General features: G+C 48.7%; 7 protein-coding genes across 25 annotated transcripts in view; 4 read left to right on the top strand and 3 right to left on the bottom strand.

Annotated features, from left to right (window-relative positions):
• The window catches only part of SLC16A1 (solute carrier family 16 member 1), a 15,688-nt gene extending 3,739 nt beyond the window's left edge, over positions 1-11,949 (top strand). For both annotated transcript variants that reach the window (XM_053998361.1, XM_053998360.1), the window contains exons 2-5: positions 4,912-5,169; positions 8,578-8,721; positions 9,186-10,046; positions 10,446-11,949. In XM_053998361.1, the coding sequence (XP_053854336.1) occupies positions 4,953-5,169; positions 8,578-8,721; positions 9,186-10,046; positions 10,446-10,711 (1,488 nt within the window). In that variant the 5' untranslated portion in view covers positions 4,912-4,952 and the 3' untranslated portion in view covers positions 10,712-11,949. The remainder of the gene's footprint in view (positions 1-4,911; positions 5,170-8,577; positions 8,722-9,185; positions 10,047-10,445) is intronic.
• A 38,841-nt stretch (positions 11,950-50,790) lies between these two features.
• On the bottom strand, positions 50,791-66,329 carry TAFA3 (TAFA chemokine like family member 3). Of its 5 annotated transcripts, none has more exons than XM_053998127.1 (6): positions 66,215-66,329; positions 61,699-61,783; positions 61,313-61,576; positions 54,127-54,276; positions 53,051-53,175; positions 50,791-51,725 (listed from the first exon to the last, which is right to left on the bottom strand). In XM_053998127.1, exons 2-6 carry the CDS (start codon positions 61,730-61,732, stop codon positions 51,714-51,716), a joined length of 585 nt encoding a protein of 194 aa, XP_053854102.1. In that variant the 5' UTR covers positions 61,733-61,783; positions 66,215-66,329; the 3' UTR covers positions 50,791-51,713. The 5 variants fall into 5 exon arrangements, with proteins under 5 accessions (XP_053854102.1, XP_053854106.1, XP_053854103.1 ...); XM_053998131.1 differs by lacking the exon at positions 66,215-66,329 and having other exon boundaries at positions 61,313-61,431; positions 61,503-61,560; positions 61,699-61,744; XM_053998128.1 differs by lacking the exon at positions 66,215-66,329 and having other exon boundaries at positions 61,313-61,431; positions 61,699-61,786.
• Positions 66,330-72,019: 5,690 nt separating this feature from the next.
• PPM1J (protein phosphatase, Mg2+/Mn2+ dependent 1J) lies at positions 72,020-80,750 on the top strand. The gene is made up of 10 exons (XM_053998126.1): positions 72,020-72,285; positions 73,252-73,378; positions 73,844-74,167; positions 74,648-74,760; positions 76,329-76,413; positions 77,953-78,071; positions 78,247-78,310; positions 78,478-78,585; positions 78,729-78,880; positions 79,145-80,750. The coding sequence occupies exons 1-10, from the start codon at positions 72,020-72,022 to the stop codon at positions 79,290-79,292; spliced, it is 1,506 nt and encodes a 501-aa protein (XP_053854101.1). The 3' UTR covers positions 79,293-80,750.
• A 1,714-nt stretch (positions 80,751-82,464) lies between these two features.
• Positions 82,465-91,628, top strand: RHOC (ras homolog family member C). 5 transcript variants are annotated; one of them, XM_053998283.1, is made up of 7 exons: positions 82,465-82,598; positions 83,855-84,121; positions 84,249-84,376; positions 89,758-89,915; positions 90,149-90,269; positions 90,558-90,688; positions 90,844-91,628. In XM_053998283.1, the coding sequence occupies exons 3-7, from the start codon at positions 84,373-84,375 to the stop codon at positions 91,015-91,017; spliced, it is 588 nt and encodes a 195-aa protein (XP_053854258.1). In that variant the 5' UTR covers positions 82,465-82,598; positions 83,855-84,121; positions 84,249-84,372; the 3' UTR covers positions 91,018-91,628. The 5 variants fall into 5 exon arrangements, with proteins under 5 accessions (XP_053854258.1, XP_053854257.1, XP_053854259.1 ...); XM_053998282.1 differs by lacking the exon at positions 84,249-84,376 and having other exon boundaries at positions 83,855-83,927; XM_053998284.1 differs by lacking the exon at positions 84,249-84,376 and having other exon boundaries at positions 83,855-84,081.
• Positions 91,629-91,998: 370 nt separating this feature from the next.
• On the bottom strand, positions 91,999-98,657 carry MOV10 (Mov10 RISC complex RNA helicase). Of its 3 annotated transcripts, none has more exons than XM_053998382.1 (22): positions 98,433-98,657; positions 97,599-97,692; positions 97,370-97,503; positions 97,049-97,287; positions 96,726-96,966; positions 96,417-96,539; positions 96,175-96,328; positions 95,932-96,086; positions 95,635-95,811; positions 95,405-95,552; positions 95,154-95,315; positions 94,956-95,059; positions 94,626-94,723; positions 94,415-94,534; positions 94,224-94,326; positions 93,952-94,075; positions 93,681-93,872; positions 93,477-93,551; positions 93,249-93,374; positions 92,977-93,065; positions 92,704-92,825; positions 91,999-92,541 (listed from the first exon to the last, which is right to left on the bottom strand). In XM_053998382.1, exons 1-21 carry the CDS (start codon positions 98,564-98,566, stop codon positions 92,711-92,713), a joined length of 2,907 nt encoding a protein of 968 aa, XP_053854357.1. In that variant the 5' UTR covers positions 98,567-98,657; the 3' UTR covers positions 91,999-92,541; positions 92,704-92,710. The 3 variants fall into 3 exon arrangements, with proteins under 3 accessions (XP_053854357.1, XP_053854359.1, XP_053854360.1); XM_053998384.1 differs by having other exon boundaries at positions 91,999-92,482; XM_053998385.1 differs by lacking the exons at positions 97,370-97,503; positions 97,599-97,692; positions 98,433-98,657 and having other exon boundaries at positions 96,726-96,946; positions 97,049-97,180.
• Positions 98,658-99,576: 919 nt separating this feature from the next.
• CAPZA1 (capping actin protein of muscle Z-line subunit alpha 1) lies at positions 99,577-110,800 on the bottom strand. 2 transcript variants are annotated; one of them, XM_053998373.1, is made up of 11 exons: positions 110,692-110,800; positions 106,529-106,592; positions 106,234-106,285; positions 105,324-105,387; positions 103,795-104,001; positions 103,331-103,410; positions 102,822-102,900; positions 102,271-102,342; positions 101,649-101,711; positions 101,376-101,416; positions 100,907-101,058 (listed from the first exon to the last, which is right to left on the bottom strand). In XM_053998373.1, the coding sequence occupies exons 1-10, from the start codon at positions 110,728-110,730 to the stop codon at positions 101,405-101,407; spliced, it is 732 nt and encodes a 243-aa protein (XP_053854348.1). In that variant the 5' UTR covers positions 110,731-110,800; the 3' UTR covers positions 100,907-101,058; positions 101,376-101,404. The 2 variants fall into 2 exon arrangements, with proteins under 2 accessions (XP_053854347.1, XP_053854348.1); XM_053998372.1 differs by lacking the exon at positions 101,376-101,416 and having other exon boundaries at positions 99,577-101,058.
• Positions 110,801-110,845: 45 nt separating this feature from the next.
• On the top strand, positions 110,846-133,695 carry ST7L (suppression of tumorigenicity 7 like). 7 transcript variants are annotated; one of them, XR_008440547.1, is made up of 16 exons: positions 110,846-111,242; positions 112,885-112,967; positions 113,928-114,087; positions 114,595-114,649; positions 115,176-115,291; positions 117,172-117,250; positions 118,060-118,214; positions 118,332-118,429; positions 118,843-118,957; positions 120,655-120,727; positions 121,435-121,537; positions 124,659-124,809; positions 124,949-125,041; positions 127,598-127,737; positions 132,787-132,946; positions 133,168-133,695. XR_008440547.1 is itself a non-coding variant. In XM_053998366.1 (16 exons), the coding sequence occupies exons 1-15, from the start codon at positions 110,951-110,953 to the stop codon at positions 132,928-132,930; spliced, it is 1,767 nt and encodes a 588-aa protein (XP_053854341.1). In that variant the 5' UTR covers positions 110,850-110,950; the 3' UTR covers positions 132,931-132,946; positions 133,168-133,695. The 7 variants fall into 7 exon arrangements, 6 of the variants coding, with proteins under 6 accessions (XP_053854340.1, XP_053854341.1, XP_053854342.1 ...); XM_053998366.1 differs by having other exon boundaries at positions 110,850-111,242; positions 132,877-132,946; XM_053998368.1 differs by lacking the exon at positions 110,846-111,242 and adding an exon at positions 111,289-111,523 and having other exon boundaries at positions 132,877-132,946.
• Positions 133,696-137,892: the final 4,197 nt, after the last annotated feature.

Genomic DNA, 137,892 nt, shown 5'->3' with positions numbered 1-137,892 from the left:
AGCTGGAGGAGGGTAGCTGCCAATGCTGTGCCCCATGGCGTCTGTCTGTCTGCGTGCTGGTGTTGGCTCACCGGGCCGGCAGACCGGGGCATGTCTGGGAGTGTATTGGCCATTCCTGGTGGGAAGAGGCGCTGAGTGTGCTGGGCTGCTTCTGGCCAAAACCTTGAGCTTGCCTGTGCGGGCTGCTGGCCTTGAGTGAGCCCTGCCTGTGCTGCTGACCTTGGCTCACCCCAGCAGCAAAGGCTGGGGCTGAGCAGGGCCTCAATTGACTATTGTCCTGATGCAGAGCCCCTGGAAACGCTGGGGAGTCACGTAGGCCATGTGCTGCCAGGTTAAACCCTGGCTGTGGGTGCCTGCTGGAATTAGAGCTCTGTGCATAATGCTCTAAACCCGCTTAAAACTGGTGAAAGTGGTGTCTCAACTCCTGACAATCTTATTTCATCTCACTTCAGGCCGGAAAAAGGCCAAATTTGAAGCTATAGAGTGTTACGGGCTGTGAACAGCTGGTGATTGCCAGCCCCTTCATTTCCCCAGCAAGAGATCTCAGTTTAGTTTCAGGGATCAGAAGGAGAGATGCTGGGAACCTGCCAGCTCCCCATGTTGGGCAAATGTCCCATGGGTGTTTATGGCCTTATGGCCCTGTGCTGAGCACTGGAAGAGCTTCTTGTGGTGAGTTGGGCTTGGTGGGGGTGGATGTGACTAATTCTTTGGGCTGGGCTGATGGGAATGAGCACCTGGGGAACAGCATCCCCCTTTCTGCTGAGGGCTTGAGGGAAGAGCTCCCTCAGGGAGTGCAATCTCTGCTGCTAACAAGGGGCAGCTTTGTGCCCATCCTGCCTGGCCTAGGTGTTTCACTGATGGCACTCCCAGACCAAAGGCTGGGTCCAGCTTACAAGGGCACAAGGCACCCAAATGGCCGTTGGATAGCTGGGACATCCCTGGACATCTTTTTGCTGTGGAGATCCTTCTCTGGACAATGCTATGTCCATCTCAGAAGCTGGGGGAGCACAGGAGGAACAGAAAGCAGAGACAGCAGGGCTGGGATGAGCCACTAGATTTCACACCTGCTAAGATGCCAGATGAACCTCTACTGGCAGCAGCACAAACCTGTGTGGGCACTAGGCTGCTGGTGGGTTGTGGGAGAAAGACATGGGTCTCTCGGCTTGTCCTGCTCTAGGGAGCAAGAGTTGAGGCTCCCTGCCTGCCCTGCTCCAGTTCCCAGGCACTCTGAGAGCCCTGCTCCAGGGGAAAGGCTTTGTGAGCTCAAAGGGCAGCAGATGCCACTGTGTGTAGGGAAGCATTGAGCTGGAGGGATGTGTGAGTAGAGGCAGAGGTGTGTTATACCTGGGCAGGGCCTCTGCTTGGATGGAGGGAATGTCCCTCTTCCTTTGACCCCAAAAAGGAGCAATGTGAACCACTTAAATAAAGGCTTTGCCCCAGAAATATTTTGGGGCATTTGCAGTGCCCTATAAATGTGAGCCTCTGTCTTTCTGTGCTGGAGTTCTGCCAATCTGGGCTTTTGAAAGTGCAGCAATTTACTGCATTATGTAACTAAAAGTCTTGAAATCCTACTGTTCCAGGCCCCTTTGGAAAAAGGATAACTGCTTGTGGGTGGGACCTAGGAGATGGCAGGGGTTTAGTGTCCTGAGGGACCTGTTTGGAGGTGATACCATCCTCATTGTCTCAATTCCTGCTCTCACTATTGCTGTGCAGGGGAGGGTGGCTGTAGGCTACCCATTCCTGCAGATTAGTCAGGACTTTTATAGGTAGCAGTTGTGATACTCACAGTCATTACGTGGTTTCATCAGTCTTAATTACTGCAAATATGGTTATTTTATTTCCTAATAGGGCAAACCGTAGCTGGCTGCCTGGAAGCTGTGAATTTGATTTCTGATCACATCTTACATGTTGCATCTCTTCCAAAACAGAGCTGAAAATGTCATAACTATGTGTTCTGGTTGTTTTTTGATTTTTTATTTCCCTTTTTGCAAAGGGGAAGGAATCTTTCTAGTTGGGCTGGCTGCCTTACATGTGCTTTATTTTTTTTCCTCGCTTGTTTGAAGCTACTTCTGTGTGGGGGCAAGGAGTAAATCATCAAGAAGCCTAATGCAGTTGAAATATGAGCTTTCTAAAACTGGTCTTTCTTAATAAGGATTTTCAGTGAGTCAGGGAAGAGTGTTGTGGCATGCAAAACTCCTTGTGTAAATCTCTGGCGTCAGACTTTGGGAATCTTTGGTCTCAAAACCTTGTTCAGCTCAAGGTTTTTCATTGTGCCTCAGCAATGCAAGAGAGGTCATGTCTAACCTGCCAGAAGCCTTTTATTTTACAGAGAGATGCCACCTCAGCAGCTGCAGGAGGAGAAATGCTGCTTGTAGGGGAAGAAAAAATAAATTAACCAAGCCACAGTCATTTTGGAGCAGTTGAGCTCCTTGGGAGCAGTGAAAGAATTAAACCAGTGTATATGTCTCAGGAACAAAAGGGAAAAATCCCCAACACCTCATCAAAACCTCCTCAGCCTTTGCCTTGGATGGCTTTTATTGCCTGTAGTTTTAATTAGTGCTCACAAGTAGATTATAGTCCTTGCTGGGCACTTTTATAGCCAACACCTGGTAGTTTGAGCTTTCAAAAATATTTTGGATAAATCAGTGTGGTTGGATGATGCATTAGGGTTCACTGAAGGCTGTGAAAGCTCAGTGTGACTCAAAGCAAGAGGTGGCAGAAGCTCCAGTGTGCAGCTTTTGTGGGGAGGGCGTGTTCAGCAATTCCCGGTGCTCATGGTAGGTGGGTGGGCTGCTCTGTTTTCTAAAGAGACCAGACTGCATTGGGAGTCTCTGTGGAGCCTGGCTGTTCCCTCAGTGGCTGGTCCCATTTGGGTGCCCACAGGTGTGTGTTGGCCCAGGGTTCTGCCTGCAGCCAGACACCAGAGATATGGGCTCATCCTCTTGAGTCCCAGAGAGGAAATCGGAAGAAATAGGCTCTGGCTCCTGGGCATAGTTCAGCTGTGGACGTGCCAAGGGCAGCGTCCTGTCAATGATTCCTTTGTTGGAGTGGTGGGTGGCTTGGAGCTGCTCATGATGGTCATGTGCTGCACTGGCCAGGATTCAGGAAAATACCCTGCCAGTGAAAAATCATTGTCTGGATCACACTAAACTAGTCGTAGCAGCTTACAGAATCCGACCTCCTGTGCTTTTCTTCCTCTCGCCCTGTGTGGGTCTGGGGCATCACCGCAGCCAGGTGTCAGGTGGCTCTGGCAAACCTGGTGCTGTATCAGATAACTGCTGCCAGTACCTCCAGTGCCAGGTAGGAAGGAGCAGGATCTCCCTGTGACTCTGGATCACCAGCTGCGCTTCGACCAGGACACCGGGATCCTAGCCTTGGATGTGCACCAAGTGACACAGAGCGAGTGAAAAGGCAGGAGCCCGTAGTCCTGTAGTGTGTGCTGTAGGGATGTGCCAGGTAGACACTGGCATGTCAGCAGCCATGGATGAGATGCTAATCACTGTGAGCTGGGGTGGATACAGGCTATAAATAGGAGGCTGCACCTCTCTGAGCCAGCACCACACTGCTTTGAAGTTGTTACTCTGCCTGGTATGACCTCAGGAGCTCTGGAAAAGACTCTCCTGCTCAAAGGTGGCTTTTTCCTCGAGTGCAAACCTGAGCAGCAGAGAGCTGCGGAGTGAGGGGTGGGCTCTGGTGAAGGGAGCCTAATACTGTCCCCTTGGCTGGTGGTGCTTAATATGGGTGAGTGAAGTGGGGCTATTTCTGGCTGTGAGGCTGGGGAGGGCTGCAGTCCATCAGAAAATGCCTTCTGAAATCCCTGGGGGGTACACAGGAGTTCTGGGGCTGGTAATGATATCTGTTGCTTTGTATGTTATGACCCTTGTTTGTGAGCAGCTGCCCTTGCTACAGTTCCTTGCTGTGATGCCTTGTGCTGCTCTCAGCTGCCTGGACCAGCCTTCATTTGGAGTAATGGCAGCTCTGGAGTGTGATCTAGTTCTGCTGCTGTGTGGGCCCATGCATGAACAGCCTGACCTTGATGGCCTCTGGATTGCTCCCAATGAACCTCTGCAAGGGGATTCCACACTTCAGCAAACCTGAATGACATTTTCCTGTTTATTTTATTTTCTAGTCACTTCTAGTTTTGAACTTTTTAGGTGAATTGTTTTTATACTTGGGTGCTTTGTGAAACCTGCCGTAGCCCTTTTGATTGAGGAGGAGGGTTTGGATGCAGTTGGGTCTGGAGGTGCCCTGCCAGGGCCAAGCCTCAGGGGAACCAGGCTCTGCTGGGACTGCTCTGTGTGGATCCACCTCCCCCTTCTCTGGTGGCATATGGGAGCCTTCCTTGGTCACCGCTCAGGCTAAGTTTAGCCACAGCCCCTGACCTTTGGGGATGGTGGGTGTGCTGTGACACCCAACTGCCCTTTTTCAGCAGAAAGAGGAGTGTCCTGTTCAGCTCATGCATGGGGACTTACTTCCCCTCAGTGTGTCTGCATTTAATAACCTTGGTGTGCAGCTCCTGCTCTAGGTGGCCTGGGGCTTCCTGGGATTTTGCAGTGCTGGGGTTACACTCCTGGAAATGCTGTGGGAGCTCTGCCTGTGCAGATGAGTCCTGGCTGCTGTCACAGACACTGCTTGCCCTTTCCAGCTTAGGTCAGGGTGTCACGTCTTACACTTGTCACTTAAAAATGTGTGCTGACTGGGCTCTTAAAGGCCAGCTGCAATCCGAGTGTGTGCTTCGGAGTGGCCCACTGCTGGTGATCCTGGGGTGCTCTTACCTCGCGGATCAACTTTCCTCATGGTGGTGGGGGCACTGGTGCACTGTCAGCCTTGCTAACAGAGCTTGAGCTGTGCAGTTGTTTGCCAGGAGCAGAGATTCTGCTTTCAGCTGAGGCAATGCTTTGTCCTTTGCAGATTTTTGATCCCCAACGGAATCATCGCCGACTTGATTCAAGATGCCACCGGCCATTGGAGGCCCCGTAGGATACACTCCTCCTGAAGGAGGATGGGGATGGGCTGTGGTCATCGGAGCCTTCATTTCCATTGGTTTTTCCTATGCCTTCCCCAAATCTATCACTGTGTTCTTCAAAGAGATTGAGGTAATCTTCAATGCCTCCAGCAGCAAAGTCTCCTGGATCTCCTCCATCATGCTGGCTGTTATGTATGCAGGAGGTAAGTGGGGTGGAGGCAGTGGTACTTGTGCTCCTGCATCACAGCACAAGATGCTGCTCTCCTGCTGGGGCTGGTGATTCCCACCTGGCTGTAGTGACAACAACCAAAATTCTGCTAACACTTTGAATTCTCTCCTTATCTGAGAGCAAAACCTCCCTTAATGAGTTTTCTTAAAGAAGGTTGCTCAGAAAGTTCCATTTAATGCCCAGAATGCAAAAACCAGGTTAATCTGTCCTCCTCTGCAAAGCTATAAAATCTTTCCGGGGAATTATGACTTGTGTAATTCTGCCCTTGTCCTTATTACAGTGGGTTGTAGATGCTGAATGTACTCCCAACATCCTCCTGAAGGCCAGGGAGCTGCTGTGCTACATGTGGCAGCCCTGCTCTTAGGGGCACTTTCAGATAAGACATTGGGTTTTTTTGGTTTTTTTTTTTCAATTCAGGGAATAGTGGGTGTATGTAGGGATCTGTCCTCAGTTTCTCGTCAGCTCAGTTGTGCTTTGAGTGCACTGAAGCCTCGTGCCATGTGTTATTGCTTGCTAGTGCCAAGCAGTGCTTTAGGCAGCTTGTGCTGTTCGAGGATGGTAGTGTGCACTGGAAGTACAGAGACATGAGCAGAATAAGGGAAACCCATCTAAACTAAAACAGCTTCCCTCCCTCCCCTGTCCTTCAGAAGCTGCCTTTTGAAGGCTTTTAACTCTCAAGCTGAGTACTTTATGCATGTTTTTAATGGATGAGGAGCATGCAGAGTGTTCCTGGTCTCAGACCCTGGGGTCTTGTATGTGCCTGCAAACACAGTGTTGTGCTGGGCTGAAAGAAACACTGTGAGCCTGCTGTTGTGGCCACTTCAGAGGCAAATAGGAGCTTGTCCCTGCTGCCAGTCCCCAGCTGGCGAGTTGCCTGCAGCCTTGTTGGATTTGTGTATCCAAAGGAGCTGATGTCAGCTCCCGGCTGAGCACGAGGCTTTTCCTTTGCAGGGAACAGGCTCTGCTTTGTCCTCGCTCAGCTAGCGAAGCGACCAGCACATTTCCCTGCTCCAATGTTGTAACAAGCTTGTAAACTGTGTAACTGCCTTAATGAGAACCAATCTGGGACATTCCTCCTCTCGCAATAGCTCAGAGCTGGTTCTTCTGGGGGCACTGTCTGGAGCTGCCTGGCAGCAGGGGTAAGAACTCCCTTCTCCAGTAGAGGAGTAGTGGTTGGTTGGCCCCATGTCCCCCTCCCTCCATGGTGATACTGTCTCTCCTGCTTCCACTAAACTGTTGCCATTAAATTCCAGCAGCTGCTGGTCTTGAGCTGCTTGTCCATATGCTGGTGGCAGGGACGCTGAAAGTACCCCAGATCTACCTGGGTGCATTTTTCCCCCAGAAGGTGGTAGGGTACTGAACAGGCTTCCCAGAGCAGTGGCCACAGCCCCAAGGCTGCCAGAGCTCAAGGAGCATTTTGGACAATGCTCTCAGGCAGAAGGTGGGATTGTTGGGTTTGTCCTGTGCAGAGCCAGGAGCTGGACTCGATTCTTGAGTCCAGCTTGATTCTTGATTCACTTCCATCTCAGGACTTTTTATTCATCCTCCAGCTGCTGAAGTACAGGAATCGCTTCTGCCCCATTCATTCCTGCCTGAAACCAGACCCTTTACAGAATCTGAATTGCACTGGAGCAGTCATAGTGTGCATCCCATTTTCCCTGTCTCCTAGGACACCTGCTTGCTTGGAGGCTGAAAAAGTAGTTCATCCTCTGGAGTAGTAGAATCTCACAGAGCTGAGGCAGCTTCTGTCCTGTGGGTCTAGGTGTGAGGAAGCAGCACGTTTCCCTACGGCTAACCTGTGCAGTCACCATTGGGATGCATGGATGTCATGGTGTCAAATGCTCCTTTGTCAGCCCCACGTTGGGGTTAGATTCCATTACTTACATGTCTTTGACAGCTTGAGCAATCAAGTTAGATCAGGTAATGTTTAGTCAAAAATGCTTCCAGTGAATCTAGAAAATAGGTATGGGTGTGAATTATTTTCCTTTAAAAAAAAAAGAGGGGGGGATGGGGAAAATTGCCCCTAGAGTAGCTGGCACTGTCCAGCTGGGTGGCTTCCTGCTGATTGCCTTTGGAGCCTGCTATTTCCAGGTGGACTTCCCGGAAGAAAGGCTGTGGCTGCCATTAGGCTCTTTAGGGGCATCATGTTTGCTGAGTTTAAGGTCCAGGTTTTGCAAAGTGCTGAGTGCTCTGTGGGACTTGTGATGTGGCAGCTTCCAGGTGCTGCTGCTGCTGCCTCTCACAGGACCAGAGCCATGGCCCATCCCTGGTGGCATTGTGTTGGAGCTCTGGTAGCAGAGAGCACAAAGCTGTGGGGCTGGGAGCAGCCTCTGCAGCACCAAGGCTTCTGTAACCTGCTCCAGGCTTTGTTTAAACTGGGCAAAAAGGTCAAGTACCATCTGAGGACCCATGAATAACATGTTGACAACCTCTCTGTCTGTTAATGGCAAAGCAAGGTCTGTTAATATTCAATGGATGTTCATTCAGTGTATTTAAATATGTTTTAGTGTCTGTAGAGCATGCTTGGCAGTCTCTAATCACTGTTTGCTTTGGATTAAAGCTCCTGATACTGAAGCACTTAAAAGGGCAATTGGGCCCTGTCTGCATTAGAGGCAGCAGTGAAAACAGAAGCACCCCTTCTCCTGAGGCAGTGCTGCTTCTCCCCAAGCCCTGGGGAGCTTCATCTGCACCCAGAGAAGGTGTTTCCTCACAGCTTCATCTAGTCTTGATCAGAAACCTTTGGCAGGAGATGTGCAGTTGCTTTGTGGCTGAGACCCCAGCCCATGGTGGATGCGTGGCCACAAGTAGGGCAGAGCCCACAGTACAGCATGAGGCAGGTGGCTTCAGCCTGTCCCAAAGCCCTGTCTCTGGGGGCAGCTGGTGGCTGGGCAGCTCCTATTTCAGCCCACAGAAGGCAACTTGCTCAGAGAAGTCAAAGCTTTCTGTGCTTCAGCAATTCTCTCTTATGGTTGGTTTAGATTAGATATTTAGGAAGAAATTCTTCTGTGAGGGTGATGAGGCCCTGGCACAGAAAAGCCTAGAAAAGCTGTGTCTGCCCCATCCCTGGAAATGTTCAAGACTGTGTTGGATGGGGCTTGCAGCAACCTAATCTAGTAGAAAGTGTCCCTGCCCATGGCAGGGAGCTGGAACAAGATGATCTTTAAGATCCCTTCCAACCCAAACCATTTTGTGATTCTCTTATCTCCAGCTGCCTCTGAACCTCCTGTCCTTTCCCCTTACTCCAGTTCCCTTGCTGGGAGAAGCAATGCTGTGTGAAAGCTGGAATCCTCTGGCAGTAAAGTTGCAGTGTGCTTGCATGTGTGTGTTTGGTCTCTCATGCAAAAATAACTCCTCTCTGGGTGCATCTCCTTTATTTGCTCAGGTCCCATCAGCAGCATCCTGGTGAACAAGTATGGCAGCCGGCCCATCATGATCGCAGGCGGCTGCCTCTCCGGCTGTGGGCTGATTGCAGCCTCCTTCTGCAACACGGTGGAGGAGCTCTACTTCTGTGTTGGGGTCATAGGGGGTAAGTGATAGCTCTGCCCTAGTGGGGCAGTGAAAGGAGCAACTTCAACCCAGTAATTATTAGTTGATGTCTGAATTTGTGTAAATTCTGATTCTTGTCACTGCCTAGGTGCCTCTTTAGCTGGCAGCAGGGACTGACTCCTGCTCACGCCAGCTGGGAAGTGGGTGGATCAGCTGTTGGAATGGACTATCTGGGGCACTAGTGGAATCACCATACCTGGAAGTGTTCAAAAAGCATGTGGATGTCACACCTGGGGACATGGGTTAATGGGGACCTGGCAGTGCTGGGGCAATGGTTGGACTCCGTGATCTTAGAGGGCTCTTCCAACCTAAATTATTCCATTATTCTAAGTTGGAAATAGAGCTGTGAACTCCCCAGAACTGAAACCCCACTTGTCCTACCAGCCCTTCTGCCAATGCTGCTGGAGGCATCCAAGCCTTGAGCCCCTTATCTCTCTCCTACAGGCCTTGGACTTGCCTTCAACCTGAACCCTGCCTTAACCATGATTGGCAAGTACTTCTTTAAGAAGCGTCCACTGGCCAATGGGCTGGCAATGGCCGGCAGCCCTGTCTTCCTCTCTACCCTGGCACCAGTCAACCAGCTCTTCTTTGGCATATTTGGCTGGCGTGGCAGCTTCCTCATCCTGGGTGGCCTCCTGCTGAACTGCTGCGTGGCTGGATCCCTGATGCGGCCCATAGGTCCCAAGCCGGATCAGTTGAAGAAAGAGGCCAATAAGGAAGGGCAGCATGAGGCTGGGAAAGCAGGGAAGAAGGATGATGGTGACACCAGCACGGACCTCATTGATGGAAAGGCCAAGAAGAAGAGCTCATTCTTCCAGACAATCAACAAATTCTTGGACCTATCTCTGTTCACACACAGGGGCTTCCTGCTCTATCTGTCAGGCAATGTAATCATGTTCTTCGGGTTGTTTGCTCCCTTGGTCTTCCTCAGCAATTATGCAAAGAGCAAGAAGATTGCTAGTGACTCTGCAGCCTTCCTGCTCTCCATACTGGCCTTCGTGGACATGGTGGCCAGACCTTCCATGGGACTGGTGGCAAACACCAAGTGGGTCAGACCCCGCATCCAGTATTTCTTTGCCATCTCTATTATTTACAATGGGGTTTGCCACCTCTTGGTCCCCATGTCCACCAGCTATGCTGGCTTCTGCATTTATGCTGGCTTCTTTGGCTTTGCTTTTGGCTGGCTGAGCTCGATCCTGTTTGAGACCCTGATGGACCTGGTGGGAGCTCAGCGGTTCTCCAGCGCTGTTGGCCTGGTGACCATCGTGGAGTGCTGCCCTGTTCTTCTGGGACCCCCTATGCTAGGTAGGGTGTGCTGTGCCTGGAGAACTCACTTGAGGACATGGTTTTAATGGGGTGGTGCTGGGTTGGTGATTGAACTTCATGATCTTAATGGTCTTTCCCAGTCTTAATGATTCTATGATTCTTTGACTCTGGCTGTCCTGTCTGGACTTGCTGAGTGATGGTGGGTTCCCTTGAGCCATGGGGCAGTGGTCAGGAGACCACCCCAGCATCTGAGGAATGGCCAAGGAAGTGGGATCTGAACCCCTGGCACAGGGTAAGGGAGTAGGGAATAAAGGAATGTGGGACAGGTCATTGTCTGAACGTGAGTGTGATGGGCTTGGGTTGCTCTTGGGAATATCTCCATGACTTTGAGGTGCTCTGGGGGCTTCCTGCTAAACTGTACCCTCCCTTGTCTTCTAGGGAAACTCAATGACATGTATGGTGACTACAAGTACACCTACTGGGCCTGCGGGGTTGTCCTGATCATCTCCGGGATCTACCTCTTCATTGGGATGGGCATCAACTATCGCCTGGTGGCCAAGGAGGAGAAAGCGAAGAAGGAAGGGAAGGATGAAGAGACCAACATTGATGAGGCTGGGAAGCAGAAAGAGGCAAAAAATGATGTGGCCCCCTCACCTCAGAAGAATGTGGAGGATGGTGTCAAAGAGGAGGAGAGCCGCATGTGAGGGACCGGTCTTAATCCCGGAGTGTGGGGGAAGCGCTGCTGCCCTGGTGCGGTGGCCAGGGCAGAGCTCTGCTGGCGCTGGGTGGCCGTAAGAAGTGTTTAAACCGGGTGTTCATTTTTAAACAGGCTCTGAATTGTCTTTCCATCTGTGTTAAACAAAGGTAACAGGACTACACATGCAGTATCCTCGTGTGTCCAGGGGCAGGGGGGCTTTTATAGTCTGGCTTTTTAACAGTAACATGAATGTACTAATATGTGCCTTACAATCTCCATATCTAGCTGAATCTGAACAAGCCTTAACTCTAAACTGTGCTTTATCTCTGTATTCTGCTTGGGGTTGGGGGGTGGGGGGATATGTGTGTGCTTTGGGGAGTTTTGTTGTTAAAAAGCCATAAAAAGCAGGATACTGGATTTGTTGAAGCACAATGGGCTTCAGGGCCGGCCCTGGATGAATACTGCTTCACACGCTTCTTACTGCAGGTCCTCTGCAGGGGAGATGCAGGCATGGGGCAAGGTGCTCCTTAACCCCCATGCCCAGTGCCTCCTGGCTCTTTAGGTGGTCTTTAGGTATGTTTTAAAAACACTTTAGCTACTGTAGTTCTTTAAAATCCCTGTTTTTGTAGCTGTTCTCTCACGGGATATTCAGATTGAAGAAAGATGCCTGAGGCTCTTGTTGGGCAACATCACCCACTCCAGGGCTGTGGCAGCCCTGCTTGCCCAAGCCTTCCTTGGGGTCCCCCCTGCCTCCCCACTCTGCCTCAATAGTGCCTCTTCTCAGCCCAGTGCTGGGTGATGTGAAATGGGCTCAGGTTGTGGTGCTGGCATTCACGCTGCTGTTGGCTGTGCTGCCCCATCCTGCCCGTGGGGTGGGCTTCCACCAGAGCATCCCATCCAGCCGAGTGTTTTGGGTGCCTAACCTTGGGCAGAGTGGTGAGGTGGGTGGAGATGGTACATCCCTGAGACTTCTTCTGCTTTTGCTCTTTTATCTGTTAGAGAAACCTCTTTTACTTGCTTCTGTTCAACTGAGATCTTAAGGCGGTGGATGCTGAACCTCTCAGATCTAGGACACGTATGGGGGAAGAAAGAATTTGTACGTATTTATTTTTTATTTTTTAGTGTTGGAAAATATCTCAACGTACGTGGAGCAGGTTAATGGCTCTCAAGTTCTAGTAAATGTTGATCAGAATTCATGTTAAGAGGCTTGAGTTTTTTCAAATAAACTTGTTTTTTTACAATTTACCCATCAAATATTGAACTTCTTTCTTAGAAGTAAGATTTCTGTGTACCAGATCACACAAATTTAGGGTCAATTTTGAGGATAGGGTGAGAGGGGCTGTGGTGGGGCCTGGCTCTCCACTTGCTGCACCAGCACCCTGTGGAAGCTGGACACATACTGGAGAGGGTGAGATGCCCCTTTTCAGCTGGAAGAGGAGGCTTTGGTTGGCAGTTAGGATGGCAACAGCATAGTGTCCTCATGCACTCTGATTTTAGAAACCTATAAAAACCCTTGAGAGCTCCCTTGATTGTGAGGGGGACAGACATGCACTTAAAAGTCTGAGTGATGTGCAGATGCTCTTGCTGTTTCCTTCTGAACTGAGTGGAACTACATCTGTATGGGGCTGAAACTAAATGAGGGGTTAAATGAAGGTGGTCTTGAGGGAGTTGTTCTGGGGTCTATGAACCTGTGGCAGGTTAAAGCCCTGCGTTGCAACTGCTCTCCTTGCTCTCCCTTGTCTGCAAGGCCCCTTTTGCCTTTTTTGGGTCTAAATATGTCATAAAGCAGACTGGATTGTTGGTTTTTTTTATTAAGATTGTAGATTATAAAGCCAGGGGAGTATTTTGCAAAAGTGGATGTTGTACAGTTACTGAGCTGTGATATTGTAAAGCCAGGTATTGTATTTTTATATCTGGGGTGTCTGGTGAACCACAGGGATGGGCTCACATCACAGTAACCAACCCCTGGGAAACCTGCCCTCTTATCCAAGTTTTTATAGCTACAGACAAGGTCCCCTCTGTGTGTGGGATGGTCTCTGGTGGGGACTCAGGGCTGCAGGAGGGCCTGGGCTCTTCTGCCATACCAAGCATTGGTGATGCCTGTTGAGAAGAGCATCTGTCCTGTGTAATGCAGAGTGTGCTCAGCCCTTCTCTGCTGGTCCCTACCTCTTGTGGTCACTGGGGGTCCTGTCTGGGCTGTGTCCACAGCTGACATGGGTGTTCCTGTAGCCAGAGCCACTGGGAGAGGCTCACAGAGCTAGGGCAGGAAGCCAACTTTGCTTCTAAGGAAAACTGTTTAAATAATTTCCTGCTGCTTGGATGTGGCTGGGAACACTTCAGTAATAAATCCTGGTTGTTCTCTACTGGTGACCTCCATGCCCCATCTGGAGCTGGGTGTCAGCCCTGTCCTTGTTCCAGGATCTCCTGTGGGACCTGTTCCTCTGATCCAATGCTGCTATGGCAGGCATGGCACTCCTTCAGGGCACAGACTGCCCTGGGCCAGCCTCTCCCACCAGGCAGGGCCTGTCCCAGCGTCTCTCCTGGCTCAGCTCTCAGGAGCAGCAGAGCTATATTTAGTCACATTATTTCTGCAAGCAACGTTATCTGCAGTGCTGGGAAGTACGTGACCTGGGCTCCCAGAGCCTGTCTCAGTGTTATATACCTGTAAAACAGGAGCTAAAATCAGGCACAGGGCTCGAAAAAGCAGATGGGAGCCCTGGCTTTACCCATGGTGATGGGTAAATGGGCAGTGGATGCTCAAACCAGCCCTTGTGTTCCAGGGATGCCCTGCAGGCTGAACCCATTGCACTGCCTAACTGGAGGCGATGGAGATCTGCTGGATGTGGTCCCTTTGCAAATGACCACAGTACATCCACGGGGGATGTGTGCTTCCTTGCTCCCCAGGCCAGGAGCTGTGAGTAGTGGGAGTATTGCTGACAGATTCCTGCCATTCTTCCACAGGTTTCCTCTATGCATCTGGCCACGTTGCCTTCCTTCCTCCAGGGATAGCAAAATAAAATTCTCTTCATAGCGAGCAGAATTGAGGAAATACTTGGGAGCTAATTCCCCTGGAGTTTATTTTCCCAAACATCTGAAGTTGCCAGCCAGGAATGCTCAGCAGCAGCTGGGGGGATTTGGGAGGGCTCCTAGAGGAGCAGGGTGTGCTCCAGCTGCTGGCTGGGAACTGCTGCCAGCTGCTGACTGCTGGTGGCAGCCAGGCCTGTTGATAGTAGGAACTGGGATGAGGCAGGCAGACCCCAGCTGTCCTCCCTCCTTTCCTTTCTTCCTCTGTTAGGGAATGTGGGGGCACTTCACCAGGGAGCCTTCTGAATACGGTGGTTATGGGCTGGGAGGCTGCCTCTGCTGTGGTGTTGGGCCGTCCTCCATCGCCTCCCTGGGGGATGCCCAAATGGCTGCCTTGAGCCCATTTTCCCCAGTCTGTGGGGCCGTGGTGCCTGTGGTACTGTAAGAGGCCAGGCAGCCCTACAGCCCTTCACCCACAGACATTCTCAGCCTCCCAAAACAGCCTAATCCTCCCCGCAACGCATGGCAATCCCCTTCCTGGGGAGAGGGGAGCCTGGCTGCAGAGCTCATTCATGTGACAAGCATGAAGAGGGGATCTGGGTCCCTGCCTGCTCCTACTCTGCCCAGGGACTTTATTCAGTTCTTTTGGGAGATTTGGGTTATGCTGAGTGTGCATCTCTGTCCAAGCACTCTGGACTGCTGCTCTGCAAACAAATGCTGCTGTTCCCAGCCGCTGCCAAGGTGCTGGTGGGGCCTGGCAGGGTGGGCAGCTGCTGGCAAAGGTCTATTGGTCCCAAAGCCAGCACTGCGTCTGACTGTGGCTGTCTGCCCTGGCTGGGACAGGGGCAGAGAGAATTACAGAATCATAGAGTGGTTTGGGTTGGTAGAGCCCTTAAAACTCCTCTCATTCCACTCCATGACATGGGCTGGGACACTTTCCACTAGGTTGCTACAAGCCCCATCAGCCTGGCCTTCAACGCTTCCAAGAAATGGCAGGGTGATCAGTGCCACCCATATTGCTGCTGCTAGCTGCCACCTTCCTGCTGTAGGTGGGTATATGGGCATGACCGTGCAGTGCCCATCCTGACTCCCACAAAGGCTTGGAGATGAGCGATGGCTGTGGAGACACTTCCTCCAGCATCACTCAAACCATCCTTCTTGCAGCTGAGGAGCAGGAGGAATCTGTAGGACGAGCTCCTGACCCGCAGGGAAGTCTTTCTCTTCCTCCACCTTGGGCTGCCTGTGGGGCAGGGGTCTGTCCAGGTTTGTGCCCTGGCACAGACTGAACACCCTTGTGCGACGAGCAGCCTGATTTAGCCCTGATGTTGGAGAGTCCTGTCTGTGGCCTGTCACGACATGGCACAGGGATAGATGTACAGGAGTGGGCAGATGGAGGGGGCCATGGCTCAGCCTTTGCTGCCTGGGCTGGGCTCTGAGGAAAAACAGCAGCCCCTTTAAAGGAGCAAAGCTGAATTGCAGGAGACAGAGCATCAATGCGGGATGGTCATAAATAATTTTCAGTGCACATTATACTCTATTAATGAGAGCCCTTTGCTGTGTTAGGGTGGGGGGTTGAGCAATGCCCCACTGTCATAGAGCAGGTCTGGGAGGGGGTGGTGAAGGATGCCCCCCTGTCATGGAACTATTCCAGAGGGCGTGAGGGATGCCCCAATGCCACGTGGAGATGGGGCACAGCACATGCTCAGGGTGACTCTGTGGGGCACAAGCTGTGTTCACTGCAAACACTGCCAAGGACAAACTGCTGCACTTTGCTCAGGCTTTTCCTCTGGGCGGACCCAGGACCTTTGCTCTGCTTCAGGCAGAGATTTTGGCATCCCCGTGTTGCTCAGGTGCAGCCTGAGCATGTCTATAAAATAATTTAGGAGCTCTCTTTCAAGTTTCTTCCTGCATAAAGGGAAGAAACAGTAAGATGGGGTGATTTAATAGCTGCCAAATAAAAGGCAAAGCAAGACATTAGCTGGAAATGTCTAGTTCTCACTCAGCCAAACACCAAGAAATCATTATGTTCAGTTATGGGATATTGCCCTGGAATATCAGCTTACTAACTGTAATTATTTCTGAATGGACATTATAATCTGCTGGACAGGGCAGTGACAGTCACCACAGCTGGCTGCCGGGCACTGTTTTTCCCAGGAGTTAAGGCTGCCTTGGTTTATAATCCAGCAGGATCAGATGTTCCTGCTCTGCCAGAACACCACCCTGGCAGTAATTGCTTTGGCTCCTTGTGATACATTGGGGTGTTGGCTGTGTACCCACAGCTTCCCAAAGGGTATGGTGAGGTGTCCCCCATTCCCAAGGGTGGGACAGGGTAAGTAGAACAGGACAGTCCTGTCCCCTCTGCATACATGTGCCAGGGGCTGTGGAGCTGTTGGTTTTTGGGAGAACTGCAGCAGTTCTGGGCAAGCCTCCCATGCACCCCAACCACCATGCTGTTGGTGTTCCTGCCACTGCCATGGGCATATGGGGCTGGCATGGAGACCATTGTGGCCATCGTCCCTCCTCACCACTCCACGTGCTGCCCACACTGCTGTGTCCATGTAGGCTCTTAAGCTTCTAGTCACCAGAGCATCTCCTGCCTATTACCCAGACCTCGGGATCCTGATGAGGGCTAATCACAGAGGGGGTCTCTGACCTGCTTGCCCCAGCAAGGACTCTGGGCTGCTGGACAGAGAAGCAACTCCACGATGCTGGAGGTCAGAAGGGAAATAGGGACACGCAGTTCCCCAAAATAGCTTTTTGATGCCATGGCTACACTGATGCCAAAGAGAGCATCCATGCATCAGCGCGGGGGATCCCCACATGGGTGGGCAGAAAGGTCCCGCTTGCTGTGGGGGGGGACCGGGGGGGACCGGGCGGGGCCGAGTGGACGGGTCAAGGTCAAAGGTCAAACCGCTCTGTTCTCCCTGCGGCCGTTCGCGGCGGGGCCGCCAGAGGGCGCCCTGCGGCCTGGATAATTCCCGGGACGAGAATTCCCGGGATCATTCCCAGCCCTCCCCAGCATCCCATCCAACCGCCCTCCGACAGTGCCACGCTATTCCCCCTTGTCCTGCCACTCCAGGCTTTTGTTCAAAGTCCCTCTCCAGCTCCTTTAGGCACTGGAAGGGGCTCTCAGGTCTCCCTGGAGCCTTCTCTTCTCAGGCTAGAAAACAGGGCATGTTCTACAGCTAAAGTAAAACACTTGCTGCTGACACATCGTGCTCGGTGCTGGTCCTCTGGCTAGTTTGTTGGTAGAGGTAATGGACTTTGTCTAGAGAAGAGGAGGCTCGGGGGGCACCTTATCACTCTCCACAGGAGGTTGTAGTGACGTGGGAGCTGGTCTCTTCTACTGTAAGAGTAGAGTAAGAGGTCCAGAGGAAATGGCCTTAAACTAAGACAGGGGAGATTCAGATTAGACACTAATTTTTTTTTTTTTTTTTTCATGGATAAGAGTGGTTGGGCACTGAAATAGATTGCCCCAGGAAGGCATGGAGTCATCATCTCTGGAACAGATGTCTGGATCTGGCACTAGGTGATGTGGTTTAGTGACTTGGGGGTTAGAGTGGCAGTGCTGGGTTAATGGTTGGGCTGGACGATCATAAAGTTCTCTTCCAACACTGATGATTCTATGATTCTACAATTCTATTCTACAACAGCTTTCTTTAGCCTTCAACTTAAAAAAACTAAACTAACCAAAACAAGAAAAAGTGGGAAAAATAAGTACCAGCACTCTCAGAATGTCTTTGTGCAAGTAGAACAAGTAGGATGAATGCACAGCGGGATTGAATTAGGAAGTGCTGCTCTCCATGGCTTCAGAGAAACAAGAAAGAAGGAATGAAAGCAAAGTGTGGGAGGGGAATTAAACTTCATAGAGATGGAACTCTGAGCATCTCACTGAAATGACCTTCAGCTGTGAAGCCTAGAGGAAACCCACAGGATTCAGCATTGCTGTCCCTCAACCTTTCCTGGGAAGCTGAAGGCAAGTGCCTGGCCCTGATATTGGTGAGAATTAAAACTTCCTCACAGCAGAAAATCCATCTGCTGCCTCACAAGGACCTGAGCACATAGCCACCATAATTTGACACACTGAATCACTTAATTTACAGGATTTATGGCCTCCAGTGCTTCCTATGTTTAGTCTACTCTCTCCTGTTAATCCATAATCCACTATTATAACCCTTAGGAAATTATTTATAGATTTTTTTCTTCAGTTTCCATCTTGGACATGGTACCTGTCAGCATCACAAATGGCTCCAGAGCCTCTGGGCTGGGAGGTTGGATACAGATGGGTGTAGGGGAAGGGCCAGAGGAGATAACAGGGCTACCTGCCTGGCAATGAAGTTGTCCTGTGCCCCCGTGTCCCTGCACAGCACCAAGCCACAGCTGCCCTGGTCCTGCCTACACCAGAATGGTGTGGCATGGTCTGGATTGGAGAACACTGGGCACCAGCTGGACACAAAGCACCAGTAGCCCAAATTCCAATGGCCACTGGGCTACTGGTCTGTATAAAGTTATTTTCCTGTCACTGCAGCCACTGTTGGCAGTCTGAGCACAGCTGTGCCGTTGACTGCTCAGTGTGCTATTTCCAGAATTAATGCTCAATCGGCCAGGGGCAGGGATTATTACAGGGAAACTGCAACTAAATAGGTTGTTAACAAGTTGATTTAAAATTCATAAATGAGGGGGGGAAAGATAACAGGGCAGAGAACTGCAGGCTCAAATTAATTGAAACTGTTTGATGAGGAATCAGTGAGGTGGGGAATGAGATAAGGGAGGAGGACTAAAGTGTACTTAGTGGATCCAGAAAGGGGGAAAGAGCAGACAGGGGCTGACCTCGTACCAGGGGCTGCAGAATGGCCTTTCTGCCCCTAACAGATTTGCTTAGGACCACAATAGCCTGGGTACTATGCCAGGGGATGTGGAAAGGCACAGTCACATCTGAGGAGGACCCAGTGGTGGGTGTGAGGATGAGAGGAGTGTGAGGAGGGACAGAGGAGGAGGATGGAGAAGAAAGAACAGTGACAGAGACAGCTCCAGGTTCTGGGTTGGTGCTGGAGAGGCACAGCTGCTGCAGGAAACCAAGAAGGAAAGGAAAGGTGGCTGCAGTGCTTCTGCCAACGACTTCTCTACCATCATCACATGTCTTCTCATGGTGGATTTGCATAGATGAGGCTTGGAAGACCAAGCTGAACACATCCAGTCACTCCTGTTGTGGCTCAAGACATAAGCAAAGCCAGGTAGACAAAGGTTCCAGCTTTTGTCCTATTATGTCTAGTCCTTACTGAAAAAGAATATATGCATTTTAAAATGGGTTGGGGTGGGAAAGAACATTAAACTCATCTTGTCCCACACCCTGCCATGGGCAGGGACACCTTCCACTAGAACAGATTGCTCCAAGCCTCATCCAACCTGGCCTTGGATACTTCCAGAAATGGGGCAGCCACAGCTTCTCTGGGCAAACTGGTGCCAGGGCCTCACCACCGTCACAGGGAAGAATTTCTTCTGTATATTTAATGTAAATCTGTCTTTATCTAGTTTAAAATTGTTCCCCCTTGTCTTATCTGCCTATGTAATGTCTCTCTCTTATTTATAAGCCCCCTGCTTAAGGCATGGGAAAGGGCTCCAAATTCTCTCTGGAGCCCTTCCTTCTCCAGGTTGAATAGCCCCCACTCTCTCAGCCTGTTACACTACTTTCATGTTAAGCTTTGTCACATCTCTTGGGAGAGGCAGCTCCATGGTAGCACAGGATGTGCTGCAGGGACGATGCCTATGCACAGCCTGGCATGCTGACTCCCTGTCTCAAATAAAGACCTGCTCCCAAACAATTTGCAAACAGGAGACATACATAAAACTCAATTACAAATATTCCAGCTTTGTTTTCACTCTTGGTGACTTGTCACTTTGGCAAACATTGGTGTTCAAAACCATTAATCATCTGGGCTTCATTTGTGCCATCCGGCTCCTCACCTCCTGAGCCAGCAGGTCTGAAATACTTTCACTGTGTATTTAACTTCCCAAATGATTTATCAAGCACAGCACACAATTAAACTGCCTTTCTGTATCCATTAGCCAGTGTATCGATCTTCTTCTTGCTGCCTTCTCTGTGAGCTGTGGGTCTCAGATTTGGTTAAACCATAAATATTATTGCACATCTCCCTAAAATCCTACTGATGAGCCTACACTGAGCATCAGTGGGTTTGCACCACTCTGCCTGTCTCCAGCTTTACAGGACATTCTATCAGCCCCTGGGGTCAAACATCAGCTGCTGGTCACAAAAGGCAAGAGTAGGTGCAGAAATACCAGATGTCTCAGCAAATCCAAAGCTTTTCACTGCAGGGAACCATGGAGAGGGAGGTAGAGGCTCCTGGTTGCTCCAGCTCTGGAGACAAGGCCACACTGGGATGTGCCCACAAATGGGTTTGGGGATCGTGGCTGTCCAGTGCCAGCATGATGTGGTGGGATCTCAAAACATTCCCAAGCTTCAGAAATGCTGTAGAGCATGTGGCTGGTTTATCTCAGTGCAAGGTTAAATGCCACACAAGAGGTAATTAAGTGACTTGCCCCAGGCTACACAACACATCGAGGGAAGGCTGGAGATTAGAAACCAGGTGTCCTCAGTGTCCTCAGTTCCTCTGCTCTGCCCTTCCCACCAGATAGGTTCCTGCCTTCTCATTTGAAAAGTCGCAGCTTGTGTTTGCTCTTTCATGCTTTGCACTTTGAATGAACTTCTTCCGGGGACCAGCGGCAGGAAGGCAGTTCATGCCACGGGCTGGCACAGGGATGTGTCAGTAGGGGATGGGAGCTGTGGGGACAGCTCGGGCTGGGGAGCCAGCACCTGGGAAGGGATGCCCAGTTTGTCAGGCACAAAACCCTGTGCTGTGGCTTCCGGGGCTTTGCAGGAAGGAGGAACCCAATGAGGGTTTGCAGGGGGTGTGGAGGAGGTGAAATGTGGAATGAATTTGAGGACCCAGAGTCAATCTGTTTTATTCAGCTAAAATTGCGAAGGCTAAAAACTAGGATTATTTTTGCACATATTACTTTGAAATGCAAATTCTAATGCCAGCTTAGATACCTGTTCAGTCTCACAGGGTTAAAGGACAACGGCCAGTTAAGAACTTGAAAAAAAATCCATTTCCACATAACACTTTGTACTATCAGGCAGCATTTAACCCCTGTTTCTTCTACCTGTCTGATTTCCATATATCCAAGAGTGAGAACTCTTTTGTACTTTGCAAATAGCATGGAGTTCCAAGCAGTGTCTGGTTCTCACTTCATCCTGTTGGGATTTACAGTGAATGCCAGATGCTGTGGTATCAGGGAATTACCAGGCTTTGCCTGTCCATCACAGGGAGTTCCTTTTTTCCTCTCTTCTCTCCATTATTAACTAAAGCTGCTGGGTTTTCTTTCATTGTTAATGTTACTTAAACCCAGATGGATTTACAGACTCCCAGTCCTGGTCTTGAGCACAGGCTCCTCTCCAGCACACACTCCAGAGGGGTGTTAATTAGACAAGGGGGGTGTTAATTAGACAAGGGTGCAGTGGCAATAACACATGGTGAATGTTCAGTCCTCCCACTCTCTGCGTGTGAAGCGGATCAATAAGCAATTCAGCCATTAGAAATAAAGCTACTCCCATTATCTGCTGATCAATAATTCATTAGTTTTGGACGTACCTGCCTTGGAGCACCTCTGGAAGGAGAGAAGCTTGGAGCAGGCAGACCAAGGGCAAGGCAGGGGATGCAGCAATGTTTTTCCCCTCCAAAACCCCTGTGAACCATTGATGACTGAGGAGAGTGGGATTTTCTACACCCCAGGTCTGTATCTATGATTAAAGTGCAATTGTAAACAGCTTTTTATTATTGCACATGCCCAACCTCCCCATCCCCCCTGCCCTCCCACTGCTGCTCCCCACTGCCCCAACTGGAAATGCTGACAGTAATAAATGACTGGCAAAACAATTATACACATTAAGCTGAGAAGTATGAAGCTGAGGTCAAAACTATTTTCTTTCTCTAATTATATGGAGGTTAAATTCATTTTGCCAATAAAAGCGACACAGAAGGTCATGGTGAGCAGGTGGTCACGCTGTCCCATCAGGAGCTGCCTCTGCAGCCATCCTCCCCTGTGCCCCAAAATCAGTTGGTGCATTTAACTAGAACATTGAACTGTAAGAAAGCCCAAACCTAGGCAAGAGCTTTTTGCTTCATTTATGGTTCTCTTTTTACTTTCAGACTGCTTCCCAGCTTCTTGAGTCAGCGCTCAGCTGGCTGTCCTGCTCTTTGAACATGAGCCAGCCCTGAAACAAGGGTGTTCAGTCTGAAATCATGTTTATGAAACTGTAACAGGGTTCGTTACTCTGTTAATGCACCATATAAAAAAAGCTATGAAAATCAACTTCCAGGTATAACAACCTGCTCACTTCCAGCTGAATTGTCTTGGCTGCTTTATAACTGACTTTATCCTCTGCAGAGAAGGGAAAAGAGCCTCATTCTGCAGAGCTGGGATGTTGTGCCCATCCTGCCTCATGCCCTGCTCCTACCTCCAGGCCCCACCTGCAGCTGGGGTGACCCTGGATAATCCCCTGGGATGGGCTGGGGAGTGGAGGTGACTGGAGCACCCATCACTGTGCTCCTTGAATGTGTGGCCTCTTGTGGACAATGCTGGTGATGGTGGCATCAGAGGTGACCTTGAGCTTCCAGAACCTGAGCAGTTTCAATTTTTCCTGGGTATTAACAGAGTCTCCTGGGGAAAAGCATGTCATTGGCTTTCCAAGCACTGGATTGCCTTTCACTGGATCCCATCTGCAGGAGTCAGCATTTCCCACAGCCTCACTGCCTTGGGGAGTGCCTTCAAGCAGAGGCAGAACATGGCAGTAGCTTTTGCTGGTCCCTGGTACCCGCCACCCACCAGCCATCAGCAGCGGGACTTTTTCACTTCCAGGAACAGCTGACTCTGGCAGGGGCGAAGGACCAGGTGGGAGCATCCAGCAGCACCCCTGAGCCGTGTGTGGCACTGGATGGGGTGAGTTGGGCACAAACACCAGGACTCTCCACTGGGTAACGTTTCTCCTAAGAGCTCCTGCTGGCTGGCTCTGGAGTATCTGATTGTGGCTGAATATCTCCTGTCCTATGCTGGGAAAGCGTTTCCATGCCTTAAAATTAGCTGTGATGAGTTTATACTTTCCTCAAATCAAAGACCTGAGACAATTATCACTGCAACAGCTGTTCCTGGAATCACGAAGTGCACTGGAGAAGGAGGAGGAAGGGACAAAGAGAAGGGAGAAAGCATTCTCAACTTTTCCAGGCACCATGCTTGTGCCAAGCCCTCACACAGGGCATGGCATCAGTCAGAAGAGTGGTCCCTGACCTGTGACAGTTCCTGAGGCCATCACTCCCACAGGGTTTATGATGCAGATGCCAAGGTGTGCAAACTCCTCACACCTATCCTGGAAAATGACAGCATAATGAGCCATTTCCATTTGCTGCCTCCTAATCTGGCTGGAAACATCACAGCACATGGCAGCAAAATGCTGTGTTTAAATCCATAATGACTCCTGGCACTATTCCTAATATAAATCAAGGGGGGTGCAGTTATGGAGAGAAGGTTTTTATGACCCTATCTTCATATCATCTGTCAAAAAGACAATTTGGCCTCTGCAGTATTCATCTATTTTTATCTAGACATGTGCAGTTGTTACTTCTATGCTATCACCTTCCAAATGGTGAGATTTATTTTTTTCCTGTTAGCCTCAGGAATTGCTTCCAATCCCCTGGATGCTGTGGGTGGGTAACTAATGGATACACATTTATGGCCTGATGTAAAGTGTTTGAAAAGCCCTTTGAAACCCACTGAGTGGGTTGAGGATGGCACAGAGTGCCACAGAAGCGGCAAAGTGTCGGTTGCACTTCCGTTGCTGTGACTGTTTCCCATTCCTCATGGAAAGCTCTGACGACACCCTTAAGGGGAAGCAATCTCTACATGAGCCTCTGAAAAAGCTGTTCCAGCAAACCAACAGCTGGAAGTTGCTCTGTTCTTTCCCTCCCATTCTGTGAAAATGCCCTTTGAGCATCACATTAACTAAGTGGGAATTTGCCCATTTTTCCTGGAATAGAATCTAGTAACAGTCCTAGCAGGCACAGCTTCCCTGTGCCTGTGTGTTTGCAAAGGGACACCAGGATGGACTCATATCCTTTAACTTCTGCAGCCTCTGCTGTTGGATAGCAACATAGATATGGAAAGCATGAGGGAATCACAGAAATAATGATTTTTTTTTTTTTCAAAACGATATAATTCGGAAACAGCTTTTCTATTTCCACTTTATTGGGTATTTTTATTTGAGCAGCTGTTCTCTTGGTGTTGATCTTAAACCTGTTTCTTTCATTCCTAAAGAAAGAAATTTTTTATTTTTGTGGCTATAGAATTCAGCTTCAGAGGTCACTTACTGTTTCCAAGTTCAATGCACTCTGGAAGGAATCTATATTCTTCTCCTATGGTTCCTGGGCATGAAAGCAATCTCTAAATACTCAGAGGATGAAATGAGGTCAAACCTGCAATTCCACATGGCTACTGCTGAGGGAAGCCAGCACTCCAATGCACTGCTTTGTTTCTGTCAAAGCAGTTTAGAAAATAGCAATGGGAAATTATTTTGCAATAAATAGAAACTTACAAGCACAGATGGGCTGCAGCCTCGGGTTTTCCTTCAAGCTATTCTCCTAAAAAGAGATTGGGAATTGCGATTGGCTGCATTAAATTGGTAGGTGAAGGACAAGCTGTTTTACATACAAATTATTACAATCGTGTCATTTACAAATTCCTCTTATGCACTAAAGCCTTCGCGAGTCCACCAGCATAGGGCTCAAGCCTCAAGATTTCCCTTTGCATGTGGGTTAAAATGGTGCTCAGAGGTGGGGAAACAGCATCCAGCACCTCACAGCTCCTACGGAATGGACACTTCTCTCTGTGTCTCTCTGAGTATTGAAGCAGGAGCTGAAGAAGTGCTGCCAGCATTTGTTCAGAAGTGGTGGAGCTGAGACCCTTCCTGGTGAGCTGGGAGGAAATGCTCTCCAGTGCATCATCTGGGACTGGCTCAGGTCAGCAAGGCCAGACCCCTCTCCATTCCCCACGGGAGGATCATAGAGTCCTTATCAGTAAGGCTGGAAGAGATCTCCAAGATCATCAAATCCAGCCTTTGGCCAAATGCCACCATCCCCGCTTAGCCTGGATGTGTATGTACCCCCACATTGTGGATGGGGGTGTCCCGAGCCAGGGGTTCTGCAGAGACACCCAAATGCTGCATGGGGGCTGCACATTACCCTGGAACTGCTGTACCAAAGCATTTCCCTTTCTTCTCTGAGCTGTTTATCTGGAAGCCTCCATTGTATCTGAGGCTCAGTGAGGGTGTTAATTACACTGTGCTCTTTTCCAAGATGGGTATTACAATGCTTTCCCTGCTGCAGCTGGGGGATTTTATAAAATTGTTGATACCCCATTCTGGAGAAAATGAATGTTCCCCGAAATGTGTGTAAAAATTTCACACAATTCAGCATTTGCAGGGGTTGCAATTAGCTAAGCCAGTGCAGAACCTCCCAAAATAACCAGCTCCTTTCTTTTCTGGTGCTTGTTATAACAAACAGAGGTTTTTGAATGTTTTCTCACCATCAGATTGTAGTTAGATTCAATACATATAATAGAGGATAGAAAACCAGTTTCTTTTTAAGCCTGTTCTTACAAAAAAAACTTCCCATCCTCCAGCGACCTGCATTTGAAGTAGCTTGAAATACTGACAGAATTTTGCTATATGAAATCCAGGAAAATGTCAAGATTCATGGAACATACACCTGCTTAAGTGTCCCTTTATGTGCTCAGAAGCTCAAATCCCTTATAAAGTTAAACTGATACACAAATTAGGATTTATGTATGTATAGATATACATACACAATCTACCTTATCTCCTGCATTTTCTATTTCACGTGTCAGCAACTCTGTATAGAAAAAAATATTATATGTATAAAGAATCTTTGCTCTGGCTGTAAAACTGCAGGTGTCTCTGGGTGAGAAACATTATCTGTTTAACTGTGCAGAGCAGCACTACAAATCCATACAATATGAGGCAACATTATTACATTGCTATTTCCCATGGAGTTTGGACAGCATCCTGTCAGCCAGGCTTTCTGTGTGAAATGGCAGAATTTGGGCAGGGATTGATAAGGTTTCATTTCTTCCATAGTATTCCTGGAAGTGTTCAAGGCCAAGTTGGAGGGGGCTTGGAGCAACCTGATCTAGTGGCAGGGGTTGGAATGAGATGAGTTTTAAGGACCCTTCCCACCAAAACCATTCCAGGATTCTATATATCCCTTCTCTTGCTGAAAGGGTTATAAAACCTTTAATTGCCTAAGCAACTGAGTTTTTTCCTTACCTGGAGGAAGACGTGGATTTCTGTGCCCTCAGACTGATATAGCCCAGCAGTGCTGTCTGCTGAAATCAAAGTTTGCTTTCGGGAGCTGCCAATCCTTTTTCTTTTTTAATCTGTCAGCCCAGAGTTTTGACCAACAGTGAAAAATAAGCTGTTTAAAAGTAAGTTTAAGCAACTCTGTATGTGTAGCTCATTGAAGTAAAAAAAATTGCCCACTGCAGCTTCAAGATCTTCATAATTAATACATATAAATGATTGATTGACCTCAAAACTTTGTGACAGAAAATCTATTCACTTGTCAATCATCTCAAGAAGAGCTGCCATTTAAAAAGGACTAAGACAGATGGCACCAATGAATTGTGCCACAGTGAAATGAAACTACATCAATTTTTCAGTTTCATCTACAATGGAGTGTCACCATGTTCATTTACAGAACCTGTGTGCAGGACCACGCACCATATGTAAAACAACTGACTGAGGCTGAGGGAAGGGTAAGAATTTGGTAATAAATTACAGCAGGAGATGGAAACAGAATGAGAAATGCTGTACCCAAGATATGGTTTGCCAAAGGCCAGGTCTAGAGCACCTGATGGAAAGGAGGAAGCTCAGTGGAGCTTCCAGAAGCTGGTGGCTCTGAACTTCCACATGTTCTTCTGAGGAGCTGGATGAAGCTCTGCAGACCTTTGTAAAACGGTGGGAAAATGTGATTTGTGAACTCAAGTTCCCCAGTACTACATATATAGGGATGGCTCATTGTGACGTGCAGCAGCAGAGACTGGTGAGGCGTGACCAAAAGTAATTTTGGCTTGACAACAAGCAGGGAGGCTGGGAACGCTGCTGTCACCCACCAGTCTCCCACCTCTGCTGGAACACTTTGCATTGTAACCTGTGCTTCTGGACCAAGGGAAAGAGGAGAGCAGCACCGTCCTCTGGTCCCTCAGAGCTCTGGCTGTACACAGAGAAGGCTCGGTTCAAGGTAACTCCCAAGGACTGCCCACATTTGCCTTGAAGCCCAGCTTTTATAACCACATTTTTGTAAACTGATAAAGATGACAGCTTTATCAGCATCCTATTCCAGCTCCTGCCAGGCTGGTTTTATCACCCAGCCAACACTGCTCCCATTCATCCCTACCTGGATGCTGTAGCTGGTGTTTTGTGATTCATACTTTTGGTTTCCCTAAATTGGATTATTTCAATCTGAGGTCCTTTGGGCTGCTGCAGACTGTTCTGGCATAGTGCTGGGCTGCAGCTCAGTGTAACACAGAATTTTTGGCTGTGATCCCTGTTATGGGTAATCTTCATCCACTTCCTTGCAGAGGAGATTGAACTAAAGCTCTGTGGGGTGCTCTGCCCTCTTCACCCCACAGGAATCTCCCTCCTTCCTCTTATAATTCATGTGGTTTTGAGCCAGCCATGGGGTTGCAGAGCTGGGGCATGTCCAAGTCATGTTCTTAACCCAACTCTGAACTTACTTGCATAGAAAATGTTACCAGGTTAAAACATTAAAATGTTAATTTTCCCTTTCTGAGTGGAGTTGTTCTTCGTTCTGCTGTGTCAGCTCACCTCCCATTTTCCACACTGACAATAACCCCATCCTGGGGCTGATCCTGGTGGGACTATGTCAACATCCCAGCCTTCATCCTGCCACTGTGTCACTCAGTAGATAGTATCCAAAAGGTTATTTTGTTGGCATATACTGTATTTACTGTACACAGTAAATAGACTTAAATATTTGATCGAGGGAATCAAAATATTTTTCCTTTGCTTGCTCCTTTACAGGAGTTTGAGTTGATTTTTAGTTTGTCATTGGTAATTAAGAGTGGAAATTACCACTTCTAATTCCTCATTTTATTGTCCTCTGGTGCAGACAAGTTTCTGGTATCAGGGAATTTGCTGTCTGTGCCATGCACTCACATGGGTGAGAGAGGTGTGGAGCTCACTGTGTAAAGAACCATTAGAAGTGGCTCCAGGAGTCAATAAGCTCCCAGCTTCAGTTGTGTTATCAGTATTGATTCAGTTAAAAATTATTTATCTTAATCCTAGGCCTGCAGCTGCTGTTGGTTTAACCCTTTGGAGAAGGCGTGTTATGAAGGCATCTGCCTGGCTTCCAGGCTGTGGGAGGGTTTCTCCATGATGAAATCTCTCAGGGATTTTCTGCTGTGCTCTCCCCTGATAACTGACTGGAAGGTGAGATGAGTGGCAGAGTGGCTGGTACCTTGCTGGTACCTCGCTGGGATGTGAGTATTGATCCCACTCAGTGGATCTGGAAGGGGCTGGAGCATCCCAGTGCCAAACCCGGTATTCCCCCATCCAGGGGGTGTCCATTACTGCACTGGTTTCTCCTAAGACATTCATGCCATTTCTTGGCTTGACTGTGCCCCTTCACTCCCCTTAACCTCCCATACACCTTCCTCCTCCTTTGACTCTCCAGTATTAAACACTAGTTTCCCATTTATTCTCAAGAAAAAACATTCTTTAACTCCTAATAGCTTTCCTAAAGCCATAACCTGCTTTGTCTGCTGTTTAATAGGGAATCAATATTGTTGTAATACAATGAAATTTACATTGATTTGTCTCATTTTAACTGGCAGCTAAACCAATAAGGTATTAGTCCATGTGCTCCTACCAGGAGGCCCAGTCGGCTTCTTCAAGCCTGCCTCTTTGCCAATAATTAATTACAGAAATCTGGCATAATGTTTGCAGAGGGGGTTAGGCACAATTACTACTTGCAGCACTTTTCTAAATTAATGAAAAAGTGGAACCTGTCAGACTGAGATGTCTCTTAAACGTGCTCACATTGGCAGGTGCAGGCTGGACAAGGACATCCACCTTGCCAAATCATCATAGAATCCCAGAATAGTTTGGGTTGGAAACAACCTTAAGGCTCATCTCCTTCCAGCTCCCCTGTTACAGGCAGGGACACCTTCCACTGTCCCAGGTTGCTCCAAGCCCTGTCCAACCTGGCCTTGGAAACTTCTGGGGATCCAGGGGCAGCCACAGCTGCTCTGGGCACCCTGTGCCAGGGCCTCACACTCAGGTGGATCAACAGAGTTGAAGAGTGTGGAGCCCACACCTTGGAGCCATCAGTGGGTGCCCAATGTCCTGATGATCTTACACTTATATTGACTTTCACTGCAACCATCTAATTGCCATCATTTCAGCTCCCTGATGCACACCCTGTTCTTCCACTAAAAATGTGGTTTTAGCATGAACTGTCTGCTCTGGAGACAGGGGAAGTCAGTGTGAGCAGTGGTGCTCCTCTGCCAGTCTCAGCCCTGCTCTGTCCTTAACACAGCACAGGCAGCAAAGTGTGGGCTGGAGATCTGAGCCTGAGGTGTCCATGCCATGCTCTGAATACCTAATTAGCCAAACAGCTGCTGTAATTACAGCAGCACAACCTGCTGCAGGAGTATTCCCTAACTGGCAGCTTCAGGGAGTCCACTGCACATCTCTGTGGATCAGGAGGGACCTGAGAGGGACCTGAGATCGCCCATACAATGACAAATGCAGGGGGAAAGGTCAGGGTTCTTGTTGCTTTTGTTTCAAGAGCTGGTGTGGATCAACCAACAGGAAATCAAAAGGTAAAATGGATTTCAGGCCAAGGGAAAAGGAAGTTTGTCTCTGACTCAGGGGACTGGGAGAGCCATTTCTCGTTCTAACAAAGCAGTAATTAACTCAGAGACAGGCGGGACTACTCCTCTGAAACAGGAATGCTCCCAGCTGCAGTTTACATGGGATCAACGGTAATTCTGTTGTATTAATATAATTACCAGACAGTCCATTTCAATAACACAATCACAACCCATATTTCATTCCTCAATTAGAATTCTGATGAGAACAATTTCTAAGCCATAACCTCCTCACAAACCCACCACTAAAAAGAGAACAATCCAATAATTTGTCTCACTATGTTAAGCCAATTAGCTAGTGGCTACAGAGCAGAAGGGATTTTTCTTACTGGCTACTCATCAGCAGTGGAAAAAGAAGTTTCAGAGGACGTGCATCTGTCTCTTCAGAGGCCTATTTTTAAGATTGAGCCATTTCTCCAGTCTCTCAGTTCTGCCTTGGCTATGCTTTTCAATTTAGCTGTGGGGTTTTCCACTGTTTTTCCTGCTTCACCTTCCTGCACTTCAACAGTGTTTTCGTGCTGATGGTGACACCAGGCTTGTCCAGCTCCTGTTTCTGCACCCAGTGGAGGGAAGGGCAAGCGTGAGAGACAGCTGAGCTCAGAGAGGACTGAGACACCTGACTCAAAATTTTTGGACTCTCCCTGTCTCCTAGCTTGATCTGGTCCCAGCTGGTGATGCAGCAGGTCACATCATCCTCCTGCAGGTCCAACAGCCTCCAGAGCCTGCACTACCTCCTTCTCCAGAGCTGCTTCAGGCATCAGCTCTATATGTCCTAAATTTAAACAAATTACTTTTCCACCTCTCAAGGATAGCACAACAACATGCATGGGATGAATCCTGCTTACCTCATCACTGGAATTAGGGAGTAGAAATGTGATTGTTTGCCACAGGAAAGCAGTTCAGAAAGCTGCATATTACACATTATGTACATCATGTTATACATTATGGCTTTGCATTGCAGTCCTTGGAGATTGTAATGAATAAAATCTTGACAGAATTTTCTCCTGCATTAATCATTTTAAGCTGATCCTACAAGATACAAGGGCAAATTAAATTCTATTTGCAATTTCATGCATGATGCCCGGCACGGCCGATGCCTGAGCCATCAGTTTTTCAGTAAGACAAGCGTGTAAGCTGCAATTATGCAGTTACCATCTCCCACGTTCCAACTCTCTTATTACTGACAAATTTATAAATGAAAATGTATGAATGGTATTAAACTCACCTTCAAGGATGGAACAAATTAAAATTAATAGTTTATAAGACTGTATTTGAAGAAAAACACTACTTTTAATGGTTAAATGATAAATGGAACATGTGTGCCTTCACAGACTGCAGGGACCAGGAGGTTCTGATTCCAACCTGCTGGGGCACACCTGGAAATAAGCAGAGGCACACCTGGCTCCAGTGGGATGGTGTACCCTGTCTAGAAGTGCTGGGTGAGACACCCTGTCCCCAGGCAGGCAGGGCTGTACAGGCAGTTCTCAGGCAGCACAGGGATGGGTCTTCAGCCAGAGATTTTCCAGACACTTCTGGCTCCTTGTAGTAATTCCAGTATGCTTCTTTCTTCCTTTTTAAAACATAAATCACAGGAGGACCCTGGCTATGGAGCACTTTAATGGGACAAGGGGGAATTACTAAACTGACAGAGAGCAGATTTAGATTGGGTATTAGGAATAAATTCTTCCTGTGAGAGAGGTCAGGCCCTGGCACAGGTTGCCCAGAGAAGCTGTGGATGTTCAGCCCTGTGAAGTGGCAGCCAGCTGATGTCTGAAGTTCTGTACATTTGCATTATAAAGGATCAGATTCAGATGCAAATTATATATCTTGTTTCAACAGACGTTTTAAGCAAGTGAAGATTGTCCTTTGAAGAGCTGATTCCTGTGATAACAGACCTATACCACACTTGTGAGGAGCTCACTCCCTTGGCAGAGCAGGGATGGCAGAGGTGTGCCACCAGGAGCTGGTGGGGTATAAACAAAACCAAAATCTCTTGGCAAGAGCCACAGCCAGGTAGGAACTGGCACCTTGATGCATGGAGCTCACTTGGCACTGCTGGGCACAGACTGTGTGAAAGCCTCCAGTTTTTGGCAGCCTTGGCATTAAAACCTGTAAAAGTCTAGTGCTGCCCTCATCTGCTTGAGGGACAGAGAAAACTCACCGTCATCATCCCAGGGACTTGCACAGTAATTTCCCAGCTACATAATTTTACTGAGCCTGTCCCTGCCCATTACCTGTTAGGGTCGCTCACGTGTGGGGTCAGAAGGAGGCAGAGGGCAGGGGGACCCCAGCTTTGCAGTCACCCCTCATCTCTTCACCTGGGCAGCCTGCAATGGAGCAGACCTCTCTCCAGGAGGAAAAGAAAGAAAAAATGAATGTGCATGCTGTGCAGCTGGGGCTGCAAATAAATGCCTTTGCTGCCAAACAGTTGTCTTGATATGGGGGTGCACAGAGCCATAACCCCAGTTTGGCTCTGCTTGTGTCCCCCAGTGCCTCTCAGCTGGCTCCCCTTGCTCCCTGTGCCCTTGCATTCAGCCCTGTTCTCACCTCAGAGCCTCTGGGCAGCCCTGCTAGCATGTCTGGAGCAGCTCCTGGCACAGGACAAGTCCAGGCACTCCTACAACCTCTGCCCACACAGAGGTGTAGCTGTATCTGCGGAGGTCCAGAGCTGGTCTTGGATCACAGCTGGAATAAGAACTTTTTCTGTGTCCATGGGGAGATGAAGAAGTGGTTTCCACCCTGGGAGCCACAATCTGTCATGTACATGTTTTTGTTTTCTCCTCTAAACATATTTAGAGGATTAGAGAAAGCCCACATCATACAAGGGATTTAAAGGTTATTAAGGGAGAAATGCATTTTTCAGCACCTGCTGCCTGAAAAGTGTGCAGCCAAGTGTTTTAAATACCCTGGTGCTATTATTCATAGAAAATGCTTTTCTTTCCCTTTTTTTTTCCTTTTTTTTTCTTTTTCTTTTTTTTTTTTTTTCAGTGTAGCTGTAGTCATCACTCAGCCTTATAACTATAATGGATGGTTGCTAGAAGCTTTCCAAACAAGGCAGCCCAATGAGATACAGACAGTTAAGCCACATAAATTCTCTAAGGAAATTTCATGTTGGACCCTTTAATTCGCTGCTTTTGAAATTATTCTGATCAGTCAGTGCATAGGGCACTGCTGTAGGGAAAAGATTGAACATGGAATAAAGTGGAATGAGATTTGAAATAATAAAAATAAAGAAAAAACACAGAGGAGAGATTCAGGTACACTTCCAAAATTCTAATGAACTCATTTGCAGAGCTAAAAATTTCTCCGGGACTGCAGTTGATTCAAAGAGAAATGTATTTAATTTAAAACAACTCACTTCAGGGAACTCTGCACTGGGATGAAATATATTAAATAACTGATGAACCAGAGAATAAGAAAGAGAGGGAAAAAAGAATGGGAAAAAAAAAAAAAAAGGGAAGAAAGGTACCTGGAGGGTGTGTGACCTGGAAATGAAAGACATCTCTACCAGGAGGGTGGGTGACACACTGAAGGGGTGAGAGGGATGCCAGAGCCACCAGACTGTCCTCAAGGCTTGGTGGCACCAGCCAAAGCAGGGACACATCGATGTACCACTCCAGCTCTTCACCTCATCCCACTGGAGTAACACAAGTTTTATTACATTTCCTTCCAGTGCCAGAGTCACACAGAGACCCTGCGTCCTGTGTGGGCCCTGCTGTGGGATTGGTTTCCTTTCTGCTTCATTGGGTGTTTTACAAAGAGTTCAAAATGAAACAAATATACTTCATCCCTTCTCCTCAGCAGCTCTAAGGGCAAATTACAATGGAGCTGATATGAAAATCCACACTGACAATTTTTGTGCAGTGGCTTGGATTTGGATGTAAAATGGAAACACACATTTAGTGCTTGGCTGTGGCACTGCTGTGCATGCAAACAGCAATTAAAACCTGCAGCCAAATGCCATAAATCTGCCAGTGACAGAATAAATGCTGTTAAAGACAGAAAATGAAAAGGAACTGCAGCTCATTTGCATTTTGTAAAAGTAATTTTGTTCAGGCTACAGTTGTTCTGAATGAAATGTAACTTCTAAGTACAGTTTCACTGCCCTGAGGCCAGTCTGTGAGCAAGAGGCTTCAAAACACAGAGGGGCTGCTCTGGAACGGGCTGTAGAGAGCAGCAGGCACTGGGGCCCATCAGTCCAGCCTGGCCGGTGACCAGCAAATGCCCCCTCCCTCTCTGCAGGGAGGATCTGAGCAGCCCTATCCTCCTTGACAGCACTGCCTCTCTGCATACCCTTTTAATGATTTTTATTTAATTAGCTCCCCCTTATTAACCAAACCAGGAGATGGCACAGCCCTACAGACAGTATTCTTGATTCCAGCAGCAGGGAGTTGGTACATTCATACATCATCGAGTTAAGATCCATCTCTTTTTGCTGCAGACTTTGCCCACTCCTTGCCAGGGAGCCCCCAGACACATGGGCTGGAGAAAGCCTGTGTGAGTGTTTGCTGATGTCAGGGAGCAAAAAAAGGAGCAAAGCAGATGGATGCCCCTATAACCTCAAATAATTAAATTAGAGGCATAAATGTAATTGTTATCCATCTAATTTACTCTTGTCTGGGATATTCCTGCTCCATAAAACTGATTGAGGGAAACTGTGATGCACCTCAGATCATGGCTCTCCCCAGCAAAGACCTCTGTATAAATCACAAACAAATGCTGCTTGCTTGGAAAAAATTAACTCAAATTGTAGGGCTTATAAGGAAAGTGAGGCAGAGATGGAAGTGAAGGTATCATTTTATTCATCTTCATAGCAGATGATGAAGCCAGTTTTTAATTAATAGGTAAAGGAACCAAGAGGACAAGAGGGGTAGGTTCACATTGACAATGAGCAGGTTTAGATTAGATACTAGGAAGAAATTCTTGCATGTGAAGGTGCTGAGGCCCTGGCACAGGCTGCCCAGAGAAACTGTGGCTGCCCCATCCTTGCAAGTGCCCAAGGCCTGGCTGGACAGGGCTTGGAGCATCCTGGGACAGTGGAAGGTGTCCCTGCCATGGCAGGGGGTGGGATGAGATGAGCTTTAAGGTTAATTCCAACCCAAACCATTCTGGAATTCTGCGGTAGTGGCTCTCCCTTGTGTCAATAAGCCAAGAAAAATCCATGGATTTACCCCCTCCTGCCTCCTCTCTTTCCATTTACTACACCACCCTGGATTATTTTCTTTCATACCTCATTAGGACATATAAAATATACAAAACTGTAAAGAGCACAAACAGAATTTTGAACATTTGTTCCTCTGCCTTTGTTCTGAGAGTGTTGATGCCAGAGATTTCCAACAATGTTTGCTTCTCTGCAAAACATCACTGTCAAAACCGACCTAGTTTGGGATACCAGCTGTGCTCCTCAAGAATTCAAAAGTGCTTTATGCTAAAAATTACAAGAGCTTTGTTTCATTTTCCCTTTCTTTCTAGATCCTAAATAAAAAGAACCATTCTGTTTTCTCATAAGTAAGTGGTTCAGGAGTATTTCAGCTCTCCAAGAGGTTTCAATTATCCAGCAAGCATTGGTACTCCTCACCAAAGGGTGAAGCAGAGGTTAAAGGGTGAGAAACACAATTGTTAAAAACAATTGGGACTTAAGACAATTCCCGAAACACCAATTATTTTTTGTCCGACAAGTATGTGCATATGTGGCATCATTCAACAAGTGAGATAAACCCTTAGGGTGTAAAGCACATTAAAATACACAGCTGAAGTCAAAGTGACAAATTAAAAGAGATTATTTGAGTAAGTGTGAATGTGAATTCTCGGTCCTTTTCTTGCAGGAGCATTTTTATCCTCTCCACACACCCAATTTCCCTGGCAAGCTAATTGTTGTGATTGCAACCAATTTTTTTTTTTATGTAAATTTAATGAAAGACTGTTTTCAATGTTTAACCAGCTCATTAGAAGGTTTTATCTTTGTGGAAAGGAAAAAAATAAACATGCAGTGACTAGAAACCCCGATGGGATGAGCCTCTATGGATCAGCCTGAACCCAAGGGTCCATTTCACCTTCCAGGAGTCCCAGGACTGGCTGAGCCTGAGGGACCCCGTGGGATGGGGATGCCAGTGAGGCCATGGCACTGCTGCTGCAGGAGGGAGCCACAGTGGTGGGCAGCGAGGGACCAGGGGGTCCCATGGGGAGGGTCTGTCTGGGCTTCAGGGTTGGAAATGTCTTCATTGTGCATCTGAACTTCTCTGTCAGGCTGTCCCCACGGAGAGGGGCTAGCAAAGAATCCTCTTAACAGGGGCATCATGAGGTATGAACTGAGGAATAAATTTAGGCTGGAAATAACAAAACTGTTTCTGAGCTTGTAGCAGGGTGGGTCTAGGCTGTAAAGCCCTTCCAAGAACAGTGGGGAAGAAACCCACTCGACTTCTCCAACATCTAAGGTTTGAAGAGTTTCCACAAAGACTTGCAGGGAGCAGTGCTGATGGTAGGAGAGGACCGGGTTTCCCGGGCGCCCTCCAGCTCTGAGCTCTCGGCACAAAGCAGCACCAGTGCCTGGGGCAGATGTGCCACCTAAAGCAGGCGTGTCACCTCAAGCCTTGCTGGAGTGGGGCAGGAATGCCCAGGCCCTGCAGGCTGCAAGGAGATGATGACCTGGGCAGTGCCAGGGCAAAGGTGGGGTCTGCTTTGTAGCAGGGTCAGAAGGGAGAGCTTCCAGGGAATGCTGAGGAAACTGATGCACATCCTCTACTGAATGGAATTGCACTGCTCAGCATGGGGAGAAGCCAGAAAATTGTAAAAATAATCCCAAAAATTCACCAAAAACCAACAAAATCAAAATCAAAACCAAAACAACCACCACCACCACCAAAAAATCAAACCAAAGAACTGAAGAAAGACAGACAGTGACAAACAAAAATCTTCTTGCACTCTCTAGAAAGCACCAGCAGAAGGAACCATGTGCATAGTACGGCCTTTGCAGTGTGCTCCCTTCCAGAGCCAAATGCATCCCTTGGAAAAATTACTGATTACATGGAAATGGATTATCAAGGGGCAGGCAGCACCAATGAAAGCAGTTAACTGCTTATTGCACTTTCCTTTGCCTGGTCCTTGGTGATTTTCTCACCAATGAATAATTCAACAGCCACTGACACATGAGTAACAGCTCCTGATTTGCATTGAGCATCATTCATTAGGAAGAGGATCTAGACCTCATCTGTCTGCCAGCTAACACCTCATCTGGAAGTGTCCAAGGCCAGGCTGGACAGGGCTTGGAGAAACCTGGTCTAGTGGGAAGTGTCTCTGCCCATGGCAGGGGGGTAGAGCTGGGTGAGCTTTAAGAGCCCTTCTATTGCAAGCCATTCCATGATTTGATGATAATGCTGTTCAGTTTCTTGTCCAGGACCTGGCAGCATAACACGTCCTTCTGTGGGCAGGAGGGGAGCACCATGCCCTGATCCCAGGGAGTCCCCACTCCATGGAGAGAATTTTGGGATCATCACCCCATTCAGTGCTGGCCACATGTGGCCTCCAGCCTCCATCACCATGGCAGGGATGGGAGCCTGCCTCTCCAAATCTGCCTTATTTCCAGCATCAGCCTTTTGGTGCATTAAATCACTGAGTGCTACGCAGAGCTGATAATCAGATTTACTGATGGAGCTTCTCTGTCTCAGACACTCAACTAATCCCTTTTAATCCTTTTCTTAAATTCTTTCTTACAAGTGCTTACAACAGACTTTATCTTTCAGCTTTGCATTTAATTTTTTGTTTCCAAATGTGTTTATTTTTTTTCAAGCAAGCATGTAACTCTACTCATTATTTCTAAATGGCTGAAGTGGAACATATTATATGTGCTTTACAATTATTCCACTGGTCTCCCAGCGCATGCACTATCCTGAAAAATGCATCCAAACATACCAAAGGGGCTGGGAGGGTCATGAACATGGAGTCTGGCAGCAGTTTTACCTTCCTAAAGGCTATGTGCCAGCATCTGCCTAACATGGGGCTGAGGCATGTCCAAGCTCCAGGCTGACAGAAAGGAGGTTTTTAGCTCAAGGATCATTTTTAGGAGAGATTAGTAGTTTGTCGTGTGTGATACACTGTCAGGATTGAGGCTCAGCAGTCCTATGGCTTCTTTTGTTCCTTTCCATAGCTGGCAATAATCTCTCAAATGGAAAAAGAGTCCATTTTTAACCCGTGACCAATACTGGAGAGATCAAGCCGAGCAGGGACAAGGGAAGGAACAGCCTCTTGCCTTCCCACCAGCAGCAGGTGCTCCTCATGCCTGAGCAGTCACCTTTATGAGTGAGGTTTAGATGGGCTATCAGGGAAAATTTCTTTGCTGGAAGGGTGGTAAAGCATTGGAACAGGCTGACCATGGAAGTGGTGGAATCACCATTCCTGAAAGTGTTCAAAAAACATGTGGATATGATGTTGAGGGACATGGTTTAGTGGTGTACCTGGCAGTGCTGGGTTAATGCTGGACTCAGTGACCCTAGAGGACTTTTCTAACCTTAATTATTCCATGATTCTAAGTTCAAGGTGATTTAGAAATTAGTGGACAAAAATAAATCACCCATTTCCTTTTTTTTTTTTTTTTTTTTTTTTTTTTTTTCTGAGTGGGCACTACAATCATTTCAACAAGTGATGAGATTGTTCTCCTGTGAACACCTCCTCACTGCATTCCAACTCCAGTGCCCAGGCACCTTTTGGAATGGCTGCAAATTATATAAAACCCAGCCTGAGTCACACCAATTAATCTCTGCATCCACAGCCCCACTCACTCCTCTTGCTTCTCCTACATGTGGGCTTCCAATCAACCTGCTCAGCCTGTTCCCATAGAAACTGAGTAGCACATCACTACAGAGTCAGGCTGCAAGGGCTTTTTAAGTTCTCATCAGAGCTTTGTTCCACCCCTCAGAAAGCCAAGCTGTTTGCTGTGACTGGGGACAGCCACTACGCCTTGGATGCAGAAAATGGGACTCAGCAGCCAATGACCTCATGCCAGCACTCGGGAAAGTCAGGAGCTGAAGTTTGCTGTCAATATTTGCATCTCATTAATCAATTCCAGCTGCAAATGAAGCAAGAAAGAGAGGATACAAGAGAGAGTAAAGCCAGGGATGTTTGTTTGCCTTTTGGCACCAATATTGGTTCCTTTACCAGTAGGTTAAAAACTGTTTTCACCATCTACTATGAAGATCGTTAAGGTCCTTTCAAAGCCAAACCATTCTATGATCCTATGATTCTAATACTAGCAAAATTGCACAACCTCTTCCATCTCTTCCTGTTCCATGACTGTGTCCAATTGCTGTGCAGGCATGGGCTGCATGCCAGCTCTTGGATCAGCAGGAAGATTGAGGCAGTTAAGTCTTTCTGCATCCCACCACTTCCAGAACATCCCTCAAGGGCTTGAACCAGGCTTGGGCAGCAGCAGCAGCAGCAGCAGCAGCAGCAGCAGCAGCAGCAGCAGCAGCAGCAGTTTCCTAGTGTTTCTCAGCTGGGAGTTCCAAAGGGCTTTGGAAAAGGAGGCAATGACCACTCACCAAGCCCTTCACACAGGGAAATTGAGTTTAAGGCCTCCAGTGAGGGTAACAAGTTCTTGTGAGCAAAGGTCTTTGAAGGATGCTTCTGAAAAAGTGCTGTCCCTGGGTTCCAGGGGATCCTTCCACATAAAGCCAGGCAGAGTCACCCAAAAAAATCCCACTCCACTGGGGAGAGCAACAAGAAACCAGCAAGTCTCAGAGCTGCATCTGGTAGGAAACCTTAGATCTTCTGACTGGAGTTTTGGTTTTCTATCTAAAGCTGCTAATATAAATATTTACTGGCAATTTTCTCCATTCTATTAACGATAGCACTTTGTGCAGGCTGAGTTTCTTAAGGAAATACTTTAAAATCTACTTTACATATTCAATTAATCTCCAAATTTTTTTTCCCCAGGAGTAGAACTCCTGCACATATGGCTTTGCTTATACAACTAGTTTGATTAGATTTTATATTTCCATCTGTAATTTATGGTAAATTGCCTACAGATTCATTAAAAAAACCATCCTTTAAATATGTCCTGAATAATCTCTTCCATGTATTTTATATATAGAACAAAAGTGGGGTGATTCTGTATTCTAAAGGGACACCTACTGATAAGAACACGTTGCATTTGTAGCAGTTTAAATGCAGGGTATAGAAAATGTCTATCTTGTTGGGATTTTAAATCCCCACTAAAATGCATTTCAAGGAATCAGTCAGTACCAAGTCAATGTACAAGAATTGCTTTAATAAATCTAGAGGTGTCAGACTCTAAGTGAGTTGCACATTAAATAAAATCTGATTCTTCATTGAATGTATTGATTATTATCATTAAGAGCAGATCTGCTACTCTTGGCGAGCAGGAGGCTGACAGGATGACAGCAGCACTGCTGAGCTCCAGAGAAAGGATGTTTTGTGTGCAGCCTGGGAAGCATCACAGAATCCCAGAACAGTTTAGGTTGGAAGGGGCCTTAAAACTCATCTGGTTCCATCCCCTGCCCTGGGCAGGGACACCTTCTGTTTCAAGCCTCACCCAGCCTGATCTGATCTGAAGGTCAACTCCATGCACATCTTCCCTGCTCAGGTTGAGAGCCTAGGGTAAAGCAGGAGCTCACCCCTGGGATGGGGATGGTGGAGATTGTGGGGATAGAGGTGATGGCTCACACCTCTGCTCCTGACACAGCACCATGCCCTGCACTCACCCGAGCCACTGAGCCATGACTGTGGCAAGTTCTTAGTTCATTTCTTGTACACAGATAATGATTGTAAAAGAAAATGTTCAACCACTGCCCTTGCATTTTCTTTAACTCATTTAACCAGTTCAGGACAGATATTACATAAATATATATTCTCCCCAAAAGGCCATTTTCCAAGTATGGGTTTGATGTAAAACAAACTATTACAATGTCTGATTTATAAGGCATGTGAAGTTTCTAACTAAAAAAAAAAAAAAAAAAGAAAAAAAAAAAAGATGATTAATTTCTCAGGTGTCTTGCTGATTTATTTGCCATGTGGCAATTGATTAGTCATGTCAGCAACTTCATAAGTAACACAATTAATTCTGAAGTTATCCTCAAGTTATCTAGGTCCTGTGTCACTGATGAATGTGTGATGAGTCTGAGTTATAGGTTGTCTCTGAACTTGACTGACTCGAAATAAGTCACCAAGCTGAGTTGTAAATCACAAGAGATGATCTGAGTACATCGCTGAGTCACAAGCAGGTTGTTAGATCACACACATCCCGATTTACGGGCTGGTGAGGTGGCCTCTGCTCTGTCTTACGCTTTGGGAGTAAATGTCAAAGTGTAAATCTGGGATGCCAATGTAAGCAGCACCTTCCTTGGGGACATGCAGCACCCACCCGCAGGCAGAGCCGTGATGCTCCTGGCACACGCAGGAGCACTCTGGAATCAGCACCGACATCTTCTGCAGAGGAAGAACTCCAGGTGTGCCTCATGTTTCCGTTCTCACTCTCCTCCTGAGGTACCCTCAGTAAGCCTGACTGGTGCCAGCAGACATTTCAGGCTATTAATTAAGATGTCATTTACAGGCCCACTGGGTGACCTTAATTAAACTATAAAATGGCAAACACTAATAAGGAAGATCATATTACTGTGGGGGGTGAATCAAGCACATTAACCTCCTGGTGAGGAATTCTTTCTTCATCTGACAGACATAAGAGACCTCACAGCTTAATGCAAGGTGTCCTCAGGGTCACTGCTGGGCTGTTCATGGGACACGTTCCTCCTGCACAGCTGTGATTCCTCCTGTGGAGCACAACTTGGTGCATAACTCCTGCAGACTTCACACTGGCACAGGAAAGGTCCTTGGACCTCTCTTCAGAGCATCAGACACTGCTTTCTAGGAGCATCAAGATGGGGTTCCTTTCTTCTTGCCCTTCACTTTTTGGGCATCTTCTCCCTTTTCTGTTTATTACCACAGACTGAGGTGGAGATCACCAGAAACTCTGAGGATGTACATGAAGCTCTTCTGTTTGTTTTCCTTCCTGTGCATCGCTCCAATGCTGTTACACTAAACACTCATTTCATATTCCCAGGAGGTGAGGGAGATGCCATGAGAGACACATTTACATCTCTAAACTGCAATCAAAGCTAATTAAACCCTACACAAATACTGATTAATAGAAGAGGGAACCTGATGTCAAGTCCCACGGCCCCATCCCAAGTAACAGTGGCTTCTTTTTTAAGACACAGATTTGCTTGTTCTCTTTAATTCCCAACATCTGGTGGCACATTTCCAGCTCCTGGCTCCAAGGCAGCTGTACTGCATTTGGAAGTGATACAGGGAAAACCATCTGACAGCCAGAGCTCTCCCTGAAATGCAGCTTCCCTTTAAAAACTCACCACTGGGACACTACAATATGACATAAGTTCCATCCTTGTGCTCATTTTGCACCAGGCCATTGGTTTAATTTTATTTCATTAAAGCTGAATTTATTCCAGCAAAGCAGTTAAAATATTAATTAATAGCCTTGCTGCATTTAAGAGTCCTAGATTCTTTGCTCCAGGAATCAGCTTTCCAGATGAGGTCTCAAATGGAAATAGGTGCTAACAGGAGAAATGAAGGTGCAGAAACAGCTCACACTGGAGTGAGTGGCCACAGCAGCACCGCATCTGCAACCCTGTGCTGAGTACAAGCAGCAGGAAAAAAACCCTGCCCATGGACTCCGTAGGAAAAGCACAGAGCATGACACTTGTTAAGCATGTAACGTACATGGAGCACTGAGGGGAACTTGGGGGAATGGCACTCAAGGGAGAAAAAGCCAGTTTGTTTAAAAAACAAATTATTGATTATTGTGGAGAGAGCAGAATCACTGGGTGGAGTATGAGTGATGGACATTTCTAGGAATACTGGTTTGGAAGTGGCAGCTGTGGCATCAATCATCAGCTGTGTCCTGGCAGACACAGACCCACCTGCCTGAGCACCAGTGATAGGACACCCAGCACCCACCCCCGCCCATTCCCCCCAGTGATGGGAGTCAGGGAGCAGCAGCCCAGGGCAGGAGGGGCTGGGCTGGATGACAGAGGCAGGCAGTCCTCAGTGCTCCCCTCCCAGTCCCAGGGAGGCAGATTAGTTCTCTTTCATTCCCAACATCTGGTGGCACATTTCCAAGTCCTTGCTGCAAGGCAGGAATGTAATTAATGTCTGTGAAGAACCGTTATGACACTGGCTCATCTGGCATTTCCCTTCACAACGAGTCTTTATGGGGACAGTGCCTGACAGTCACTATTGTCACATCACAATTTTTCCACAGTATGCTTTCCCCTGGCAGACAGTGGGGATTTTATTGCTTAAATAGTGTGAAAACCTTCTTTATGAGGCTACTTGCCTTCTGGTCTACAACAATGGCCTTTTGCAGCATCCAACACTCCCTTGTTATCCCCAGCACTATTTGTTAAAGAGACAGCCTGTCCTCCCCTGCCCCACCATCCTGCTCCACAGGTGCTGCTCTTGAGGATTTAAAGATAAAGTGAAGGATGCTGTAGATGAGGATTTCCAGGCACTGTAGCCACAGGTCGTTAATCTTCCCATTTCTTTCACAGGATTTAAAAAACATTTCCTGGTGGAAATGAGAGGTTTGCTCTGCTTGCACTTCTTGGGCTCTGCTGTGCAAGGTTTTTTGATTCAAAGTGAGGGTGGAAAAGCCAAACCCAAATATTAATCAAATATTGACCAGACCCCAGAGTGCTACGGCTCATTCCTGCCTTTTCCCAGGAGCGATACCAGCTCTGAGAAAGGCAGAGATGGGGCTGAAGTGGGAGGAGTTTCTGCCCAGGGCTATCCCTGTGCCAGGGCTCTGCAGGGCAGACATGAGGGTGGGCAAAGCTCTGAGGTCTCCTTGCCATCAGCCAATATCAATCTCCTGACACTGACAGTGGGTGGTTCAGTGTTCAGACACCCTGTATGGCAAGGGCACCAGCTCACAGTGATCAGTGTCAGTCTGATCAGATAACGTTGATATTCTGCCTTCAGCTCAATTTATTAACCCACTGTTCCTTTCAAACAAAATATCACATTGCTTAATTATGTCTTGGCTGACCATTTGCAAATGCCACCAGATATGGAGAACATGACACCATTGCCTTTTGCCAGGCACTGGAATCAGACTGTGTGTCAACCTCTGACGGGAGTACTGTAAAACCCCATTAATCAAATTGTGTATCAGTCACAAAAATTGAGGAGTAATTTGTCTAAGTCGAGGCTGGGCTCAATAACCATTTGGAGATGACTAAGTAATTAATCAATAATGTGTTCTCACCTTTTCATTTCCCTAGGTTCCTGTGACTTGCACAGCAGAATGACTGGAAGATAACAGACTGAGTTGTCTGGTGGCTTCAGCAATGTTGGTTGGTGTTTACAGGGGAGTGGATTCAGTCCTAGCTTCCCTCCTGTGTGGCACGTCTCCAGCCCAGTCCCAGTGGGAGCTGCACCTCACAGCGACAAGGTGCTGATGCACAGAAGACCATGTCAGGTCACATGCCACAAACAGAGGCCAAGGTATGAGCAGAGGCACCTTGAGAGGGAAGGAAAACCTTGCCTAGTGCCTGTGTTCCCAGCCAGACTCCTGAAAGAAATCCTGCCCAAACCCTCAGATGCCAATCCTGCCCAAACCCTCTGGGATGGTTCACCTCAGAGCCAGACACAAGGTGCAACTGCTCAATCAAAACCAGGCTTTTAACCTCAATGCTCACCCCATAATCTAAATAACTGTTTACCAGAGATCCTGTTAGTCTAAATTCTACTCAATGTTTCTGAAAGAACATTAGAACCCTCTAATGCAACCCCAGAATAACCCATCATTGCAATGAAAAAATTTACCCATGAGACTGAGTTGCTACTTCTTCAATGCCATAAAAGTGATAACTTGATTAATAAAATGGTCAGATTTGCAGTACCACAAGGCTTTCCAACTCAATCAATCGCTTTACATCTATTGCTCAATGTTGGATTCACTGAACACATTGTTGAACTCACTGAAAACTGTGTTAGCAATATTAAATAATTAGTGAGATTAATGCTGTTGCAGAGCTATAATCTGGGCAGAGTCCAGATTATTTAGAGTTAATTATCTTCTGCCCGCTTAAATAATTTATATTCTTATTTCCCTGCTATGTAAGAGCAGAAAACCCTGAAGGAAGACTGCTGTCCTCAGCATGGTCATGCATGCACCCAGTGGAGGATGTTTCAGAAAGATACCCCTCCCCAGGCAGTCACTGTCTCATATTCATTCTCTTTGTCCTCCTTCAAGTCAGGTCAGTTAATTTTGTGCATCCAGAGCCCAGCACTCAGTCCTGTGGTCCCCCTGCATCCTGGATGGATCTGGCACCCCTGTGTCCACCGCAAAGCCAAAATTCTCTTCAAAGCCAAAATATTCTCAACTGAATTAATGGATTCAACACACTGTTTGGCCTGGAGGATGGATTCAGTAACTTATGCATGATCCTGGCTTTCTAATCAAAACTTCATTATTACGACTGATTGCAAGAGTTTTTGTATTTTACATTTTGTATTTTACATTTGTCTTTGCAGGGAATTTTAAACACTAATTTTGTCCCTTGATGCTGGTGTATGTAATAATCCCGCTGATCCATATTCATGTCCTCCCAGCCTTGCAGTTCCTGCACAGTTTTCACAACTTATAGAAAAAAGTCCTTACAGAACTGAGTATCCACAATATTTATTATTGCTGTTAATGAACATGATCTCAGCCCCTGTAATAATCACAGGATTCCCAGTGTATTTAAGTATTATTGTATTTAAATAATTGATTGACTTAGAGCTCACTAATATGAATATATCCAGGAGTGTTTAATTGGATCATTACTTAATCCTGGCTCCGTGCACTATATCATGTTACCAATAAATCAATTTTGCATCTCTCTGCCTGCAAGATCTCACTCCTGATGGCTCAGAGGACCAGGCTGGGCTGGGAGCATTGCGGAGAAGGGGACACAAAGGAGTGGCCAGTCCTACTCCACAGGACTCCAGGGACGCTGGCTCCTGACACACATGGGGAAGCTGAGAGCAGAGAAAAGCACACCATTAGAAGGAAATGGAGCATGTGCTAATTTGTCTGCATTTTCAGTTAGCAGGCATTTATTAGGGATGTCTGACTTGCTCATATCCAGGTCATCCTGGTAATATATTAACCTCTGGTGCCACAGACGTGCACAGGAAAAAAATCAAACCACAATTCACAGGGATTTTACACACTGCCCAAGGCACTTCCTGACCATGCCCAGCACTGGCAGCTGGAGGCACCACTGGTTGCCACCATCCATCACCCTGACAAGGGAGAGATGCTGAGGCTCCTGGCTCTGGGGCTCTGGGCCAAACAGCAGAGGATTGGGACCCCTGTGAGACTGGGAACAGGGGACTGAGATGCCCATGAGACAGAAAAGAGGGGATTGAAACTATCCTGTCATGGGGAGCAGGGGACTGGGACCCCTCTGAGACAGGGACCAGGGCATTGGGAACCCTGTGAAATGGGAAGCAGAGGATCAGGACTCCCATGAGACAGGAAGCAGGGGATGCTGAATGGGTCAGGAGAGCCAGTGCTAGATCATAGACTGAATGCTCCTGCAAATGTCAACAAAGCCATACGCATATTTTCATTTCTACCTATTTGACCCATGAACTAACTGCAAAATTTCTCTCTAATCCCTAGTAGATGAGCATCAGAGCAGACCTATGGTCCAGGCTAATCCCTTTATTATGAAGCAATGCTAGGGAAATCAAATACCAGCAGTAAGTCGGGAGATTAACAAGCTGGGAAATGCACAAATTAAATTGCATCCTCCCTCTCTGCTCTGCCCCAGCCAATGGCTCTTTTTCTGTGGCCACTGCAGCTCCTCCAGCAGGAAAACAAGGCTAGAAATCCCTTTATAAAAATAAGCCTCTATTTAATCCCTGATCCAGGTAGTAAGCAGAGTCTGCCCAGGATGAACCCATGTCCGTGCATCCCCTCATGTCCATATGCCTTTCTCTATGATTCTATGATTGTATGATTGTATGATTCTATGATCTGGCTTTGCCAAGCACGCAGGGATCCAGATGTGGAGGTGGACAGGAGAGACATGTGGTGCTTGGGACTCCGGACTTTTCCTGCCAGCTTGAGATGGGACTCAGGCATGGGGTTTTGATTGCAGCAAGATGGGACATGGGCACTGCTCTCTGGTGCAGTGCCACCTCTGCAGCTCTCCCCAGGCTGTCCTATGTCATCTGCCTCAGTGTGGCACAGGTGGACTGACCCTGGGCAGAAGAAAATATGCAGCAGCAGAATCGTAGAACTGTGGGATGGTTTGGATTGGAAGGAACCTTAAAGATCACCTTGTTCCACCCCTGTCATGGGCAAGGACACCTTCTACCAGACCAGATTGTTTCAAGGCCCATCCAACGTGGCCTAGAACAATTCCAGGGTTGGGGGAGTCACAGCTTCTCTGAGCAACCTGTGCCAGTGTCTCACCATCCTGTTCAGCAGTAACAGTTCTAGGGCCAAATGGATCCACGGGTTCTGCATGGAGGGCTACACCAGAGCCTCTGGAGAGGGCTGGGGTCTCCCAAGCAGGTGACAGCAAGGGCCAGCATCTCTCATCCACACCAGACAAATGGTGAGCTTCTTGGGGATGTCCTGTGCAGGGCCAGGAACTGGACGCAATGATCCTTGTGGGTCCCTTCCAGCTCAGGATATTCCATGATTCTGTGATCCCCAGGGATCAGGAGTCAGGCTGCCTGCAGCAGGGCCAGCTCTGCCCTGACCCGGCAGCATGGTTTCTGCCCTGACTGCCTTTATTGCATCTAAATGAATATTTTATTCATTCCCTTAAGAACATCTTCACAAATGCACATTTGAATAAAACATGAGGATGCATTTTTGGAAGAGCCATCTAATGCTTCCAACAGCCCCATCATAGTGCATTAACCAGACAAAAGACTCTGCTGTTGTATTTTTATCTTAGTGATTCTAATGGAGTCCCATGGCATGCAAGGCAATGGGGAAGGCGCCCACGGCCCCATGTCTCTATGGCCACATGTCCCCACATCCTGGTGGTGGGGGCTGTGGCTGCTGTTGGCTTCTGTCCTGAGGGTGGGAGGGATGGGGCAGCAGGTCTGGATGCTGAAGCCATTTGGTTCACATCCCCAAAACAGGGATATATCTACTTACAAACAAGCCAGATAGGGGAAAAAAAAAGAGTAGAGATTCTTAGTGAAAGGTATTGGCAAAGTAGGAAAAAACCTGACCCACGTGCTCACGTTCAAACATACTAGTGCCAGAACAACCACATGCACCTGCCACCTCTGCAAATCCTGTAAGCTTGATGAGACAGATTCTGCTTCTCATCTGATAAGCCAATTCCAGGTGTCTCCATTCCTGAGCACAGCACAGGAGATGCACAAGGATGGTTTTGCATAGCTGAGATGATTCTAACAAAAATCTTTCTACTTCTGGAAAAGACAATTCTTTTCTTGTTTGAATTCATTGAAAAGCAGCAATAAAGCAAATCAGCAGAGAGGAGCAAGCAGAGCAACGGCAGGAGAGTGGAAGGGGCAGAGGTTATAGGGAACAGGAGCCAATTAAGCCTGAGAGGAGGAAATTTAGCACAGTTAAAGAAAATGTTCCTCCAGCCCTAAATTGGACTTCAACTCACCAGTGCAAGAGGCCACTGATGGTAGGTTGCCTGTGAGATGCCATAGGAGCAACATTTGCAAAAGTCACAAGGGTGGCAGCAAAGAGCAGCAGAGCACCAGGGAAAGGGAGACAGCTTTTGGGGAAGAGGATAGACCAGATGTGGCCTGAATGCACTATGGCTGGGTGAAGGAAAAGGGCACCAAAGATGTGACCCTTGGAGGCATCACCTGCTCCTACAGTGACACAGAGCTCACCATCCAGGAGAGCACAGCAGCCCCAACATAGACAAGGTGAGGTCTCTGTGAACAGCCTCCCTTGGAAAGCTCCTATTCTGGAATAGCTTGGCATCACTGCTGACAGGTAGCACTGATTTATAAAGCAGAAATAAATGAGTCTGCTCTGCAATTTCACCTGATTTTGTCTCCCATTTCAATTTCCCATCTTTCAGCATAATGTTGGGTGGTTAATTATGTTTCCATCTTATTTCTTTGATAATACTGCACCTTGTACTGCTCAAAGGGTTTCATTTTACTTTTCATTTCACCTCCTAGCACAGCTCTACATTTAGTCAGCTTGTAATTTGGGGGTATTTTATGCATTATGCTTTTAGTATTTTTAGGTAAAATGGAATCCTTGTCTTTTAATTCACTGTCTAATAATTCTTCACCAAATCTTAATACAAAAGACTTTTTTTTTTTCCTGAAGATTAATTGAATGGGGTGTAATTATAATATCCAGGGAGATGATATTGAAAGTATGTTAACTGTGACAGTTTCGTCTGACTAATCACCTCTTGGGCAACTTCAAATCTTGTCTCTGCAAGCTGCACAGATGTTCTGAGACGGAACTTGGCACAAGACTTCCCCACCAAGATGGGGACTTGGGCAGGGTGGATCTGGGACCCTGGCACGAGAGCTTGGGGCGTCCAAGCAGGGGTTGATCTGTCCTTCAGCGACCAGCAGTGTGGTCACATGCAGAGAGAAGTGATCAGGGTGTCTGTGGTCACTGGGGACCATGCAGGTGGCAATGTCCCACTGAGGCAGTGAAGAGACAGGGCACTGAAGTCCTTGTCTCAGCTCAGAGATGTTCCCATCACCATCACCCTCTTCCTCGGTGTATTGCTCCTGCTAGGACTGTTAAAGGAAAGCATTGAAAATACAGCGAGTGGAAGAAGGGCAGAGGGCCAGAAGTTGTGTCAGGAGCATCCTTCCCTGGCTGCTCAGGAGTCAGAGGTAACACCAGCAGTCCTGCAGGCTGCAGCGTTTTCCTTGGAAACACATTTACCTGCCAGGAGAGGAGCAGCAATTTGCAGTATTTGTGTACTCTGATGGTGTGATAGCAGCGAGGTCAGTACTCAGCAGAGACACCAAGGGGCTATTTCCTCACTAAACTGTGGGCTGCAGTAAGTGAAAAATAAGCTTCAAGGGTGCCTATTATGCAGACAATAAAATGTTTTTATATCAATGTAGGTGTCAAGCTCAACACTTCCGCAGAGTGGATCCTTCACATTATGAGCCAGCTATGAAAATGCTCAGCCACGCAGGGATGTTCCCATCTACAGCCCGGTGTTTTCTACTGGAAATAAGAGATTCCCACTCTGTATTCAACAGCCTAGTTTCTCAGAGGGCAGAGGACTCCAGGTGGGAACCTTAAAATCACAGTCTGGCCTTTGGTAGAGGTAGCATCTCTGTGGACATGGCACTGCAGCAGTGGGAGCTGCCACACCAAGGTGAAGCAACAGGATAAGAGAAGCTCTCAGCAAAGCATCCTCTAGAAATGAATGCACTTTTCTTTAGGATCACTATGAGCTATTCAGCCTTTGCTGGCCACAACAGGCTTTCAGCTCTCCTCCAAAGCCATCATTGCACAAGTTGGTTGGGACTGGCCAGGGCAGAGTCCCCAGACCCTTTACCTCAGATTCAGCAGCATGAGAAGCACTCCCAGAGTCTCCCTTTGCTGCTGAGTGAAAAGATCTTTTGCAGAGATTAAAATGAATTTATTATTTCACAGTCTGGTATTTACATTACATCTGGAGAGGGTATTACATACCCCATTACAAAAGCGTCGCAATAATGAGTCCTGTGGTGGAAGCCAGGGCAGGAGGCAGGTGGCAGCAAACACGCCAGTGACCCCCTCACTACCATGGTCCTCACACCATCTCCAGCCCCTCCTGCACCAGCACATCCCCTGCAGGGTCCCAGAGCAGTCACAGAGCAGGGCTGGAAGTGTTGGTCCCACAGCCCCAGGGTCCCAAGCACCTCTGACATCGGGGGCACAGAGCTCACATTCTCCCCCACCCTGAGCTGCTGCACCACAGGAAATGGTGTGTCCTGGAGAAGGTCATGAGCTCAGGGCCAGGAGGTGGTACATTTTTCTTTATTTTGGATTACGACAACAAAATCTAGCTTGGTCTGAGGCTCTGTCTGATGCCCCAGACACCCCAGAGCTGCAGACAGAGAGATCGCCTCACAGAAGTCTGAAATTCAATTGCAAACACAAGCAGAAACTCAGTGCCTGGGATTTGCATGGTGGAAAACATTAAAACTGCAACCTGATTAATGCAATTACTGAGGAAGGAGAAACCAGCAGCATGCACCATGGGGACATCTCACCATCCCTGGGAGCCAACAGGGTGTCAGACAACCCTCTGACTATGCTGCCACGTCTGCTGTATGTGGTCATAGCAGGAAGGCAGTGGGGCAGGGAAAGCCCAGTCTCCGAGGGCAGAGCAGCCCCCAGTGACTCAGGATCAGGCTGGAGCTCAGCAGCTGCTCCTAAGAACCCCAGGGCCAGGAGCCACATGGGGAAGGGTTTCACATAACCACTGACTTCCCGATTCCTGACTGCAACTTGGATTCAGCATCTTGGGAGATAGGGAAAGGCAACTCACAGCAAGGATTTCAGCTATTCAGATTAAAGCCCATTGTGGGGGCCTGCTGCCTGTTGGTCTCTGCATTGTCAACTCTTACATAGTGGGAATATTTTATTTAAGAGGATTAGAAAATGAGCCCATTTCTTGGTTGGTGAATGTGTCCACAGAAAAGGAGGAAACCGTGGAGTGACGGGATTCTGGCAGCTGCACTGGGATCCCTGCCTGCAGCCTCCAGGGAAGCTGGGGCGCAGCGGATGCTCTGATCCAGCAGCTGTCACAGTCCTGCTGACAGGTGCAGCATGGTGGCCCTGGAGCAACCCACCTCTGCAGGCACTGGGCCACATCCTGCTGCTCACAGGAGCACCAGGACCCATGGCAAGGCTGCTCAGCCAGTGCCACGCTGCACGGAGGCTATCGAGTGACCTGTGGAGAAGAGGAGAAATTATCCAATGCATCCAGCTGATTCCCCATCCATGAATTATCAGCAAACAGCCTCAAGAGGTGCAAATAAGATTGGCTCTTTACTTTCATTTAATGGAGTGGCCATTCCAAATGGCACCTTAAGGATGGTTTGTGATTTTTGTGCTCTGGCTGCAGCTCCCACTGAGGTCTGTCTGCACAGTGGACTGAGATGCAAATCCAGCCCTTTGGCACCATTTTGAAGTCACTAAAGTCATCCAAAGTTACTAGAAGTCCTTTTGAAAACACAGATCTGTGTTCCCAAACTGCCACCTCCCTAAGGAGGGCATGGCACCCAAAAGGAGGTTGGCCATGGAGGGATCTGCTGAATGAGGCAGAAGAGCAGAAGCTCCTAAGTCCTACTCCCATTCCAGATGGGAATGGTCCCAGTGAGAATTCAAGACAGCAAAGCCAGAGCAGAGGCTTTGTGCTAAGTTAGTTGCTGGAGGAAACCAACCAAACAACACTAAAAGGGGAAAAAGACAATGTAATGCTGTAGTTACTGATCAGTGATAGATGCTCAGGGCTGGAGGAACCTTTTTGGATGTCCATAAAAACACTTCAGCATGAAAGTGCTTTCTGTGCACAAAAGTAATAGCAGCAATGAAAAAAATCCTGACATTGCTTAATATGATAATTTTATGGTGGGGGATGTGGGGCGAGGAAAACGAAAGCATAAGGAATAATTACACTCAACAGTATGAACAATGATTACAAAATTATGCAACTGATTAACCATGGCATATATGTAATTACTAATGAGTTTGATAAAATTTTAATTACACCTTGTTCTTTGGGGCATTCAGCAAGCCATGAAAATAATAATCGTGTAGTGCTCTGTCACAAATGATTGCCTCAGACGGGGAACAGGGAGAGATTTGGGGCTGTGCCACTGGGCTGGGGAGGGCAACCTGCGGCCCCGGAGCAGGGGGCGGTGCTGGGGAGCAACCTGGACACCCTGGGAGCCCTGGGATGTTACACAGACACACCTAGGATGTCTGCTCAGGGGTTGAGCCATCCAACACCAAACCTTCCAGCAAGAATGATCAATGGGAAAAGCTCTGGGATCCACTCAGGGCTGTGGTATGCCTGCCAGCCCCTCCAGCACCAGTGACAAGTGCACAGCCCAGCCCCTCTACTCTGCTTTGGTGAGTCCTTATCAGTGTGTGCCCTGACAGAGCTGGAGCTCTCTCCTTCCCCACAGAACTGTGGGTGCTCTCCTGAATTTTGCTTGCTCCAGGCTGGGGAAGGCACACCTGGGTTCCCCCCATCACCTGACAGGGACGTACCTTGGTCGTTTTCACTTTGTTGCCACTGCTGCAGCTCCATCCCGAGAGGTCAGGCAGCACTTTGCATTCCTCCCCATCGAGACACGGCTCCATCTGGCACCACCACTTCTGCAGCACGATGGAGGCTGGGGGAGAGGAGGGGATGAGTGGCCAGGCTGCAGCACAGGCTGTGGAGGAGCAGCTCTGCCCACCTTTCAGTGACACCAGGAGATACAGCCCCTCTCTCCAGCACAGCTCACAGCTCAGCCCTGGACAAGGAGCTGCTCGTCACCTTCCTGGCCTCACCTGACCCAGCTGCTCTACCTGCCTCAGAACACCCTGTTTTCTTTCACTACCCAAGGGAAAAAAAACCCAATGTCCTTGCTCCCAGGGAGAGCAGTGCTGTTCAAGAACCTGTTTCAGGCTCCACTTACAGAGCAAAGGGATTGTCTCCTACCACTCTGCTCTAACAGAATCTTATGATTCATGGCTCCAGTTTGGGCAGCCAGAGTGGGCTCTCTTATATTTGGGAACAATATGACCTGAGCAGCTAGGGACAACAAGAGCCTTCCCTGATAATTTATTCTGGCATTACTTGGTGTTGCACAGAACTGCAGTCACAGGGCACTGGCAGTCAAACAAATCCATGTGGCAGGGGCTGGCAGTGCTCCTGATGGCTCTTTGGTCATGGAACATGATGGCATTCAATAAAACATACAGTTTGTATGCTTGCTGCTCCTCACAGGCAAAAGTGCTGCGGGGCTGGAATCATATCCCTGCTTCCAGCTGTGGCAGCTGGGTGAGGAGATGTGCAGGAATCGGTGCTGCAGACCTGACCCCAGCACAGTGATGTTGGAGCCCCAGTAACTCCCCCACAGCACATAGCCCAGGGCTGCACAGAGTGGAGTATCACAGCCACACCAACTGAGTGAGTGTCCAGTGAGAGAGTTTCCCCAGAATGTGCCCCCTTTCCCACTGCTCTGCTGCAGGATCCCAGGGCAGGTTAATGCCAGGAACATGGAAAGCCCACACCTGTTTAACCCATGAAGATGAGGTCAGGGATTGAAAAGGAAGGGGCTGCACCATGGGGTACTCACCGTCCACGCAGGAGGGAGCTGCCCGTGTTGTCCCTGCCACCTGCCCTGGGAAACAGGAGCATTTCACCGTCTGGGAGCGCTCCTCGATCTTGTTCTTATTGCAGCACCGGTGAGCTGCGATGACTTCGCATGTGCCTGGCTCTACGTGCACTGGAGGAGAAACAGCCACTGTGAGACCTCAGAGAGCTCAGGCCATTTCCTGCCCACTGCCCTGGGCAACACTGCTGGTGGGAGCTGTGACCAAGGCACCAGGAGAGCCCAGTATGTGCAGCGCTGTCCTGGCCTCTGGAATCACCCCTGGGGCTGCTGGTGACATACAGATGTCTGGGCACAGCATCTTCCCAGCTCACCTGTAAGGAAAAGTGGTGTTTCCTGCTCCACACCTCTTATATCTGAGCTCTTACTTCTAATTGCCCCCACACCCATAGTACCCTCCAAAATTTATCCCCTCTTGCCAGGGCCAAGCCAAGAGCTTTATTGAAACTAATGAGCACATTAGCTAATTGCAGCTGATAATGAGATGCACTTTACTACAAGAGGGGATGGTGCATTGTGCTGCTTTTGGCTTCAAGCAGAGCACCATCACTTCCGACCACAGCTACAATCAGTGGCTCCACCTCACCATCACCCACCCTCTGCATGGAGAAGGAAGGATCAGGATGGTGTTTCCACCCTGCAGTGGCAGAGAAATGTCACGGTGTTCATCAGCAATTCAAGCTGCTCTGCTGCTCCCCCTCCCAGTGCCATTAAAATATTAAGGAAAATAGAAAACTACTGTGTTGGCTGATCACCTCTGGGATCAGAGTTTAGAGCTGGTCAGCATCTCAAATCAGTGCTTCAGCTGGGTAATGGCCCACACAAGCACAATACAAATCAGCCACAAAGGGCTGAGAGACTTCATTCCCACGACCCCAGAGATCCCTGCAGGTCCTGCCTAATGAGCACTGGAGGAGCAGTGCAGAGCCACACATGGGCATGTCCTGGGTCCTGTGGGTCACCAGGAACAGGCTTTTATTCCCTAGCAAACAGGAGCCAAGCTGGGTAGAGGACAAGGAAGCTGCATTCCTGCAGTGTGGCATCCCAAAATGTACGCAGGTAGGCGGGCATCAGGGCATTCCTGGTTGCTCCATGCCCTTGGCACAGGACACCTCCCACATTCCGGAGTGCCCCCAGGAGCTGCCACCAGAGGAAAGGCTTGGAAGGAGGTACAAGCAGGACATGCAGAGCTGTGTGGAATGATGGCTGCTGCTGCTGCTGCAGGAACCTGTGAGCACGAGCCCCCACTCAGCCCTCTCCCAGCACGTGAGGCTCCAGCAATTGCTCGGACCCACCCTGCATTTGCCTCATCCTGCCCTTGCTGTCCCCGCTCCCAGCTCTGCCTGAGCCCTGGGCACTGCTGGAGCGTCCTGCTGGGGATGCCATCCCCCCCAGTGACACAATGTCAGGGGGACCAGGGCAGCTGACCTGTGTCACGACGAGTGCCCCTGCAGACCTTGTCGGGTCCCCACACTCACCGACAAACACTGCCCAGCTTTTGGAACGCGGCCACTTCGCCTCTCCAAGGAAAGCTGAGGGAAATGGGATCTCTCCCCCACCGCTGGGGGAAATCCCTTTGCCTCGCAGACATTCTTTTCACATCCCTGCTCGGAAATGCTCATCTAAGTGTAAACGCCTGGCTTGTGGCAACTGGGCATGGCTCTGCCAGCTTCCAGTCAAAGCACTCCCTGCCCTTCTGTTCCCACTGTGTCCGAGCACTGGATGGGAGACAAAGAGCAGGATGTGAGGAGCTGCTCCAGGACACATCCCTCTGCCCGGCACCACCGCACAGGCAGGACAGGTTATGCAATCACCATGTCTTTAATTTACTTCATTTACTGCTATTTCATGGTCATTTTCTTTTAATGAACCCTTACTTTCATTTCTGTCCATAATAATCACACAATTATTATATGGAATATTTTGCAATAATCTCTCTGGCCACAAATTTTATCTTCTCTTTCAAATGTCATAGTAATTCAGCTTTAATAATGAATTCCATTCTTTATGTATACAGAAATGGTAGACTTCGGTGAAAGTTAAAAGGAAAGCAACTCTTTGCAGAACAAACATGACTGTTTTTCCCTTTCTTTATGCTTCATGGGATTTTTCAAATAATCTGAGGAAGAAGTAGAGATCCTTGCCTTTGGCTGCCTATGAGCCCACATTCCTATCCCACAAGGAGTCACTCTTTCACCCGATGCACCTCACCAGGGAATTTTATACCCTCAAGTCTCAGTGTTCACAGGTAGTTACAGGTTTGATTCATTTTCAGAAAAGCTTCATTAGCAGAGCTCTTCCCGGGAGGGCTGCCCAGGCAACCCCTCCGCTCCCTTGCAGTCCTGCTTTCCGGCTGCTCATTTTCAGCTAATTTTAAAAGGTTCAGCCGAGGGAGAGCCAGGCAGAACTGAGAAATCGGTCATTACAACCATGCAATAGCAGTTTGCTAACGTGTCAAAGCCCTTTTAATTTGCTCGGAAAGGTGCAGCTCAGAGATAAAGAGAAATTTGACTCCCTCTGCCTTACTGCAGCTAGCTGAGTGTGGGGCACTGCGGTGCTGGACCTGCAGCCTCAGAGTCCTTGCCCAGGAAAAGCTGCCTGTGTGGGGCAGGTACCCCATTGCCCTGGCACAGCCCCACAGCCCCTGGCACAACCCAACAGTCCCCTTGGGGCACACACAGCCTCACAGCCAGGGCCCTACTGATGGCAGAGCTGAAGAAGCAGCACGCAGCCCCAGGACCCATCCTGCTCTCAGGCCACAAAATACTTCCATTTGCCTGAAGGTCTTAGAACTGTAGAATCAGAGACTGGTTAGGGTTGAAAAGGAGCTTAACAATCATCTTATTCCACGCCCTGCCATGGGCAGGGACACCTTCCACTCGACAAATTTACTCCAAGCCCCATCCAGCCTGGCCTTGAACACCTCCAGGAATGCATTCAAGGACAGTCTGTGCCAGGGCCTCACCACCCTCACAAGGAAGAATTTCTTCTGAACACCTAACCAAAACTTGTCTCCTTCCAGTTTAAAACCATTCCCCATTGCATTGTCTTCTGACCATCTGGCACCCTGCCCTAGGACATGATGCCACTGGAAATTTGCCCCCTCCGAGTACCAGCCCCAGCCCTGGCAGCAGGACACAGTGCATCCCCTTCCCAGGCCCTGGCATTTGAGCAGAGGTGATGTGCCCATGGGAAGCCGGGTAAGGGCCATCCCAGCTGGCAAAATGCACCTCAGCTCCTACACACCAGATTCACTTGTTTCCCCACCTCTGGCCCGCAGGCAACATGAACCATGCCAGCCCCCAGCATTCACATGAGCACAGGAGCTTGGGGAGATGTAACTGAGAGCAAAGAAACTCTGAGAGCAAAGAAAATCACCATATCTCTGCCTCAGATACGGTGATTCCCAGGATGTCAGCAGGAGACACTGCTGTTTCCTCGCTGCAGAGATGAGCATCACCACACCAAGGGACACCAGCAGGACAGCGGTGTGAGAGGCTCCCTGCCATACCAGAGGCTCCCAGCCATACCAGAGGCTCCCAGCCACACGAGGTTTTCATGTCCCATGCCTGGGAAGTGTGAGCAGAGGGGCTGAGCCCACGTGCAGTGCAAGCAACGGGCTCCAGAGCTCCCTGCAGCTGCTTCTCCTTTTGCTGAGCAGCAGGAAACTTGGAATAAAATACATATCAGATGGATGGTGTGTTTAACACCGACAGCAGGAAACCTCCCAAGAGCCTGGGATAAGTTCCAGAGCTTCTGGCATGCTTCTCCCTCCCATTTAACTGGTATTTCCCCACTGGAACCCTTTTCTAAAAGACACAGCTTATCTCGTGGAACCATGAAGAATTGTAAGAGCAAACGGCTTTTGGATTCTGCATGCAAAAATAAAATAAAAATGCTGTCCTACTCTGATTGACCTTTAAATGAGCAGCAGAACATGGGATTTTTATGGCATAACCTGAAATGACACATTGTGAGTGTCTCAGGGAGCGTGGGCACCACTCCACATGTTCAGTGTAAAATACTGCTTGCTGGTGGAGAGCTACAAAATGAAGAGAAGTTGGATGCATGTTAGTGCCAGGTAATGCCCAGAGAACCTCACTTCCCAAAAGAAAAAATCCCAGCTGACTTAAATGTCTTTTTACTTCTGCTTCAGGTTGAGTGATGAGCATAAAGGCAAAGACAGCCCTTTGATTATCAGCTTTAGAAGGTGCTGGGACCACCTTTGTGGGAGTTGGATCCAGACATTCCAGCCTTGTTCATCATGAAGACCTCACTATGTTACACAGGGGATTAAACTTCTGATGAATCATTCTTCACCAAGGAGTCTCCTATTCTGTTTCCAAATGACTGTGCTTGATTCATGTGGCTCTTTGAATCCAACCACATTCTGCAGGAAGCAGTGCTTTGCTTGGACAAAGCAGCATCTCCATGTGCTGGGTGGGCACAAGGGATCTCAGGCACATGGTCTGATTTGTGTGCAGGGCCAGGAGCTGGACTTAATGATCCTTGTGGACCTCTTCCAACCTGAGATATTCTATAATTCGATTATCAGACCTGGTTGCCACAGTCAGATGTGTCCCTGGACAGCAAACAGAGGGTTTGCATGTGGACTGTCTCTTCAAGAAATGTTTACATTTGAGGTCACAATTAAAGACCTTCCTCTGCTATTGATCATTTTTAGGTGGTTCTACCTGTGAATAAACACAATTCTTTAATGGGATGAAAGCTCTGGATGTATCTGTCCCTCAGCATCTCTGACTCTGGGGGTCTCAGGCATCAGTGACAGTTATCCCTGTTCAACTCCACACAGAAACAGAACTGCAGCTTCCTTGGACACAAATGTCACTGCCACTAAGAATGCAGCATTATGAAAGCAGCATTATTATGCAGCATTATGTTTCAAACATAACCTTCACTGAAAACTGTCCCAAATGCAGCAACAACAGGGCAGACAACAGGAGAGTAAAGTCCATGAACTCAGCAAGTACACAAAGAATTCTTGTTTTGAGACCATGGAAACCCAGCCCAAGAGATGAGGCAGTCACAGGAAGTTCTTACAATATCCGGAAAGCAGGATGGGCAGAGAGAAACTCTGTTCACAAAGACATAGAGCAGGGTCAAACTTTTAAGTGTTTGCTCCTGGTCTGCCCTCTTTTCTGTGGATCAAATTTTCCTGAATAAAAACCACACCATTTGGTCTGCCATGGATAAGTCTGTGAGAGCAAAAAAACCCTGACTCAGGCCCTGCTGGCACATGAATCCACGAGCCTGGCTGCTCATGGACAAGTGAGACTTATACATAATTCACACCTACCAGTACACCTGGGCATCTGCACTTCAAACCTCAGTGATTGCTGCTTTATTAATCCCAGGTATGACTCTTCCCCAAAGAAGCAGCTCCCTACAAAGTGATACCATGGAGGAGCACGGCTCTCTGGCACTGGGATTGGGCAGGTTGACTGAGTACTTAAGCTGCCAACAGTGCCCATATCCCGGGTAGACCTGATTCTGTGCTGAAAAGTCATCCCAGAAAAAAAGTGAAGAGATTTCTCCCAGTTAGAATCACAGAACGGTTTAGGTTGGAAAGAAGCTTAAAGCTCATCTTGCTCCACTCCCTGCCCTTACCAGGCCCACCTTCCACTAGACCAGGTTGCTCAGAGCCCTGGCCAACCTGATGGGATACCCAGGGTGAGGAGAAGGGAAAGGCAGGTAGCTGCTGACTGGTTGGGTGAGGGAGTCACTCCGGAAGATGTGTTTTGGTTTTAAGCAATGCGGGTGGGGATTACAGGATTAGAACTGCTTTAACTCTCAGGGAAAAATGACAGAAATAGGACAGGGTTAGGTGTGGGGTCAATCAAGAGTGTGAATGGTTTCAAATTAACCCATAAGTGCCCCTTCCAAGCAGAGGCATATGAAGCATACAGCAGGTGCCCTGGGATCCAAGTGTTCACCTGTGCAGCCAGGTGCACAGCTCTGCCAGTAACTTCAGTAGCTCCAGTACCACCAGCAACACCAGTACCACCAGCAACACCAGTACCACCAGCAACACCAGCACCCACCTCCCCATATGTCCTCCCGCCATGCTCCAAGGAGCCCCCAGCCCTGGACCACCAGGTTCCCCCACTGGCCCATCAGGCTCCTGTGTGAGGGAGGATGGGCACAAAGGGCTGAGCATAACTTCTCAGGTGCTTCTCTTCTCCAGACACAAACTTCAATCATGGGTTCACATAACCCCTCCAAAAAATCACATCCATGCCACAAAGCAGCATTCCAATGCTCAGAGAGGAAATTTCAAATTCACAGCTGGGAATAACAAATGAACATCTCAGAGCCACAATGATGTTTTCCACCAAGACTTTCAGTTCTACATTACTTTACACTTGTTCCATCTTCCTGGATGATCTTTGCAACCAGGGCAAAACAAATTGTTATTTCTAATAGGTGGAGAGTGGAGTGAAGAGTGTCCACCACATATCAAGTGGGGCTTGTGATACTCACAGCAACTCGGGTGGAAAGAGTTACATCCACTGCCCACAGAGCAAGAATTACCCCAACAATAGGTTCACATAGATGTATCAGATGTATAGATGGATCATTATATGTGTCTCAGATTCTGCTACAGACATGAAGAAATTCCTTATTTAACTCCTCAGACCATCCCAACTCACAAAGCCACTGGTTTTAAATGCCCCATAATGAGTATTCACAACGTCTAACTCAAGCAGCAGCTCCTATGGCTGCATGCTCCTACCCATCTTGAAGGAGCAGTCCCGGGAGCTTCCTGCACACGTGGACACTCCAAAAACCAATCCAACAGCTGTCACAGTGGCACTGTGTTGTGCCTCTTGGTGTCTGTTTGCTGGATACTGCCCAGACCCCAGAAAAAGGGAAGGACACTGAGCTCCTTGAGGCTGTCAGCATTTGGTCCCCAGAGAGATGCCCGCCTGCTCCTGGTGTGCACCACAGCCTGAAACTGCTCCTCCCCCCACCAAGAGATATGAGACAGAACTTCACCAAGCAGCTCATCCCCATGTAACCCCCACCTCAGGCATCCCATGAAGACCCCAAAGTAGTACCATTATCATGGGGACCCAGATGTTTGCACAAGCATGTGACACATACAGTAGCAAGGATCTTGCTCCCCTACCTGAATGGCTTCTGTGATGATGCGTGGAGGCCAGCGTCAGTCGTCCCCACAGCGTGGTAAGGCAGAGACTGAGCACGAAAACCCATTTGCTCAGGCTCTGTATATCTCTCTCACTCATTCTACCGAAAACAAGAAGAGATATGTGGAGGAAGAGGAACTGCAGAGGGCTGGGAGGTGCAGATCTACTCACCAATGCTCCTGCACGCAGTGGTATGACTCCTGAACGTTGTGAGGACTGGGGTGTCTGGCTGTGGGGACATGGCCCTGGGAGATGAAGGGATTCACCCACCACCCTCAGATGACCTCAGACTTCAGCAGCAGCATAGGCCATCTCAGCAGGACAGAAAGAGATCCCACCAGCAGTAGTACAGGTGAATGATGGTTACCTTTTACTGGTGATTCACGGTCACATCTGTGCATCTGCCAGCCTCAGGTGGGTCAGGTCTTTGCAAGGAGCAGACATCAGCACATCTGAAAGGAGAAAGAACAACATGGGCAGTGATACCTGCCATCAGTGCGAGCCACTGTGTCTCTGGGAGTGGCTGGGGACACCTGGGAGTTTCACCAACCCCACTTCAGGACACACACTCTCAGGTGCCTGTGTCCATAGCACCACTGAAATTTCTCCAAGAGCTCAGCCCATAACCCTGCTCACCCCTTTGAACAACAGGACCTGCAGAGCTGCTCCTGATTTTTACTGAGAGCTGAGAGCACAAAATCAGGTCCTTTATAGTAGGTTATTAAAGCAGATGACAAACACTGCATGCACAGCCACTGTGTGTGGGAAGAGCCAGAGTAGATCAGCAGCAAGTCATTTCAGGTTTTGCCTTTACTGTGCGTGGTTATGTGCTGTTATTGTCCTTGTGTCACTGAGGTCCCTTGCAGTGATGCCCGAGGCTTGGCATTTGTAAACCACTTGCTGACAAACAGGAGGATGGGCTGATCCCGCTGGATGTCCCGGGGCCAGCACCCCACAGGAAGCCGAGGAACGGGGCAGCTGATTGCCAGTGGGATGCACCGAGCCCATGGCAGTGCCAGGACCTGCAGTCCGCTCTCTCAGTGCGTCACCTTCTTCTGGGGCTGCTCCTCCTTCCAGCACAGACGCCAAATTCATGCAACCATACACCCAAAACTGCATCGGCCACCCCTGGACACACCGAGAATCTCTCTTGGCACCACACTTGCACCACTCCCACTCCATGCAGCACTTACTGGGAAGAAGCCAAGTTTTACATCATCTAAAGCCCCTAGGGAAAAATGTAAGTCCCAAAGGGTTTTGTATTTTACTGCTGAGTTCTTTAAATATGTTCTCTTCACTATTTACAGCCACAGCCCTTCAGATGGGAACAGCTCCGGCGCTCCGCAGGCAGTGGCACCAGCAGTGGTGTCACTGCTTGGCACCTGCCAAGTGATGTGGTGACCTCCCAGCCTCCATTATCACCTGCTGGGGTCTAACCAGGTCCAGCAAACAACTATGTCCCCCATAAAATGCTAGTGCTGGATCATAACTTACTAACAAGACACCACAAAGACAAGTGGTGGTGACACTGAGGCTGGAGAGTGCTGCCAGGGCCAGCAGCAGGTGCCAGGGGTACCTTGCCCTGCACCAACATTGCACAGTCCTCTCCACAAGCAGTGCACAATTCCAGCAGTGCACTGGACAAACCCACACCTCTCAGAGAAGAAATCTTCAATTTTCAGCCATGTTTGAAATTTGTATCTGCTCTGGACCATGAGACAGTGAAACCACAGACTCCTCTAATGAAGAGCCAGGACACAATATGCTGACATTTTTAATCAAAATGAAGTGATTTGAAGAGGTAAAAAGGACATTTCTTATTTGGAAGCATTTAAAAATGAATTTTCCTGTTTTAAACTGGCATTTCAAAATGAAAAATGCTTCGTTCCGAATTGGTGATTTAAAGTGAATTTTGCACTTTGATTCTCCCATCTGGAAGACAAAAATCAGAAAATGTCATCAAAAGTGTTGACATTTGCGCAGGAAGAAACCAAAGGTATATTGACAAAACCACATATTTTATGCTAAAAAAGAATTTAGAGGTAAGGAAATACTTCTAATTAGTGCTGTGGGATGGTCAGCTTGGCCAGGAGCAGACTGAAGAGTGGCTGGCAGCATCCCACTTGCTGTCCTGACTCCATCCCTGCCCAGTGGGTAATGAGGGGCTGCTCCTGCTCCAGCCCCTCCATTGCCAGAAAGAATCCAGTATGGCTCAATGTGCAAGAAAACCATTGCTCCTCGAGGTGATGTGGTGGGACTGTAAGACTCTCTCCTGTAAACCCATATTCAGGTGATCTCTGATGTTCTGGCAGAAAATGCTCTGCATGAGGCTTCTCAGAGGAGGATCATACAACAGCTGGTACTGCTGGAGTCCCTTTGGAGACGTGACAGCCCATTGTGTAAATACTGATGTCAGCTTAAAGCATGCACTATTTGCTCAATGACAAAGCAAACAGCTCTCTCAGACCTGCTCAGTCCTTCACCTGAATCCAGAGGCAGTTCATGCCACAGCACTGCATCCAGCAGGGAGTGGGGCACGTGCCCCACGCCTGGGGCCACCCCTGCACCACGCAGGAGCCGTGTCCCAGCTGGACAAGCACGCAGCTGTCTTGCCCCATGATGGGGCACATCTAGCAGCCCAGATGTGAGGACAGAAGACACAGTGCTAGTGCAATTTTTGCAACGGTGAGTCCCCAGTGCCAACGAACCTCCCATGCGCCTTCCAGCAGAGCAGCCAGGTCCTCATCAGGAGACCCTGGTTTCCTGGCTGCTGCTCCAGCTCCAGCTCCTGCTTCATGCAGGGAGAACAGCCCAGCTCCCAGGCACCAGGCCTGAGCCCCACAGCACACACCAGAGTCCTTCTGGAGGTGCCCATCCCCAGCTCATGCCCATGAGACCCTCCAGGCCATTTGAGTTTCCAGGAGACATTCCTAAACCTCTCAGCTGGACCAAAACCCAAGCACTCCACTGGTCTCTCCATCCCACAGAGGACAGCAACATGCCCCCAGTGCAAAGTATATTTAGCTCAGAAAGGCTGAGCTGTTTGCTATAGCCAAGGAAGCATAAATAAATTACAGTGTTATCAATAATGCAATCCACACTGTCCATGTCACACTCGGAAGGGAAACCACTGAGCTGAGCAGGAGCCATGCTGGTGGCCAGGAGAGCACATGTGGCTCAGAGGAGCAGGAGGACAAGGTGCATCCCAGTGTTCCATGCTGGCAGAGGCACTCAGAGCTCCCACTCATGCCCAAACTCCCATTAGAAAACACAGCTCCACAGAAATTGCTGTTTTGACAGTTATCAACCTCCAGTGTCGTGATATTACAACTACAAATGTTTGGTCTGACTTGAGATTTTTCAGCCTGGAATGTCAGTGAAATGAAGAGTGGTGTTCTGGCATGTCAAAACACTTAATTTTGATTGAAAATCTTGGTATTCTCCATTCTGTTAGGTGCTGTTTGGAATTTTGTAGATTTTTTCACTAACATTTTTAAACTGCTTTTGCCTTTTGGGTCTGAGCTGGGACCTGAAAGAACTGTCAAATTCCTCAGTATCTCAGACTATCAATCTCAGTTGCAACCAGTGTGTCAAGAGATTGTGGTTCCTCTGTGAGGGTCCACGTCCCTCCCTGTAGCCACATGTGGGCATGGACCATCATCCACATGGGAGCTTCATGGAGGTTCTCCATCACAGACACACTAGAGGAACAGCTCCCTGCTGCCCTCCCAGACAACGACCACTCTGCCTGTCACAGGAGCTATGGACGTTTTCCTCCTCCTCCATTAAAGCCAGATGTGGAATTGTGCCCCTCCAGCCAGGGACTGCAGTTTGCTGGAGCACAGCCCAGTGCCCCAGAGTGCTAATGAGGCTAATGAGGCTAATGAGGCAGGGAGAGACCCCCAAGCCTCTCCCTGCAGCAAAAGGGATGGCTGATGAGCAGGAGGAGGAGACTCCTGCTTCCCTGCCTTGGCACCCAGAGCATGGACAAACTCATGACGCCAGAATGGGACTGGCACAGCTCACGCTCTCCTCTGAGCCACTGAGCCTCTATTCATGGTGATGGGGCCATCTGACCCGTGCCCATCCCGTGCCCCTTGAGCCACCCCATGAGGTAGCTGGCTCTCAGTGCCACTGCCCTACTCCAGCCTGGTGTTGGCCAGAGGCAAACCCATCCTGGCTGGAGGAGCTTCAGCAGAGAGGGAGGAAGCAGAGGAAGATTAAAGCCCCCCATCCCATCCTGTCCTTCTCACAGCTTTGGCCACACGGACAGCTTGTGCTGAAGGCAGCAGCAGTTGGGATCTGTGGTTCCTTCCAGAGTAAAGGAGCATCCTTGGCTGCAGAATCTGGGATCTCTCCAGCAGTGCTTTGCCTCCCAGAAAGGCGAGTAGCTTCGCAGTGCTGGCAAAACCGCATCCGTGACGAGCTCACTCCCGGAGCCGGTGGCCGGACCCACCGGGTCCGAATGCCCTCACAGCCCGCAGGGACCGTGGCCGCCGCTGCTGTCGGAGTCACCGGTACCGGGGAGCAGGGCAGAGCCGGCCCCGTTAAAGTCACTGCAGGGGCCCTCCCGAGCCCCGCACCGGCACCGGGGAGCCCCGGCGGGCGAGAGGGGACCGGGACACGCGGGGACCGGGAAGCGACGTACGGCGGCCGGGCGGAGCCGGGAGCGCCGGACCCCGCGGCGGAGCCCTGGACCGGCATCCCGGTGCCGCCTGCGCTCGCTGGCACGCCGATCCCGGCGGCTCCCCGGCCCCGGCTCCCCGGCCCTCGTCAGGACTCAGCGTCCCCTCGGAGCGGCGCCGGGCCGGCGCTCGGCACCGCGGCGGGGGTCGCCCCGGGGGTGCCGTCTCGATCCCCCCCGCCAAACTTTCCGCACGTACCTGCCGGTGGCTTCGGTGCGGGCGGGGCCCGACGCTGCCCATGGCCGGGGGCCGCTCCGCTCCGCCGGGTCAGCGCCGCCTCCGCGGGCCGCAGCCGCCGGGGGCCGCGGGCATCGCCGGGCGGCGGCGGCGGCAGCGCGGGGCTGGGCGGGGGCGGCGGGCGCGGAGCCGAGCGGAGCCCGGCGGACCCGGTGCCGGCGCGAAGGGGCGCAGCGCCGCCTGCTGCTGCCGCCGCCGCCCGGGGACCGGCCCCGCGATCCCGGGCTGGCACCGGAACCGGCTGCTGCCGCCGTCCCGGGACCGGCCCTGCGATGCCGGGCTGGCACCGGCACCGGCTGCGCACCGAGCCGCTCGCCGCCGCCCCCGCCCTCGAGGGCGCTGCCCCGCCCCGGTCAGCCCCGGTGCCCGTCAAGGCTGTCGGGGAGGAGGAACAGGCAGAGAGAATTTACCGGAAAAATTATTTACACACACAACCCCTTTCCCTCCCCCCCGCCCCCGCCCCCCAGAAAACAAAGAGGGGGGTGATGGCCCGCGAGCTCCGAGGGATATGGAATGGTGCGGGGATGGACGGACAGCCAGCCAGACTGATTGCTGGCATTCTCCTCCTCAAAGGATGAGCCTGGTCAGAACTAATTTACCCAAAAACTAATTTTCCCTGCCAAAAAAGGTGTGATGGATCTGCGAGCACAGAGGGGTGCTGGATGGTGTGGGGATGGACAGACAGACAGATGGATCCACTCCTGCAGCCCTCTTCTCCTCAAAACGTGAGCCTGTCTTTGGTGTCAAACCACCAAAACAGCTTTCCTGGAACTGAAATAGCACCACCAGCCTGGATGGGGCTCTGCAGGAGACTCTCCTTGACACAGGGGATTCCAACACCTGGGACCACAACACCAGCCTGGGCCAGTTCCTAAGCCCAAGGCAGCTCCAGGCTTGTCCAGAAAACCTCTCCTGGAGCCCCCAGAGCAGAGCTTTCATGGCTCCTCTCGCAACACGCAGCAACAGACTTTAAAACACCAACAAATAGCAAGAACAAAGGTTGGATTTTCACAATTGTTGCCAGGAATTAGACCTGCAACCTCAGCACAGCTGAGATGAGAGGCTGAAGTTCCATGTACTCATTTTCGTTGCTTTGCTCAAACCTATTTGCACATCGATGAAAGCCTTTGGTTTCTGAGCACAGCTCACTGCTTACTCCTGGACCTTCTAACCCACCGCTCAGCTGGAAGCGTGGAAATATTTCCAAGACTAAGCTGAGTTACAGGTGAACAGCAGCTCTTCAGACAACTCACATGTGGGCAGTTTGCAAATTTCCCAGCCATTTGCTTTCCATGGGATCCCAAAGCCTTTGTGCATGCTCTCTCCCTTCCCCAGAAACCAGCCCTTGGAAAGGGCACTGCTGTGAGTCCCTGCCAAGTGCCACGTTGGGACCACTGGCACCCTCCTCAGGGCACCAAACAGATGGCAAGGCAGATGCCCTGAGGTGACTCACCAGCTCCTGGGGGACCCAAACCCCCCAAAATGCACACAGGTAGCCAGGGGAGAGTACCCCAGGCCTGACAAGAGTAGGTTATTTTGCTATTTTGTCCTAGGAAACTGAGTTCCTTTTCCCCCTTTATAGAGTCAAAATTGCCATATGTTAAATTCCAGTTAGTTAGACTTGGTTACTCAAAAGAAAAAGGAAAAGCTCTACAAGATTAACCCAAACCCCAGTAATAAGATATTAAGAAAATACAAGCATCTCATTCTTCAGATCAGAGGGTTTTAATAATAATGACAAAAATCAATATGAAACTAAATTAAATCTGCTGTTTATATTCATCAGGTAATTTGATCAAGAGCCTGCCAATGCAGGTCTCTAGTGCTGTGATAAGTAAATACAAACATACTACTTTCAGATCACAAAGTTTTAGTGGAATGATCAAGAGCAAATTAAATCAGAGCTATTTTCCACACCAGCCAAATTCCAATTAAATTAGGCCAGATTATTTAATAAGGAAGCCTACAAAACTCTAGCTCTTTATTGATGTAATGATACAGAAATATAAACTTGTTGCTTTCCAGATCACAGCATTTAAATGAAAGGGAAAAATTAAGATTCAGTAAAACTGGTTTAATTTAAATTCAGCTGGAAGTGAACATAGAAATTCCTTCTCATCATCATCCTGACTTCTTATCGAGTGTCCATCAGCAGCCTTCAGCCTTGCTCTCTCCCCTGGCTGTGACTCTTCAAGGAGGCCAGTACTTTACTGGATGAGGGGACCCAAGTTTCCAGTATCCATAACAAGCCAAGTTTGGAAAGGAAAGGAACTGCCCAAGAAAACCCTAGCAACATTTCCTGATGTATCCTTAGTGATAAATCCTGCTCCCATGTAAGAAATCTGTCACATGCCTGAAATCCTTCTGTACCTTCCAGGTGAGCAACCAGCTTTTTTTAACTTTTTCAGGAAGAAAACTCATGGATTGGGGCTTGAGGTACAAAAAGGGTTAGGGGCAAATGGTTATGCAAAGGCAGATGGACATGTCAGAAGACTTCAAATGCTCAATGCAATCAACTTATCTGCAGCTGTTAATGGGCAGAAGGATACAAATTATTTTATTAAAGCTGGAAAAAGCAGAACTCCTGACATTTTATTCCTGGGGAAGATTTATCACACCCTGTTTTCAGTGGATCAGTGAATTAAGATTCAAGTTTATTTATTCCCTTCATCTGATGAGGCCCCAGTGCCTCCAGGCTGTCTCAGCACTGAGTACCTGCCTCCGAGGATTTTGTTCCCTTTTCAAAAGGTTTTGCTGACAACGGGGAATTTCAGTGCAGATTCCCAGCCTGTCAAAACAGCAGTCCAGGGAGATGATCTCTGGGAAGCCTGGGCAATGCTGCAAAAGCAGGGAGAAGTCCTGCTCCCTGCATCCTCCCGAATGTGGGTCTGAACTTCCAAATTGGAAAGTAAGTTCCCCAAAGGCTCCATAAGCGAGTGTTACTGTTATACATTTATTCTTCTTCTGTATTTCTACTGTCAGGTAATACTAAATGAGACCAGGAGGCTCATGAAGACTTTGAGAGCAGAATTGTGAATGAAGACCCCTTGGGAGATATGAAAATTGTATGGAAGGCTTTGAAGCCGCAGAGGGGAAAAGCCAAGTGACCCAAGGAGGTTAATGTGCCCCCTTCCCCCCTCCCCTTTGCAGGAGGGAAAGGGTAAAACCCTCTGAGAATCTGCACCAAATCCAGGTCATCTGCTCTGCAAAACACTGATGTACTCACCTACAGAGAGGTCACAGATATACCCAGAGCAGCAACACTCCAAAAGCTTCTCTGCACTCCAACAGAAACAGACAGGGAATAAAGATGTGTGGTTGCAATGAAATTATCCCTTCAAAGAAATAACAATAAATGCTGAACTTCCCAATTACAGGGGACATACAAACCTTGGAAACCATTAAGAACCACTTCTTCTGCTGATGAATTATCCAGAGTGCACCGAGCTATTTGCTGAGCTTCACTGTACCATGCTAATTATAAATTAATATATTACTCATTACACAGTCAGGGTCTACAGTCAACTAATGCAGTGCTGCAAAGAGCCTGTTTTGAAACATCCTCCGGTACTTTTATGATCTAGATGTTTAATTTACTTCTGTTCTGGCTTAAATGCAACCAACATGTCATTCTTTCACAAAGAAATATCCCTGCCTCCATCCTACCTCCTCTGGGGCTGGGCAACATAGATGAAAGATGAAACTTAGAAAAGCTTTTTCAATGCTAAGCACTTGCATGATAAATTAACTAAAATAGCATAATTTAAGACTAATTTCTGTGATACTGATTTTTAAATCACTGTTTATCATGGCAGCATGCTGGAGTGCTTCACCTGAAGCTGTGTCCAGGGAAGGTGAGTACCTGACACCCCCATGCTTTGGGTGAGATGGGGAGACAGGGAAAGCATGAGCATCCCAGGCAGCACTCCCAGAGGGATGGGAAGAGTGAAGGGCAGAGCTGCTGGCATCCGAAGTGGCTGTTTATTGGCGTTAGTCTGACTCAGTCTACATCTGCATCCCCAGGCCCTGTGCCAGGCAGCCTTGTGAAGAGGAACATCAGCCTCGCAGATAAGGAGAAAACTTTACATGGATCTGTCTGGCAGGATGAACAGGGGGAAATGGAGCTCTCTTTCTTGGAAAACAGTCTTTAACACTGCATTGTTTCAGGGACCATTCCTGCAGGAATGTGTTTATTTGGCAGACCATTCTTTCCATGCTGTGCTCAACATAACGGAAACAACAAATATCAAGAGGGTCACAGAAGTCAGTCTGGAAACTGCCAATTCCTTCTTTCCAATGAAAGCATCCTGGTGACTCAGCGATACAGGGCAGCTTGGCAGTCCCACAGTGGGGAGACACATCCTTTGGAGAATCCAGTGATTTTCAGCCTTAATAACACGATGACATTGCACTTAGAATATCTAAGAGCACCCCATGTGTGACCAGCAGCTGGACAGGGATGCTGTGAGGGGAAGGCATCAGGAGCTGAGGAGAGGACCCATGAATGCCCATGAATGACCCATGGACAGGAACTAGAGGGGTGTTGGCCTCAGGCTGGAAGGGTTGGTTTGGAAGGGACCTTAAAGATCAGTATTTCCAACCACCCCAAAAGGGACCTTAAAGATAACCTAGTTCCAACCCCCCACCCCCATGGGCAGGGATGCTGCCCACTAGACCAGGTCCTGAAGGGTACTGAAAGAGCTTTAAAGTGTACTGAAGACCTTAAATCTTGGGATTAGAAGGTGGGAATACAGGTATCACTGAGTCACTTCTGTACTGTGATCCTAATAATCTGGTACAGTTTGAAGATCTCTGGCTGAAGCTGGCTAAAGCCCGGAGGGCTCTCAGTTCTGCTTCTGCTTGTAACTTAGAATGCAAAAGCCCCATGTTCACAGGAATCGGTGGTTCCTCTGTGAAACTGAGGCACAGGGGCACATGAATTTTAAGAAAAAGCCTCAATTTTCCTTTACAGTAGGCAAGTATTATGGTGGTGGTTTTGTTTGTTTGTTTGTTTGTTTGTTTGTTGTTTTTGCTGTCACAGGAGCCCAGAGGCAGGGAGGTGCTAAGCCATGGTGTTTACGCTGGCGACTCTTCCCCTCCCAGCCAGGGAGGATGTGTTGTTCTGCATCAGCTAAATCCGCATCCTGCTCACGCTGGAGCGCAGCATCCTGGGTGAAAGGGAGGGAGAGGTTCGGCTTTCAGCCCTCTCACGGTACGTCCCTGCTCCTCCGCAGGCTGCGGGTTATTAATAGCCCGGAATGGCCGCGCGTGGGCTGATGAGCGCGACAGGGGTGACAGAGCGCCTGGCGCTGGACGGGGATGTTGTCCCGGAGTAGGTGGCTCTGCTGGAATCTTGGGACGACCCAGTTAGGAAACTCACCTGTCGGCAAAACGCGTGGACAGGGCCAGCCTGTTCCCCCGCAGCCCCACCTCCAGCCGGGAAAAGACTTTCCCAGAGCATTTTCTGCGCCGGGATGGTTCGTGTCCCCGGGGCTCCCGGCTGGCAGAGCAGGTCCCTCGCCGGGAGATCTGGACCTCCACTTCCATCCGGCTGCAGGATAACGGCGGGGGGGTTCATTACCCGGGAGGGCTCGTTCTCCGCCGACCGCGGGAGATGCGCGTACGCGCTGCGGCGCTGAGCTGCCGCGCCTGCTTCCCCCCCCGTACCGCGGCGGGGGGGGGGGGAGGCGGGGCGGGGCAGAGGGCTCGGCTCGGCTCGGTTTGGCCCCGCTTGGCTCGGTTTGGCCCCGCTCGGCCGGGCTCGGGATGCTGCTGCGAGTGCGCACCGCCGTGGCGCAGCTGGCGGCGGGGCTGGGCGCGGGGCCGGGCGCGCAGCCCCCCGCAGAACCCCGGGGCGGCGGGGCCGGAGCCGGGGCCGGTCGGGGATCGCCGCCGCCAGCCGCGTTCTGCCGGCCGGCCTTCCTGCAGCTGACTCCCGAGGAGCTGCGCCGCGCCGACGACCACACGGGGCGGGCGGTGCAGAGCCCCCGCGACGGCCGCCGCCGCCTGCCCTGGAGCACGGGATACGCAGAGTGAGCGGGGCCGGCCGCGGCCGCGGGGCGGCGGTTTGCAGCCTGGGGAGGGCTGAAGCCTTGGGGACGAAAGTGGGTCGCGGCGGGCGGTGAGCTGCGTCTGTCCCTTTTCCAGCAGCAGCAGCAGCAGCAGCGAGGAGCGAGGAGCGGGCGCTGTGGGTGCCCATGATGGGAGAGCAGCAGCGAGGGGCTGTGCTCTTACCGATCCCCGCGGGGTTCAGGCTCTTCTGTCCGTTTTGTTTTCTGCGCTTTCTGCACAACACCCGCTGTCACCGATGGGTACCGAGGGCGAGGGAGCTGCGGCGCCTCTGGCAGGACGCCTGGGGAGCAGGGAGCTGGGGATTTCTTGGGAGTGAGACTACTTGAGACTTCCCCTTCAAGGACCTGATTGTCGTCTTCTTTCACTAGCTGCGAGTTTCAGCCCTAACTGAAAGCGGGCGGGAACGTCAGACTTTGAAGGCTTTTGCTGCTTATTGCTGTCGGCCCACTCCCACATCCCTTCCTCAATCTGATCTTCCCAATATCCTAGAGAGCTTTATGAGATGTCGATTTCCCCCTGGAGATAGTGGGGTAGGAGTACCCAGAATGAAAAAATCCCCTTTTCGGTGTCCCAAGAGTTCTTTCTGCAAACCACTTGGAAAGTCTGCCCAAAGAAAAATCACCCTGCTGTGTTTAGAGCTTCTTCCTGTGATCAGGTTCTGCAATCTAGACCTGAAATCTGCTGTGTCAGCACAGGCTGGGAAAAGTCAGTGTGACTCTTTTTGCAAAATTTCTGCTGGTTTCATCATCATCACCTTCTCTCCTCCTTCCCTGAGCTCCCTGCTCCCCCCAAGAGGTGATGGGACATGGGTGAGATGTGATTCTCTCTGTGTGTCCCAGGGGTGTATATCTGAGGCTGATGCAGGTTTTGAGGCAATTATTCTGATGTGAAAGAAAGAGCCTTTACACCTTTTTTCCTCCTGGCAGGGTGATAAATGCAGGGAAGAGCCAGCACAATGAGGACCAGGCATGCTGTGAGGTGGTGTTTGTGGAGCAGAGGCCCAGTCCAAGGGGCTGGCTGTCATCCAGGGAAGGCAGCGAGGACCTGGATGGGGTGAGAGCCATGGTGGTTCACAAGCAGGGGCATGACAGGGAAGATGCCCAGGGCATGGGATGGGACACATAGAAATGTGTGCACACTGGGGATCCCTTGGTTCGTGGTGCTTCTCTCTGCCTGCTCCTACCATCCTCCCTCCCCGTGTGACTACACCAGGGCTGGCCCAGGGACACCAGTGGCCCACGTGCCCTGGTGGGCTGCAGAGGTGGCTGCTGTGCTGGCCCTGAGGTGCCTCCTGTTTGGAGGCTGCTGTAGGCACGAGGTGTCTGACGCAGGGCTGGGCTCCAGCCAGGGATCAGCTGTGTCCAGACATCCTTGGGCAGCTGCCCGCATTGCTCCTGCCTGCACTGAGACCTGTGAGACTCGTGTCACTGTCCTCAGCTGGTAGCCCCAGCTGCTCTGAATTCTCCATGCCATCTGCTTCCTTGCAGGCTCATTTAACCTTCCTTCTTCTCCCTGCAGGGCAGGAAAGGTTTTTATTTCCACTACTGGGCCTTGTTTGATGGCCATGCAGGCAGTGGTGCCGCTGTCATGGCATCCGAGAGGCTCCACCTGCACATCTGTGAGCAGCTCCGGGACCTCGTGGAGATCCTGCAGGACCCCTCCCCACCTCCCATCTGTCTCCCACACGAGGCACAGACTGGTTCTGCAGATCCAAACCAGATGTCCTATACAGAGGACCGTGGGGAGGTCCTGAACGATGCTGTGCCACGGTTTCACCTGGAGAAAGCAGTGTCCCATGAGAGCCTGGTGATTGGTGCCATTGAGAATGCCTTTAAGCACATGGTGAGGATCCTCTGCCTGTGGGATCATCTAGGGCATCCCCTGAGAGCACCTCTTTGCTGTCTGTGTCTGCATCAGCTTGACCCCACTGGTAAAAGGCAGCTCTGCAGCAAGGAGGGAACTGCAGGGAGGGCTCCAAGCACGATGATCTCAGAGAGGGCTCTGTGATGCTCTGCATTTTGAGCTTTCAGAATGCACAGGCTTTGGGCTCCAGGCCTGTGTGGTGCAGAAGGCTCTGCCTCACTTTGTTCCAGGAGGCCCACCTGCTCCCCTCCTGTCTTGCTCTTTCCTGCCCCAGTGAAGCCACATCCCTGGCTGCCCCACAAGACCCCTGGCCCCTCAAGTCCTACAGCCACTCCGTGGCTGTGTGGGGAAAGGTACCCTGGCTGGTCTCTGCTTCCCACCTGGAGCTGAGGTGCTGCTGGAGCAGCCAGGTGGTATGTGGGGCTGCCCACCTACCCTGCAGCCTCTCTGTCTCCCCAGGACGAGCAGATCGAGCGGGAGCGGGCATCCCAGCACCTGGCCGGGGGGTGCTGCGCCCTGGCTGCCATCTACCTCATGGGCAAGTTCTACGTGGCCAACGCTGGTGACAGCAGGTACAGCCCCACAGGGCAGCCCTCAGCTTTTGCTCAGTGACTGGGGACACCCCAGTAGAGTGGGGTGGTGCCAGAGTTATGGCTGGTGAGGAACACCCAGCTCCATCCCTGTCTAGGGGAGGGTGAAGGTGGCAGAGCTGGGCAGAGTCATCCCCTGCCTGCTCCATGCCCCGGTGACAATGCACTCTGCTGTGATCTCTGTGTTTGCCAGGTACACAGATAGGGCTGTAGAATTGCCTCCCAAAATCTGGGATGTGGTCTCTTCTTTTCTAACAACATCCTCTCTGCTACCCAGATGGCTCTGGACACCCTGGCCCCTGCTGCTGGCACTGGCCTGGGCTGCAGGTTGGAGAGTGAAAATTGCACTCAGCAAAGCTTTCAAAAATATGCAAGAAGTAATTTTAGAGTACACTTCATAGCAGAGACCTGTTTCAGGAGAAGGACACAAATCTATGTGCAGTGGGAGCTTGGAGCCCAAGAACTTTAATTGCTGTATGTATTTCCAGGGGTGGGCTACTGTAACTGCACCTGTGTGTGCCCACACCCCCAAGCAATGGCAGATGGGCAGGTCCACCTTACATTAAAGGTGACACTGCAGGTGAAGCTGGTTGGAATTGCCCTGTATTTATCATGGGATCAAAGAATGGTTTGGGTAGGAAAGCACCTTAAAGCTCATCTTGTTCCACCCCCTGCCATTTGCAGACACCTTCCACTAGACCAGGTTGTCCCAAGCCCTGTCTGACCTGGCCTTGAACATTTCCAAGAATGGGGCAGCTACAGTTGCTCTGAGTATTTACTGCAGGTTACCTTGTCCTCAGCAGTGTCAGACCAGCAAATACAGGCTCTGGTCAATTTTCTGAGCCTGGATGTGCTTCCAGCTCTGGGACAGAGAAGAAGGAGATCCCTTGTTTTGGGTACAGGTCCCCCTCCATGGCAGCAGCAGCCAGGCACCGGCCAGGCAGGATGTCAGCATGCAGAGTCCTGAGGCTGTAACTGTGCCTCTGAGTAACAGCCACTGCCAGAGCTGAACTCAGCCTGGCCTTACATTGTTGGGGGAGACTCACAGCTGCCAGTGTTGGAGATCCTTGGGCCTACCATGACATCCAGAAACATCTCATAATCAGACCTTTATGTTTTCTTGAGACATTAAACTGTAAGAGCAGACCCAGCAGCAAGTCACAGTGCTACTGTGGGATGGGCACATGTAATTCTGCTGCAGGCAATTTCTGTCCCTACTGTGTGCAGCTCCCCTCTAAAGGGAGTCTTTGGGCTGCTTTTCTAACCATATTCTGTCCTTTGATTTGGTCTGCTTCACTCCCCTCTGCCCCATGTTTCTCTCCCATTTCCCCTTCCTTCCTGCCCCTCTCCTGCACAGGAGGGAGAGATGCCATGCCCTGCCAGGGGGAGCAGTGAATCCAGGAAGCAGCCCCCACCTCAGGCTGGGAAAGGGGTGGGCAGCAGAGGGGAAGGGTTTGCACCACTCCTGGGAATCAGCCCTGGAGAGCCAGGCTCAGTTCCTCTGCCAAGTCTCCTTCTCTCTAATCTCATCCTTCCATGTTTCATTGCAGGGCCATTATCATCCGTAATGGGGAAATCATTCCAATGTCCAGGGAGTTTACTCCAGAGACAGAGAGGCAGAGGCTGCAGTTTTTAGTAAGAAAGACATTTCTTCTAACCTCATTCCTGCTGAAACACCTCATGGCCTCTTCCCAGTCCCCTGTGCTGCCTGCTGGACTGCTGCCATGGTGGGGTTCTGGACCCAAGGGCAGCCCCATGGCTGGGACCTGCTGTTGGCACTTGTCCATCCCAGACTGCTTCCTGGGATGGGAAGAGGCACTGGGATGCAGGGAGCTGGCACGGGGGCATCTTGTGGCTGGCAGAGCCCTGGTTTGCTGTGGGCTCAGTGTGAGGGTCTGTGACAGTGACACTGGCAGAGCTGGGACATGGAGAGCCCAGGCTTTTGGCATGGGGCTGGATTGGTACGTTTGCATGGAGCCAGTTTGGTCCATCTGGTCCTGTTGCTGTCCAGGGAACAGGGAGCATCCCCTGCCTGGGCTGCTGTGACCTGGAGGAGTGCAGCTTCGCTCCCTCCATCCGCTGTGCTCCCTTTCAGTGTCAGGGGAGCTGCAGTGCTCCTGCCGAGTCCTACTTTCTTCCCTGGCTGCTCCCCAGAGAGCCACAGCTGATGTGTGCCAACAGTCTCTGTCTTTCGCCCTGGAAGCTCCTTGTCCCTCTCCTGGATGAACCCCCTGGTGCCACCCAGGGAGACTCTTTAAGCTTATAAAGACCTCTCTGAGGGCAGCACAGGGGAGGAGGAGTTTGTGTTGGAGAAGGTCTTGCTGGATGAAATTTCCTGGCTTGCAATGTACTTGGAAAAACACTGAGGTGTTTTTTCTTGAATCTATTTTTGAATGACCGAGAGGAGGAAACTGCTGTGATCAGAATCCTCCTCAGCTGGCTGCGAGGGGCAGGGCACAGGCTGGGCACAGGCACATGCTGCTCTGCCACGTGATGCTCAGGCTGTGGTCAGGGCTCCCCCAGAGTGGGTTGGGGGTCTCCGTGCCTCTGCCCCAACCCCCTGCCATCCCATCTTCCCAAGGGATCTCCTCTTCTCTTCCTGCTTTTCTTTCCCCTTCAGCATTTTCCAACACTCCCTGTTCCCGGTCCCCTCCACACTGTGCTCCATGAGGGCTTGGTGCTGCCCTGGGTAGGGCTCTGTGCTGCTGCTTGTCCCTTGTCACGGTCACAGCTGGGACACTTTCAGAAAGGACCCATCACTCTTTTCCTTGGGTGAGTGCCATGTCCTGCACTGAGCCTGGGATCCTGGGAGGTTTGCAGCTATGACTCCCTCTGGGTAAATTCCAGCTTCTCTTGGAATTTTTGGGGGTTTGATTGTTTGATCCCTTTTGGAGATCTTTATTTCCCAAAACTCTCTATGCAAAAGCTTCACCTTCTTGCTGAGTGCTGGCATGTCTGTCCTCAGCTCCAGTTTCCCCTCTGGCTTAGCACAGGTGGGTGGTTTGAAGCTGCTTTACCAGCACCTGTTCAAGCGGCTCCAAGCAGCCGTGGTTATCCCACCACGGAATGTTGTAGCCGAAGTCCCGGTGGACGGTGGATCCTGATCTGGGCAGGGCTGGATCCACAGATCCTGCTCTCCCAGCCCTGTGCCTGAGCCAACACTCCTTTCTGCAGGCATTGCTAAGGCCTGAGCTGCTGGGGAAGGAGTTCACCCACCTGGAGTTCCCCCGCAGGATCCAGCCCAAGGAGCTGGGGAAGAAGATGCTCTACAGGGACCAGAACATGAATGGCTGGTAACCCCCAACCCGCCGGTGGCACTGGGGTCCTGCTGCGGTGGCTGCTCATCTCTGGCGCCCCATCCCACGGGGCAGGGGGCTCTGGCACACTGGGTACCCAGGTCCCAAGTGGTCAGCAGAGGTGCTGGAAGCTTCACCTGCTGACACCTTGTCTCTGGCTTATTTTAACCAGGGCTTACAAAAAGATAGAAGAGGATGACCTGAAGTTTCCACTTATCTTTGGGGAAGGCAAAAAGGTAAAGTACTGTGGCAGAAGCTTGGCAGGGGTTGTTTCCTGCCTGCTCTCACTGTTTTGGGGGATTTCAGCTCATTTTTGGTAGTGCTGTCATCACCAATTCTCAGCTGGGAATGGAACTGGAGATAAAGCTGCTTAAAGTTCTCTTTTGATTCCACCATTCTCCAGGCTCGGATGATGGCCACAATTGGGGTCACGAGAGGCCTGGGAGACCACGACCTCAAGGTGTTCAGCTCCAACATCCACATCAAGCCCTTCCTGTCCTGCTTCCCAGAGGTAAGCCTGGCTGCCAGCCGCTTTGCACCCAGGGGTCCCTGCAATAGCCAGAGCCACTCGGCAGGACCAGATCCATGATATGCCCAGGGCAGCAGGAGCCTCCTCTGCCGCTCACCCTTGCTTCTTGCCCTGTTGCCTGCCAGGTCAGGGTTTATGACCTCACGCAGTACGAGCACTGCCCTGACGATGTTCTGGTGCTGGGCACCGACGGGCTCTGGGATGTCACCAATGACAAGGAGGTGGCTGCTGTGGTGATGGAGGTGCTGACGAGCTATGAGCCCAACGACCCGTGCAGGTGAGCTGCAAGTGGACAGGGGGACGGGCATGTCGTGCACTCTACCCCCTCCCCTTGGCCTGGCTCCTCGGAGCAGCGTTGTGGCCACGCATCCCTCTGGGCTCCACAGAGTGCATTGCTCCCCTGGATGTGCCTATCTGAGCCCGGATCTCTCCAGGGGACCCTTTCCTGCAGCTTTAGCTGCTCTAGCTTCTTCCTCCTTGCCAGGATGCTGCATCAGGGGGTCTGGGGTCACTGCTGAGCCGTACTCTGCTGTGCCTCCAGGTACACCATGGTGGCCCAGGAGCTGGTGGTGCGGTCACGGGGGGTGCTGAAGGAGCGTGGCTGGCGGCTGGCCAATGACAAGCTGGGCTCTGGTGATGACATCTCTGTTTTTGTGATCCCCCTGGGTGGCCCCGGCAACTACACGTGATGCTGAATGAGCCTGGGGCAGCAGGGCTCACCTTGCCTGGATGGAAACACTGTGGAGTGGGACACTAAGGCTGCCTCAGGGCCACACCTCCTCTAAGCACTTGTTTTTTGAGCCAACTGCAAGAAGAGTAAGAAACCTGGAGCCTCAGTCTGTGCTGCTGTCCAGAGCATCCCCCTCCACCTGCTTGCATCCCTGTCCCAGGTGGAGATGGAGAGGTCTTGGATAGAGTGTGAACACTGGGGTTGAGGGATGTTTTTATGCTGCTACTTTCTCAATGCTGTGAAAAGCCTGAAGGCTCCTTGGCTCCTCAGCACATCCTTTGCCTCTTGCCATGCCTATGCTGACTGCAGCCCTGTGTGACAGCCATGGGGCTGCTGGGGCACTCATACCTGCTGCAGTCACCCCCAGTCTCCTGCCCTGTGATGCTTTGGCCAGTGACACTGAAGCTGCTGTTGGAGGTGGGAGCTGGGGCTCAGATGGGATGTGACTGGGAGTAAAGTCCCACAGGCAGCTGGGCAATGCTAAGCCTGGCACGAGTCCAGTTGTGGCCCCACAATGGCCATCCCAGCCTTGTGCTCCCAATTTTCAGCCCCTCACACCTTCATTCTGTCATGGACTTTGTCTCAGTCTCCAGTCTGGGAGATTGGAGCAGTGACCAAGCTCTGCCATGCACCCAGAGCCCTGAGGAGGGATAAGCAATTGCACCAGCACTGGCTGTGCCAGAGGTTCTACCCCCATCTTCTCATGCCTTGAGTCGCTGCAGTGCTTCTGGAGCCAATTCTTTATTAACTAGAGAGCTGAGCTGGAAAATGTCTAAATCCTTTCTTGGTGTGGAGAGTCCATGAATGTATGTCTGTATTTTGGAGTGATTCTGAGTTAGCAGCCTTACACAGAGCAGCCCTATTCAGGTGAGCTTAACAGCTTAACTGCACTGGATCTGCTTAGCCCAGGGCTGGAACCCACAGTAAAAGCAGCTTGGTGTGACCAGGGCAGGGAAAGACAGCTCCCATGTTTTCCTTAATGATCTCAGAACTGGTGCAGAGGGGAGCTGAGCAGTTGATCTCTGCACTGGATTTTTGCATCACACACGTCTCTAACCCGGACCATCCATTTCCCAGACCTCTGCAGAGTCCTAAACTGTGAGGGATTGTCCCATCCTGCAGTGTGGGGATGGGGGGAGCTGAGCCATGGTTCCTTGTTTGGAAAGGGCTCTGTGGCACCAGTAGTTTGTGTCCTGTCACTGGGTGCAGCCAGCTTTTGTCAAGTGTCACCTCTAGTGAATGTTGTTTGTGTCCTGTAACCAGTGAGATGTAAATAAACTGGGTGCACACAATGGAAAGTGAAAGTTATGCACAAGATTTGAACCTGTTGGCATCCATGCTGAAGGGAGTGGTGCTGGGGCCGGGAGCCTGTCCTTGTGTAGCACTGTGTGTTTAAATAAAGATTTTGCCACTCACAGTCCTACTTCAAAGTCTTTCTTTGCAGAGCTCCTGCAAAGAAGCCTTAGTGAAAAGCCAATTAGCCCTGATTAATTTATGTAGGCAGGCAAACAGGCCTGCGCAGAGCCATGTGTGCTGCTGTCCATCTGCCCTTGGCATGGTCAGAGCCCATGCAGCATCCACCCAGCTCCCGTGGGCAGTGGGAACCGCTGGTGTGCTGCCAGGCTCAGCATGGTGCTGCCGCGGGATTCGGATCCCTGGCTCTGGCTGGGAGGCAGCAGCAATGGCCAGTCTGGTGGGAACAGGAACATCACACCCGGAATGGAAGGGAGAAAAGGCTCATGGTTTTCCTGTCTGCGGGGGAGGGAGTGGGGCAGGCTGTGGCTCTGAGGAATGTGACTATCCCTCTCCGGGAGTTCAGGCACTCAAACAGCAGCTACTTCTGCCTCGAGGGTGGGCTGCCTGCCGGAAACAGCCATCCCCACCCTCTGACGGCCACCTGGTACCCCTGATACTCCTGATGCTGTCTTCACACTTGTTTGCACAGCCCCGTTCCCCTGGCACATTCCTTTTCATGCTGGTGGCTGAGAACTGGCTCTGCTTTTCCAGGTCACTGCCCGGCTGCTGGATAAGACAAGGAGGCTGTGGCTGCTGCATTTAAAGCTTCCTCTGTGGTTCCCTTTTTTACTAAGGAAACATTTCCTTTGGAACCAACTCCTGGCCTGGGGCTTGATAAATAAAGAAAAATAGTCTGCAAGTCCTTAAAATAGCAGCGGTTTATGAGCCTGGGTCTGGGCCAGGCTCCTGGGGCTGCCTTTCCCTGGCTGATGGACGGGAACTCTGCCCTGCAGCTGGATGTCATGGGGGGAGCAGCCGCCTGGTCCCCCCCGACAGCCCATGGTGGGCACGGGGACCGGAGCCCCACCAGTGGCACTGGGGTCACCTTAATGCGGGGCGCGGCACGTCAGAGCCCCCCTCTGCCAGCGCCCCTTGGAGGGGACCCTGGGGACAAGGCATGTCCCTCAGCCACCTCTGTGCCTGTCGCTGTGGGAAGTGGCCTTTGCTGCTGCTCTTACCTGCCACGGGGGCGTTTGAGGGCAGCAGCTCAGCCCCTCCCGGCAGCTGGGGTCGCCCCCTCCCCACTTGGCCTCGGGAACCTGAACCGGTAAAACGCCCTCGGGGCGCCCACGGGCTCCGCGGGGAAACACCGGGGGCTTCGGGGTGTCCCGGAGCCGGGCGGGGGCAGCGCTGGAAAGGGCTCGGCTCGGCTCGGCACAGCCCCGCACGGCTCGGCACAGCCCTGCACGGCACAGCCCCGCACGGCTCGGCACAGCCCCGCACGGCACAGCCCATCACGGCACAGCCCCGCACGGCTCGGCACAGCTCCCCCCGGCACAGCCCATCACGGCACAGCCCCGCACGGCTCGGCACAGCCCCGCACGGCACAGCCCCGCACGGCACAGCCCATCACGGCACAGCCCCGCACGGCTCGGCACAGCTCCCCCCGGCACAGCCCATCACGGCACAGCCCCGCACGGCCCGGCACAGCCCCGCACGGCACAGCCCATCACGGCACAGCCCATCACGGCACAGCCCCGCGCGGCACAGCTCATCACGGCACAGCCCCGCGCGGCACAGCCCCGCACGGCACAGCCCCGCACGGCACAGCCCATCACGGCACAGCCCATCACGGCACAGCCCATCACGGCACAGCCCCGCACGGCACAGCCCCGCACGGCCCGGCACGGCCCCGCGCACCCGCTCCGCCCTCGGCGGGTGGCCCCGGACGGGGCGGTGCCCGGAGCCGCGCGGCGAGGCCGGGGACGGAGCCGGAGAGGGGAGCGGGACGGGGCAGCGGCGGAGAGAGGTGCGGCTCTGGGGCACTGCTGGGGGCTCGGGGGCTGCGGTCCGTGCTGGACGGGGGCAGCTGGGCAGTGGGGATACTGGTGGGGTGGGGGATACTGGTAGGGAGTGGGGCCAGAGCTGGGGTCTGGGGGAACTGAGGTCTGGATTACTGGTTGTGATGGAGTCTAAGTTACTGGTGGAGTCTGGAGAAACAGGCTTTGTGGATACTGCTGGGGCTTGGGGGAGCTGGGATCAGGGTTTACTCGTAGAGTTTGGAGGGATTGAGATCTGGGGTTACTAGTGGGATGTGCGGCTACTGATTCTGGTAAAGTGTGGGCTCAAAGGTGGGGTTACTGGGGTGTGGGGTCAGTGCAGGGGTGGGGCAATGGGGCATAGGGTGGGTGGCCCAGCAGGGCTGCTGGGTGGGGTGCAGCAGAACAGGGTGGGGTGGGTGTGCCTAGGGTGGGGTGGGGGTCCCTGGGTGTGGTGAGGGGTGAGCTGCGCCTCAGTTACTGCAGGTTGTCGTTCCTTGAGGGTGGCCTTGGGCTGTGGGTCCCAACTTGCAGTTGTCTCCCAGGCAGTGTCTGACCTGGGAAGAGAGCCTGGGGGCTGCTGCCCCATCCCACATCCCTCCCCACAACCCCCCCTCCAGCAGTGTCCCCATGTACAGCCTTGCCCATGGAGTGGCCACTCTGTGTTTTCTTCAGAAAGAGGGAAAAAAGTTCCCTTTCCTTACTGCTGAGCTCATTCTTAAACATTTATATTAGGGGGGTTTGTGGGGAGGGGAAATAATTGTGTAATGTCTTAGGAGCAGGGGAGCATTCCAAAAGCATGACTGCGTGGCCTTTTCCAGTGCTAGAAGTCTGGCAGCCAAGTCTCTCAGTGGCCGCCAACCTCCCCAAACCCAGCCCCAGCCTCTCAGCACCCCCGGGGAATGGGAGTGTGATCCCCGGCTTCCATCTGCGTGGGGTGGGCTGGGAGCAGGGGCCTGGCTGAGCCCCCCAAGCCAACATCCCTGGGAAAGTGTTCCAGGGGAAACTGGAGACTGGAGGTGGTGGATTGGCTGGCTGTGTGTCACGGGGACCAGTTGCATTTTGTTTCTATTTTGCCAAGTGCTTTTGGTGTCCAAACAGTTTCAGTTTATGTCCAGCTCCTCAGCTCAGGTAGAGACTGCATGAGATTTTGTGGACTTTCACTTGCATCCAGGCTCCTGACAGCTACAGCTTCTGCGGGGAAACGTGTAAGTGGAAAATAAGCCAAGTCACTGTCTTCCAACAGGTTATCAGGAGCGTTTAACCAGGCTCACCTCCCAACTTGCCGTTTGCACTGGAGAGGCGTATTGACATGAAAAGTAAGGAATTGTATTAGCAAACACTGATCGGCACTGGGGCAGGCAGGCGTTGCACAAGCACAGGCATCTGCTGAGATTGTGGCATGTTATTTGGAGCTTTCAGCAAGACCCTTGTGCTACCGTGAGGCTGGGAAGGCTGTCACTACTGCAGGAGGTAAAATAAGAACATGGCATGATGTCCTTTGGAAAAGGAGGTAAGGGCAGGCAGCTTTTCCCTCAGTGCTCAAACACTTGTGGTTTGAGCTTTATTTAGGCTTTCAAATTCTTCTGTTCCAAGTGCCTTTCTCTGTTTTGCTTGTGGATGTTTTTTGTGGGATTTAGCAATGAAAACGAGCCAGCCTGGACACTCTGCTCCGGGTCTGGGTCTGGACAGTTGCCCTTTGCCACTGGAGCGTGTGTTAAGCCCAGCCTGCCTGGTTGTGCCCAAAGAATATCTCCAAAAAAAATGGGTAAGGTCTAAACTTGAGCGCTGGGTTGAGCTCCTATTTTGACAATCACCTGTTTGGATATAGGAGGTCTAGAGGTCTGAGGAAGGTTTCAGGAAGTTCTCTCAGTGGTAAATACAGACATTTTCCTTGGAGCTGGGTAGTTTTGGCAGCAGAGGCAGGCGGGATGACAGGCAAGCCAGGAGGCTGGGAGCAGTGGGCAGCGGTGGCACGGGTGGGTGTGGGTCAGCCCGGGGTGTCAGCGATGGCTGTTGGCCTTGGTGAGGGCTGGGTGAGGGCTGAAGAGATGAGGGATGAGGGCTGAGGGATGAGGACTGAAGACTGAGGGATGAGGGATAAGGGATGAGGACTGAGGGCTGGTTTGCGCTGCACAAACAGCACAGCTGGGCCAGCCCAGGGGATGGATGAGTGTGAAATTACAGATGCTGCTTTGCCAAAGCCAGCGCCACTTGGATGGTCTTGAGCTGCAATCCACCCAGGAGCCCACGCTCTGCCCTGCCCATTGCACTTCCCTTAGCATCACTGTTTGCTTCCAGCCTTTTTTGGAATTTTTTTCTGCCTTTCAACGTTAATGATTCTATGATTCTGTAGTAAGAGTCCCTCTGGTGCTTGCAACAGTGGCCGAGACGCTTGTCCTGCACTGCCTTGGCCATGGCTTAGGTGTCCCAGCAAATGAAATTCCCCACAGTGGGCATTCCTGTGGGACTTTAATTTGGAAGTTTACTTACTTTATTATTGTACCAGTGAGTCCAAACTGCTAAAACCATTTCTGCAGTGGAACTGCCCCACGGCACTGGGGGTATCCCTGTTGGGGGTGTCCCTGCCAAGGGGCTGCTCCTAGCACAGCTCTTTCCCCCCCAGCCCTGCCCAGATTCAGAGCTGTGCCTCTGGCCAGGGCTGTGATCCCTGGTGTGACCGGTCTGACCAGGGTGGGGCCGTCAGCAGTGCTTGGGAATTTCTGCTATAGAACAAAACCCCTCTGTTACCTCTAGGAATTCGAGTCTGGCCAAGGAGGTTTGTTGAAAGATTTCTGTCCCTGTTTGGAGTCCTTCAAAGCATTAACATCTTTCTCTGCTATTCCTGAGTCCCCATAGCAGACACTGGATGATGGACACATCCTGCTGCCAGAGGAATTCCCTATATCCTGCTCAGCAGGAACTTCATATTTTGAGGCACAAAGCTGGGAGAGACCAGCAACACAAGGGCTGCCCTGGAGCTGGCTGATTTTATGGTGATGGCTTTAGAACAGTTGCATGGAAAGTAGAACAGAGCAATTTGGGGTCATGTTGCAGCTTTTTGGTGAGCTGAAGGAGATGCTTGCTCAGGATTTGGCTGGTGCTGGCAGTGGTGGCACAGTTTAAACCCACAGCCATGCCCGTGTGGGCCCAGCCTGCCTGCAGCAGCAGGTGCAGGGATGGGCACAGGAGCCCTGTGGGGTTGGGCAGTGGGAAATGCTGGCACACAGTTGCTGCTCCCTTTTGTTTTCTCCATGGATGAGCAGGAGGCATTTCCAGCGGGGCCCTGCGAGTGCTGCTCGCACCCAAGAGCTGCCAGTTTGGATTGCCAGCGTGGTCTGGGCAGCGCTGGCTGTGTTTTGGGGTGGTTGGCACTTTGCAGACTTTAAAATCTCAGCTCCCATGTCTGTTGTGGGTGACTGTGTGCTTTTAATCATTTGGCCTGGTGGCACTTGCAGTAAAGCTGTCCTCAGATTATCATAGAATCCCAAAATGGTTTGGGTTGGAAGGGACCTTAAAGCTCATCCTGTTTCACCCCCTGCCATGGCAGGGACACCTTCCACTGTCCCAGGCTGCTCCCAGCCCCACGCAACCTGGCCTGGGACACTTCCAAAGATAGGGCAGCCACAGCTTCTCTGGGCAGCCTGTGCCAGGGCCTCAGCATCCTCTCAGGGAATAATTTCTTCTGGAAGGGGATCTGAGGTCTCCCAAGTGCCTTCTTTTCCCCAGGCTGAACACCCCCAGCTCTCCAGGCTGGCTCCAGAGCAGAGGGGCTCCAGCTCCTCGCCTCGTTCCAGCAGCTCTGTGTTCTCCCTGTGTCAGGGACCCCAGGGCTGGAGGCAGCTCTGCAGGTGGGGTCTCACCTGAGTGGGGCAGAGGGGCAGAATTCCCCCTCCCTTGCTGCCCACGCTGAGGGATCAGCCCTGCACACGGGGGTGTTTCTGGGCTGCCAGTGAATGCTGCTGTCATGTTGAGCTTCTCATCCACCAGCACCCCCAAGTCTTTCCTCTCAGGGCTGCTCCCACTTAATTCTTCTGCATTTGTACTTGGGATTGTCCTGTTTGTCTTTATGAAGTTGTCTTCATGTTTTCCACTCTTTTTATCTGCTCATAATCTGGCAACAGTGCAAAGACCTTTGCATCAGAATCCTCATCCTGGGGTCTGGCCCCATCCTGCTGAGCAACAAGAGCATCCCCTGGCAAAGAAGCTCATCTCTCCTGGAACAGACAGCCGCTGGCATCTGGTATTGGTGCTGTGCCAGCTGCTGGGTCCAGGGCACGGACTGGGGCACCCAGCCGACCCCTCAGGCTCACAGCTCTCCCAGCCTCATTGCCCTGCTCGCCTTTGCACACCAGCTCTGGATTAGTAATGGGCTATTTCTGGATGGCTCTCCTGAGTAATGGAATGAATTGTGCTGAGATTTTGGGTGGGGACAGTGCCTCTGCCCTCTGAGTCACCACTCGGCGTCACGCCGGGCTCGGGAGCTGCTGGGCCCGGAGCCGTCCCGGGTCAGGGAGGACGCTGGAGGCCGTGGGAAGCAGCTCTGGGCGTGGGGACTGTGCTCACATTGGGGCAGCTGCCGTTCCCCCTGCAGGGCAGGGCAGCATTCGGGCAGGAGCAGTGCCACTCCGGTTGGTTTTGGTTTCAATCCAGTGTCTGCAGCCTGGGCACGGACAGATCCTGGTGTCCACCTGGGAGCGGCTGTTTATGTCCTTGGGCATCTCCTGCTCCTTAGGCTGCAGATGTTGTCATCTGCCTGTGCTGTGGGTTAGATACTGGTACGGCCCAAACTGCCTTTCCTCTTGGAGACAGGGAGTCACAAAGCAGCATATCATGTTTTGCTGTGGGCAAAGAAGGTTTGTGTCCAAGTAAACAGGCTTTTTTCTCCCTGAGCTCTCTGTTTTCTGTGCTGTGGACATGTTGCTGGAGAGAGGACGAGCCTTTGGTCAGACAAGAAGGATGGTTTGCAGCAAGGGTTGGACTTGTACATCTTGGAGGTCTTTTGCAGCCTTAATGATTCAGTGAGACTGTGGGTTTGTCTGGCCCAGCTGGGCAGGAAGGAGCAGCAGGGCATGAGGAATAGGGACGGGAGGTGTTTTCCCCCCATGCTCAGCACTCGCCTCCCTAAAAAGTGCCCCTGGTTCCTAAAAGGGACCCTTTGGAGAACCTTTTTCTTTTTTTCTCTGACTTCAGTGTTGCACGAATGTGCTCACCTTCCTGTAGACATGCTGCTCCACTGGGATGTGAGCCTGACACCAAGGATCCCAGCTGAGGAACGTCCCATCTCCCGGATGCAGCCCTTGATTCTCACTCTTCTCACCTTACAAGTGCCAGCTTTCTATTTTTATTAACAGCTCAAGAGCACTCAGCAGCCATGAACCATTCCTGCCTCAGCTTGTGAGCCAAAATGCTTGGAGCCTACAAAGATCCATGGCTACAGCACAGTCTGGTCTGGGGATGGGTGAAAACTCTCTCTCTTTTGCCCAAACCATTGGGCACTGTGATTTGTGAACCTGGGGTGGTTCCCGGGGGTTTGTGTGACAGGGGTGATCTGCCAGGCACATCAATGAGACAAGCAGGTCTGCAGCCTGCCTTTGGAATGCCAGTCAGCCATTCAGGCTCATTTCTTAATCCTTCACTTGCAGCTAATTATGATGCAGCCGGACTCCTGCTTTACCCTTTTCCTTCCTTTTCTGTTGGCATAGGGTGAGGGTAGGATCACTGGGGCAAGGGCAGATTCCTGGCCTTTGTTAAGGCTTAGTATGAGTGCCCTGGTTAAAGGCCAGGCTTGTGATATTCTGGCCTTCCCAAGGTGATCACAGTGATCCTGGAGTGATCCCAGCATGATCCACTCCCAGTGCTTGCAGCTCAGTGCATCAACATTGGTGTGTGTGTCCTTCCCACAGGGTTATTTCCTGTGACCCTTCCCCAGGCTTCCAGCATGAATGGCTCCTTCCCACCCCGCTGCCTGGGCAGAGGGTTTGGAGAGGGATAGGGCTGAGGGGGAAAGCATGGAACATCCCTGCCTTCAGGAGAGGTTTCTTGGTCACCTGTAATTTTCCCCAGAGCAGTGTGAATTTTCAGGGATTAAACCCTGACACGTCAACCTGCGTCATTCCCAGGATCTCTGCAGGGACAGGGGGCTGGTGATGTGCTGAAGGCACGTAAGGAGTAGGACAGGCTCTTTGGACTGGGAATCTGGGGATGGAAAATAGATTTTGGTCACAAGGCTGGGGAGGGATGTGGTCCCACTATGGCTGATTTTCTCATGCCTCATTCAGATGCTGTGCCAGGCACTTTGTGGCATTGTCCTGGCTGGTTCCCAGGCTCATCTGTAAACCCCTTTTGAAAGTGAGGGATGCAAAAGCATAGTTTTCCTTGCAGAACTGCATCCTTTTCCCGTGGGGCAGAAAGCTGCCTGCTTTGTCGTGGGGTTTCAGCTCTGTTTGCTGAGTGATGACTGGCACTTCTCCCACTGCCAGTGTCAGCGTCGGCTCTCTTGGTTCCATGGCAAAGGCTCCTTTTTCAGACAGGCTGGGATGGGGCCAGCCCGGTGGTGGGTGCCAGGCACACAGGTCCTGCTTGCCCAAACCTCCAAGAGCTTGGCTTGGTGTGCTCCAGCTGCTGATCAGATTATTTGGAGTCTGGTGAGCGTGCTGGAGTGAAATCCAAAGCACAGTTTCTGCCCTGAATAATTTATAATTTAAAATAAACCCAACATATGCGTGGAACTCTGAGATTGTCTAAAATCCTGGTTACCTGGGTGGTAGCACAGCAAAACCAGGGAGGGTTGGATGTCTGGGGAAGGCAGAGTGGTTTGTCAGCTCCCACAAGGTCCCTGTGTGCAGCCAGCAGCACTGACCACAGCTGGGATGGTTCTCCCAGCCACAGCAGCAGTGCTAGGTGTAAATGGTTCCAATCAGGCCAGTTCTTGTGGTGCCCATGAGCTGAGGGGTGTGGGAGCTGAAGGGGTGTCTGGCAGAGGGTTGGGCGACCTTCTGTCCTGTCAGTCACTGGCTTCTCACAGTGGGATGTGCCCAGGTGCTTGTGTCTGGGATCTCCCAGGCTGTTGTGCACAGGAATTTGGGGGGCCAGGAGCATGAACTGCCCGTGCTGCTCTGTCCTGCTCATCTGCTGGTGTCCCTGCAGCGATGGCAGCCATCAGGAAGAAGCTGGTGATTGTGGGAGATGGTGCCTGCGGAAAGACGTGTCTGCTGATCGTATTCAGCAAAGACCAGTTCCCTGAGGTCTACGTGCCCACCGTGTTTGAGAACTACATTGCTGACATAGAGGTGGATGGGAAGCAGGTAAGGGCCATTCCCGTCCCCTCGCTCCATGTCCCACGCTGGCAGTGCCAGCCCAGTGCTGTTGCTGGGATTGCTCTGTGTGCTCGGATGCACCTGCAGCGCGCAGAGGAGCCCATGGCTCCAGCATTTCTGGGTCACCCTGAGCCTGTCCCAGTTTGAGGAAGAGCAGAGCTATACCTGAGGAAGATAAACCTATCACTCCTGGCTTAAACCATGCCCTTCTCCCCCCGCAGGTTGAGCTGGCCCTGTGGGACACGGCAGGACAGGAGGACTATGACAGGCTGCGGCCCCTCTCGTACCCGGACACAGACGTAATCCTCATGTGCTTTTCCATTGACAGCCCGGATAGCCTCGGTAGGGACTGGGGGGTCCCCAGGACTCGGTGCTGCTGCTGAAACCCCTGGGGTCTGGGAAGCCCCCATGCTGCCCCTCGAGGATGCCAGAGCCTTCCCTTCATCCCCTGACCTTGTGTGCACTTCAGAGGAATGCTGGCAACTTGCTGACTGGGCGGAGGTGGTGGGAGAGGGGGGTGCTCTGGGAGCTCTCCCTGCTCCAACGGGAAAAGCTTGGGGCTGGTTTCTGTGAGGAAGCTGTGGGGTAGCAGCCCCTCAGCTCATAGGATTCCACGTGTGCTTGTTGTAGAGAACATCCCTGAGAAGTGGACGCCGGAGGTGAAGCACTTCTGCCCCAATGTGCCCATCATCCTGGTGGGGAACAAGAAGGACCTGCGGAACGACGAGCACACGCGGCGGGAGCTGGCCAAGATGAAGCAGGTGGGGACAGCCCTGGGTCCCCCAGCCAGCAAGCCCATACCAGATATGGGTATCTGCCCATACCAGATCCTGGCTGGACGGGGGCTGGATGCCCCAAGGGCAGTTGCTGTTGTGTTCCGGCAATGTTTCCAAACCTTGTTTTTACTGCTTCCTAGGAGCCGGTGAAGCCAGAGGAGGGGAGGGACATGGCCAACAGGATCAATGCCTTTGGCTACCTTGAGTGCTCGGCCAAGACGAAGGAGGGGGTGCGGGAGGTGTTCGAGATGGCCACCCGTGCTGGCCTGCAGGTCCGCAAGAACAAGAAGCGCAGAGGCTGCCCGCTGCTGTGAGCGGCCCCGCTGGCACCGGCACCCGCTGCCCTGCCCGGGGAGGGACAGACAGCCCAGGCAGCACCTCGTGCTGCCACTACCTGTCCTGAACCCTTTGCACCAGAGCTGCCACCCACGCTCACAGGGTGTCCCTGCGACATTCCAGGGCCATGAGGGGCCAGTGCCTTCAGTACCTGCTGCTCTCCGTGGGCCGGGTGTTCGTGTTGCTCCCTGCGTCGCCCTGTTTTGTACTGAGCTCCCTGGTTTTGCCTTTCCCATGGGCATTGCTGCGGTGTTCACTCTCTTTCCCCAGCTCTGGGCAGGTGCCACAGAAGCAGGAGGTGCCACTCACAGCTCACGTGTAGGGTGTGCCAGGCCCTTGGTGTGTTTTGCCTGCTCTCCTTGGCCGTGCAGGCAGCACACAGCAGTGTTACAGACTTGCCCGGGCAGTTCTGGCCCTGTCTGTGAGCAGAGCTGGGCTCAGCTGCTGCCAGCAGCTCTCCTCCCGGGACGTGAGCCCAGCTCTGCTGGTATCGCCGCCTTCGAGTCTGCCTCGGTCATGGACTTGGCAGCAGTAAACCCAACTGCATAATTGGGAGAATAAATGCGAACTGGTATTTTAGTAATTGTAACTTCGCTTGTGTGGTGTTCTTCTGGCTCTCCTTTATGCCTCTCACAGCTCCAGGCTCCTGCCTGGGCTCAGGGCCTTATGCTGCAGGGTGAGGACTTGCCTGGCCCCCAGCCCCTGTTGCTTTAGCTGCTGGTGGAGGATCAGGGCTCACTACCCTGTACTTACAAAAGAGCCAGGAAACAGTTTACATGGGAAGGGCCAGGCAGGAGCTTCCCAGCTGTAACCAGTCCCTGGGTGACGGGCAATGCCATCGCTGCTGGAGCCATCCTGCCTCTGAAGCAAGTCAGGGCAGGGCTGCAGTGAGGCTGCTGCTGCTCTAAAGCCCCGTTTGTGTAAGCAAGGCTCACCTAGGACTCAACAGTACACTGCTTTTCTTTAAACATTTATTCGAGGGAAACAGAGTGCCTGCACAGCCATGCCAGCTCTCAGGCCAGGCAGCTGCCCAGTGGAGAGCTGAGCCAGCCTGTCCCAGATCAGGTACCTGCCTTCCCCAGTCTCCCATCACAGCAGCAGTGAGCTCTCCTGTGCACCCAGTGATGCTCTTTGGAGGCCAGAGTCTCCAGGTTTAAGCCTTTCACTGAATGGTGAGATCAGTCACAAAAAATTCTTTTGCCACAGACATGTAAAAAAATGATTAAAATGGAGAATTGTGCCAGTCTGATGCTGGTGTGGGCTTCGTGGCTGGCAGCAAAGGCTGGCAACACCTTCTGGTCCAGTGGGTTCAGCACCATCTCCACAGGGATGGATGGAGCACCCCGGGACTGAGACAGAAAAAGCAGGAGCTGCTGCAGGCTCTGGACAGGCTGAGGGGGATGCAGCTTCATGGGGCTTCTCCTCCCTTCCCAGGTGCATTTCCTGCAGAGAAACCTCATGGCAGAACTGGCTCCTGACTTCGAGATGGAGACATGCAAGCCCTAAGCAAAAACCTGTTGTAAGTCCTGTTGCATTTGGGGCAGGAGAAGCCTCCCAGTGCCCCAGCTGTAACCTCAGCCGTGCTGCTGCCCCAGGGTGCTGGCATGTAACCCTGGCACCCTGCTGCTGTCAGGGCCCCACTGGCGGCGCCCAGCTCTGCTCACCTGGGTACTAAACGTTGAGCTGCAGCATGTGGAGCTCGCTGGCGAGTCTGTCCTCAGCTGTGCTCTCATCCTCGTAGGGGTATCCGGTGTAGCCACCCTGTTCCTTGCAGTACCTGAGGAACCTGCAGGTGCAGAGGGAGGGGAGTGTGGGCACGAGGTGGCACCGGCCTCGCTGCTCCGTGGCAGTGGGCATGGCCAGGGACCACGTGCTGGCAGCAGGAAAGGGCAGGTGCTGGGGAGCACGGCCTGTGGCAGGGGCCAGGAGCAGCTCACCTGCACCAGTGGTGGTCCTTGCTGAGCACGGTCGGATTACCCACCACAATCAGCAGAGCCTTGGCCCTGGTGATGGCCACGTTAAGCCTCTGAAGAGGACAAGCAAGAGGGCTTTACCTGGCCGCAACACCTCTCATCGTCTCGCAGCCCCACCTGGCTGCAGGCAGCTCTGGTGTGGCACTGAGCACCCAGAGCAGCTCTACCTGCCTGTGAGAACCAGAGGGAAGAAGGGGATGCCAAGGAAGAAAGATCTGCTCGGGGCTAGGCGATACCTTGGGGTTCTTGAGGAAGCCCAGCCTGAAGGTCTGGTCGAACTGGAGGTATGTGCTGCAGCTGCGCACGGTGGAGATGAGGATCACGAGCCGCTCCTGGCCCTGGAACTCTTCCACAGAGCCCACCTGGGGCAGGGACAACAGGTCAGGGGCCAGGAGCACCCCTGGGCTGGGGCTGTCAGGGCTCCTTCCTCCTATGCTCCTCTCTCCTCCATGCCCAGGACATACCTTCAACTGGCTGATGTCCGGCAGCTTCTGCAGATCGGGATCCAGGGAGGTGATGGCTTTCCGGATCTTCTCTACCTGAGTGGAGGCATGTGGCAAAATCCAGCCACCACAGGGCCATCCTTGTGCCAGCCCTGGGGCTGCCCATCCATCCCAGTGTTCCCTGTCCCTTGGGGAGGTCTCTGCCTGCAGAGCTGTGTCCCTCACCTGCTTCCTGTAGGGAGAGATTATGCCGATCTCCTTGGGGGACACAGTGGGGCAGCTTCCCTTGCCCTGGCTCTGCAGCAGCTTCTTGAGGTAGTGGACCAGGACCTCAATTTCGGCCGTGTTGAAGAATGAGGGACTCCTGGCCTCTCTCTGATCTTCCCCACAAACCCCATGGAAGATGATGGGGAAGCCCTGGGGATGGAGAACATTTCGTTCTGCTCTGCCTGTGCTTCAGGGAACCCTTTGGGTCAGTTCCTCCTGCGCCCCTCACTTTTTTGGGAAGCTCCTCCCAGGTACAATACACATTCCGGATGTCAAGCCCGTCGCTCTTGCACACCTTCAGCTCGTTGTCATAGAAGAGCTCGTTGGGGATCCTGAGAATGGCCTCGTGGGACCTGGGAGAGGCAGGACCGTGCCCAGGGTGGGTGCCATGTGGGTGCGCTCCCATCTCCCACAGCAGCTGGGGTACTACGAGGCTCTGGGGGACAGATCCTGGAGCAATCCCTGCCTGGGGATCCCTTCCTGCACTATCCCTGTCCCCACCTGTAGTTCCAGAGCAGTTTGGTGATGAACTGCGGGTCGTATCCTCCACTCGACTTCTTGTACAAGGGGTTGTGCAGCATCAGCCTCTCCAGCAGCGAGGTGCCTGTGCCCAGTGGTATCTTGTGGCTCCCCACAAGGCCACTCAGCCCCTGTGGGGTGCTTGCAGCACTCCCACTCCTCTCCCTACTCACCCAGCCCATACTGGATGGCCAGCGGTGAGGTCAGGACGGGGCCCAGCTGCTTGGGGTCTCCTGCCAGCACCAGCTGCCCCCCGTTGGGGTTGGTCTCCTCATCCATGGGAGCCAGGAGCCCTGGGAACAGGGAGAGCTCAGTGGGGAATGGGAGGGACCCCAGGCCATGCAGAGTTGCTGGTCCTTGAGGCAGCAGCCGGGCACCACTCACCCGCGATGGCGACCACGCTCTCCGGCTCTACCGCATGGCCACACTCGTCGATGAAGACGTGGGAGAAAAACCCAGGGGGGAAGTTGGCTGACACCAGCCTGGAGGAGAGATGGAATGAGGCTGTTCTCAGCATCCTGCCCCACCTGGCCATCCTTCCTCTCCTACCCTTCATCCTCATCCTCCCACAGAGGAGGGATTTCCCCCCCTGCTGCCTGCCCTCCTCCAACCCCTCCCTGCTGAATTCCAGAGAGGCTGCCTTCACAGCCTGGCTGCAAGGCAGCCCTGGGTCCACCTGCCACGGATGCTGGGGACAATCCCAGCTCCTCTGACCTTCCTGCTGTCACCAGTGTGGTGATGATGATCCGGTAGTGCCTCAGGCTCTCCTTGCTTGGGTACACGTAGCTGCTCTGCTCATCGTCCCAGTTGCAGCAGGGCTGGAGCGCAGGCACTGGGTGAGGTCCCATTATCCTGGGGGATGCCAGCCCAGATGTGCTGTCAGGATTTCAGGGTGGAGGGGCAGGGACCTACCATGATATCAGTGGGCACTTCCCTGTAGCTCCTGGAGCTGGCAATGAGCCTGTAGACATTCTGAGGGGCAATGTCCTTGATGAGGCACTGGCACAGCAGGTCTGCAGCACTGTTGGAGGGGGCACAGGCCAAGATACGGGCATCCTTGAAGCATGTCCACACCTGGGTGGGAGAGGAGATGACAGCATTGAGCCCCATGGACAAGAATGGGCAGCAGTGCTCAGGGCTGGATTTGGGCACTGGCCACTCACCTGCTTGATGGCCTCCACCATAGTGACCGTCTTGCCAGTGCCGGGGGGTCCAAAGATGAGGTATGGGGCTGGCCGGGACACCCCCGTCACGATGTGGGTCACAGCTCTGCACTGCTCCTCGTTGGTCTCCAGCTTGCGGTTAAACCACCTGTGAGAGCAGAGGCTGCGCTGCCGGAGCCCCATCGCCTCCATCCCTCAGACCCTCCCACCCTGCAGAACTGGGCACTCACCGGGGCTGGAAGGGGCCTGAGAAGAGGGACTTGTGGCAGGATGTGGAGGGGAAGAGGAGGCTGAACAAGCCACGGCGCACAGCCAAGACTGCAGCCCGGTGCTGCACCTGCAGTGGCAGCCGGTTGAAGGTGAAGGTCACATCGAACTTCAGGTTTTTCACAAACTTCTTCTGCAGCCTGGGAAGGAGTGGTGTGAGCAGGGCACAGGGCACTCTCCCATGCCCTCCTAGCCCTTTCCAACCCACTTCTGGCCTTTGGCATCTGTGAGAAAGGCTGCTGGGACCAGACATCACTCACTTGGAGGAGAAGCCCAGCCTGACCTTCTCCAGTTCCACGCTGTGCACGTAGCCCTTGTACTGGACGAGCGGGGAGTGGTCCCTCTCGCTGCTCAGGTGGGCAAACAGGTGGTCCCCTCTCAGCAGGGACGGGCGGTTCTCGGCCACGCCAGGCACCTGTGCCAAAGGGCCAGTGTGATACCAGGCACTCTGGGAGTGCCAGTGTTGTGCCAGCACCCCTCCCATCCCTCAGGCTCCTACGCACATCGAGAACCAGCAACGCCCTCTCCTGCACCATGGTCACGTCCTGCATGTCGTAGCGTCGGATGTCCACCTCCATCTGAATCTCCTCCAGGTGCAGCAGCAGCTGGAATTTCTGGTGGTAGTTCTCAGCCTGCAGAGGTGCTTCCAGCAGCGAGCTGAGGGCAGCAGCAATGTCATTGTGTCCCAGGGACAGCTTGGCACTCAAGGAACACCTCAGCATTGCTCTCAGCCCTTGGCACTCACCGCATGGCAGCCCAGCTGGAGCTGGCACTGCTGTTGGGTCCTAGCAGGATTGTGTCCTTGAGGCTCTTTGGGTACTGGTAGGTGCCCAGAGGGATTTCCCTCTCCAGTTGGTTTTTCAGGGAGCTGGGAGGAGGGGACAGTAGTGCTTCAGGGACTACATGGTGTCCCCAACCCCACTGTCACTGTCATCGTGCAGGGTTGAAGCACTGTCCTGTGGTGCCAGACAGTCAAGGAGCTGAACCTTGTCCTGGCTGGAGAACAGGCTGGGCCCCTCTGCTCAGGATAGCAGCAGGTGACTTCATCACATACCTGTCAGGGGGGATGCCATCCTCGGTGACGACTGTGACAAGGCGTTGGAGGCTGGCCTCGTAAGGCTGGAAAGGTGCCGAGGGCCCCAGGTCCTTGGCCAGCTGGCTCTCAGCAATGGCAGCAACATAGCGTGAGATGCTGAAGGACTCGTCTGGCTCCTTGGTGAACTCGAAGACCACCACAGCACTGAAGTGCCCATTGCAGGTGGTGAGGCACCGCACCTGGATGGGGTACATCCCACCTGCGGGGTGAAGTGGTGAGATTGGGTCCTGCATCCTCTCTGCAGGGCAGGGCATGGGGCAGGGGATGGGATGGGACCCTACCTGGGTGTAACAGCAGGGACTGGCCCTGCACTGCCCCTTGCTCATCGGTGAAGGACAGCTCCCGTGACTGCTGGCGTGGCTGGAACCGCTGCAGTGTCACCACCTCTGTGCCACAGTTCTGCACCAGGACAGTGACTGTCCGGGGCTCCCCCGGCACCACTGAGAAGCGGATGTTCCCATTGCCCTGGTCCCAGTCTGAGATGATCTCTATCCCGTGCTTCCCACGAATGAGCTCGGCCCTGTGGGGAGGGAGGGTCAGGCTTTCCCAGCCAGGGTGGGGGATCCAAGGGACATGCCAAGGTGGGGTGCTGCTGGTCATACCACTGCTTGGCATGGCTCGGGGGCATTTGCGGAGAGGAGCTGAGCTGCTGTCCTGAGGCAGACGTGGACACAGTCGGCTGTGCATTCCTTCTGGGTCGTCGGTACTGGTCTGCCACCACCACGCACCTCTTCACCTGCAAGGATCAGCCAGAATCAGCGTAGGCCTGGGATTCTGCAGGGGGCTCCTGAGGAGCCAGTCCTGGTGGGCACTGCCCCAGCATGAACTCACCTTGAATTTCACCACGTCTCCACGCACCTGAACCTGGTGGGTTGTCTTCAGCGCGTACAAGATGCAGGAAAAATTGGGTGTCTTTGCATCAGTCCTGCGGAAACAAGGGAGAGGGTTTCTGTGGGAGAGCGTGGCTCGGCTGCCATGGGCACAGGCAGCCGAGGTGAGGCAAATGGGAAGATGAAGCAGGACACTGAGGCTGCAGTGAGGGAGTTCTCAGCAAGTCCCCTCTGCTCCAGGAAAGGAAGAAGGACTTGGGCTCCCCACTGGCCTGTGCAAATCTCACTTCCCTGCTGGCTGCTCCAGCAAGTCCGAGCATTCTGTTGTCCCAGCTATGCCACAGCCATCCCAGCTGTCCCACTGCATCACTGCCTGGCCCTGACAGCCATGCAGTCCCTGTCCATGCCAGTGCTCAAGAGCTGAGCTGGCACAGGTGGTGGCTCCGTTAAGGCACAGCCACTGTGCTCCCAGCAGTGATGACTCCCCAGGTACCTCCTCCCAGTCCTACCAGTGCACTGAGCCCTGGCTTTGCCAATAATTAACAGTGGTGACATTGCACAAGGGTCAGTGTGACTGCTGTCAGCAGGGTGAGGTGGGGGAGTACGGTGGGCAGTGGGTGTCCAAGGCCATCCCCAGGCAGTTGCTGGGGGTCCATGGAGCTGGGGATCATCCCAGCAGGGCTTTGGTGAGACAGACGAGCTTGGAGACCCCAGTGATGCTGCTGGGGACCAGTGACGCTGGCCGGGCACTGGGGATGCTGGCCTGGGGATTGGGAGATGCTGGCCAGGGGTCTGTCCCAGGTGATGTTGCCCGGGTCTGGCCAAGGGCTCTCACCTGCCCCGGAACTCCTGGTTGTAGATGGTCCGCAGCGCTTCCCGCAGGCTCGTCTGCTCCCGGCCCGTGTCCTGCAGGAACTGCACGAATTGACACCCCCAAAGACTGGCCTCCGCCACGCTGAACCGCGGCATGGTTGAGCCGAGCCGTGCCGTGCCGAGATGGTGCCGCGTCCACGAGTGCTGGGTTGAGCCGGTCTGGGCTGGGCTGGGCTGAGCCGAGCCAGGGCTGGTCGCGCAGGGAGAAACGAAAGCGAAAGGAGCCGCGGGCCCGCCCGCTTGGCACGGGGCGGATCGGGGCTGGCAGTGGGGCAGCGGAGCCCGGCTCAGAAGGCTGGTGGGGGAGAAGGGCCAGGAGGCAGGCAGGGAACCAGTCAGTCTAAAGGATGATTAGCTAAAGATTTGGAGAAGGACAAAGAGATAGAAACACTCTTAAGGCCGGAACACTGGCGGTGAACTGCTTCCAGTGTAACCAAGGAGCAGGGGAAGACTAGCCTTGAGGCAGATAAAAGCTGTGTTGTGTGCAGAGTCTTATCTTGGGCCCTGCTTCGGCTTCACATTCTTGGAATTGCTGCAGCGATTTCCTGGAGGGGTCCAGGACCGCAGCCCACAGCACCTGAGGCTCACAGAACCTTTCATCTCTCCTGGGTGCTGCCTCTTAAACTGTCCATGAGTAGCCCTGTGCAGAGCACTGTGCAAACCCTGCAAAAAACCCTGTTTTGTCCTGTGGATGCAACCAGGAGTGTCTTTAGTAGGTGTTAAAGTAAGACACCGAGGGTAAGTGGAATAACCTCCTTGCTGCCTTTTTTCTAGGGTGAGGAGCTGCATTAAAGCTCCGCGATTGTTTCTATTTTAATTTGGAAGCTCAGCCCTCCAGTTCCTGTGTGTGTATACCAGGGCGGGAGCATCACCCATGGGCTTGGAGTGATACCATCCCCGCCTTAATAACAGAACTGTTAAGGTTGGAAAAAACCTTTGAGATCATTAAGTCCAACCGTCAACCCAGCACCACTGCTGTGTTCACCACTAAACCAGGTCCTCAAGTACCACATTCACATTTTTGAACACTTCCAGGGATGGTGACGCCAACACGTCCTAGACTTCAGGAATGAACAGGAGTGAGATCATGAAAGAACGGACACAAATGGCTTTAAACAAAGACTGGTGTATTTGCTCTACACTTATTGATACAGAGGATGCCTGAGGGATGAATTGTCAGTCTCAGCAGCAAATACAAATATATTTTAATTAGATAAAACTCACAAAGGATAAAAACTTATTTTGCGGTGTTACTGTGCAAAACCTGAAGTGTAATGCCCGTGCCTATCTTCCCAACCCTTTTTCCTTTGTGTATTTAAAAACAAGAAGACATGAGCCAGTTTAAAAACCAGAACCTGCAAGGCGCCCAGTGATAACCAAGTGCAAACAAAGCAAAGGGAGTTCACTTTGTAGTGAATCTATGTTCCAAGATCTGAGAAAGGCATATGCCTATCTCTTCATCCTCCCCTTCAGAGAAACTGTTATGACTGCTAATTTTGATGTCAGAGGGGGGAAAATAATAACACAGAGCAAACACATAGAAGAGATTCATTCCAAAATCCCCTCTAAGCATGACAAGAAACTGTCCATAACTGAGACAAATGGAAAGGATTTTTTCTTTCACTTTGGTGCAAGTTTATTTATTTTGTACACTATCCATCCATACACCTGTGATACAAATCTATGAACCTGCCACAAAGCATTAAAGCACAACATACCTATTATTTTGTAGACATTTGCATTTTTAATCACCATCCAGCCCTTGTGGATCAGCAGTGACTTATCTTGTAGTTCTGTAAAAATGCAGATGACTGGTAACCGTACGTACACGAGGGAGGGGAGAAGAAAGATGTTCACTTTTAGGGAACATGGCTCAAATCTTCAGATTAAAAAAAAGTTACGTCCCCAGAAGAGCTGGGTCAGTAGGGAATTCTGTAAAGGATCCTGTAAACTCATTTTCTACTCAAAATCTAAGCCTGCAGGCATCTGCTCTGTGGAGGTTGGGAATAAGAATACACGAAGACTCACTGTCTTGCACTTACTGTGTCTTGCAGCGCCGTGAGCTCTCGGCAGGTTTGACAAACTTACTGGATACCTGGAGTGCTGGATACAGGTGAAGGGAACGCTCTGCACCCTCTCCTGGGGTAGTAATAGGGCTTTTCCAGCTAGGAAGTTTTCCAGCCAGTGACTGAAAACAGCTATACTTCTGAGCCATGAATGGCTGAATTTAAATGACCTATTAAATGCAGCTACAACAGGAAGTTTATGTGGCAGGAAACACAAAACACAAAGACAACTATTTGTTCCACGGTTCCCTCTCAGGCTAGAAAACCTGTTAACTTTGAAAGCCCTAAAAAATGCTGCTCTGGTTTAAAAACCAACTACTTGGCATAGGACCATATTTGTTTTTTTGCACAGAATGTTTCATACACCTCCTTGTTTCTGCATTAAGCATTCTGCATTTCTTTGCCAATCTTGTAGCTGAGGATTTTGTTCCAGTCAATCTTGGTGCGGGTGACGGGCAGCTGCCGGCGTAAGGCTTTGAAAGTGGTGTCTGACATAGTCTGGTAGTTTTCACTGATTGCTGTCTGCAAGGGCAAGCAGATTGGGTTAGGGCACACATAGAACATTATGAGAGAGTTCAACTTTGTGTTAAAGCCACAAACTCCTTTCTATAAGGTGTAATGCACATGATTAACTAAATTAATAATGCAGTCATCAGTGTGTGTGCAAGTCAAAGGCTTTCTATTCACCTCCCCTGTATTGTAGCAGCATCTCCTTAGTTCTTTCACTGACTCATCTCTTTCCAGTCTCCTTGCACAGAGGCTGGGACAATGCAAAAGCTGTTGCACAAGTTTCCTCCTCAGAATTTTTAACTGTCACAGAGGAAAATACATTGACTCACCCACTCCCCTCCCATGCTTGTTCCAGGTATCATTTGTAACCCTTAAAAAAAAACATACAGCAAACCTGATAGTTAATTACAACACAGCTTTGTAACTTTACAGCTTTATAACTGTATTCTTTTAAACAAATACTGCTGTCCTTTTCTAAGTAATTCTTACAGGCAATACCAGATTCAGCCAGGAACAGAATCAGAGGTCAGTTTTCCATGTTTCCATTAACTGCAAATGGAGACTGATATGATTCTGTTCTATTTCACTACCACTGATCTTACCTGGTACTCGTTTTCTGCATTTTCTATGATCTTAATAAACTCCTTAGCAGTTTGGACATCACTCTGCAAAGGAGAAAAAAAAGCTTGCATGTTTAAGAGCAACTTACATGAGCTACACAATAGATTTCTTCTCAAGTGATAGGCTGAGTATAGATAAAGTAGGTAACATCAGCAGCTTGTGCCTTGGGGCTGTAGCTGGGTTCCTTTCACTTACTACATACAGGGTAGAGCTTGTGCTCCAAACTGGAACAGAGCTGCACCCTAGTGAGCAAAAAGGAAGTGGAGCTTCATGGTAAAATGAGTCACTTTGCAGCTGCTGCTCCCTCTACCATACTGGCATATGTCTCTTACTGTTTCTTTCCCTTGCACAGAATAGAAAAGCATATTCTGTCTTTTTTAACCCTAACTTCCAAGAGAAGCTTTCCAATAGAGACTTTCTAATAAGACTGAATTTTAAGCAATTGTGACTCTGGGATTCCTACCTGACTCTAAACACCACATTGGCGGTTCACCCTAAAATTACTTTAAAGTCAAGAGATTGCAGTCATAGCAGTACATGCTTCATGAGCTGTTAAAGGAATGAAAACAGTTGCTTATCATAAAGATCTTTTAGCATACTTACTGACACCTGTACAGAGTCCTGAATGTCTTTGTGACTAACCAGCTGGACGTTGCCATCTTCATAGTAATGCACCTGGACAAAAAGACAGAATGCAGGTTTTATTATGAACACTCACTCCAGAATTCCTGAGCCCCCAAATGCCACTAAAATGGCACAACAGAGCATTGTGCCAGTGTTCTCTGTTTACATGGAGACTAAAAGCAGGATGGATTTTCTAAAAGGTTTCATTCTTTGTCAAAACTGTTCAAGATTATGTTAATCAGTAAATGCCTAGAGCTAAGAGCAATTATAAAAGACTCAAAGTAGAGGTTTTAGCCCTATAAAAAGCAAAGTGGAGGACTATAGGGTAATGCTACATAATAAACTACAGGACAGATCTGAGACTACTCCTGAAATACTAGATTTACTTTCTTGAATTGTTTAGTTTAATAACATCCTGACTTGAGAAGGACATCTCTGCTGCATTTCAGCATCTCACTCTGAGCCAAATGCATTTGTGTAAGAGAAGCACAATGCAGCTTCTCCTTTTACTGCCAGGAAGAATAACTCACCTGGATTTTGAGCACTGCAGCCACTTGAGCTGTTGGTGGTGTGATGGTAAACTTCCATTCTGATCTCCAGCGCCCATTCCTAAAAGCAATCAAAGCATGAGAAAACTATTTCCAAGAAGCTCTAACAGCAAAAAGAACAAAATTGTTCAACCAAGTTGTTTCTGATGTTGTCTTATCACCAATACCACATGAGACTTAGTTATTTAGATAGCATGGAGTTAAATTTCTGCAGCCTAGCTGAATACAATGCAGCTTCAGTACAAAGAAGCTCCAGAGATGTAAAGGAGTATCTAGCTATATTAGCTCTGCTAATGCCTTTTCCTCTGAAGAAGTCACAGGAAGTTTTGGTAAGTGCCAAGGGGGCTGCAAGGAAAACAGACTACAGAAGGAAAAGAACTTCTTGGGAAGCCCAAAACTCCCTGTCCTTCAGACCGTGTCAGAGCTAGAGGATGGGTTGGTGTGAGGAACCAGGCAAAGGAAGAAAACACACTATGTTGAAATAGTCTTACCAGAAGTTTTTGGGCTGGAACTGGTGGCTCTCAATACAGGCAATAATTGTCTGCAGTCCATCTATAGATTTACCATAAACCTGTATTTAGAAAAAGAGTTAAAAAGGCCCAAGAGCTAAGGAAAGCCATTCTCTGTTCTTGGCAGCAGGGTGCAGGCTGCTGTGGTGGTACCTCACTGGGAACATGCACCACGAGTTACATTGTCCAACACCTCCCCTGGCAGGCATTTTATTATGGGTAGGTGTGAAGGTGCTTGGCAGTCATGCCTATGAAAAAGGTCTAATTCATCTTTACCTCTGTGTGCATACCAAGACAGTTCCACCCTCTTTGGAACTCATCATTCCAAAGTTAGCCAAAATGCTAGTGAGGATGGAGAATTCCAACAGCTCTGCCCAGCAGAGTCTGCTCTGGGACTGACAGACTCAGAGCAATACACTTTCAGGGAAACAAGATGGATACTCAACAGTGCAGAAGCCATTGGGGTAATGATCTTTGACGTAGGCTCTCAGTGCACTGTCACAGGCATCTCTCCATTGTTTTAAAGCCGATTCTGTGTCCTCGGGCTGGGGATCACTTGCTTCTTTCCTTAAGTGATCAAACTTAAAAGAAAGCTTGTTTCTTGGGTCTAAAAATCTGCCATTGCCCAGATCACCATGTTCTGTGATTAAGACCTGGAATAGAAGTTGAAATGATGATACATTTAGGCTGATATAGATATGTTATTTTGCATTTTTCCCTACTTGCATATCAGTGTTACAATAGGTTCTTTCATTGAGCTGTAAGGTCGCATAAAGAAAAGCAAGAATTTTCGGTAATAATTTTAATTAGTAGTTGTTGTGAGGCTGAAGGTAACTCTCAGCTCTCCACAGTAATACTGCACTTAGACTTCTGTCCCAGAAAAGGCTGAACTACAATAATGTATATATTTGGCTTAAAATTGGGTATCCTTACAATAGAAGCAGGTTGCTTTGCCTTTAAAGTTATTTTAGCTGTTTTCCTTCTTTGTTCTAAAGGAAACAGAGACTTTTACTCTGAAATCAACCATTTATTGCCATGTTCCATGTTTTGCAATAGCTCTACTTCTGGGCAAGAAGGGTACAGAGATGTAACTACTTCTAAAATACGCCAGCTAAAGCAGACAGAAAGCAGCATTGCACAGTCCCTTCTTTTTTCTTTTTCACTTTAATTCTCTGTCTTCCCAAATATTGACTTTATTGGGGTGGGGTTTTGGTTTTTTTTTTTTTGCAGGTTGTACTGTAACTTTCTCATCAAAGCTATTTCTATGAACAGCCCTCTTAATATATGCCTCCCATACGTCCATAAACATATCTGGGACACTAGAAAAGCTGGGTTAGAGCTTGGCTCAGAGAACAGAGCAGATGGTCAGGCAGCTTTCTGGCTTCTCTACGACTTGCTGTTTGTTCTAAAAAAAAAATTAAAAAAAACCCTGAAATAACTTGTTTTGCTGGCATAGACTACATAGTATTAGGTATAATCACTACAGCAAATCAATGATTTGGTATAAACAAAGATAAGTTTGTTTTTTAGGGTAGCTGGGAATGGATTAAAATTGCAGAAAATAAACCAAACAAACTATTAAGAATCTATTATCAATTGTCAGTAGGAACTGTAAGCAAGTAGCAACATAAGGATTCGTAAGTGAGCTTTAAATAGACAGTAATCTTTAATCACTCATACTCTTAAGTAAAATTCCAGTGACTTCAGCATGGACCTTTAAGGACCAATGAACTGGATTTACTAAGTAGTACAACACAGAACTTAAAGAGAATATCTTGGTTATGCTTTGTTCTTATAGAAGAAAGCTTGTCATAGTGACATGTGGGGGAGGGAGGAGGGGTGGTACCTTGTGAGCAGAGTGAGTGAGTCAGCTGATGGTGATGTTGACTTGTGAGCCAACATTCTGATGAAACATTTTTATTGCTTTTTCACAGTGCAGTAATACAAACCTCAAGTGTACAAAGTTTCCTCTCACCTGATCATCGTACCCTTCTATCTTCACCGGAGTGAACTGGTCCATGTTGTACTGTGCAAATGCACTGTTGAGGATCAAAGGAACAGGAACTTTAGCTCTACATGCACATTTATTCTCACTCAAGGATAAGTACCTGGTGTGATTATATTACAGCAAACATCAACTTAATTGGGCAAACAATACACACCAGCACTGTTAAAAGATTTTCCAATACCTTTTACTGTAGATAGCTATAAACCCCAGGTCTAAAAGCAGGTTTGTTTAGTGATGGCCAGGAAAACACAGAGTTCAAAAGTAGAACAGCAGATAGCCTGGGGAAATGTGAGCAAGCCAAGGCAAAACAGGAACACCCCAGCTACAATTTAGACAGCAGCAAGGTAGACAAATGAATAGACGAATATTTACAACAATTTTCTTATGTAAAGACTTGCTGACTGACACATCACCTAGCTTGAAATAGATCTTAGCATCAAAAAGCCTGTATGTGTAATCTTTAAGCACCTTCTGATGAAGCTGTGGAAGTAAACAACAAATGTTGAAAACTTTTTATTGAGGACAGTTCTTTTTCTAAACTTAGGCTATGGATTAATCAGTATTTACTGATTAATAAGGCTTCACTTACTTTATAAATCAGATGACTCAACATGATCAGACATTTCTGCTGCTGCAGAGTTAAACTTTTTGGCAGAATGCCTTCCTGTCAGTTTTATATAGCACAAATTCAAATTTAGGGCTTTTAAAAAGAAATCATCCACACCTTTCATTATGTATTTTGTTAGGTGGGCTAAGGAATTACGTGAGATTGCTCTGAATACAGCAAATTGTTTTCTTTGTCACAGAATGATGGGTATAAGAAAACAGAAGGATATCTGATGGTAATTTGACTTGTGTTTGAAATCTTAGTACTTACTGTGCTGCTCCTTCCCTGAGAAGATTGTCATTGTTAAGTAATAACCGGACATCTGGAAAAGAACGGGTTCAGGTGTGTTACTGGATTTTTTCATCAAATGTTTCTCTTTATGCACTTTATTTTCAACTGTACAAATGCAAACATTAAAAGATGAAATAATTTCATTAGGCAGAAGTAGTCCAGAAGGACTGCATGCTTTCCCTTAAAAGCAGTACGGCGTGACTCAGCCTTAGATTTTTATAATAGATAAAACATGAAGAAAACACCACAGATAATTTTTTCCTTAATTGCTTACCATTGAATACTTCATTGAACTCTCCAGGGGGTGCATGAGTGATGAATTTTGCAGCTATACGCACCTACAAAGAAGCAGAAAAGTAATTAAAGACAAAAGATAACGTACTGAGTTCATACATATTGAAGCCATTCACCAACAAAACCAACTCTGAAGTGACAGAAGGTGGCAGATTTAGGGAGAAATCTAGGCATGCATTGTCAAGGTAGAAATAGTCTTGTAAGACTGTTCAAAGCAAGGCTGGAAAGGGCTTGGAACAAGCTGGTCTAGTGGAAAGTGTCCTTGCCCATGGCAAGGGGTGGAACTGGATGATCTTCAAGGTCCCTTTCAGCCCAAACCATTCTGGGTTTCTATGAAGGCACATGGAACTGTGATGATGAAGGCATCAGTAACTGAAAAAGCCAACTTTCAATGTCCAGAAACTCTGAATCTGGAAAAGAAAAACCCTGTCTCTTCTAAAAGTGTAATAAAACTGCAGTGTGTTCCAAAATCCAATATACATGTCTTGCACTGTTAGAATTTAGGTGGTCCAGGTATTGATTCTGTTGGAATTGGTAAGAGTTTATGGTTTTCATTATAAAATCTTTTATGGCTTTTACAGGACCAAAGGGAATAGAAGGATCTTGGAAGAAATGAAAAAGGAAATGTCACAAAATTAAACCTCTCCCTTAGAATAATAAAAATGTCCCATTTCCTCTGACAGCTAACAAAGCTGACCAATGAGCCTCTCTGGTCTAACAAGATATTTATTGAAAGTGACTGCAGAATCGCTCATTACAACTCTGATTACTTTCTACTTTTCATTTTGAGCAGCAAAACAAAGAATTGTGTATATATATGTAACTGCTTCACCTGAGTTATCACCAGAGCTGGAAATAACTCGCTTCTCTCAACAGTCGTCCCTGTTTTAATTAGAAATTGTTTGTATTGTTTGTCACATAATTATTTAAAGCAAGCCACAAAAAGAAATAAACACTTTTCTAAACAAAAGGTAATTGCCTTATTCCAACAGGATCAAGTAACATCTCTGCCTTAACTGGATTGAGCTTCAGATAAAAATAGACTGTCTTCCAAATTAGCAATGATTTTGAAAAATAGATACACATTATTTGTGCCTGAAGAAATTAAGCAATACAAAGAAAACATTAGAAAGACAGTATTGTGTGTAATTGATACGATGCAGGACATAAAACCATTTTCTCTTAATCTTCTGGTTTTAGGTTGGTAAGTATACAGCCATTCTAGAAATGGAGCTCTTAAACTGTTTGAAAACTTTCACTATTTAAAGAGCTGTAATTAGGACAGATTGCTGCCACAATATTGTCGAATTTCACTGTCAGAAATTTGGATGGTGATGAAGAGAGCCTGGCAGTAGTTTAGAGAGACCCTGCAGCTCTATATCCTCAGTGGACTTTGCTCAGAGTCTGCCCCAAGAGGCTGGAAGATTTCTGAAGGGACAGCATGTGCTTTTCTGAGCAAATACAACTGTTAGCACAGCACAGAACATCACTGTGCTAATGCTCTCTCAAGTATCTACCACTAATGCCTGCAAATTAACTCCCCGGATGAACAGATTCTCTTTTATAAGGTGCTTCAACATATGGCAAACAAAGACCTCTAAAATGCTATAAAATTTAATACCTTATAAATTTATGCAATGATGATGTGGCTGCAGAACATGAAACCCTTGCAAAAGGGACACTGTTTTAGTAGGCTGAGGTTTAAATCAATGGATTCTCATAAGGAAATCCTTATGGGAAAAACAAACAGAAAAAAACCCAAGTGTTTAGTGAGAGATTTTTACAATCTTCCACAAATTCTCTCACTTGGAAGGATGAACTAAATTAAGTCAACACAGAAAGGCCTCTGCACTTCAATCAAATGTTATTACAAAGCCAGCTCTGAACAAAGCTGCAAGTGGAAAGTGTTCACTTGGATAATTATCCCTTGCCCTGCCTCTCACAGATCAATAAAGTACAAAACATTTCAGTCAAACTATTGAAACCAGGGGTGCAGGAAACAGGCTGGGGAGTGATTAATTTGAAATGTCAAGCACTTGAATGGTTCTTGGTTTTCAGAGCTGGTTGCTTGGAGGGCGGTGTCAGGATGCTCCTCTGCAGAAACACCAAAATAGGACTTTCTGCAACCTGCCCCATTTCCTGTCCCCCGGGGCCATTTCAGGTGTCATTTCAGCTCTGCAGCATCAACTTCCTGCTTCTAAAATGGGGACAGTGTCTGAGGGGAAGGGAAGCTGCTCGGCCGTTAGTTTAAACTGGCAAAACGGGAGATTTCAGAGGAACTTATAAGAAAATCACAGAATCACAGACTGGTTGGGTTGGGAGGGACCTCAAAGCCCCTCCAGGCCCCCCTGCCATGCTCAGGGACACCTCCCACTGCCCCAGGCTGCTCCAAGCCCAGTGTCCAGCCTGGCCTTGGGCACTTCCAGGGATCCAGGGGCAGCCACAGCTGCTCTGGGCACCTGTGCCAGGGCCTGCCCACCCTCACAGGGAACAATCCCTTACCAATATCCCACCCACCCCTGCCCTCTGGCACTGGGAAGCCGTTCCCCCCGTCCTGTCACTGCAGGCCCTTGTCCCAAGTCCCTCCCCAGCTCTCTTGGAGCCCCTTTAGGGGCTGGAAGGGGATCTAAAGTCTCCCTGGAGCCTTCTCTTCTCTGGACTGGACACCCCCAGCTCTCCCAGCCTGTCTGAGAAATTAATCTCTTACCTAAAATATGCCCAAAGAGAATAAAAGAGTGAAGCTTGGAGGATGGAAGGAATTAATTTTGTTGCTCAGTTGACGTTTTTGGTTTTTTTGCTTTACTTTAAAGTACCGGTAAACTCAAACTTTAACATATATAAAGTTCTAGACTCATCTGAATAGTCACATACTACAGTAAGTCTTTGCTGCATGTTTCTCTTTCAGATCCTCCTTTAGGTTATCCTTCTTGGCCTGTGTGGGACACGGAGTTAGTTGAAATTGAATGTTCTAAAGGCCATATCAATTCTGCTCTGGAATACTTATCTCAGACAACATCACCTAAAATATTGACTAATAGATGAATTGCACCTCAAAGCTCTGTTTGTTTCAGAAATGATTTCACTGAAATGAAGCTGAAAATGCAGTTTAAGGGGAAAATGAAAGCAACCGCTGGACTTGGAGGATCCTTGAATTTCCACGAGCCTGAACAACTCCTCCAGAATGTTAAGAAACAAAGCAAGCACTAAGTGTAACACTTCGATGATGTAAGGAAGAGTAACAGTGCATTTTTAAACTACTATGTGTAGGCAACAGTGTATTACCTAGCAGAGAACTTGCAGTATGTAACTTTTCCACATTCCTACACAAGATGAACAAAATGCTCATTTCCCCCTTTCCTAAAATAATTATGTCTCTGTTTGCTCCAACTTAGTCCTTTCCATCCAGTATAATTCTCAGGACCTACATCAAAGTTCCTGTCAGCAGCTGGGGTGGGCAGAAAACGCAACAACACACTCAGAGGGTGTTTAGGAAGTGAAGAGGTTGCAAAGCACCTTACAGACACGCTGGTTACTCTGCTGATTTGGGAAAAGCAGCACAGAAAATACATTTTCACAAAATCATTTTGGTTGGGAAAGACCTTCAAGATCACCAAGCGATCCACCTGTGACTGACTCCCACCTTGTCAACAACACCAGAGCACCAGGTGCCACGTCCAGTCCTTCCTTGACCCCGACCAGGGCGGGGACCCCACCACCTCCCTGGGCAGCCCCTCCCAATGTCTAATCGCCCTTTCTGTTAAGAAGCTCCTCCTGATGTCCAACCTAAACCTCCTCTGGTTTAGGTTGAGACTATATCCATTTTCATGCACAACGACTGGCCAAGACATTGCATCGGCTGCACCGAGGCAAGGAGGAAATCGGGAGGCAAGGAGGAAATCGGGAGGCAAGGAGGAAATCGGGAGGCAAGGAGGAAATCGGAAGGCAAAGTGCTGCGCTGGTAAGGAACAGCTGGTCCTTCAGACGGGCGGCGGCGGCCCGGTGGTCTCGGGAGCTCGCCCGCCCCGAAGCACTCGCAGGCCGGCACATCGGCACCAGGCGAGCTTGCCCGCACTCCCCACCCACTGCCTTCCCGGGGGCGGCGGCGCAGGCCCACAGCGGAGAGGCGGCCACCCCTTCCTTTACCTTCTCCTCATCCGACACCCGCTCGTCCAGGTCCGCCATCTTGGCAGCTGTGTGCCCGGCCCCGCGCAGTGCGTGCCGGGAGCGCCGGGCGGCGGACCGAACGCGCTGGTGGCGCCATCTTAGCTGCGGGCAGACGCCGCGTGGCCGCCATCGTAGAAACGGGTGGGTTCTCGCGGTACCGGCTGACAGAACCGCCGTCTCCCAGAGCCATTTAGGCTCCCGCTCATCGTGTGGGATATGCTCGGGCGGAGCAGCGGTGATGGGCTCGACAAACAGGCTGTCCACAGGAACCCCGCCCTGCTCGTCCCGGCGCTGTCCCGGTGTGCCCCGGGGGCTGAGACGGCCGGGAGCCGTAGACCGGAAGCGCGGCCGCCGCCATCTTAGCTGCGGGCAGACGCCATGCTGCCACCATCACAGGAACGGGCAGGATTTTCGCTACCGGGAACGCGGCGCTGGCAGACCTGCCGCGCCCCGGAGCCTCCGGGGACCACGGCTGTGGTGTGGGGGACGATCGGTCCGCGTTTCGCCCTGGAGCAGCAGCGATGGGCTCGGTGAGCGGGCTGCCGGCGCTGGCGGAGCCCCGCCCCGGAGCTTGTCCCGCCCCTGTCCCGGCGTGCCCCGCCGGCGGTGATGGCGGAGGGCAGCGGCAGCGGTGGCAGCGGCCGGGGGCCGCCGTGCCCCGCGGCGGCCTCGGCGTTCCGGCGTTGGGAGCAGCTGCGGCGGCGGGCTGCGACGCCCTGGGCCCGCGGGTTCCTGGCCGTGGCCGCCGGGCTCGGGCTCCTGTACGCGGTGCTGCGGGTGCCGGTGCGCCTCCGGGACGGCCTGGCGGCCGGTGAGGGCGGCAGGGGCGGACGGCGCGCCGGGGGGAGGCGGACGCTGCCGGTGGAGCCGGGCGTGCGGGCAGGGCAGGCTCGGCCCGGCCGTCCCGAGCTGTATCCGGGCTGTACCGGGAATCGGGCGGCACCAGGGCGGGATTGTCCCGCTGTGCTGCGCGCTGGCGGGCGGCTCCGCGCGCGTGTCCGCATCTGGGACCCGTTCCGGAGGAGCGCTGAGGGGCTGGAGCCTGTCCAGAGAAAGAGACGGCTCTGGGGCAACAGGAACGGCTGAGGGAGCTGGAAGGGGCTCAGCCTGGAGAAAAGGAGGCTCAGGGGGGACCCTGTGTCTCTGCACAGCTCCTGACAGGAGGGCACAGCCGGGGGGGTCGGGCTCTGCTCCAGGGAACAGGGACAGGAGGAGAGGGAACGGCCTCAGGCTGTGCCAGGGGAAGTTCAGGCTGGACATCAGGCGGAATTTCTTCATGAAAGGGTGCTCAGGCTTTGGAGTGGGCTGCCCAGGGAGGTGGTAGAGTCCCCACCCATCGTGGTACTCAGGGAGCAACTGGACCTGGCGCTCGGTGCTCTGCTCTTGTTGACAGCGTGGGGATTGGTCACAGGTTGGACTCGATAAGGTCTTTTCCAAACTAATTGATAGTGTCATTCTGTGAGCCTGTCCCAGCCGTGCCTATGGGCAGGTTGTGCATTCCACCTTCGCTCGGTGACACTGAGCTTGTCACCTAACCCCAGGCTTAGGGACACGGCCGAGGACCGGGCAGTCTGGGGCAGCTGAAAGTAGCCAAGGCACTGCCCCAGTGCTGCTACGTGCTCCCACCTGGGGCTCTGTCAGGCTGGAGCCCTGCCCTGGCCGCCACTGCCCTGTCCAGCCTGTGCTGGTGGCAGGTGACAAGGCTGATGTGCAGTTTGAGTCCAAACAATGGTCAGAGCACCACTAGATAATTGCATTCTCTGCATTATGCTCTCGATAGCAGGAGGGAGAGCTCTGTGGAAAATGTATGTTAGCCCTGAATACAAATTTGCATCAGAACAGATGATGTTGCCTTAAAGTGAAATAATATATTAAATTGGCTTGTTGTGGTTCACCAGCCACTGTATGGATGAAACCATAAGATGCTTTGTCTAGAAATGTGGAATGATTTTTTTTTTTTTTTTTTTTTGGTGGGATATAAAAATTGGCTGTCACAGGTAGATACAAACAAAATAATACATGGTGAGGATTCCCCTAACAGCGTAGCATTATAAAGCTACTAGGGCTATAGTGTACTATGTATTTGCATGATATTTGGCATTCTTTAATAGACAAGCTATTTATCTTTTTCAGTTCTACTTATTAAGTTTTTGGTTTTGTTTCTCTTAACAGTGACCATGTTCTTAAGCACTTTGACTCCAAAATTCTACTTTGCCCTTACAGTAACTTCATCTTTTATATCTGGACTGATATTTGTAAGTATTCCACTTCTTTTTTTTTTTTTTTTTTAAAACAACTTAGCGCCTCTCAGATGACTTTATGAGGGGTAAAGGGAATGAATATCAGACTCTAGAGGGTGCCTTTGTGCTGGGAAGGAACTTCTCTGACGTATTGTTGCAACTCTTTTGCTGTGTGTGTTGTTTGTTGGGACTGTATGAGTCTGAGGAAATAACTTGTGCAGAATGCTGGAATGGTTTAACTCCCCTGACAGAGCTCCAGCTGCTCCCCTGGGGCCTGTCACTGGTCACCAGAGAGAGGAGGGCAGTGCCTGATCCAGGCACAGGATCCAGCTTGGGCCAGGCCTGGGAGTTTGGTGTCGTCCTTGAGGGCTTGTGATAAACAGGTATTTTAAATAGCTTCAGAAAGAGTTGGTAATATTTTTGGCCCAGAATTTCTGCTAAGTGGCTGTCATTGCTGTTAACTTAGCCTCGTCTCTTTGTTAGCCTCTCTCTGGTTAGCAGCGCATCTCAGTTTAATGGGCCATTTTATCCTTTATTCTTTTAGATTATTTTTGTGAAATGAAAAAACTACACCTGTGTTGAATACTACAAATTTGGTACTACAGGTAGGGCTACAGCTTGAAATATCCTCACCAGAAAAGAGGATATAATGGTTTTTTGCCTCTGTTCACAGTTTTCCCTATACAGGTACTTCTGAAAGGGTTTTTGAGTTACCCTAATGACTTTGGGAGGGAGGAATATAACATTTGACTAAAATTTTGCTGCTTTTTTTTTCCAGTCTCTTTCATGTTCTGTGAGTGATCCTGCATGACAAGACAGGCCAAACTAGGTCATTAGTGTTTCTCTGTCTGGAGATTAGTTCCATCCCTGGTCATTTGCAAGGGGACGTACTCGCTGTGAACGTTCTTTGTCCCTCATGTTTGCTGTGAGGGTGTCCCTAAGGAACTTTCTGGTGCTTTTTTTCTCCTGTGACAGGTGTTTGAGTGGTGGCACTTCCGAAAATATGGCACGTCTTTCATCGAGCAGGTTTCTGTGAGCCATTTGAGGCCCCTCATTGGGGGTGCAGAGAGCAGCCCCCCAGCCCCAGCAGCTTTCTCGGCAGGGGAGAATGAGACCAGCAGGCAGAACATGCCAGGTGATTTCTGATGTGTCCCAGGAGCTTTCCTTAAGCTTTGACGTGGCTTTTAATAGCTTTGGCTCTGCATTAGTGCTTGTAAAAAATGGACAAAGCCTACATCTTACAAAGTGTTTTGTTACTAGTGGTAAAAATAAACTAAATAATAATGGTTTTTCACTCTAAACCATTCACTGTAAATGATATGATTTAGAAAATGTTATACATTTAGCTAAAACTGTTTCAGTAGCATTAGTTATTTACTGTTCTAAATATGTGCAATATAAATATTGCATGAGTGTACATGCATTGCTTAATCTTCCTGCACTGTGCTTTTGTACCCCAGCAATGTTGGGGAGCAAAAATATTTATGGAATAGCAGAAGTTTATGAAGATGATGATTGCATACTCATAAAATTAAAGCAGCTTTTGAAAACACAACTGCTTTTGCATTATTGCATTTTAATGTCAAGGTAATATTTCCTGTGCTTTTTATTTAAAAAATACTTTTATTTTGTTATTCCTCAGAGTGCAAAGTGTGGCGAAATCCTCTCAATCTTTTCCGAGGGGCAGAGTATAGCAGGTATTAATTATCTTGCTTTCCACTGCATATTTTTAAATTTAATCAGGGGCATGCACATGACTTCTTCACAGAGCTTGCACTGGTAATGTCAGGAGACAGCTGGAGACCTGCAAGATTATAGGGGTGATTGATACCAATCCTGTGTTTAAAAGGCACCAAGCCAAGCTTTGGCAGTTTCAATGTTAAGAACAAAAATATTACTATAACATCAGGGCTTTTTGAGAGTAAAGTAGGAAAAAACCAACTTTATTCGGAGGTTGAGACAGTGATTTTCAATCTAAATTCTCTTTTATTAAACTATATTGTACGTCTCCTAGTGTTACTTCATGGGAAAAGCTAATTTCTAGGAAGCCAGTTCCCAAGTTGTTTAGAACTTTACAGATTATTGAACAGTAGCACTTGAAACTTTGTGTTAGCAGCTTTAGTCTTTTATTACAGATTTTCTGCACTAGGCACATCAGATATTGCCTTGATATCAGCATTGCTAATTACTAGGAATGCCTCTTACTGAAATCTGTTGTTTTAGGTACATGTGGGTGACTGGGAAGGAGCCTCTTACTTATTATGACATGAATTTGTCTGCTCAAGATCATCAGACCTTTTTCACATGTGACACGGATGCCCTTCGGCCTTCAGACACAGGTACTGATGTGTGTGTAAGGTGAGGAAGTGTTGGACAGGGTCAAGAGTGTGTTTTTAGTGAGCTTGAAAGTAGTGCAAGTTATCATGTCAAATATTTTATGAAGCTGTAGCCTTTCTCAGCTACTAAAGAGGTTTAATAGATGTAGAGGATCAGAGAGTGGTTTGGGTTGGGAGGGAGCCCATCACGTTCCGCCCCCTGCCATGGGCAAGGGCACCTTCCAGTAGACCAGGCTGCTCCAAGCCCCCTGAAATTTAGTGTTCAGTGAAATTTAGTGGAAAGATGTTGTTTTATGTTGTGCATTCTCTACAACTTCAGTGCTGTCAGATTCCTGATATTTTTTAAGATCTCACACATTTCAAATAATTAACACAACATTGCAAACCTGGATTATATTCTCAGCAGCCAAAATGCGGTCTCATTTAAACCTTAGTAATGAGTAGTGCAGGCTCCAGATTTTTTTCCTTGTGTTCCACATGTTTAGTGCAGAAAATGTTCTTTACCTGGTTATTGTCAGTGTGGGTATGAATTATTGTCGATTTGTCACATTCCGGAGGTGTTCCTTGTCAGCTGGCTGTGACATGTTTGATATGAAAGATGTGTTTTTATTTCACAAAAGGGAGTGAATTGTCTCGCTTGCTGAGCCAAGACTAATATTTTGTTTCCGAAAGAAAACTCAAATATTTTTCCACGTTATTCTTACTGGACAGCAGGAGGTTTTGTTCCAAAAGAAACATGTATAGATTCTTCAGTTTTCTTATCGTCCTTGAGATAGGCCAGATATAGAACTCCGTGAATGTAAGGTTTTTGAGTTCTTTCAGAAATGGTTTTTAGTGTGAAACTTAATAATCCTGCAAAGAAAATGGCAGCTCTGAATGTGTTGTTTTCCTAGAAGTTGGTTTTCAGTTTGTGTTTTCCAATTTTACCAAATGGAAGCATGGTGGGGAGGGGTTTAGAGTCATTGCATTGAAATAATTTTGAATTCAAGTTGTAGTTCAAAGGACACTTCACATTTCACCCTTTTTACTTGTTCCCTAGAACACTTTCTAATAAGCTGATAAATGTATATCTTGAATTGGCTTTGCCTTGTGATGCCACTCAAATGTGCTTTGTAAATTTAAAAAGAAATTGTTAACCCTTTATGATCTGACAGTTGTCTAAAAATAATCATGGAACAGAATCCCAGAATGTTTTGGGTTGGAAGGGACCTTAAAGCTCATCCAGCTCCATGCCATGGTCCCTGCCATGGTCAGGGACACCTTCCACTATCTCAGAGTACTCCAAGCCCCAGTGTCCAGCCTGGCCTTGGACACTTCCAGGGATCCAGGGGCAGCCACAGCTGCTCTGGCCAACTTAATATTTAAGTATAAAACTCTACCTGTGCAAGACACCACTTACTCCATCACTGTTTTCTTTGAAGTTCTGTTTGAAAGCTTAAATTAAAGTTATTTGCAGGTCTATGCAAAAACCTGTGTTTAACAATTGCTCCTGCCAAGCTTTCAACAAGTCTTGGGAAATGTTTCCAAAAATCTGTAGCAATTTAGAAATTGTACATCTGCCTGGTTATGTAAGCTGTTTCTGTGCTCTGTGTAGGAGTTCTGAAATGGGCAGTGAGGAATCTTCCTGGTGGTGTTGTTTTCTTAAACTAAATTTGGGGTGTAATAAGCTGTTGCAGGAATTTGATGCTTGTGGTAGGAAGAGGCTGAAATTAAAACACTTGTTTGTTCTTCCTTATAACAATCGTACAGCAAACAGGGATTTTAAGACTGGAAGGGAATGTTAATTAGAGCTGGCTCCAAGCAGCCAGTGTTGCCTGTGCTGGTTCCCAGGTCTTTCAAAGGTGTCCATGTCCCTCACCAGCCTTTCCATGTTTTTTCTACAGTTATGCAGAAAGCATGGCGAGAGAGGAACCCGCAGGCCCGGATTAAAGCAGCATATCAAGCTCTAGAGTTGAACAATGAGTAAGTTTGTAAGTTCAGTTGCTGTATTTCTAGTGTGAAGGATTAACTGGAAGGATACTGAGCACACTGTCAGTTTCTTCATCTAATAATTCACTTACAGCAAAGTTCTGAGTGCTTAAGGGGGACTCTTTGGCCTGGGAATTGCACACAGGGCTGTAGATTGCCCTAAAATACTGAACTGTTCTACTAAAAAGATCTTTTGTGCAGCTTTTTTTCTTAAATTACTGCGTTAGTGGCAATAACAAATGAGAAATTATATTCAGGTATGGAATGGCCTTAATAGACTATAAGATCATGTATTTCAGAGATAGTATCATGGTAGAACTGTATTTGGAATTCACAGATGTCACTCCTGTAAAGGAATTAAAAATACTCTGTAGCATAAACCAAAGAATTTCACCCACAACTGTGATCCGCTTTGCTATGTGGTCTTGTTATTTTTGTGTAAAATGTTTCAAAACCTCTTGGTTTTTAAAAAGCAAACCAAAAAGAGAAAAACCTTTCCAGACAATTACAGAGCATTTTTACAGGTTCAAGGAGAATAATTTAACTTGCTTTAACATTTTTTTTCCTTTGCTTTTGCTCTAGATGGGAAGGGTGTGTGTGGTTTTTTTCTGTAAAATGGAAAAGATTTCTTTTTTCCTGTCACTCTCCCTTTGAACTCAAGTCAGTATTTTTGAATTTTAATGCTGTCAATGCTTACATCTTAAACATAAGTGAATCTTTCCCGTTTCTAACAGTTCTGTCACTTAATAAAAATACTAAACTTCCTCCCTCAAGATAACTAGTAGGTTTTTCCCTTATTTCAGTTGTGCTACTGCATATGTCCTCCTGGCTGAGGAAGAAGCAACAACTATTGTGGATGCTGAGAAATATTTCAAGCAGGCTCTGAAAGCAGGAGAAATGATTTACAGAAAATCTCAGAACTGCCATTCCCAGAGCCCCCAGCATGAAGCACAGCTGAGTAAGGACTTTGAATCACATGAACTCCTGGGTTTGTGTGAGCAGAAATATAAAACTATAATTAGGAGAGGTAAGGATTGAAACTGATAGACTAATATTTTTTTGTCTTTGTAATCAGGAAGAGACACCAATGTATTGGTGTATGTGAAAAGGAGACTAGCTATGTGTGCCAGGAAACTTGGAAGAATACGAGAAGCAGTAAAAATGATGAGAGATGTAAGTAAAAGTAAAAAAAAAAAACAACTGAGTTAGCAATTGTTTTCAATCACATTTTCCTAACTGATGGTTTTAAGTTCATTTTTAGGCATCATAATTAATCTAATTTAATTATTTTCCCATGAATCTGCACGATTGAATGGGGCTTTGTGTAACCTGGTCTAGTAGGAGATGTCCCTGCCCTTCTGCTATGGCAGGGGGTTGGAATGAGATGAGTTTTGAGTGCTTCTAACCTAAACCATTCTGTGATTTTATGAAATGATGCAGTTCTTTTCATGCTGCTTCCATGCCAGTTTCTAACTGAGACAACAGAACATTAAAAAACCCTAGATTATTGTACTGATTTCTATTAAGTATTTCAGTGATTCAACTGCAATTCTCTATGTAATTTATTTCTCTTTACTGATTTGCAGTTGATGAAAGAGTTTCCACTTCTCAGTATGCTGAATATCCATGAAAACCTCCTAGAGGCCCTTCTGGAGTTACAGGCTTATGCAGATGTCCAGGCAGTTTTAGCCAAGTATGATGGTAAGTGATGCCTGTTGGAAAACGTGGGTGTTTTTGAATAAGAGTATAAGTGAGGTGGGCAAGGGATGTCTGTCCACAGGCAGGAGTCTACACATGTCCTCAGCAAGGTGAGCAGGTTCCCTTTGTCAGTAACAAATAGGTGCTTGTGGAGTGCAGGTCAAGTTCTCCTTTTGACTGCTGAGGTCAAATTTAGGCAAACTAACTTGCATATGAATTACTTTCTGTGTTTTAAGTTATTGCTAATCTGTAAAGAAATCCTTGCTTCAATTCAAGGATTATTTTAATTAATCTCTTCTACATCCCGGGATATGCCTAAATTCATCAGCCTTTTTCAGCCAGCACATAGCCCTGTAAGTAATTGATGTAAATAAGCTGGAAAAGGTAGTTTTCCTTTTTGTCATCTTCCAGGCTTGCTTTTGTGCTTCTGTAATACTGAGGTTGCTTGTCAGAGATTAGCAGCGTGCAAATACGCTGCTGCCAGAGATCAGTGGTGTGCATCAAATGGTGTCGTTTGCTTTCACTTTCTGTCTCAATTAGTAGGTTTTGGATATTGTGTAAGTCTAAATAAAGGTTAATAAAGTATATACTTATTTTTTATTGCCCTCCGTTTTGCCACCTGGATAGTGCCCACTTCATGACTGTACAAAAGGCTGCTGTCAAAGCAGGGCCTTAAATCACTTTTGGAGTGGAGGGACATAGCAGTATTTTATGACAGCTATTGTCAGAAGTTGAGTTCTCTCTTATGTCAATTCTTTATTGCCTCAGGGAACCAAAGGTATGATATTTTTGCCCATATCCCGTGCCACTTTTACATGGCCAGCCTAGCACCCTGCTCCCATTCCTTGATCCTCTTCTGGGTGGATTCTTTTTACTTTATGAAAACCATTTACAATTTGCCAAGTGCTTCTTTCTGTTAACACCAGAAATTGTGACACTTTCTTGGTAAAGCATTGCTGATTTTTTTCTGAGCATCTGGAAAAATGAGTACAAACTTCAAACTCCCTGCAGCACCCCCTGCGTTTGGCTTGACACAAGAGCCAGACTTGGAGCAAGTGATGGACAGGCTCAGGACGGGATTTACAAAAAAAGCAGGAACCATCTGACTATACACAACGTGGTACTTGGGAATTAGACCCCAGACTTTGTCTGCTTTTAAAGTAAACTTGCACTGTGGAGTGCTAACCTTCCAATCTGTAATTGTCAGCTGAAACTTGGCTTGCAGAAGAACGGAAATTGCATTTTTGTTAAAATTCATCTACCTGACTGTAATGTCATTTTTTGCGGTCAGCTTCTGGCCAGTTTCTCAGTATTGTACAAAACTGTGTTAATGTACAGTTGCAAAATTAAGTGAAGATCAAAAGCTTACTTTAAGTCTTTGTGGTTAATACAGGAAATGCATTCTGTTCTTAAGTGTATTTATATGCACATTTCTCTTTGAATTCGGTTTCGATGTGTTGGTACGTTTAGAAACAAAAGGTGACTATCACCTAAATACAACTTCGAGTTTTCAATCTGTGACTGACTGGTGACTGTCAGAAAAAAGAAATTAGAAGTTTCTAATCACAGCTGAAATGTTCCAGATGTTAAATTCATTGTCTCCCATACCCAAGAAAAAAATCTTTAACTCAAAGGATGTGGGTTTAAAATGTTTGTATTGCCTTAGAATCTTACAGCTTAATTATTTTATTTTATCACAGATATCAGTCTTCCCAAATCAGCAGCAATATGTTACACAGCAGCTCTGCTAAAAGCCAGAGCTGTTTCAGAAAGGTAAGCAAGGACATGTGTGAAAACAACGCTATATCTTGGGTTCTGATGTAAAATATGAAGGAAAAAGGTCTAGATCCTTTATGTTTTAAAATTACTTCTAATCTGTAGAAAAATCTTTGCTTAGATTAAAGGATAATTTAATTTTTTTAGTCTTTTTTACATCCCTGGTTATGCCTAATTATGTAGCAATTACATTTCTAAGAGCAAGTTGAGTGTGTTTATATATATACATATATTTGTGTGTGTAATAAAATACAATTTAAAACTACATTTAAGTATCCATAAAGTTAGTAGAGGGGAGGATGTTTTTCACAAGCCCATGTATTGGCCAAGTGCTTTTGTGTAAATTCTGTTTTCAGTGTTTTGCTTGGGATTTGTTTTTTGGGGTGGGTGCAGGATATTTGTGGTAGTTGATGCTGGCATTTCACTGCAGTCTGAGCCCAGCTCTACCTCCCAGCAGGTGATGCTGTAGCAGGGAGCTGAAAGTCAAAGCTGAAAGATCAACATGAATTTTCATATGTTGTTATGGGCATGGCTAACAGTGAAGATACCTGACTTAACATGAACATTTTTCTCCTAGACGGGTTTGTTTATCTTTCTTGATAAATCAGCCAATTTTTAATGAACTCTAAGCTTGCAGTGCAAATAAACATTTGGTTAGCATTTATTATTTATTACTTTTGTTCAAGGTGGGTTTTTCCTTTCAGGTTCTCCCCAGAAACCGCCTCCAAGAGAGGACTTAGTACAGCAGAAATTAATGCTGTGGAAGCAATTCACAGAGCTGTGGAATTTAACCCGCATGTTCCAAAGGTAAGAGTATTTTATTTCCTTTTGGACCACTTGTAATGTATTCTGAAAAATACCATATTATAATATAATTTTGTTATTGGAGCCTTTCTAGCCCCATATTTTCTTGAATTTGGTTATAACTCCCACTTTGGAGTTAAAACCATTAGTATTTATATCATAAATGTTCTGTAGCCAGATTTTTTTTTTCTTTTAATAATAGCTGATGTTCAAACAGGATTTTTTGCACAGAAATTTGAAGTTTAAATTTCCTAACTCATTGGAAAATCCAGTAATGTATTACTGAAGGCCCTTTACTCTCAATAAGGGTGGACATTAATAAATATAAATGTAGATATTTAAAGTCATAAAATAATCACAGAATGGTTTGTGTTGGAAGGGACCTTAAAGATAGCTCATTCCAGGACCCTGCTTCCAAGTCCCTAAAGCCAAATTAAGTTCTCCAGACAATAATCACTCTAGTATTCCAAACCCCTTTATTCTGCTGGGCTTTCAACCATGGCTCCATGGTTATTGAAAGATCTGTAGTCACTTATTTTCTTCATCCACGTGTAAACAAGATGAAAAGTCTGTATCACCACAGGCTGTAATTTAATGTCTGGCATCAAAACACAGATTCCACAGAGCATTGGGTGAAAATAAAGTTTTGCATTGCTTTTTACTGTACTAGTGATGCTTTCAGTATGAACCTTGAAGCAGGAGCTTGGCTCAGTGCAGGGTCTAATCCTCTGCAAATGATGCTGGAGCCCCAGTGGCTGCTGCTGGGGAGGCTGGAATGATCCGGCCGCTGCGTTCTGTCTGCCTGTCCAATCCAATAGAATGTGCACTGAGGAAGCTAATTGCTGGGAGAAATTGCTGCTTGTTTGCATGACTGATCAAGAGCGTAGCAAGTTCATTTCAGACAGTCTCAGACAGATTTTTCTTTAGCCTCTGCCTTTAGGGGCAGAAGATTATAATGCATTATCTTTATCTAAAAGTTCTTTTGTTTTGGGTATCCTCCAGTTGCTTCTGGAGCCTCATATAACTTTTTAAAGAAGTTAGAGATCATTTCAAACATGCTGTCGTTAAAATATGGTCTGTAGTTCTGCAGACAAATGCAGAAGCTGATTCCAGGTTTCAGTAACTTCATTTTCTCTTCTAATTGTGCATCTATCCATTCTTCATGAGTTTTTTATTACAACATTGCCTCGAGGCACCAACTGGTTAGATGACAGAGCAGAATTTTACGGGTGCAGGCTGTTCAGAGGTCTGAAATGTTTATGGTCAAAGCAAACAAGTGAAAAAGGGCAGAGAAGTGAAGCAACTTGCCCAGTGGATCTCAGAGAGGGAAGAAAATCTGACCTTTGAATTTCTACTCTGTTCTATCCCATAGACTAAAAATGAGTATGTAAAGCAGGAAATCCCTATGTTCACACATTGGATGAAAGTGATTGTCTTTGTTCGTAACATTTTGCGTAAGGAAAATAAATTGTTTATCTTTGTTCTGCTTTTACAAGGCTGGGGATTGTTTGGAAAGTTAGAACCAGCTAGAAAAGTGGTCCTCTTAAGCCATTTCAAATTAGGAATCTGTAACTGCATTGTGGTACTTTATGAAACAATCTTTTGCAGTCATCTTCTGAATATCATAGAGATTTCTATTGTGTATAGAGACTTCAAAACCTTCAGTTCAGTACTGAGACACCTTCAGTACTGACACCTTCCCTGTTTTATGCATCAACGTGGATGTGAAAACCTGCCAGACTGGAATTTTTCTGTTTATGTGGTAACATGGGCTCAGAGAGAGCCAAAGCCTGGAGTCGAGCATTGGTGTGTTGTGGCAATACCTGCAGTGGAGCTTCACCACCACTGCTGGGTTTATATTCCCAGTTAGCATAATGGAAATGCAGGTACTGTGGAGAGCATGAGGAGTGGGGTCAGGGGTCAGATATTTGAGACCATTTTCCCACAGCAGTGCTGTGTGAGTGATCCTTTACTGTGTTAAAAAAAAAAAAAAAATTGAAGAGGATTAGAGAGGATTAGCAAGAATATTACCCTCCAGAGTGCAGGCCCAAGGCACTGAGAGAAGAACCTAGCCAGGCAGCAAATGTGCTTTATTTGGCTGGAGCACAAACCCTCCTACATTCCTTGAAGAGTCTGAATGGGAAAAGTTAAGTCCTCAAACTGGATTAGTAAATAATCTCATAGTTTGTGGCATCTGCTGAAATAAATCGGTGAGTTAGCTGCATTCTTACACTTCGGGGGACACTCCAAGGAATTACCAGCTATGTTGATCAAAGATGTGGATTAACTTTGGCTGTTATTGAATGAGACACTATATGGTAGGAGAGGACAGCTTACAGGTAAATACTAGAGCTGAAGCTGTCATTTCATTCTTGTGAAAAGTAGTCATCTGTTTTTAAAAGCTAAGTTCAAATGAATACCTGACTTTTTTAGTGTACCATGAGAAAACGTGGTACATTAAAAAAATTGCATGTTCTGTGTTGCAAAGAAATAGGAAATTATTCATCCTTGTGTTCTTTGACCCCTCTGAGCATCAGATTTTCTGCTGATGGAGGAAGAGGGCTGAAATTGAAAAAAATCTGAAATCAAAGGTACTTTGTGGTAGCCCAGTAAGACCACATGAAAAGATTTCCCTGGGTTTGGTTTATTATTCTTCTTTTGGTTAGCACCCTGACACTTTCAGGTTTGCTGCTCATACTTCAGAGCTAACAAGTTCTCAACCACCTACACTGAAACTTTAGGTGATGAAGTAATGAGCAAAAATACTGTTGGTTTGGGATTTTTTATCAGCCTAAATTTGTCCCTCATTGGTGTTGCACCTGCAGCATTATACTTAATGTCTGTTCCACAAGAATGTATTTTTATTTGTCTTACTGAAGCTGTATGTTTTTTCTTGTTTTTTTTTTTTTTTGTATGTGTGAAAGCCTAATTTAAGAGTTGTATACACAGGAGTGTGTTTTGCTTCTTTTCATTTCTCACTTAGTGCAGCCTGGCTGCTGTGTGGTAGAAGCTGGCCCTGGCCCCTTATATGCTCAGTTACGCCTAAAATGATCAATTATTTTTCACAATCAAAGGTTTTGGAGCATTCTGTGTAACCAGGTGTACTTTCCATTTTTCCTTTCAGTATTTACTAGAAATGAAAAGCCTAGTGCTGCCTCCAGAGCACATTCTGAAGCGAGGGGACAGTGAGGCAGTAGCATATGCTTTTTTCCACCTACAGCACTGGAAGAGGATAGAAGGGGCTCTAAATCTACTGCACTGCACATGGGAAGGCAGTAAGTATCTCCCTTTATTTTTTTCTGTACAGTAGACTAGTATCTCTGCCTTTACCTCCCTCAGACATGATTGGTTCTCTTTATGAGAAGCTGGTTGCCTGATCAGTTACAGATCTAATGTCACTCACCCTTTTTGCAGCATTTAGGATGATCCCATACCCATTAGAGAAAGGACATCTTTTCTATCCCTACCCGAGCTGCACAGAAACAGCAGATAGAGAATTGTTGCCAAGTAAGTGGTTTCTAAGCAGTAATGATAATAAAACACAAGCTAAGGACGTATTCAGTTTGTGGTATTCTGTATTTACCTTACTGTGATTTTTTTAGTTTGAGCTTCCTGTGAAGGGGATTCAACTATTTGTTGATGTCCCTCCCAACAGATCCTGAAGCACTTGACTTGTGTGTGTGGTAAATGTCAGCTTGATGCAGTAATAACACAAGTCCTTCAGAGATGAAATCTGTGTGCGGTACATTCAGACTGAGTCTGGCCAACCTTGAGAACAACAAAGTTGACCATTTGTTAAAAATTCCTTTCAAAAGAATTCATGGATTTGACTGCTGTTGTAGCAAGGAATCAATCCATGGTTGCAGTCCTGCACTGGGTATCCAGTAAAACCTGTCTGTGATCTTACAGAGACTCTTTGGTTAATCTGTAGCTTCATAGAACGTGTATTGCTTTCTGTCATTAACTCAGTGGTCTGTGTTTGTCTGCTGGTTGCCTCCTGGAACTTTTTCTACATGTATTTCTATGGATTTATACTAACATTTGATACTGAAAAGAAAGTCTTATCCAGCTGCTCTTTGCTTCAAGGTTACTTTATGCAGTGATGAGCCTACATGTTTTTTATACAAATAGACTATATCATTACTGCCTGTACTCATGATATTTAGGAAAATAACATTAATTTAGATTAGAATTGAGCTGTTAATTATACATCTTAATTGAATTCCTTTGGGGTTGAACTTCTATATCTTGAAGAAACACAATTCCCCTGGGACTGGAAAGGGCTACTGCAAAAGCACCAGCAGCCCTACAGAGACCACAGCTGTGGAAAGGAAAACTGCACAGACGTGTTTCTATTTAAAAGCCTGAAGTTATATTTAAAATGTGTAATTTAAATTTGCCCCCAGACTGCTTTAAATTACTCATTTCTCACTTATGCAGGATATTGCACAAGGAATTCCTTGGTTAGCAACTAACCCTAAATTGTAGACTTCCCAGCATAATTAAACACCAACACATACAGATATTTCAACAGGATCACTCACGCATTCCTGTTTTGTTTTAAATATAGAACTACCTATAAATAAAATCATCTTAACACTTTTATTGCAGTACTTCTTTGAGAAATCTTGACACTTAATTTAAAAAAAAATTATCTATTTAAAGTAATGTTGACCAAATCAATGATTCAAAAAACCTGGATTGGTCTGATGAGTAACGCTTCTCAAATGTCTGTGAACGTATAGAATTAGCTTTAGTTGTCTTTACCTATTTTGAATTTGGTTTTAATTTCCCAGTGTAGGAAAAGCTGCTGCAAAAAGAATTAATTCCTATTTTTTAAACACTTTTCTAAATTATATTGCTCCATGTTTTAGAAATGAGGTGGGTTTCTGTAGAGTATGAATCTCTGGGTACCATTAACATCTCTGATAGATGTTAGACATGGATCTCCAAATAATCTATGTAATTGTGCTCCAAAATCATATCATTGAAACCAAAACAAACCCTGAGCACTTTGCCATTAATGAATTGCAAGAGCACAAGACACTTTTGCTGGGTTTATTCTTCTAATGGTGCTTTAACGTGCTAGCATTCTGAAGCAGTAACTGGGAGGGTAAAGTGTCCTTTTCCTCCACAGACTTCAGTTTAAGAAAGCATGCAATTGCATTTTCTCATTTTACCAATAAAGGCTCATTTATAATTTTCGTTTTTGTTAGATTTTACAAACGGCTTGTCAATAAGTGCAGTCCTTTTATAATTACTTACGTCTATAGAAACTATTTTTTTCTTCATATAAAAATCTTCTCAAATCATTAGATAGAAATCAGAGCTGGAGGTATCCAGAGCTAGTAAGTAATTGCAAATTCACCCAGCAGGTCCTCGGTGAGTGAGCAGTAGTAGTGTTGTGAGTGCTGAAAGCTCCACATGCCACCCTTAGCCTGGCTAATCACCTGCTTTGGATTTTGTTACCAGAGATTGGAAATTGCAAGGAGCTGCTATGTACAGAATTTATAACCCCGTCCTGGCACTGTTTTCTTTGAGGTCTGCTCTGTCAGCTGCTCTGAACAGATTTACTGTAGTCTACCACCAGAAGTCTTCAAGCAGTACTAGGAAATAGATGTGTATACAGCGTGCTGGTTGTTTGGTACTTGCTCAGCTTCTTATGGGCTGTGGAGATGTGTCGTTCTTTTCAGGATTGGAGCTCCAGAGGGTTGAAAACACCTGAACTGTTTTAGTTGGTTTGGGTAATTTTGGCAGCTTGGGAACTTTACAGGTGTTCCCTCTGCCCTGTTAGAAAAGTAGGTACCAAAAACTGAGCCTGATTAAATACTTCAAAAATAAAGCCCATGCAAGTGGAAAAGAAGACTGGGACGAGAATATTAATAATGAAAACAAGCATGTGATGTAGGGAAAATTTTTTAAGAAGTTAAAGTACTGGAACCTAAGATGTGCTGCAGGAGTCTTTCCTTCTGAAAGTCCAGAAATGAGTTACAAGGCTATGAATAATTCAGAAAGCAGTCCTTGATTATCAAATGTCAACATTCTTCATTTTTTTCCTTTCAGCATTTCATGAAGTCTCCGTTTACCCCCAGAAGGAACTTCCCTTTTTCATCCATTTCACAGCAGGCCTGTGTTCCTTTTCAGCCATGCTGGCCCTCCTTACCCACCAGTTCCCTGAGCTGATGGTCATTTTTGCAAAAGCTGTAAGTACTGGCTCTGTCATGGGGCTTGCTAAGGTATCTTGTGGGTTTTGGGGAATTTTGAGGTCCAGGATGAAGTAGCCTCTAGTTAATCTCATGCTTATGGAGTAGAAATTATTTTTTCTGCTTTTATAAGAATCTTGGTAGTGACAAACACATGTTGAAATTTGGGCAAAATGTCTACTTTGACAAGAGATTAACTCTTACTATTACATACCTTGCCTTTGATTTGCTCTGTCACGGTTAGAGAGCAGCATTTCAGCACCAGAGAAATTTTTCCACAGAGCACTGTGGTGAGTATGGATTTTATCCTCGTGGAAGTGCACGACTGCAGTGGGGATGAATTTGTTGAGTGGAGACTTTAAGCAGAGTGAGTAAAAGGCAGGCTCAACTGCAGGCAAACAGGTCTCTGCGAGCATTGAAAACCTACAGCATGATGTAAATGGAATGGATGAGAGCATGTAAACTCAGATTCAGAACTGAGTTTAGCTGTCACTTAACCTTTCAGGAGCTCAGCCAGTGGTTGTATATCTCATCTGGTTTCATTTACTAGATGGAGAATGTGTTCAGTGACCACAGTTCTGTCATTTGAGTACCTTTTCAAGGATAGAAGTTAGATTCATTGGTAATAATGCATGATGCTTTAAATGTATCTTAAATATGACTGTTCCTGTGGGTGCCTTCTGTGCCTGTCTCTTTTCTCCCTCTCTGCCCTGCTCTTTTTAGGGTTTCTTTCCCTTACTTATTTGTTAGCATCTGCTGTCTGTAACCTTGTCATCTTTCCCTGGATTCTGGGAGCTGAGAAACAAAGTGCATAGACAGCTTCTTGCTCCAGCTTCTCAAACTACTCCAAGCAGTAAGTTTGGCCTTTACTGAACTGTGGATCTCGTGCAGTAGAGCAGAGTAGCAAGTAAAGAGCTCTGAACTCTTTAAGGGAATCATTTATTCTGGCTTTGCTAGTCAAAATAGAGGGTAAAAGACATTTGCATCCTATGTGGTTTAATGCGACAGGTAATGGAGACCCAGGAGGAAAGCCTTTCTTTTTTAAGAATATTTTGTTCCTAGAAGTGTTGGCTTTACTAGTGAGCCCAGTCTAGTGTCCAAGTCATGCAGGTTGGAGAGTGGGGCCTCATTTCCACACAGTGGTGTTGATCTTTATGCTGGAGAATGTAGTTGGACATGCCAGTGACAGATTTCAGGGCTGCTCATAATTGGCTGGGTTCATAGTAACTAGGGGCTAACTATTTGTTTGATTAATTCTGTAAGGGCTGCATTAGCAAAGTTGTATGATTTCCAAAGAGATACAAGGTCAAATGTTATGCTAACAAAGAATTGCTCGGTGAAGTTCTCTCTGCTGGGTTTCTTGAACCAAGACAAAGAAAAGACTTTGTACGATTGAGTTGGCTTTGCAGTTGGGATGTCCAGTGACCATCCCAGTGTGGGGATAAAACCTCCCAGGGTTTAGTCATTTGGCAGTGTGTTTACTTTGTTTATTTTCTTTAGGAAAAGATGGATAGTGTCTGTTTAGCGGAAAAGATAGATGATCAAGAGGAGTGTGCATTGCCACAGCATTCCCCCAACCAAATCAATGGCAGCAGGCACAGACAAAGGTGCTCTTGACACTCTCTGTGGCAGTTTATTATCAGCAAAAGTTGAAATTGTGTACTGAGATCAAGAAGGGAATTCTGTGTTATTCTCTTGAGATTGACAGCTGAGAAGGAAATACTGGCTTCCAGTATTCTGCTATTTTAGCTGGTATTAATGTTGACTCTCAATCATACTCTAATGATAAAAATTCTTCCACATTTTACTTATTAGATGATGGTGCTCATGATTCAATTTCTGGTGTTTTCAGAGGGATTCAGAAAACTTGTAAGAAACAATGATACTCAACTTCAAAGTAAAATTTCTGTTTTTATTGCTCACAAACAGGGGTGTTGCAACTAGATGACTTTAAAGGTTCCTTCCAATCCAAACCATTCTGTGATTCTGTGTTTTAATTAATAGATTGCTTCAGTAGTTTCACTACAGATAATGCTTTGATGGCTGCTAACACTTTGTACATATTCTCTTGTCTTCTGGAGGTCTGTAGTAGTAGCATCTACTTGAATTTTCATACCAAAAATGGAAGATTATGTTCTATTTAATGATACCAGCCTTTCCACTCAAGCATACCCTAATAAAGCAATTATTAATTGTTATATTGAGCATTATATCTTCAAATAATTCCAGTACTTCAGGCTTCTAAAATTATTTTTTCCTATGTATTTCATTACTTCAAGTATTTTTCATCTTACTGTTCTTTAACTTATTAAATATAGTAATTTGAGATAATAAAGTTCTAGCTGGTATATCTGGAGTGCTTTGGCTGTAGATAAAAGCAATGCAAAATGTGTTTCCAACTCTCGAATTTCCAAGAAACCTAGAACACAGTTTTGGGAATGGCAATTGGAAAGTATTGTGTATATGGAATTTTTCACTGTAAATCTCCAAGCAGTGACTCCTTAGATTACATTTCAGTTACTTCTTAATCAAACTCTTTTTCCAGCAGTTGAATCCACAGCAAGCTAAATGCCTCAGAAGGGGTTTAAGAAGTTGAATACCTTTCTATGGACTTGAAAAGTCTGAGTTTACATATTTTCATTTGTTAGTGCTTGAGTTTGTTTCCTCCATAATAAATCACAGGGTAAACCTTGGCAAATTGCTAAAAATATTCCAAGTGGCCAAAAATCACAAGGAAGCATTTGCTAGTTCCAATGTATACAGTGTGATCCAGCATCAGCAGCGGCCGGAGCGCTGGCACCGGCCGCGGGAGCCGCCGCTGCCCCCGCGCTCCCAGCCCTGGGGGCCGGCGCCACGGGGATTTCTGTCTTGCATGGCTCAGGGGCTCTGCAGGTGCTGGGGACTGGTGCTGGCAGAACACTGAGCGTTTACTGATGGAGTTAGAGCCCGTGAAGGTGCCCGGGGAAGCTGTGGCTGCCGAATCCCTGGACTGTCCAAGGCCAGGTTGGATGGGGCTTGGAGCAACCTGAGATAGTGGAAGGTGGCCCTGCCCTTGACAAGGTGTTGAAATTAGGTGATGTTTAAGGTCCCTTTCAACCCAAACTATTCTAGGATTCCTTTAGGAATCCTATCCTATTCCTGTTCTAGGTCCTGAGATAACTGTATGAGTTGGTGCCGGTGAGGACAGTGGAACAGGCAGTGGCAGAGGATCCACAGGAGCTGCAGGACCAGCACAGGTGCTCCCCTGGGCCTCACTCTTTGTTTCATTCAGATTTCTGATCTCTTGGAGAATCACACTGTTCTTGATCATCAGACAGCTTTGTTTCTGAAGAAGCTGCTGTTTAGATTCTTCACAGTAAGTGACAGGAGGGAGGAAGGTACGCAAATGACGATAATCTGAACTGTCTGAACAAGCTGAAAAATGCTGCTAGATAAAACAACTTCTGTCAAAATTGCAGACAAAAGGTTCTGATTGTTTTTTCATTCAGTATGAATTTTTATTTTTTAATAATTACATAGATGGAGGACTGGGTGGATGTGTATCATCTTGCAAATGTGAGGTTGCACAATTCCTTCTGCAATACAAAGACACCAAGAAGTCTGCAAAGAACACCAGTGATGCAGAGTGATAGCAGGCACTGTAAACAGATCTCAAAAGGTCCTGAAAACAGTGGACGTACCTTCATAGAGTCATGGAATGGTTTGTGTGGGAAGGGACCTTAAGGCCCCTCCATTTCCACCTCCTGCCTGTGGGCAGGGACACCTTCCACTGTCCCAGGGTGCTCCAAGCCCTGTCCAGCCTGGCCTTGGGCACTTCCAAGCATGGGGCAGCCACAGCTGCTCTGGACAATTCAAGCAGATCAATCCTATCTTTGACATCGGAACCTTATGTTACTGGAATAGAACAGTGTAAATTACTATTAAAGTACTGAAAAAAATAGTGCAGCAGTGTTCCTGCTGTATCCTACTGAAAACAACTTTCTTTTTCATGGAATTGGACAAAATCCTAAGACAGTCCCTGTTCCAAAGTGGTTTAGATGGATTGCTTGATACTTTCACAACAAAGAAAGAAGTCATGGGATTTAAATTAAAAATTGGCTAATTTTTATGATTGCAAGATTAGGAGAAAACATTTTTCATTCTGGCTGTTCCCTAGCTCCCTGTTGGAGAATTCCTTGCCATTTTGTCTGTGGCGGCCGTCTAGGGACAGAAAATAGGGCAAAGCAGAGCCGTGTCTGGCAAGTCCTGTTTTGTGTGACACTCTGCTTTACTTTAAGAACAAATCCCCCTACCACTTTCCCCAAAGCTCATTAAGTGAGACTGGAGAATTAACTTTTTAGCCAGCTGCTGAACTTTTCATATTTATAAACACTTGAGTCTTTTGCTTATCTAAGAGAAAATGTGTATAGTTTGGAGATGTGCACTTCCCTGCCAATGTGTAATGAGTGGTTCTACACTTGGTAGGGAAAAAAAGCCTGAAGTTTCCTGTCAGAGCTGAGTGTCGATGCCAAGGGCAAAGGTTTCTTGCCTTGCTAATCTACATCTTAACTCATGCACTTAATGTGAAGGTGCCACACGCTAACAGGCAGGGAAGAAGTCCACTGCAAGGAAAAGCACCTACACTGCTGTGAATGTTATGTTTTAAAAGCCTTTTTAATGTAATATTTGAGGTTATGATAGAAGCCAGGAGGGCCAAAGTAAAACTTTCAAAGTAAATGAGTCCTGTTGTTGCTAACTTGTGAAATGAGGGTTTGCACAAGGATAACCTGAGTGCCAGTGGAATATCTGGGGGATGGGTTGAGAAGGTGCAGGGGAGTTTGCATGATTTGTTTTAGCCTAATCTTACTTCTGGAACTGTTTAGATGGCATCTAGAATATGGATCCCGTCTGGAAGCACAGACTGGTCTTGGTGGATGGGCTGTTCCATTTGAGTCAGTGACCTGTAAATAATCTATGCCTGAATATTGAAAAAATCAGGTGATCTTTAAGGTTCCTTCCAACCTAAACAGTTCTGTGATTTCTGAAAATCCACTGTCCTTTGCTCTCTAGTCTGTTCAGCCCTGAAGGCACAGTGCTGAGCAGCTGGAAGAGAGTTGTAGTATGGAGGAATGCCACGTTAACCCTCGTGCTTCTGCCCAGGTGCTGCGGGTGCTGTGGCCAGTGAGTGCTCCCAGCGTTCTGGCCTCCAGCTGAACGGACTGCGCCAGGGGTGAGTGGAACTGAGAGGCTGGAGCTGGGGCTTCCTCCATGGGTCTTCATTCGTATCTAACCTTTACAGCAAGCCTGTTTCATGGCATCAGCAGTGAAGGGGTTGGAATTCTGTTGCCCTGAGGGCAAAACACTGGGTGGTTTTTGCTCCTACCTTGAGTCTGCAGAAGGAACTTGGTTTGGAAGCTGACCTGATTTATTGTTGTGTTCTGTTTCTTCCAGTGCTTTGGGACTCTTCTTTCACCCTTCATCTTCACTATGGAACACATTGAGGACCTGCTGCTCTCCAGCCCCTGGCATCAGCTGACTTGTGTGACTGGCTAGTGTATTTTCCGTGACAGTTTCATTTTATTCTTATGAGCCTCACTTGGTGGTTGGCTGACCCTCAGTGGTGGGAGCCAAGGAAGAAATCTGGGCTCTTCAAACTGATATCCTTGACCGGCTTCCATGCTGTTGGTGCTTAACATGTGAATTTCTTCTTTGGCCTTAATCTGTAATCATCTAAGAAAATAGGTCTTGCTGAGCAATAGTTTATTGCTCTCTAAATCACTTGGACAACTGGAAGCTCATACTTCCTCTGTAAGAAAGGAGAATACGCAAACTGACCAGGTGTTTGGAGTACTGATGCTTCCTTCTCAGCTGCAGATGCACCAGATACTTGGCTTAGATTTAATTTCATAAGCCTTTTTCAAAATATTTGTTAACAGCAAAGTATGGTTCTGCTTTCTTTATTAAAAGGTTGTTACTTAACACATTGAATTTGTTGACTTCTTAAGTGTCTGTTAAATATAGATTACAATGTGCAAACAAAGATTTGTTTCTCATGAGCTTGCATTACTCAAGGAGATGGTAAACTCCTCTATTTCACATTACTTCTTTTCATGTAATTATGCATCTTTTTTTCTTCAAAACAAGGCATCTTGAAAGACAGGATGGCTTCTGAAACTGCCCAATGTGTTGTGATATCTGCAGGGGAGTCTCTTGGGGTACCTGAACCTTCAAGTGTTAGTCTAAAGTAGTTTCGCTGTTGTTATGAAGACTTGAAGAGAATGGAGATGTGGAAAACTCTTCAAAGGATTTGCTTCACATATAGACCAGCCCTGGGGGTTTATTTACTGCAGAGGTGAAAAGCTGGCTGTGGCAGCCACGTGGTTTGAGATAATTGGTGTGACTTCCACTTCCACTCTCCCATTAGAGCAGAAGTCTTTTTCGCACGCAGGTCTGCTGCTTGGCATCGGGGAAGCAGAGTCATGTCAGCCCAGGCTTGTTAGAAGGGGAAGTGATAAAAATAGCACAGGCTTGTGGATAAATGCTAATTCTGAGCACATGAAAACCCATCATCTTGCCTTTTGCAGATAAGCACATCTACTTACCAATAAGAACTGGGGAGATTTTACAAGTGTGATCTCCACTATCTTTGTGACTGTTTGTGACGTTGATGGCTTCTTCCAAAGGTGGTGTAAATTAATCCAGTTTCTGAATCCTGGATGGAAGAAGCTTGCTGTAGCCTACTGTGTTCTCTGAAATAATCTCTACGTCAGTCATTTGAATTGACTTAAAATACCTCCTTACACTGAAGATCAAGAATTAATTATTTCTCTTTTTGCTTATTTTCAAATCCTTCTTGTAAACCAAGTTCTGTGAAGCAGAAAGTCACCTCTGCATCTCTGCATCTCATGTAAGTGTAGTTTATTTGTAACTCTGAAGGGAAACATACTTGCTTAGGTAGAAATGCCATTGTTTGCTCTCACTGTATATTTCTGTTGACTGGACTTAAATCCAGGTTAACTATTTGAATTCATCAAGGAATCAAAAGGGAAACCCTATAGAAAGATACTCCCAGTGTTTTTAGAGTTACCTAACTACTAGAATGTAATTTTCTCAACTTTCTCTCCAGTTGGTCATTGGGGCTGTTTCTCACTTTGGAATCACTGGGGTGATTAATAGGCCTGTTGTGTTCATGTGATTTCACTTCGTGGTCTGCAGGGGCCCATAAGGTAACCAGCCTAATGCTTTTTAAAGTTGAACCTTTTCCAGCAGTTGTGTGGGGTTATAAATGAAGCTCTGCCTCCCATGTATCATCCCAAGAGCTGCTTTCTCTCACTGTCCTCCCTTGACATAACAGTAACAGAAAGGGGGTGGGCTTGTTCTGAAAGGAGAGCTGGCAGCAAGCTGTGTAATGAAAATCTTCCTGTCTCTAGAAGTGCCAGCAGTTCTTGAGGAAAGAGTGCTCTCTATAATTTTCCAGCAGGATTGTCCATGTTTTTGGGAAGTGTTTCTTTGCCAGTTAGGAGCAGAGACTTACACCTGACCCATGCCTTAGTAATATCATATCAATTATGTTGTGTGTGTGTGTATGTATATATACATTTATATATATATATATATATATATATATGTAGATTAAAAATTACAATTATGACTCAGGACAAGATGAATATTGATGTAACTTCTTTGAAACAAGAACTGTGGTGACTTTACAGCCATTGGGATGGCAATAGCTTTTCCACAAGGCTTTATGTGGCATTAACAGACTCCTCGACTTTTCAGTTCATTCAGCCAGTGAAAGTAAAATCTTGAAGATCAGCATTTATTTCTATACCTGGATCTGTGTATTTGTAAACCAGGGTAATTATAGGCTCTTTGAACATTTAGGCAGAGTTTGAGTTTGGGGTGAGTTTGGTTTGTTGGGGAGTTTTGGGTGCTCACAGTGTCTCACCATGTCACGACAGGTTAGTTCTTGATCAGGATGTCCAGGAAGAGAACATAGCTGCATTTCTTCCTGCCAACCTCTGACTTCTCCAGGAGTATTTTCCAAAAAGGACAGAAGGGGTGGGAAAGGAGGAAGTGTTATCACATTAAAGTTATTGTTTGTGAAGCAATTAAGCAACTGAGTTCTTGTGTGAATTTGCCCTGTCTTACCACTGACTTTAATGAGAAGTGTCTGAAGATCTTTGTGAATCAGGAGTTTATTGTATGTGCATCTGGAGAGGTGACACAAATGTGATTTAACACATTACTGAAACAGCTTCCTAATGTTGTCTGACTTGGGAGTGTTTGGAAGTTGATGCTTACATGCTATTGGCTATTTGATTTCATGTAGCTACTGAAGTAGGAGCATTTCAATATAAATGTACCATGATGGTACAGTGGGTGCTAGAGCAAAACTTTCCACTGACTGTTGGCACTGTTGGAATAATAAAACTCCTACAGCAGAGGTGAGGCAGTTCAGACTAATAAATATTTCAGGGTAACAAGGTCTGTTCATTGCAACCCTAGTTCATGTGGGCTATAAATCACATCAGAATTCTGGGGAGTAATCTCTGACATATTTACCATACTGGGAGCCCTTCATTTCTGAAATTTGGAATAGATGCCTGTTAGTGGCTTTTATGCATGTATGTATGTGGCAAAAGGACTTTTCATGCTGTCAGACACCTTGGTCACTGAGGTTATGGGGACAAATTCATATGGAGATGGCCCTGGGGTGGTTCTCCATGCAGGTTTGTCACAGGCCAGTTCCCTTCCTGCATCTCTCCAGCACTGGCTAGGCAAGTTTATTCCCTGCTCCTCATCCTGGAATTGTTGTGAGGGTGCCAAGCCTCATAGATCCATGACTCTGAGCAAGGCAGGGTGTAAAGGTCATAGTTGAGACCATTAATAACAAGGTGTAAACGGCTGGTTTATATGTAATGTGAAGCTTTTTACTTATTTCATTTTTGCACTTTGGGGGCTCTGTTTGCTTATGGAGCACTTGGTGTCTGGTACCTATTTAGCCTGAGAGCAGGCAATTGGGTTCCTTCAGGCCTTCAGAGGAATGCAGAAAATTGTTCTCTGGTGTTGTAATTCTGCTGGGATAACTGGAGCTTATTTGTCTCACTGCTTATTAAATGCATACTTGTCTAGAGGTCCTCTTTTTTTTTTTTTTCTTTTTCTCTTTTTTTTTTCCTGAGAAACGTTGGGTGAATCCCAAGGACCACAAATGAGAGGAAGATTCCAGGAGGAGGGGGAGAGGGAAGTGCCTGCACCTCTCCACAAGCTGCATCATCCACCTCCAGTGCCAGCAGAATGAAGAGGTTAAATATGAGAGCAGACTCCCTTAGGGAAAAGAGATGTATGTATGGGGCTCGGCCAGACATAAATTAATATTGCCCTTCCCCCTGCTCAGAGGGGAGACAGCGAGGGGAGCAGCACCTCCCAAGCACTGACGTTAGGGGTGTGTGGTTGGGAGCCAGTGAGGCTGTACTGAGGTGTCCGAGTGGGCCCAGCTGTGCAGCTCAGGAGCACGTGTGACCTGTGCTGTGCTCTTGGCAGAGGGCAGTGGGGTTCATGGAATCACAGAATAGCCGGAGCTGGAGGCACCTGCAAAGATCAAGTCCAGCTCCTGGCCGTGCACAGAACACCCCTATGATCCCCCCTATGCCTGAAGAGTGTTGTCCAAGGGCTCCTGGAGCTCTGGCAGCCAAGGGGCCGTGACCATTCCCTGGTGAGCCTGTTCAGTGCCCGACCACCCTCTGGGGAGAGAACCTTTTCCTGATAGCCTGTCTAAACCTCTTCTCCAGCATTCATACACTGCTGCTGAGCAGTGCCCAGCTTGCCCTGTTTTGCTGTTTAAAGGGACACTCCTCTTGCCTGCATTTAATTAGGATGGCTGCAGAAGTGATGTATGAGCTGTTGTCACCTGCTTTTGGGTAAAATATCTACAAATCAGTCAGGATGACAGTAGCAATCACAGTCAGCTTCTGTGTTCAGTGTCCTGTGCTTTGAATTCACCCATCTTACGGTAAAGGTGGATAGGGAGTAAAGGCAGCTTCAGTTTCCAGCTCTGTCTCCTGGCTGCCTCCTCCCTGTCTGGAGCCTCCTTGGCAGGGTGTGCTCTGCACACCCCAGCCCTTACTGGAGGGACAAGACCATGATCAGGGATGCTGCTCATGTGCTTGGAATTTT

The sequence above is a fragment of the Vidua macroura genome, chromosome 24, assembly GCF_024509145.1.
Source record: "Vidua macroura isolate BioBank_ID:100142 chromosome 24, ASM2450914v1, whole genome shotgun sequence".
NCBI lineage: Eukaryota > Metazoa > Chordata > Aves > Passeriformes > Viduidae > Vidua > Vidua macroura.
Note: the sequence above shows the minus strand (reverse complement) of the source record. Positions and strands in the feature narration are given on the sequence as shown.

Bases quoted from the DNA above. Each gene is read 5' to 3' on its own strand.
- TAFA3 (XM_053998127.1), bottom strand. From the start codon at position 61,732: ATGCACAGATGTGACCGTGAATCACCAGTAAAAG. The intron at 54,277-61,312 runs GTAGGGGAGCAA...TTTCTCCTCCAG, and splicing joins TCATCACAGAAGCCATTCAG to TGCACGTAGAGCCAGGCACA. The intron at 53,176-54,126 runs GTGAGTACCCCA...CCTCTCCCCCAG, and splicing joins AGCTCCCTCCTGCGTGGACG to CCTCCATCGTGCTGCAGAAG.
- MOV10 (XM_053998382.1), bottom strand. From the start codon at position 98,566: ATGCCGCGGTTCAGCGTGGCGGAGGCCAGTCTTTGGGGGTGTCAATTC. The intron at 97,693-98,432 runs GTGAGAGCCCTT...TTGTTTCCGCAG, and splicing joins AACCAGGAGTTCCGGGGCAG to GACTGATGCAAAGACACCCA. The intron at 93,873-93,951 runs GTGAGGGGCGCA...CTCCATCCCCAG, and splicing joins GGGAGGAGCTTCCCAAAAAA to GGCTTCCCCATCATCTTCCA.
- CAPZA1 (XM_053998372.1), bottom strand. From the start codon at position 110,730: ATGGCGGACCTGGACGAGCGGGTGTCGGATGAGGAGAAG. The intron at 104,002-105,323 runs GTGAGAGGAAAC...CTTCTATTCCAG, and splicing joins TAGAAGGGTACGATGATCAG to GTCTTAATCACAGAACATGG. The intron at 101,059-101,648 runs GTAAGATCAGTG...TTGCCCTTGCAG, and splicing joins ATGCAGAAAACGAGTACCAG to ACAGCAATCAGTGAAAACTA.
- RHOC (XM_053998280.1), top strand. From the start codon at position 84,100: ATGATGTCCTTTGGAAAAGGAG. The intron at 84,122-89,757 runs GTAAGGGCAGGC...GTGTCCCTGCAG, and splicing joins GATGTCCTTTGGAAAAGGAG to CGATGGCAGCCATCAGGAAG. The intron at 89,916-90,148 runs GTAAGGGCCATT...CTCCCCCCGCAG, and splicing joins TAGAGGTGGATGGGAAGCAG to GTTGAGCTGGCCCTGTGGGA.
- PPM1J (XM_053998126.1), top strand. From the start codon at position 72,020: ATGCTGCTGCGAGTGCGCACCGCCGTGGCGCAGCTGGCGGCGGGGCTG. The intron at 74,761-76,328 runs GTACAGCCCCAC...GTTTCATTGCAG, and splicing joins GCCAACGCTGGTGACAGCAG to GGCCATTATCATCCGTAATG. The intron at 76,414-77,952 runs GTAAGAAAGACA...TCCTTTCTGCAG, and splicing joins GGCAGAGGCTGCAGTTTTTA to GCATTGCTAAGGCCTGAGCT.
- ST7L (XM_053998365.1), top strand. From the start codon at position 110,951: ATGGGCTCGACAAACAGGCTGTCCACAGGAACCCCGCCCTGCTCGTCC. The intron at 115,292-117,171 runs GTACTGATGTGT...TTTTTTCTACAG, and splicing joins CCTTCGGCCTTCAGACACAG to TTATGCAGAAAGCATGGCGA. The intron at 118,958-120,654 runs GTAAGTGATGCC...ATTTTATCACAG, and splicing joins AGTTTTAGCCAAGTATGATG to ATATCAGTCTTCCCAAATCA.